At 42.1% G+C, this 130,201-nt stretch overlaps 1 protein-coding gene across 2 annotated transcripts; it reads right to left on the bottom strand.

Annotated features, from left to right (window-relative positions):
* Positions 1-8,991: 8,991 nt before the first annotated feature.
* tie1 (tyrosine kinase with immunoglobulin-like and EGF-like domains 1) lies at positions 8,992-82,725 on the bottom strand. 2 transcript variants are annotated; one of them, XM_052011104.1, is made up of 24 exons: positions 82,415-82,725; positions 66,817-67,110; positions 63,589-63,699; positions 62,272-62,427; positions 59,804-59,935; positions 57,417-57,557; positions 52,318-52,446; positions 51,062-51,207; positions 45,625-45,769; positions 41,825-41,986; positions 40,541-40,678; positions 39,187-39,474; positions 36,113-36,391; positions 32,003-32,305; positions 30,136-30,326; positions 26,801-27,011; positions 24,939-25,049; positions 23,587-23,777; positions 19,959-20,072; positions 18,520-18,590; positions 13,760-13,800; positions 13,028-13,124; positions 11,977-12,076; positions 8,992-10,008 (listed from the first exon to the last, which is right to left on the bottom strand). In XM_052011104.1, the coding sequence occupies exons 1-24, from the start codon at positions 82,461-82,463 to the stop codon at positions 9,937-9,939; spliced, it is 3,672 nt and encodes a 1,223-aa protein (XP_051867064.1). In that variant the 5' UTR covers positions 82,464-82,725; the 3' UTR covers positions 8,992-9,936. The 2 variants fall into 2 exon arrangements, with proteins under 2 accessions (XP_051867064.1, XP_051867065.1); XM_052011105.1 differs by lacking the exon at positions 32,003-32,305.
* Between the last annotated feature and the right edge of the window lie 47,476 nt (positions 82,726-130,201).

Below are 130,201 nucleotides of genomic sequence, written 5' to 3'. Positions count from 1 at the left end.
CTGACATGGTGCAACTAGGCCAAAAGAACAGAATGTTCCGTGTTTTGTAAACTTGAGCGTTATGAGGGAGAGGATTGATGCTGGTAGCAAAATAACAGGAAACTGTAAGAAAGAACCAGACTGGGAAGTGAAAAGGAATAAACTATGATTAAGCTGTGACTACACTCATCTGGCTCTGCTGGGCAGGTTGAAGGATACACCTACCTGATGTCAGATATCCTCCCCAAAAAAACACTCTACTCTGAGCTCTGTCACAGCAGGAGATTACCAGAGGACAGAGAAAATGCTTCAAGGGTGTTCTCAAAGCCTTCTTGAGAAAATGTAACAACCTTCCAACTCATGGGAATCCCTGTCCCGGACCGCTCAAAATGGAGTCAAAGCATCCAGGAAGAGCCAAGTTACTTTCATCAAGAACATGCAAAGAACAAGTGTGAGTGGCAGCGGAGTACAGCAGCCCTGAAATTACCCAAGCACCTCTGGTAGTCTGCTGATCCCACATTGGTCTTACCAGGCACCTCAGAGCCCACAGAACTGGAGGGAAAGCAAAATTATCCTGAAACCAAAATGACTGTCTGAGAAGAAGATGATTGGATTAACAACCACAGCTAGACTCAACTGATAAAGTTAGCATTCGTCAATGTGGATTGCAAAACAATACCAAGCCCTTTATGTATAATCAGTCGTGTGTGCTCTAGAAGGCTTCGAAAATTGGTCTATATCATGGCTGATTTAGAGCTTGGGTGCATCTTTTGCAAAGGCTGATCACCATTGAGGACATCATTTCATAGCAATAACAATTGTCTTTAAGTTTGTGAACATAATCTTATTTTAAATGTCATACATTTACAAGAAAATAGCTTTGAATGGAGACTATTCTTTCCAGCTTTTATGTTGGTTACACAGAGCACAGAGCACCATGTGTAAGACTAACACTGTGTGAACTCTGGCTTGCATATGTCCCCTTTGACCCTCACCAATTTTTATCAATGCATCATAGAAAGTATCCTATCTGATGTATCACGGCTTGGTATGGCAACTGCTCTGTCCAAGACCACAAGAAACTGCAGGGTTGTGGACACAGCTCAGCATATCACTGAAACCAGCCTCCCCTCCATGGATTCTGTCTGTACTTCTCGCTTCCTTGGTAAAGCAGCCAACATAATCATAGAGCTCACCCCCAGGAATATTCCCTCTTCTCCCCTCTCCCATTGGGCAGAAGATACAAAAGTCTGAAAGCACGTACCACAAGGCTCAAGGACAGCTTCTATCCCACTTTGATAAGACTATTGAACGGTTCCCTTATACAATAAGATGGACTCTTGACCCCACAATCTACCTTGTTTGACCTTGCACCTTATTGTCTACCTGCAGTGCACTTCCCTGTAGCTGTGACACTTTACTCTGTATTGTGTTATTGTTTTACCTTGTACTGCCTCAATGCACTGTGTAATGAATTGATCTGTATGAACAGAATGCAAGACAAGTTTTTCATTGTACCTTGGTACAAGTGACATTAATAAACCAATTCCAATTCTCTCTGTGAAGAGTCCCAAAAGCTTCCCATCAAGCTTTGGGATGGTATGTTAGCAACAGACCCCCTTCCTGTCACGGATATATAAGCAAGGACAATGCTAACTTTGGAAGAATAGGATGGAAGTCCAGTAGGGGAGCACTCATTGCAACTGCCCACTAAGCCAATTTCTGCTGGGCAGGAAGTAGTGGGATGGTGGGGGTGTATAGAAGGCCCTAAATGGAAGGTTCTAAACTGACTCCATGCCCAGAGAAGGGGATCAAGAATGACATAGTGATATGGGGATAATCCCACCAGAACTGTGTTTGCAGCAGGAGGCGAACCTTTTATTCATCCCACTGTGGCCTTTGCATGCTGCAAGATCCTGCTGACGCTGACTTGTGAGCAAATGTTTTATTTATTGGTTCATAGGATGTGGGCATTGCGAGAAGTGCTGGTAAATGTTGTTAAGGGTCTTGCCATTAACGGTGTGCTGTCCCTTTACATTTGATCTCCCGAAGTGCAACACTTCACATTTGGCCGGGTTAAACTCCATTTGCCATTTCTCTGCCCATATCTGCAACTGATCTATATCCCGCTGTATCCTCTGGCAGTCTTCTATGCTATCCACAACACCATCAATATTCGTATTGTCTGCAAACTTACTAACGCACCCATCCACATTTTCATCCAGGTCATTTACATATATCACAAACCATTAGTGAACCAGATGGATTTCATGTGATCACCATTACTGAGAATAGCTTGAATTTCAGATTGAATTAATTACTTGAATTTATATTTCTCAGCTCCATGTTGGCATTCAAATTCAAGTCTCTGACTAAATGGTCCAGAACTCTGACTGCTTGACCAGTAATTTAGCCACTATACTGCAGTACTCTGTATGTGGCCGTCCCTGGAATGAGATGTGTTTTGGTGGATGGGCACGAAGGAAAGAGGTTGGGGAGGGGCAGCAGCTAAATTTCTCTCTGTACTTTGAAATTCTTCATGTAGAGCAAGGTGGCAAAAGGTTAATTTAAGGTTTTGTCTAGGTTAAGATCACAGGCTTGGACTTTGAGCCTGTGACCTTCTGTTTAACATCGCAGCAGGTGGTGCTGTTATCCAGTAGTCTGTTAGAATGCGAGACTAACTGGATTTAAAACAACTGCTTAAGGACAGCACAGTAGTACAGCTAGCAGAATTACTCCCTCATAGCACCAGAAACCTGGGTTCAACCCTAACTTCGCGTGCTGTCTGTGTGGAGTTTGCACGTTCTCCCTGTGGCCGTGTGGGTTTTCTCCCACATCCCAAGGATATGTGAGTTGATAGATTATTTGGCTACTGTAAATTGTCCTCAGTGTGCAGGTGAGTGGTAGAATCTGGGAGAAGTTACTAAGAGTGCGGGGAGAATAAAAATTGTGATTAATGTAGGATTAGTGTACATGGGTTGTTGATAGTTGTTGTGGATTTGGACTTGGTATTAACATGCTGTAGAGTCATAAAGTTGTACAACACAGAAACGGGCCCTTTGGCGCACTATGTCCATGCTGACCTTGTTGCCATCTGCACCAATCCTATTTTGTCTGTATTCTTTTATGCCTTGTCTATTTAAGAACCTGTCCAAATGTCTCTTGAATTGTATCTGACTCCACCACCTCTTCTGGCAGTGAGTTCTAGATATCAACCATTCTTTGGGTAAAAAACTTTCTTCACTGTAATTGGCTGATCTTGCCAATGAACACCTGCTCGCCGCTGTCTCTAATGTTCTGGGATACACACCTGTATAGTCTGTGAAGACAAAAATACTGTGCTAATTTATGGAAAGAAAAATTTGCTCTAATTCTCTTAACTATACCCGGATTATTTGGAGTTCGAAAGTGCCTGCCCCTTTAAAAGAAAGCATAGAGTCGAGGCTTATCTGCCACTCAGCTAGGATGATGTGTTTGTGGAAAAGGCCTCACAGCTCAACAACTGGAGGAAGGAAGCTGTCAGGAAGCAGACCATTAATCTCATAACTGAACTACAACTTTGTGTTGACAATTCATCTTTGGAGGGGGAGGAACTTGGTCACCCATTACACACCCTCCATTTCTTACAGCTCAATCTGCCCTTTGTGCATTGACTCTTTCTCATTCAAGTCCATACATCACTTCTCCTTGATGATAGGATTATACCCCATTAAACTGCACTTTCCATTATGTTAACTGCAGGTAGGAATCATTTTTTATGGCAATAATGTTATTTGCCCTTACATGGATGGGAAACTTGAATAAGTCGGCAGCCAGGATGAGAGATAGGAACAGCCGAGAGAGGATCAGCACATATAACACAATGAAAGAGTTCATCTGTACCAGGGACAAAGGAGTGCAATCCAAAAGGAGAGACTTGTTTATATTTCAAGATGCAGTCATCGCTGTGAAGGCCAGCACTTATTGCCCATCCCTAAATGCCCTTGAGAAGGTGGGACTGAACCGCCTTCCTAAATTACTGCAGTCCTTCTGGTGAAGGTACTTCCATGGTGCTATTGGGTACAGATTTATTAGACCGAGTGACAATGAAGGACTATTTCCAAGTCAGGATGGTGCTCAGCTTGGAGGGGAATCTGTAGATGGTGGTATTCCCATGTGCATGCTGCCTTTGAGCCTTTTGGTGGTAGAGGTTGTGGGCCTGAGAGGTTGGAGCAGCCAATGTGAGTAATTGCAGTGCATCTTGTTGATGGTACAAGATGCAGCTGCTGTTTGTTGGTACTGGAGGGAATGAACATTTAGGGTGGTGGGTGGGCTACAATGAAGCAGGCTGCTCTGTCCTCGATGATGTGGAGCTTCTTGACAGTTGAACCTGCACTCATTCAGGTAAGTGGCAATTATTCCATCACAATCCTGTGCCTGGTAGATGATAGAAAGTCTTTGGTGCATCAAGAGCTGAGGCACTTGCCACAGGATGCCCAACCTTTGATCCCCTCTTACAATCATTACATTTCTGCGGCAGCTCCAGCAGGGTTTCCGGTCACTGGTAACAGACCCCCAGGATCATGGGGGACTGGGTGATAGTGATGTCATTAAATATAAGTTGTTAGAATCTCTTGTTTGAGATGGTCTTTGCCTGCCAATTTTGTGATATGAATGTTACTTGCTGTCTATCAACCTGAACCTTTATATTATCTACATATTAACACCCAAACATCCAAACTAGCATCAGGAGTAGGCCACTCAGCCCTTCAAGCCTGTTCTAGTATTTAAGAAGATTGTGGATGATTGGATTCTAATCTGAACTCCACATTCCCATCTACCCATGGTACCCTTTCACCTCCCCCCCCCCCTTTTGCTTATCCAAAAACCTTAAGGCTGGGGTACAATATTCAAAGTCTTTGCTTCCACTGCCCTTTGATGAACAGAGTTTCAAATTCTCACAACTCTCTGAGAGCAAAAAAAAATTGCCTCTCTATAAAGAACAACTCCTTATTTGTAAACATTGATCCCTGGTTCTATATTCTCTCACAAGAGGAAATAGCCTCTCTACATCCACTCTGTAAAGACCTTTGGGACATAAATGTTTTAATCAAGTCCCCTCTTACTTTCCTAAACTCCAGTGGATACAAGTTTGCTTGTCTAACCATCCATTCCAGATATTAACCTAGAAAACTTTATTTTAATTGCTTTGAATGCTTCAACATCCTTCCTTAAATAAGGGGACCAAAACTGTACCAACACTCTGGGTGAGGTTATACTAATGCCCTATATAACTGAAGCAGAACTTCGCCTCCTCTACTGCCATGTTGAGGCCGGGCACAGGTTGGAGGAACACCTCATATTCCGCCTTGTGAGTCACCAACCTGATGTCCTTAACATCGATTTCTCTAACTTCTGGTAACCCCACCCATTCTATTTCTCCCCCACACCCCCCCCAATCCTTTGCTTTCCCTTATTCCTATGGCTCCCTTCCCCTGCCCTTGATGACCTGCCCATCTCCTCTCCTCCCCTCCCCCATCCTTTATTCCATGGTCCACTGCCATCTCCTACCAGATTCCTTCTTCTTCAATCCTTGGCCTCTTCTACCTATCACCTCTCAGCTAATTACATCTTTCCCCTCCCCTATCCATGACCATCCCCCCCTCACCTGGACTCGCCTATCGCCTGAACTCACCTATCCCTGCCCGCATGTGCTCCTCCCCCTCCCCCCACCTTCTTATTCTGGCTTCTGCCCTCTTCCTTTCCAGTCCTGATGAAGGATCTCAGCCCAAAACTTCAAATGTTTACTTCCCTCCATGGATGCTGCCTGACCTGCTGCATTCCTCCAGCACTGTTTGTGTATTGCTCCAGATTCCAACATCTGCAGAATTTCTTGTGTCTTCCCTACTTTGTAACCGGTTCCCCCGGCAATAAACAATAACATCCCTTTTGATTTCCTATCACTTGCTGTTTCTGCACACTAAACTTCTGTGAATCATGCACTAGGACTAGTTCCTGGGATGAGAGTCTACAGTTACGAGGATAGGTTAGAGAAGCTGGGACAGTAGAGAACGGAAGATGAGGGGTACTTCCAGCATTTTGTTTCAGATTTCCAACAACTGCTATGTTCTGCCTCTCACAGTTCCAGCAAGTTATTTTATAGTTTTCCATCTAACTGTCCTCATTCATCTATATTCACTAGATGGCTCTGAAAGTGTTGTATCTCCTAGACAACCTTCTCCAGGCCTCATATTTGGAAAGAAGTCTGAAGACAATCTCTGTCACAGACACTCCCTTTGTTCTCTCCACCCCTTCCCCTGTCTGCAACTTAAGACATTCTTGTTTTCTCATTTTTCCAGTTCTGATGAAGTTACATTGCTAGCGCGTCATGGAAGCCTCCCCTCCTTAACTCTGCCTTTACCTCTCGCTACCTTGGTGTAGCAGCCAGCATAATCTGTCCGAGACTACATGAAACTGCAGAGAGTTGTGGACACCGCTCAGCATATCACGAAACCAGCTTCCCCTCCTTGGACTCTTTACCTCTCATTGTCTTGGTGTAGCAGCCAGCATAATCTGTCCGAGACTACAAGAAACTGCAGAGAGTTGTGGACACCGCTCAGCATATCACGGAAACTAGCTTCCCCTCTTTGGACTCTTTACCTCTCATTGTCTTGGTGTAGCAGCCAGCATAATCAAAGACCCCACCCACCCAGGTCATTCTCTCTTCTCTTCCATCAGGTAGTAGATACAGGAGCCTGAGGGCACGTAACACCAGGCTTAAGGACAGCTCCTATTCCACTGTGATAAGACTATTGGATGGTTTCCTTATACAATGAGATGGACTCTGACCTCACAATCTACCTTGTTGTGACCTTGCACCTTATTGTCTATTTGCACTGCATTTTCTCTATAGCTGTGACAGTTTACTCTGTACTGTTATTGTTTTTACCTGTACTACCTCAATGCACTCTGTACTAACTCAACGTACCTGCACTGTGTAATGAATTGACCTGTACGATCAGTATGCAAGACAAGCTTTTCACTGTACCTCAGTACAAGTGACAATAATAAACCAATACCGATACTTTGTTTGTCTCTTTGTTTGATGCTGTCTGACCCGCTGAGTAGTTCCAGCATTTCTTGTTTGTTTTACACCCAGGTTTCCTCAATTCTTGCCTCAGTATGTCCCCTGTGATACTTGGTAAATTAACAAAAAAAAGACTAATAATAAAAAATATTTACACTGTACAGTACAGGATTTCTTACTGTGACTTCCTTTATGGCAATTAGTAGCTTCAGGAGGCTTCCACGCTGAAGTATCAACAACAAAACAAGCAGTTGGTCATATGCCCCCATTCTTAAAGTTGGATTAACTAATATTGCAAATGTTACAGTTCTGATGGAAGATCATCAACTTGAAACGTTAACCCCTTTCCTGTATCCATAGATGTTGCCCGACCTGCTGAATATTTCAGGTATTCTCTGCTTTATCATGTGAATTACTTCAGGTGCCAGAGAAGAAGGGCACACTGTATACGTAGCTCATCTTTGAGGTTTACTTCTCAATCCCTGCACCTCAGTGGGAAAGAGTCCCCCCTCCTACCCCTGCATTTCCCCCCACCAAAAAAATTTCTTACACTGAATATTGAGAGCAGCAGGGCAACTTGGTAAACTGGAGTTAAATGTCAACCAATCTAAGGCTGTAATCTCTTTTACACTCAGGTTGGTGTTTGAATGGGTTGTAGACTGTCTTCAAAAAGATTTTTTCCAGACTTCTATTCAAACATGACATTTGGAGGGGGTTACCTGCACAATCTGAAGTTGCAAAGACACAACAAAGTGCAGTGATAAAACATACTGACCCTCACTCTGGGACAGGTCCCAGACATACTGACCATCACCGAGGGAAGGTTCTTGTGCACACTTATACCCACTGGGCCATGGGACCTACACACTGAATCCTACTGGGGAACAGGTTCCACATACACTGAATCTTGTTTTACCATTTGTCAGAAATGGTTTATAGAAGGCGAAGGTTGTGAAATAATCTAGAATAATTGACTCATTTCTGAAGAGTCTATAGGAACACAGGGTCCTGGGTGAACATGTCCATAGATCCTTGAAAGTAGAAAGGAATGTTGAGGGAGTGACAAGTTAACTATATGGGATTTATAAATAGAAGTAAGTTACTTTGAACCTATAAACACAGATTAGGTCACAAATGGAATACTGCATCCAATCCTGATAAACCAACTTTAGGAACAACGTAACTGTCGAAGAGCGGGCAGATTTACTGGAATGGTTATAGGAATGAAGACTTGTAGAGACAAGGTTAGACTGAGAGACTGGGATTCTTCTCCTTGGAGCAGAGAAAGTAGGGAGGAGATTTGATCGAGGTGAACAAGATTATAATTGGTTTGGATAGGGTAAACAGAGATAAGCTATTCCCAATAGAAGATCCTACTAGGACCAGGAGACACAAATCTAAAATTTGGGGAAAAATGTCCCGGCGATTGTGACAATAACATCTTTTTACTCAACGGGGAATCGTGATCTGTAATTTGTTCTCTGTGAGACCAGTGGAAACAGAATCAGCTTGTCCATCAAATAGGCACTGAAGAGAGAATAATTTGTAGAGCCATGGGAAAGAGGAGGGGACTGGAATTGACTGGATTGCTCAGCCGGGAGCAGGCAAAAGCCCAAATCCCTTTTTTCTGTGCTGTAAAAATTCAATGATTATTTTTAGGTTATCTGTCCTAATTTCCCTTTGTTTTGATAACAGACTTGTGAAGTGCAATGTGACCTGTTAGAGGTGCCATATAAATTCACATTGTTGTAATTATGTGGCACCAATTGCTCATGTCTGGAAATCAGTGCCTGAAATGAAGGCGAGATAAAATGGGTCTGAATCAAAGTTAAATAAGGCAGATGATGTTTGTTCCATGCACATTATTTCTGGTGATTGAATAAATGAATTTATTGAACATCAAGAAAAATAATTCTGTTTACATTAAACTGAGATGCAGACAGTGGAAGCAGTGTCTGAACTTTGCAAAGAGTTATGTCACTTCTAAGTAGTATTTATGCCAGATTCAAAGCCCAGCATAACTTGGAGACACCAGGATACAGAAAATGTTGATGGTTTAGGCTTGAATGAACCATGGAACATGCTTCCTGGAATTCTTGGGACATTCAGTGGTGAATGGAACCATGTGGACCTGTAATCACTGACTTTGTGTCACTGCTTAAGTTTCAGCTGTTTGCAGTCAAATGTCTGCTGTCAAGTTTGCTTTTGAATCAAACCATCTGCTTTCAAACACGTACCCAAGTCTGATCCAGAATCATCCACTATGGCAGCTGTTGACTGAAATTGCTTCTTATGTACGCACACAAATACACAATGCACACGTGTGCAACATGCATAGGCAATGTGCTCGTACAGGGTTTATGCAGTGAGAAATACTCAGTGTATATTTTGAGTGCATACACATGTCTGTACACAAAGCAAGTGTGATGAAAGCCTTGCTCCAGTAGTACACATTCCATCTGACAGATTCCATTGCCACCGTTTCAATTAACTCAGACCTTATTGCCAAGTTACAAGGAGTTTGGGTCTTGAGAATTGTCCCATTGTCATGGGATGTGAACGTACTATTTCCACAGCTGATTTCCAAGTGAAGCTGGGCAATGGTCATACTACTTGAGACGATAGGAAGGTCCACATTCCATCACCAGAGTTAGACACAGTATTCCACTCGGCCACAGGATTATGCACAGGTCCTAAACACACTTTACAATGTTGTGGGAATCAACTTGTTTCATAGGTTATTCTGGGCTGTTGGCTCATAGTGCAAGCAGTCAGCATCTTAGGACAGGTAGCGCAGTCACTGGAACCTGATCCCTTGGCTACAGTATTGAAGTGTCATGAGCAGGAACTACATAAACTTGGGTACTGTGTATGTTTGTACAAGCCCAGCGTCACACTTCTTCTGCTGTGGCATCGATTCCAGCGTATGTGAAGTTTTCAAACAAAGCTGTGTTCACATAAGCCTGGGGAGAAATTAACAGGTTGAAATGATCATTAGAGGCATATTTTCTCCCCTCACCAATTAACTTCCCTTTCCATTTTAAAGCACTGCTTAACTGCTGGGGATTGTTCTGGAGCCCAAGTAACAGTAGATGATAGCGAGTTATTTGGTAGTAAGAAGCATCACAGGCCACCAGTGAACTTGTCTTCACCCGATAGCCACAGATGCTCTGCTGATTCCTATCTAGCCTTAAGGTAACTGAAGTGTGTGTTCTTGCCACCTCCCCAGTTAAGATGAGTTTAGTCAGCCTATATCAAGGACTTCTTGGTCAGTACAGTTCAACCTCCTGGCACTCAGCTTCTTTCTCAGTCAACTCACCTTGTCATTCAGAAAGCTTTAAAAACACATCTTTATTTTATGTACCCAGTACAGAGCAAGCTCTTTTTTGCAAACCATCTATTGCACAAGTGTTTGGTCTTTGTGAGTAAAATAGCTGGTTTGGAATTAAATGTGAGCAAAGCATAAGCTGTTTCAGTAGAAACTCACCATCCCTGGGGGTAGGGTCAGAACTGTCAATTTTATTTTGCATTGGGCTCTTATTGATTAGAAGGTATCTCACCCAATTGGGTAGGAATCAAATGCAGATTCCAAAACTGACTCTTCTCCATCATACTGTTCACTTTCTCCATGCCCACTCCCAATCCTATTGAAGATATGAAGTAAAAAGTCACAGCGTAGAACCACAGGTTTATTATCACTGACATATGTCGTGAAATTTGTTGTTTTGCGGCAGCAGTACAGTGCAAGACATAAAAATTACTATGTTACCAAAAAATAAATAAATAAAATAGTGCAAAAGAGGAATAATGTGGCAGAGTTCATGGACCATTCAGAAATCTGATGGCGGGGGGGAAGAAACTGTTCCTGAAATATTGAGTGTGGGTCTTCAGGCTCCTGTACCTCCTCCCTAATGGTAGTAATGGGAAGAGGGCATGTTCCAGATGGTGAGGGTCTTTAATGATGGAGTAAGGACTGGAACGGTGGATTCTTCAGTCAAAAGATGTAACAGTTCTACCAGTTCTTTTGTAGAAAGTACCATTAGCCAAATAAAGCATCTCATTGTCTTGATTAAATTAGCATAGCAAATTTAAAGGAACTGACAAAACAGTAAATATTAGCTTTTTCACCTAGTGAGGGTTCTAGCATTTAGAATGCACTGCCTGACAGGACGATGGAGGAGGATTCATTCGCGGCCTTCAAAAGAAAAGTGGATCAGAGGGAACCTCCCCCCACACATCCCCTCCTCCAGCTCTTAACAGCCCCTTTATTCACAGCTCAGTTCAGTTCATAGGACTTCCATTTCCTGAAATGTGGGATGGGTGATAGGAAAGAAACACTCCTTCCTCTGGTCCTGTGCTGACAAGGTATTCTACCATAGTCCCAATAGCCTCTGGACAAGGTCACTGGATGCGATCCTGCAACACACACAGGATTCAATACACAGGATACAATACACAAGACATTTCAGGGCCACCGTGCCTGGCCTTTTCAATTCATTTGGTCTTGCAGTGAGGGAAAGCACATGGGTTCTGATCTCTGTACTTGCCGCGTTTATAAAAATCTCTAAAAATTCACCAAAAATCTCTAAATACAAAAAAACCCTGAAAAATACCTGGAGTGAAGGAACTATATTTAAATAAAGCTGTCAGGTCATATTTAGGGAAAATCCAAATGGTCATGAAGAAATGTTTAATTAGATTTAGGTTTCTTTGCCATTTCCACACAAGACTCTTTTCGGCATCTGGACACAACATACACTCTGGATACACATCAGCTGGTTTATAATCCACAACAGGTGCCCTTCAGACTCAGGGCAAGGTTTATTGTATCAACACCAACTGTTCTTGGGCTCTCTATAGGAGTGACCTCAACTGACACATGGTTAATAATCCCAACTACTTTCCATCAGGTTTCACATCAGGTGAATTACCTTTCTTGCTTCGAGCATTCGGTTCAACTGTACTGATATCTGAGCAAAGGTTGGTCGTTCATAGGGCCGATCTCTCCAGCACTGTCTCATGAATTCATACCTAAAGGGATTTAGATAAAGAGAAGTGAAAACTTCAGCAAATGACTCTTGAATTACATAAACATGCTTCTGATTTTCCTGCTTACAGGTGACCCCTGCCCTGCGCTGTTTGGGTAACAGACATTTACCCTTATAGAAATCACAAATCAATACCCAAAAACTTGAGATGTGGGATAAAATTCACCTTCAAAAAATTTATGTGAAAAAAAGTAGATAAGTAAACATAATATTTATTTTTTACAACTCGCGTTTCTTGATGCATGCGCAGATGATACAGCTTCATGTTACAGAAAACTGCGATGTGAAACATTTTCTAGGAACGCAATCCCCCCGTAACATGGGAGTCGCCTGTAGTAAATTTTCAGCTCTTTGTAAAACGTGTGAAGTTGGAAACACTGTGCTTTGATCTGATAAGGAATTTCCTATTAAGAGGAGGTGAAGAAAGGAGAAAGCAGCCTAATTCAGAGTTTTTGTTTTGTTAAAGTAAAGGAGAATTAGTTCTCACATAAAATGTTCTGTCAAAAATGTGATTTCCCCCAAAAATGAGGACATTCAACTGGAAACAGTACACACTGTTATGGAGATGCTGGACATGAATTCCACATAATTAAGATTGAATGGCTGAGTAGTATTTGTCCTCTCCCTGGCTCTCTCCCTGCATATAAATATATGTGTACAAATACAAATGCACAGTCATAAAGGTAGATCTGGAAGCTCTCACAGAAAACCATGAGATTGCTCAGAATGAGAGACATTGCACATTTTTCTGCACATAGATGAAATGCTCATTGACGTGAAAAACAAATGTTAAGTGAAGAGGTGACATTAAAATGGCAAAAGATCTGATGGGAACAACTCTGGTTGTGATTCCTGTGCCAGTGCGATGATTATGCCACCCATTCCCTCTCCAGGCCAGCCTACCACGTGAGAGGATCTGTAGGTAATTACTCACACTTCATCGTCACAGTTGAGGGGTTTCTCCATTCGGAAGCCCTGAGGTAATTTCTCATAGAGTTCAGCGCATGTCATTCCACAGTATGGCGTTCCCCCTGCAATAATCAGATGTCCAGTAACACAAGATAAAAATTGAAACAGGGCAGACCTTGGTAACGTTAAGAAATTTAAGTGGAAGATCATTGTCTATTATACAGGCTACCACCAAGTTTGAAGGAGGAAGCGAGAAAACTTTTCTAGTGTAATTGTTATGTTTCAACTTATTTCCAAAGCCATTTTGACCATGGGACATTTTTGATATTGCAGCATGCTTTGCTTCATAAGTGATTCTTGGGAAGGTGACCTGAACTATTCCCTCTCCAAATTGACCTACCACATCAATAATTCCAGAAGTCTCCCACCCACCAACTAACTGAGCTCAGGTTTTCTTGGTTTCTGAGACCAGACCAGATCAGATTTTTCTAGACTTGCATTACTCGACCAATAATTCAGAGAATATGAGTTCAATTTCCATGTGTAGGGAAATTTAACAAGTTTAAATAAGAGTTTGGCAACAACTTCTAGGTGTTTCTAAACTATTGCACCAATCATTTAAAAATCAACAGAATGATATTGTGAAGGGATTACAGATTGAGGCATGGGAAAAGATGAGATTTTGAAGGAATACACACAAATGAACAGAAACCAATTCTCCTACAAACTACAGAAAGTCAGTGTTGCTAATACTTACCAAGGCTGACAATTTCCCACAACAACACTCCAAATGACCAGCTAAGGAATAGATAAAATCCACATGTAAGTCATGTGCAAATTGATCGACAGAAAATATAACTTGAACACACGTGATCATAATTAACAAGAATCCTAGAGCCCCAAGCAGTAATTGGGCCCTGACAGGGCAGGGTACGAATCCCAGTGGTCCATGTTCTAACTAGGCACTCATAACAGGCTGTGCTAATCTATCACTGGCTGTCGACGGTGTTGAGTGTGAAACATTATGGTTTTGAGCCGTAACTGAACATCGACAATGGGAGTATTAACCTGACAGTTCAAGTAGTAACTGTGCATGGACCATGTAGGGGTCAAGCCTGATAGTTCTGAAGCTAAAGATGTGACAAGAATGGTATACCTTGTAGCTGTTTAATAGTTGTGTTGTGTGAAATATGCTTGGACATTTGAAGAACAGGGCTACCACTGCAGCAATGATTCCACTCCTGCAGCCATCACACCTGAGTTGGGACACCTCCACTTGCTTTCAGACTAATGCATGGATAACATGTCCCTCTATTTTTTGCTAAGTCTCCTGCTTTCATGCCTTTGCTTGAGCAGTTAACGGGCTGCGGATCTCCAAACTGTTTCTGAAATACTGTCACTTTTCATCTCTGCACAACTTATCTCACATGATAACAATGTTCCCTCCAATGAAAAAAAAATCAGAATAGGAAGCAACAGTATATATTTTTTGAGTATCTGAACCTCACACCACTGTGGTTGAATGAACACAAGATGTTTCCTGAGAAAAGTTAATTTTAATTGCACGGTTCCAACTGAGAGCATCGGTGAGCCGACACACATTTCCCTGAAAATACAGAAGCTGCTCCACAGGACTGAGAAGTACACTGCGTTGTCAGCATTTAATCACTGAAGCATGTCAATCCTTCTCTCTCTATATATATTCTGCTGAAATGTGAAACTAAAGATAAATGATGCCCTGGATGAGGGGAATTGCACACTCCATACATTAATGAAAAATAGGTCCAGGAACAAGTGGCAACCAGAGAAAATCTTGAACCAGGATGCTTTCTGCATCTTCGTGAATGTTGTCATACTTCTCATACTTTGACCATAAGATATAGGATCAGAGTTAGGACACTGGGGTCATCAAGTCTGCTCTGCCATTCAATCATGGTTAATTTATTTTAACCCCATTCTCCCACCTTCTCCCTGTAACCTTTAACCCCTTTACCGATCAAGAATCTATCAATCTCAGCCTTAAATACACCAATGACTTGGCTTCCAAAGCCCTCTGTGGCAACGAATTCCACAGATTTACCACCCTCTGGCTGAAGAAATCCATCCTCATCTCTGTTCTAGAGGGATGTCCCTTTATTCTGAGTCTGTGCCCTCGGATCCTAGACTCTCCTACTAATGGAAACATCCTCTCCACATCTACGCTATCCAGGTCTTTCAGTAACTAGTAGGTTTCAATGAGAACCCCCCTCATCCTTCTGAACTCTATTGAGCACAGGCCCAGAGACATCAAATGCTCCTCATGTGTTAAGCCTTTCATTCCTGGGATCCTTCTTGTGAACCTTCTCTGGACCTTCTCCAGGGTCAGCACATCCTTCCTTTGATAGGGGATCCAAAATTGCTCACAATATTGCTCACTATAACTTAACTTATAATACTATGGCCACAGGAGGCCATTGAGCCCAGCATGCCCATGCCAGCCCTCAGGGAACAATCTCATTTCCCCTCTCCTTGTTTCCCTGCACCCCTGCAGCTTATTCCTTCTCACACGTGCCCTCAACTCCCCTTTGATTCTTTTTGCTGTTAACCTACACAAAGAAATAATTTACAGTATTTAATGTTTTTTCCAGTGAAGTAGTGATCTAACTATGCTGTAATCTGTGAGTTGAGGATCCATGAGCCAGAAACTACGACTGAAGATAGGTTAGAAGATTGACCAAAGGTGGCAGAAAGGGACTTAGAGGCTGTATTCCAGCTAAGATTAAGCTACACCCAGGGAGAAGTAATATCTAGGAACGATTAAGGCCACGTACACAAGAACTATCTCAAAACTCAAAGGATAGAGTATGCAAATTAATGTTCTGTACATCCTTCAAGTTTAGAAAAGGAAATAAGACAATAAAGAGCGCAAAATATTGGGTGTTAGTTCCTTCAGGAATTAAACACAAAGCCAGGAGGGTAATATTAAATTTATATAGAGGTGTAACCAGCTTCCACTTGTACTGTATGTAGTTGCCATCTGTACATTACAAAAACAATACCAATCTGCAGGAAAAGAAGTAGTATATATCTGCATGGATGTACACAGAATTGAAAGGATGGAAGTATTAGGGTAAAATTGGCAACAGGGAAAACAGGAATCAGGAAGTTCTTTGCATAAAGAATGAACAACCAATGGAATGAACTCAAAAAGATGAATCAGAATCAGGTTTATTATCACTGACATATGTTGTGAAATGTGTTGTTTTGCGACAGCAGAATGTTATTGAAAATCCTGGGATCATTCAAGAAATAATTAGATACTGGAATTGGGGGAGCGGTGGTTATCCGAAATGAACAAATTAAGAAGGTCAGAGTGGCCTTCCTCATTTCCAACTCTCAAGCAATCTTGTAATGATAACCGTGTTAATGGTTGCCTGTAAACATTTCTGTGAGAAGTGTTATAAATCAAACTCAAGAAGTACAGGAAGCTGTTTGTGACAAGAGTGATGGACATCACCAGAACAAAGCTGCTATCTAGCAGACAATGGATAGAGTTTGCCTCCCTGATACCTAATGATGATGACACAACTGTGCTCCATTCTCCTTTTCCAAAATACATGTTAACTTGAATAGGTGTGGAGGACTGAAGCACTTTCACAAAGAGTAACAATTGAGGATGGCTACACATAGTGGGACCACTCTTGGCTGGAATGGAGAGGAACTCCTCCTGTCATCACACCTGGAGATATCATTGCTGCAGGTAGGTGAAATTAATGTCAAGTATGTTATCTGCATTAGACATCTCTCCTCTGTACACTCCACTTTCCTGGAGAAAACACCTTTCATTTATTGGGAGAAGCTTTGGTCATTTGCTCTATTTGATGTAGCTCATGGAGTCTCTGTGGACTGTGTGATGTAGTGTGCTGTTTGTCCTGAGTCCTACTGTAAAACCTTCCTTGCCTCCAACTCTGGCTAACACAATGCAATTCATTGGTTGGTGCAATGTAACTCGCTGGCTGACGTGGTAGCGAAGAGACACTGAGGAAGAATGGTCTTAAGTCAAGGATTGGTTTCAATCATCTTATTGTTGAAATAATTAAGGAATTACTTGCACAAGTACAAAATAATCTGTAACTTTATGAATTAACATATAATAATCAAGAAAATATTACTAAAAAATTAAAATCACAGATTTACTTTCACAGATTTGATATCAGTAGGGACTGATTGGGGGAGCCTTCCCTTTAGTAGTATTTGAGAGACCTCTCCTTCACAATCAACATCATGCATGAATCCTTTCATTTCAGTGTAAAACTCAAGGCAACTGGTAAGTTGTCTGTTACACACTCCACCCAACCTTCCTTCCTATGTGGGTTAATCTAAAAGAAAATCATGTGGTGTATAAAATGAGAACTGTTAACTTCCCCCACAAGTTTTCTTCCAGATGAGAGCATGTGACACACTCCCATAATTCTATTGGAATATGATTAATTCCTGAGAAACAAAGGACTTCAGATGCTGGAATCTAGAAGAAAAACACGATGATGCTGAAGGAACTCAGCCACGACCAGGAGAATTCCAAGCGCAAACTGGAGGAACAGCACCTCATTTTCTATCTTGGAACCTTGCAGACTAATGCCATGAACATTGAATTCTCCCACTTTAAGTAATCCCCATACCCCTTCCACTCACCCACAACCCCCCCAACCATGCCTCTTCTTCCCTTTCCTAGCCTCTCTCTCTCTTTTCTCTAACCCCTTTTTATTCTCTCCTTACCTTTGACCCATCCCCTGGTGGATCTGCTCTCCCTTCCTCCCCCCCATCTGCCTATCACTTATCTCTTACCTGCATCTACCTATCACACCTTGTGCCCACCCCCCCTCCCCTCTTTTGTCCATCTATCACTGCTCTGCTTTTCCCTCCTATATATTGGGCTTCCCCTTTTCCTATCTTCAGTCCTGAAGAAGGATCCTGACCCGAAACTTTGACCGCCTACTTTTCTCCACGGATGCTGCCTGGCCTGCTATGATTAATTCCTGTTTTCCCTTAGATTTTACCCCAAATCTGATGTCATTAGTTATATAGTCATAGAGTTGTACAGCACGAAAACAGGCCATTTGGCCCAACTGATACATGCTGACCAAGATTCCCATCTAAGCTAACCTGCGTTTGGCCCATATCCATCTAAACCTTTACTATCCATGTACCTGTCCAAGTACCTTTTAAGTGTTGTTAATGTACCTGCCTCAACTACTTCCTCTGGCAGCTCATTCCATATCCTGACCATCATCTGGGTGAAAAAGTTGCCCCTCAGGTTAATATTAAATCTCCCCCCTCTCACCTTAAACTTATGCCCTTAAGCTTTTGTTTCCCTAAAGACTGTGCGCATTGACCCCATCTATGCCCCTTATGGTTTTATACACCTCTACAAGATCGCCCCTCATTCTCCTAAGCTCCAATGAAAAATGTCCATGGACACAATAATGAGTGATGTATTAAAATGAGCAGAAATCCATGATCTAATAATTGACTACTCACACATCGCTTTTTGTTGTATAGACACTGTAGTTCAAGGACTCGATTGCCATCCAGCGTACTGGGAGTCGCCCCTAAACAATTAGCAGAGGGAAAAAGTAAAGTCCTGAATAAGGTTCATTGGAGAAAGTACAAGTCCAGTGCAAAAATATGATTAGAAAAATATTACCTAAAAAACCTTGCATAATTTGCACCAGAATACAAATTGCTCCCCCGTTTTGTAAGTTCAATTTTAGGAAAATATGTCTCTTGCCTGGGTTTAAAATAGATTTAGTTTTATCACTGTAAGCTTTAACACAATAATGGAAAAAAATCAATTTAAATTTTAAAACCCTATTTATTTCATTAATGATATGCTGTTATGTTTTATAATTTTATTGCTTTAAGAAAAGTTCAGTAAAATATAAACAAACATAAAAATACAGGCATCAACAAATAGTGTCTTGAAACAAAAACATTAAATTCTATAAAACTTAATTTTATCAGATGAATATTGACATGCAATTAGTATTGATGTATTAGTTGTAGTCACCACCCCACACTGTCCGCAAGAACACAAGAAGATAGGAGTGGGTATAGGTCACGTGGTCTCTCAAGCCTGCCTCACCATGCAATATTATCATGGCTGATCTGCCCCAGGCCTCATCTCTTTGTCAATTAACTTCTCCCACCAACATTTTTAGCCCATTCCAGAAATATACAGGAAGTAGACTTTTACATCAGTTTTCTCAGTATATAGGAATATGAAATTAGGGAACTAGCATTATGCAATCAATTTGAACACAGTAAGAACTTAAAAATAGGTGGAATGTATTACCACACACAAAAAGTGCTGGAGGAACTCAGCAGATCAGGCAGCATCTATGGAGAGAAATAAACAGTCGATGTTTCGGGTCAAGACCCTTCATCAGGACTGGAAAGGAAGAGGGCTGAGGCCGGAATAAGAAGGTCGTTGGAGGGGGAGGAGCACAGGCTGGCAGGTGATAGGTGAGTCCATGTGATAGGTGAGTCCAGGTGAGAGGGGGGAAGGTAGGAAGGGGAAGGGAAGTGGTGATATGTAAGAAGCTAAGAGGTGATAGGTAGAAGAGGTAAAGTGCTGAAGAAGAAGGAATCCGGTAGGAGAGGGCAGTGGACCATGGAATAAAGGGAAGGAGGTGGGAAGTATATGGGCAGGTCATGGGGGAACAATGTTTACCAGAAAAGCAAGGGAATTCTCTGCTTTTATTTGCTTACTTTACCATCAGCATTATCACTTGACTGAGCCGAACAAGCAAATATCGTCTCTACTAGACGGTGCAGCTTATTTCAATGCAGTACTCTTCAGAAGATCATCAAGGTGTCAGTCTTGAGAATGTGCACAGATCCTTGAATCTTGTCAGTTAAAGATAGTAGAATCATAGCCTTTGGTGAGGGCAAAATAAGGATATCTTACGTAATCTTACCATGGTCTTTTTCACATACACCTCTTCTCCTCGGGACAGCCCAAAGTCTGCGATTTTAGCCACAAGGTTTTCTCCCACCAGTACATTTCTGGCTGCGAGATCCCTGTGAATGAACTGAGAAAAAGACCTGCATCAGACTTGAAATCAGAAGCAACATACAGACTTCAAAACTCAAATCACAGTGGGACTAAGGCTCAGGAATGAAATAATCTGGCACAGAAAGTGAGGTTTGGAAGTAGTAAAGCCTTTAGGACTTCTGTATTTACTACCTTTGTCTATTTGTATGGCACTTTGCACAGGTTTCTCTGCATTGATGTGTAAGTGTAGTACTAATGCCGACAACTCCTGTTAGTGGGAGTGTCCAATTAATTAAATTTGCACATTCTCCCTATGACTGCGTGGGATTCTGCTGGGTTCTTTGGCTTCCAAAGATGTGCTGGTAAGTTTGGTGAGGCACCTCCTACCTTTCATGCCTCTAGGCTGCTGTAATTTATCCTTTGGTGTAGATGTGGGAAGGGATTCAAAGGGCATTAATGGGAATGTGAGAAAGAATGATTTGCAGGGCTACAAGAAAATAAGAAAGGAAATGGGACTGATGGGATTGCCCTGGGTACTGGCACTGACTTTATGGGCTGAATGGCCTCTTTCTGTACCATAATAAATGAATAATTTTAATTTGAGTGTCAACAAAAAAATTGGATACTCTCCAATATCAAGGCAAAATACTGCAAGTACTGGAGGTCTGAAATGTGAAATGAAAGTGTTGAAAATATTTAGTAAGTCAGGCAGCTGTTGTGGAGATAGAAGTAGAGGTAACATTTTGGGTTAGCGACCTTTTACCAGAACTGGAAAATGTTAGTGTGATTATAGGTTTTAAGGAAGACAGAAGTTGGTGATAATGGAACAAAAAATAAGGTTATGTTGAGAGCAGGTGTAAATGGTAACAGCAGAATAATGCTGAATAGTAACAGCATTCTTGTGAGATGAAAGAACAGTAGTAGTTGTGATCCAACATTGTCAAACTCAGAGGGTCCAGAAGGCTATAAAATACATTGTTGAAAGATGTAATGCTGTTCCTCTGAGTGAGTGATGGAATGCTGTTCCTCAAACTTCCTTTGAGGTTTGAGTGAAGGAGACCAAGGTCAGTGAAGAAAGAGCGGTTGATGGAACAAGAATGAAAGTGACAAGTCAATCAAAAGCTCAGTGTTAAACTTACAGGCTGAATGGGTCACTCAGTAAAGCTATAACTATCTGCGTCTCATTGGCCTTCCCATTGTAATCCCTTCCCCCTTTTGTGGTAGGGTTCACCTTTGTCCTCATCTTCCATTCAACCAACCACTTACCGTTTTATATCAGTGGCCTTTCACTCAGTCTCCTGTGCACTTTACATTTGTTTCTTTTTCACCTCCTACCTTTCGTGCCTCTAGACTTGTGTAAGACTTGTAAGCTCTAACTTTATCCGATTGTAATGCCAGCTCTCTGAGCAATCCCATCAGTCCTATTGCCCAACTTATTTTCCTATGACATATTTTCATTCACAAGCCTATCAACTCAGCCTAATTCTCCTGTCATCCATCTACACCACGGGGCAATTTAAGTAGCCAATGAACCCTATCAGTGCATCTTTTGGATGGAAGGAAACTGGAGCACTGGAGGACAGCCATGCAGTCATAGGGAGGATGCACAAATCCAATGTAATGTTAACTTTCTTTATCTATGGTAGCTGTCTGAAGTGCTGAGTATTTCCAGTGTTTTCTATAATTCACAGAGTATCTTCATCTAGTCGGTACTCCAACTATTGAATTGATGGGCACTGTATATACACATGTATACCTATCACATGGATGAATTCATGTGCACCAGGCATACAACTCAGGCCACTAGTGCATTCTCACTCTGTTACACATACTCTCAGCATGCATGCACAAAGAGCTCTCTGTGCACTTTTACCAATCCATGGCAGACTCTTACCTGCAGGCAGTACACCGTTTCACACAGCAAATTACAAACCCGTGATTACATGCCCAACACAGCAAATCCTTTCAGACCCATAGTCTACCACTGTTATAACACACAGGACATATACTAACTCAGCTAACTGCAATGCTTTATCCATATTGTATGTATGTATGTATATGGTAACTACAGTGTGTATGCTTTTCCTCATACTTTCAACCTGCATCTACTCAGAACTGCAAAGACCATACTTCATGTTCCCACAGTTACCTGCAGGTACTCACAAGCACACCCAAATAGCCTGTACACATCATACTAGTGCACATGGACATAAACACTCACCCAGAACACTGTATATAATTATACAGATATGTGTAAATTTATAGAAAGCACACGCATGCTATACAAAATAATGCAAAATAAATAGTGTATAGCTCCTATAGGGGCATGTGGGGGAATTTAAATTTGACTTCTTTTGGTGGGGCACCTTAAGCAAGATATCTTTATTAGTCACATGTACACCAAACACACAGTGAAATGCATCTTTTGCGTAGAGTGTTCTGGGGGCAGCCCGCAAGTGTCACCACGCTTCCAGCACCAACATAGCATGCCCACAACTTCCTAACCCATATGTCTTTGGAATGTGGGAGGAAACCGGAGCACCCAGATGAAACCCACGCAGTCATGGGGAGAACGTACAAACCCCTTACAGACAGTGGACGGAATTGAACCCGGGTCGCTGGTGCTGTAATAGCTTTACGCTAACCGCTACACTACCGTGTCTCCATATGTCCTTAACAATTACTGGAGAGGAATGGAGTGGGGACATGCTTCTGCTGGTTTCCCCATTCTCCTGCTCCCTTTTCAGGCATGAGAGCCACAGTGCATGATTAACTCACACCCGCTGACTATATTGCCCTACTCTGAATGAGGAGTTGTTTGCTCTGCCTGGAAAGTTTGAGGTTAGGGAGCATAATAAAGAGTCAGTCATCCACTTCTGGGATGAGGAGAGAGATTCCTTCACTTAGAGGCTTGTAAACCTTTAGAATTTGGTCTGTGGAGCTCTCTTCCTCAAAAAGCCAGTGGAACTAGAGTTTTTGAATATTTTTAAGAGAGAGGCCTATTGATTCTTGATACGCAAAGGAATGAAAAGTTACCGCGGGTGGACGGGAGTGTGGAGTCAAGGTTACAATCAGATCAACTATGACCTTATTAAATGGCGGAGCAGGATTGAGGGGCAGAGAGATCTGCACCTGATCCTAATTGTTTACTCCAGAGGTTTGGATGCTCGGTTTTGGAGTAGAGTCATAATGAGATTGATAGATCTTTGGACTAAAAGGCAAACAAGGATATGGGGATTGGATGGGAATGTCCTCATTTGCATGTGAATACCTGTGCAGGTTAAAAGAAAGCATTGGTTGCAGCATGGAGCTTCATATCAGAAGATCTCCTGTCAAATGAGTACTCAATACAGATGGATCTGTGATCTGCCTATTTTTCATGTTTCCAGTGTATGATAGCAGCATGTGCAAGCTTGTGCTTGATGTAATTCATGATTCACAACAGATGTGTGCACATGTGCAGCAAATAACATTTTAGTCTCCAGGTGACACCCACAGTGTGCAAAAAATGGGTGCTACCAAGCAGTCTCCTCTTCAATGCCATTGCTCACCTGCTTCTCGCTCAGATACTGCATTCCTTTCGTAACATCAGATGCAAACTGGAGCAGCTGCTGAGAGGTCAGCGTTGATGCAGTTCCATGTTCTCTGGCAAACACTGGATCTGTTTCCAGAACTCTGCTCTTTCGTAAAAAGTCCAATAGGTTTCCATAAGGGGCATATTCAATAGCAATGTACAGGTAACCTGGTCATACAACAGATGCAGTTAAGTGATTACATCTGAATCTGATAACTCCAGAGATCTTGTGATTGATAGCTATATGCTTTAAGATATTCTTACTCCTGATTTTGCAAAATCTTTGACCTCCCCTTTATCCCATGCCCAACTTTTGACCTAACTATTAACTCCAGCACACACTCTTCTTAACTCTTCATTTTTTTTACACCATCTGAATTAACCCCTGATCCTGTTCATTCATTGACCTAAGGATTAACTTCTATAAACTTCAAAACTGCCTCTTCAATGACATAAACCTTTTCTTTTAAAGAAACTGAGCATTTAGTCTGAACTCTAGTATAATCCCAGTCTGGGGTGGGTAATGACAAATAGAATTGAACCAAGGGAATGAAGATGTGGGCCAGATCAATGTAGCAGTTATCAAAGAGGTTAATAAACAAACAGCAAACAGAGAACAGGGAAAGAAAACCTCTTAAGGCTAATTTGAGGGGCAATTGCCCTGCTGCCCACAAACAGACGCTCTAACATAGTATCCAATAGGATTTCAATTAAGTACAGGAAGCCCCCCATGTTAAGTAAGGGTTCTGTTCCTGCCAATTTCTCCGTAAGTCAGAAATGTCTGTTTTTTATAGTAACCCATATCAAATCGCTCCACATACACTTCCTATAATTCTTTCATCTCATCACCCTAACACCACCCATTAATAAACAAATGGAATATGTACTGTATCCAGTTGTTCATATATATCATGAAACTATCTTTGCTATCTTGAAAAATTCTTTAAAAATTTACGGGAGAATTTGCGTCAAGTCGGATTTCCATAATTGAGGTCTTCTGTAACCCAAAGAGGCCCTGTATACAGTTGTAGGATACGTGCAAGTCTGAAAATCTCGTGAGGTACATTATCTGCATTTAATCAGTATAGAGCCTGCTGTGAGGAAGATGGAGAAAGTTAATGTTTCAGGTGTTGACGAGTCTTCATCAAAATATTGACCTGAAACATTAACCCTGTTTCTCTCTTCATTGATGCTGACTGACTAGCTGTGTAATTCCAGCATTTTCTGTTCTTATTTCAGATTATTTCAGTTTTCATTTGAAATTACAAAGAGTTGGAATGATTAGCCAGATCCCCTTCCTGTGCAATTTTGGTGGGTTTGAATTCCTACCTCTGTTTTCACAGGCTCCTAGTAGATTAATGATATTGGGATGATGTCCAAGTTTACACAGAACCTCCAACTCTCCCGCAAAGTCCCTGTGATCGTTCTCAGAAGCAAATTCTGTGCAAATTACAATAGAATAATGTTACATACATTTTACAATGTCATCCAACAGTAACAGCTAATAGGTGCTTTAACCTGTGCATAGTTATGGAGTAAAGTACTTCACATAAATCTTTCACCATTCAGTAACAAAGAAAATAAAACAAAATCATTATTCAAAAGGACTTGCAGTCTATTTTTTTTTGTCTTGCCATTTTATCAACAAGCAGGCAAAGAGGTTTAAGTTTATTTGCATACACAATGCAAAAATGAGTATTGGGATAACTTCACCAACCTTTCGTTAATTTCCATATATCCTTATGAGATAGGAGGTGGTGATTTGGCTCATCAAATCAATGCCAGCTCACAGAGCAATCCCATCAATGTCATTCCCAAACTAATTTTTCCTGTAACATATTCTCCCTTCATCCTCATCCAGACTTGCTAATTCTGGTGAAAGGTCAATGACCTGTAACATTAACTCTGTTTCACCACAGGTGCTGCTTGTCCTGCTGAGTATTTCCAGTTTTCATATTTCCAGAACTTAAAGTACTTTGCTTTTTGATTACCAAATAAATTTGAATCAACTCAATAAAAATGCGAATGACTTGTAACTCACTACTCTCTCTTGCAACCTCTCCTTCCATTGCATTCAATGGAAGCACTGAGTGTCCAGAATCAGTATCAGGTTTATTATCACTGACATATGTCGTGAAATTTGTTGTTTTGCACCGGCAGTATAGTGCAAGACATAAAGACATAAAGTCATAAAAATTACTATAAGTTACAAAAATAAAGAAATAGTGCAAAAGAGGAATAATGAGGTAGTATTTGTGGGTTCATGGACCATTCAGAAATCTGATGGCAGAGGTAGTCCACCAGGATGGACTACCTACAGTGCTAGGAAACTGTAGGAATTTGGTGCTTGGGAGTCCAACAACATTGGTATTGGTATTGGTTTACTATTGTCACTTGTACCGAGGTACAGTGAAAAGCTTGTCTTACAAACCGATTGTACAGGTCAATTCATTACTAAGTGCAGTTACATTGAGTCAGTACAGAGTGCATTGATGTAGTACAGGTAAAAACATTGCACAGTCAGCAACTTATCATCAGGGAACTCTCAGTAAGTTTGGAATTTCTGATTACGATTAGTTGCAGAGGGAACTGCTGACACATTCACACGGAACTGCTGTCACTTCTCAAGAACATCCAGTACAAAAAAAAATTGCCTTAAAATATTCCGTGATATGCTCAAGAGTTTTAACTTGGTTCATTTTGATTAATACAATTGAAAAATGGGTTATTGTAAAAAAAAGTCATTTTTAATCAATTCTAATCCACCACTTATGAGCAACCAATTTTAAATGATTGAAAATGGAATTATTTTGTATTTGTTTGAAGATATGGTATTATTTTCCAGGGCTGTGGCAGCCAATCCCTTGAAACAGTTTCACTCAAAACCTTTTGAAAGTATGCCCACTGTTATTATTGTGCTTAAAGGTTTCATCTTAATTATTGGATGCTCTTCATAGGCCCAACAATTAACACTGACTCCTAATAATGATTAATTCACCCCAGGGGTGTGGCCTGTTAAACTAGCACAGTGGATAGTGAACCCCTGAGTGGTGTTGAATGCTATTTTTGCTTAAAATTCCACAGATTTATTTCAGCTGGTTACATCCAATTTTGAGAGAATTGCATCAACAAAAGCCAACTGAGTGGAAACTCAAGACTGTAGGAGCTTTTTGCATACATTAAATAGATACCTTTTAACATTTTGATTGCAGCATTCATCTTCAGTCCATCCTTTTTAATTAAGGCTTTGATCACTTGTCCAAAATTTCCTTCTCCAATAACATCCTCAAATTTAATGTCATCCCATTCCAGGATGGGGTAGGTGAGGGGTTCAGGCTGGGGTTTTGGTCTGCGTGTGAGCGTCAGAGTTCCAGAGTTAAACTGAAGGACTGTCTCTTCACCCTCAGAGCAAACACATAGAACAATTGGTTACCTAAGTGTTGATGTTATAAGATCCTCTGGCTAAAGCACGTTATAACACCATATCTTAGCAGAGACTAACATGGCCAGGGAGTATGTTTTCTGCCCTGGATATTATGCTATCACAATTAAGGATATGAACTTATATATGTGAAAAAAATTCAAATGAAATCTATTCCATTTCCATCAAATAAATCAAGAGCTAAGAAACTGTAGGTGCTGGAAATCTGAAATAAAAACAGAAAATACCTGAGGTACTCAGCAGGTCAGTCGCTGTATATGGTGACAGAAACAGAGTTACTGCTTCAGGTGGATGACCTTTCATCAGAACTTGAAAAGTGAGAAAGCAAGCATGTTTAAAGTGGCAGAGAAAGGGGAGGGGTGGAGAGAACAGAGGGATAAGAGGGTTGTCCTATCAAGAGAGGCTAGACAGTGTGGGTCTTTATTCCTTGGAGTTTAGAAGAAAGGAGGGTGGTCTTAAGTGTGGGGGGGGGCAGGGTTACGAACAAGGGGACAGAGCTGCAAGATAAGGGGCTGGTCATTTAAAACTGAGGTGTGAAGAAAACTCTTCTCTCAGATGGTAGTGAGTCTTTGGAACTCTCTGCCGCAGAGGGTGGTGGAGGCCAGATCATTAGGTATAATTAAGGCAGTAAATATTTGAAAGATCAAGGAATTGAGGGTTATGGGGAACCATCACAAAAGAAGAGTTGAGGACAGCATAGATCAGCCACAATCATATTGAATGGCAGGGCAGGCTTGAGGTTCCTGATGGCCTTCTCCTGCTCCTATTTACTTGGAATGTCTGTATTCGAAAACTCATCCGGTTTCTCTTGGCCTGCGTTCTACCACATAAATTCATTTTGTTCCATCCACCCTTCCCGCTGCTCTGCGGCTTAAAGCACGCTTGCTTTGTCACTTTTCCAGTTCTGATGAACAGTCACCGACCTGAAATGTTGACTTTGCTTCTTCTTCACAAACGATGCCTGACCTATGGAATACTGTACCTCCAGTATTTTTTTCTTTTTATTTCAGACCTAAAGTTCCATTTGAAAGAAATTATTTAACCACTTTGATATTTAGTTGAACTTATTGTCAATGAACATAGTTTAAACAATATCTATGAGATCCAGGCAGGTAGTGGTAGGATAACTGATTATATGGTTCAGCCCTATTGTAAACTAATGCAATGCCAAAGAACCTGTGACAATTACAGATCTGCACACTTCTCAATCCCAATCTCTAAAGGTCAAAAGAATCACAGTCACAGAACACGGAAATGGGCCATTTGCCTCACCATATCCATGCTAAACCTTTTACCCAACTACACTAATCCCATTTGCCCACATTAGGCCTATACTCTTCTATCTCTTGCCTATTCAAGTGTCTGCCCAAAAATCTCTTAAACATAGTGATTGTATCTGATTCAACCACCTCTTCTGGCAGCACGTTCCAGATATCAACCACTCTGTGTAAAAAAAAATTCCCCTCAGATCCCCTGTAAAACTCCTTCCTCTCACCATAAATCTATACACTACCATGAGAAAAAGATTCTGGTTATCTACCCTATCTATGCCTCTTATAATTTTATATCCCTCTGTCAGATCACCCCTCAACCTCCTCTGCTCTGGGGAAAACAAGCCCACCCTATCCAATCTCTCCCCATAATTGAAGTCCTCCAATCCAGGCAACATCCTGATAAATCTCCTCTGCACTCTCTCCAGTGCATTGCATCTATAGGTTCTTATAAGCATCTATAGCTTATAAGAACCTATAGATAGACCAAAAAAACAAATCCTCGTATGTTTTAAGATTAGTGACCAGCACAGGGTTTGTTGAACAAACACTTACCCTTGTTCAACCTTCCTCAGTTTAGCTCATGTCACAAAGAATGATGATCAACAAAGATGTACGAAAATGGAAGGCAGAGCTGATTCCAAAAAGAGAGAAACTAAGTTAACAGGGCAGAAAGGAAATGTAAAGGAAATCAAAGAGTGGAAAGTTGTCATTTTGAAGCAGATCCTTCTCTTGCCCTAACATCTTCCTTTTGAACATCCAAAAGACATGAAAGAGTGTGTAAAGAACAGGAAAAAGAAATATAAGAGTGAGAAAGTAAAGGTGAAATGAGCTTATGGTGTGTTTAGTTGGCATATTTATGATGTGTTGAATTGGCATTGTAAAAGACTAATCAAAAATGGGCAAAGTTAAGACTCTAAAAAAATGGGCAAAGTTAAGACTCTCAAGATAGAAATCATACGCTTGGCAGTCTTCACATAGCAACTGAGCCAAATGCTAAAATGAAAAACAGGTAAGAAATATAAGGAGCTACATAACAGATCATTCTGGAATAATATTTAATTTTTTAAACAATTAGCAAATCATACTATTATTTTTATTCATTTTGTGGGCAACATGGGCTAAAATAGTACTTATTTCCCATCCCTAATTGCCCTTGAGAAGATGGTGGTTAGCCACTTTCTTGAACTGCATCAACTCTTTACATTATGATACAAAAGGTAGACATTCAGCCCATTGTGTCCATACAAACTCCAAACAGAACAATACCATTAATCCTATTCCCTTCTTTTTAAACCCTATGGCCCTGCAACTTATTCTCTCTCCTGTGCCCATTAATTCCCCTTTGGTACTTCTGCTACTTACCTACACTAAGGGGTTATTTATGGTAAACAATTAACTCACCAGCATTGAGATGTGGGAGAAAACTGGAGCACCTGTCGGAAACCCAAATGGTCATGGGGACAACAAGCAAACCCCACATGGACAGCAGTCAAGTTCAGGATCCAACCTGGGTTCCTGGTGCTGAGGCAGAAGCATAGCCATTGCACCACTGTGTCACCATGTCACCTTTTTGGTGAAAGTGCTCCACATTACTTTTGGAGATGGAGTTCCATGATTTAGATCAGGCATTGAAGAAGGACTGGCGATATACTTCCAAGTCAGGATGGTGTGGGACTTGCAGGTGGTGTCCCCACAAACTTAACGCCCTTATCCTTATTGGTGTAGAGGTCGCTTGTTTGGAGATGCTGTTGGAGTAGCCTGGATGAGTTTCTGCAGTGCATTTTGTAACCTGACCTGACTGAGTACTTACTGATCCAGACTGGTAAGTGAAGGTTCGACGTCGGTGGAAGAGGGTTTTCCGTATGCAGAAGAGGCCCAGAAGTGCTAAGAGGATGGTCATACAGGTGACGGAAACTGAGGCCACAATGGCCATCAGGAGCTGCTGGTCACTACCAGGGAGCTGTTCCAAATTTCCTGGTGTTTGAAACACACTAGATGTAGCTGAGGAAAAGAAAAGCATCCAATGTGAGGAAGCAGTCATCTTTTCAGTCACTTGGAATGATTTTTTTCTTAGTCCTCAAATGTCCTTGGTGGTCTTGAAATAGAGGAACCACTCAACCAATGTTCAACACCAATACTAGAACAACTATTGGTTTAAGGCACTGCTTTACAAGAGAATTCTGGGTGTGACTGATTGTGCAAATGCACCATCTGTTTAAAACCAGTGTGCAACTGAGTTAATTCAATGAAGATCAGTTCTGAAGGCTCTACAACGGGAACAGGTCATGTAATTTTGGTCTCAGCCAGACTGCAATTCATTAAATACAATAGAATTTAAACTTAGATGAGATCCTGGAAGTAAGTCTGAGTGCAAATTGCACCCATTCAATGTCGAGTCAGCTGACTGACATTTAGCAGCAATCTGGAGCCCTCCAACCCAGAACTTCATTCACCCTTCTAGTAGCCAACTACTGGCAGTTGTGGCCATAGTTTCCAAGGCTCTGAATTCCTTGCCTAATTTTTTTCTTCCTCCACTCTTTCTTCCTTCTTTCTCATCTCTTACTCATTTCAATTATTTTGTCTTAACATTTGTCAATTGGCCAAATTCTTACTCTCAGCAAGGCTAATTCAATCGTTAACTATATGTTGGCTGACCTGCACTGGCTCCCTGTCCAGTAAATCCAAAAACATAACAGTCGAGTCTTCAAAACTCTTACCTCAGGTTTAAAATTCTTGACCTTGAGGTAAAACCCTTCTGCAGCCTCATGTTTTCCTTATCTTTATAACATCCTCCAGTCCTACCACCCTCTGGGAAGATGGTATTCCTCCAATTCTGTCCTCTTGTACAATACTGATTGCTTCCCCTCACCATTAGTGGCTATGTCTTCAGCCACCTATGTCCCAAGTTTCGAGCATAGTCTCAATATGCTAAATGGCCTCCTTCTGTGCCATAACAATTTTATGATTTGGGGATTCTGGAATTCCCTTCCCAATCCTCTCTGCCTCTCTACTTAGCTCTTTTCCTTTAAGATGCTCCTTAAAACCTCCATCTCTTTGACCAAGTTTTTGGTTATTTGATTCTTCCTTCTCTTTCCATCCTGACGTCAAATTTTACCTGCTGACTCTTGCCTTTTTTCCATATTTCCTTATGACACTGAAGGAAGCCACTTCAGTCCATCAGGTTTATGCTGGCTCACAGAGCAATCCCAGTCACCAACTAATCTTTTCTTCTCACATTCCCTCAATTCCCACCAGATTCCACCACTCATCTGCACACGAGGAGCAATTTAGTGGCTGATCAACCTGCTAACCAGCACATCCTTGGGTTGCAGGACAAAACCACAGCACCTGGAGGAAACCCATGTGGTCACAGGAAGAACATGCAAACTCCACACAGATAGCACCAGAGGAAAGAACCTGGGTTGCTGAAGCTGTAAGGCAGCAGCTCGACTATGCTACATTCACTTCAGAAGTGCAAACTGTTGGGGATAAAAGCAAAGTTTGACCTGATGCGCTTTAACACATACACCATCTGAATGCTATTAATACAGTTATTGCCTTGCACTTAATTGTTGCAAATTGTTGCTTGCCCTGCACTCAGATATAAAGCTGTGCAGATATGGGTCTATATGAACCTAGATGCATACCATAGTCAGTTGAGTCTTTAAAACTCTTACCTGGTGGAGTTGCTGCAGTGCGAAGCTCTTTCATTGGGTTTGGGTGGCTTTCACCCTTATTGTTCATGGCTACAACCTCCACTAGGTAGGGGGTTTCAGGCTGCAACCCATGCAAGACGTGCTCTGAGGTTGGCGTCTCCGCCAAATTGATCGTTGTCACTTCAGGAGATGTTGTGGCCCCATAGACTTTACACTTTATAACCACAGAGGAGATGGCATGTTTTGGAGGTACCACCCAGGAGATCACCGCAGATGTGTCGGTAATATTTGATACCTTAACATCATAAGGTGCTGGAGGAATTGCTGGATTTCAAAACAAAGAAAAGAATAATTTGTTTCATTCACTAAGGATTCCTACAGGCTTCCCTAGACTCCAGGGATATTGCTCCAGTAATTTTGGGATATGGGCCTCAATGACAAGGCCAGCACTTATTGTGCATCTCCAATTGTTCGGGAGAAGGTGAAGGTGAACTACTTCAGTGCTTCCGGTGGAAACACAGCAACAGGGTTTTTGGGGAGGGGTTTCAGGAATTAAGTGCAGTGATAATGAGGAACGTATTTCCCAGTCAGGTCAATGTGACGTGGAGGGGAATCTGTAGGTGGCGGCGATCCTATGAACCTGTAGCCCTTGCTTTTCTTGGTGTTAAAGATCCCAGCTTGAGAGTAACCTAGACATGTGACTGAGGTACAATTTATAAGTGTGTTGGTTGTGGAGGGGCTGAATGTTTAGGATAGTGGATGGGGTGACAATCAATTGGATTGCTTTGTCCTGAACGGTGTCAAACTCCTTGGATGTTGTTGGAGCTAGGCCTGTCCAGACAATAGAGTATATTCCATTTTGCCCCTGACTGGTGCCATGTAGATAGTGGAAAGGCTTTTTGGATTCAGGAGATGAGTCACTCACTGAAGCTCACCCAGTCACAATATTTATGGGGTTGACATTAAATCAATGGCAACTTCCCCAGGGACTCAGTCTTGGTACTGCTGATAAGTATCAAGGACAGGTGAAAAGACCTTGCTGGAGTTGGTTATTGCCCAGCCCTTATTGGTGCAAATGGTAGTTGCCCTGTCTTAACGTTGTAAAAGTCTTGCTGCATGTGGATGTGGACTGCTTCAATTTGTGATGAATTGTGAGCAGGAATGAATGTTGAACAATGTGCAATCATCTGCAAAATCCTCACTTCTGACCTTCCAGTAGTAGGAAGGTCATTAGTAAAGCCGTTGAAGATGGTTGGTCCTTGAGGAACTTTTGAAAGTTATTGATCATTATTGGCTGGGATTATTGATCATCAACAACTGTAATCATCTTCCTTTGTGCGAGATTGGACTCCAACCATTGGAGTGCACTGACTTCAATTTTAACAGATCTCCTTGATGCCACACTGGTCAAACGCTGGTCCATAATGGATCTGTGGTCTCCAACAAACACAGTCATTCTCCCTTGTGCCAGTGTTGTAACTGTACTGGAACAGCTTGGTTAGAGGTACAGCTAATGTTGGAATGCAGGCTCTCAGTACTACAGTCAGCATGTTAACTGGGCCCATTGTCTTTGATATATCCAGTGCTCTCACCATGATATCACATGGAGTGAACTGAATTGGCTGAAGAGTGGGAGGAAGTCAAGATAGATCATCCACATGGCATTTCTGGCTGAACAGGCAAGTAAACACTTTGATTCCCAGGCTCTCGTGTATTATTAATAACTTCAATGTACTGGTAAATACTAGTTTCCCAGGTGTTAGTTCTGGCTTAGTTGGTAGCCCTCTTGCCCCTGTATTACCAGAATGTGGATCCAAATCGCGCTCCATGTATCAGAACAAAGATTCAGTGCTGTCATTCAGTGCATTTCTAAGGGAATAAATGAGGTGCTGCCTTTTAGATTCAGTATAAACAGAGGCTTCTAAAGGTCTCCTTCTCAGGGGGATGTAAATGATCCCATAACATTATTTCAAACAAAAGCAAGGGAATTCTGATTGATATTTATCCCTAAAATAACAACAGTCAAAAAGAGAGAATCTTGATATTCTTGCAGGGTTGGGTTCTTGCTGTGTACAAATGTTTCCTTCATGATAAATACCTACACTTCCAAAAATGGTTATCGAGGCTTTGGGACAACCTGGGACTATGATAGATTTATCTAATTCCAATTGATAAAGACTCAAAACAACTTTTCAAGTTTTATTGTCTAAGAATTGGAATTCAACCATTTTTGATGCACTAATTTGATGCTACATTTAATCCTAATACCCAATCAGGGGACCTGCAAAACAAATTGTTCAATGGGAAATTTGCATTTAATAAATTCTTTGGTGGTTTGCACCTTTGCTCCTTCATTAAACTGCTGCCTAAACACTTCCCAATGGCAGCTTTCTGCTACAGCATTCCCAGATTGACTACTGGGAAGCAAATCAGTGCCGTAAACTACACCCTCTGTGGTAACTGTAGCGCACAGCTGCAGTGGAGACTAAAGAGGGCCTTTAGTTTCTGTGGTCACAAACCACCAACCCCACAATCATGCACACTGAGTGCTTCCTGTTCCATGAGAGTCCCCAAACCACTGTGAGGCATAGACTACAGCATTATCTCTGCAGTGAAAAGCTCTTGTGAGGACTCTGATGAACAGAACTGATCTCCAGCAGTTCAGTGAACAATCACGCAGACATAGAAAGAGAGCAAAACATTAATGTCTGAGTGGGAAGACTTTAATTCATGTTTAACTGGGGACTTGGTATTGAGCTTTCTCCTTGTTTTACGTGAATTAAAAACCCTGGTTGTAGATTGGACTTTATTGGTCCAATTTCTGCCAGTAAGCCTGAAATGAGCAAGGCACATGTTCACATTATCACAAGCACAAATGACGCTGGTACTAAGGAGAATTGTGCATGGGAGAGCCCTTCAGGATTTCAGGACATCCACATAAAATGGGCAAGATCCCGTTAAAATATGTGCAAAAGACGGACTCAAATGGATCCAATTTATAGTTAAAATATTTTTGTTTAGCCCTTTGACATATCATGAGGTTCCTGTATATTTCTGGTACTTGAGTTCAGGTGCTTTGTCATGGTCTATGATATGGGCAGGTTGATCCTGCTCTAATATCGGCTCTGCACAGAAACAGCCCTCTCATCACAGTCCTGCTCTGTGAGATCTTGAGTGATATGAACCTGACGGTGAGGGAGTAATAGGCTCTGCATTAGAAGTCTAGTTGGTATGTTTCAATGTCAGATAACTAGATATAATAACCATCAAGCATCTAGGCTGTGATTATTCATCATTTACCATCATTGTACTGGTTATATGCTTTTGATATAGAGCTTCTGACAACATTCAGAATGTTCAGCTTCAGCCTGGAGCTTCTGACGACATTGAGGGAAATTACACAGGAAAACAGTTGAAGGGAAATGTATCAACACTTTAGTTAAAGAAAGCTGATCTGACACAGGTTAGACCACTCCATTGGGTGCACAGCAAAGCCAGTGGTTTCCAAGGACGTTGAAGGTATCAGTTTAGGAGCACTTGAGTTTGGAGGCAAATATTGAAATTGGAGTAGGTTTGCTTCAAGAAACATTTTTGTGCCATCGTCCTTTCAGATATGGCTAGGAAATTTAAATAGTTATTAATGCTGGCTCTGAAAATCCATAGAGATTGTGAACTTGGTGTAAGTATGGAGAAGCTGCTTCCTCGCATCTCTCTTCACCCATACCTGAAGGGCAAGGATGAAGGCCTTTATTTGTTGTACAGTGTGGATATTCATACCACTAGAGACTCAACTGGGACTGTCTACCAGTTACGAGGCAGAGAAAGTCCAGGAGGGGTGTGAGCAGTTGATGGTGGTGCAATGGGATGTCTCATCCTCCTTGGAACAAACACAAACATGCTCACCCCAGTTCCTTTGTAAAGAGACCTTCTAAAAAAACTGAAAACTCAAGGGTTCAGGCCTCAGTTCCAACCCATCTATATTTTTTTTTTAGAAAGACTGTGGGCTTTCAGGATAGACTGTATCAAATTTAGATCATTTTTTAAAGAGAGAATGTAAAAATTAGCCAAAGAAGAGCATAGAGTGAGAGTGCCCAAGGTGAGAAGTCTGAAACAAGGAAAAATTTCACTTACAGTCACTGAAGGTCCAGGATGTGACAGGAGCACTCCATTCACCTGCAACTTTAGACTGGGCACGAACGCGGAATCGATACAGTGTGCTGGGATTCAGATCTTGGATTGTTTCATTTCTAGCTGCTGTATCGATCCACCTGGGCTCACTGGGTGGCTCCATCTGCTGGTACTCGATGGTGTATTTGTTTATTTCCTTTGTGTTGAGAGGTGGCTGCCACTTCAAGGTTATGCTGGTCAGGGACAAGGGAATGGCCTGGAGCTGTCTGGGAGATGGAGGACCTGCACAGACAGAACCAACATTTTCAATCACGTGGCACTGATTGTCAAACTGGACACAATCGGCACGTTCAAAACAGAACAGAGTTCTCCCATACCAAATCAAGATAGGGCCATTCCATTGGTTCGATACTCAAACCTTTGTAACTCTATGTAAAGCAAGGTATTCTGTTGCTGCATCTTGAAGAAATAGAAAAACTGTCAAATGTACCATATATCAGACAGCATTCCTTTATCCTGTCCAACAGAAGGATGTCTTTGCTTTGTGTTGTCCAACACCATGCCACCGTAATCAGCACCATAAATTAAAATGTGTAACATGACAGGACTAGACCCTGTATAAGCTGTGTAACAGAAGTCCTATGGGACTGTGCCCTGTGTATGATGTGGAAATCACTGGCGAGATCAGCATTTAATGTCCATCCCTATTTGCACCTAAGAAGCCACTCAGCTAGCGCTGATTTGGTAAGAATGGTGCATTTTGTTCTCTCAACGATAAAAAATGGGTTCTTATCAAAGTCAGGTTGTTTCAATTATCACCATTTCTGACACTGGCTTTTCATTCCAAATTTAATGAACTATAGCAAAAGCTCAGTTATCTGGCACTTGACTGACAGGCGATCTCCAGTGACCAGCACTTCATAGGGAGCACCTGGGCCAAGGATGGAACACTGCTGAGGGAGTGTCCCGGGGCAGGGCAACGGGAGTGCTCAGGACTGTGTCACAGGAGCACAACAGGCCAACATGGGATAGCAGTGAGGGAGTGTCCAGGCCAACATCAGGGCAGCAGTGAGGGAGCATCCGAGTCGACATGGACCAACAGTGAGGGAGCACCTGGGCCAACACCAGATCAGGAGTAAGGGAGCGCTCAGCATCAGATCAGCATCTCCTACTGCTGTGCATCACTTATAATCAATCATGAGGGGCATAGATAGGGTGAATGCACACAGTCTTTTACCCAAGGAAAGGGAACCAAAGACTAGAGGGCATAGGTTTAAGGTGAGAGGGGAAAATTTAAAAGGGACCTGTGGGGCAACTTCTTCATACAGGAGATGATGTGTATGTGGAACGAGCTACCAGATGAAGTGGTTGAGCCAAGTACAATAACAATATTTAAAAGACATTTGGACAGGTGTATGGATAGGAAAGGTTTAGAGGGATATGGGCCAAACGTGGGAAAATGGGATGAACTTAGATGGCATCTTGGCCGCATGGACGAGTTGGGCCGAAGGGCCTGCTTCCGTACTGTATAACTCTATGACTTCATTCTTTCCTGCTGGTATTGACAACTCCCTGGTTGAATACTACAAAACACTGTTTTTCATTTCCCTTATTCTATGACTCTCAGTTTAAATGATAATGTGAAAACATCCTTGACTCTGGACTAGCCTGCGCCCCCTCCCCATTTCCCATGGATGATGGATAGTAAAGCTTTTACTGTGCTTGAATTCAAATTCCACAGCTACTGTGATGAGAACCTGTGTTTCCAGACTAACAGTCCAAACTTCCAGATACCAGCCCTGTCACCTATGCACTATGCTTGTGTTGTGGGAATGTATTCTGTGCAAGGGTTGGACACGGGGTTCAAATCAGCTCTTTGAGAGGATGAGAGACTTATCTACTTACTGACCTATGTGGGACAAACTTGAACAGTCCCAGTGTAGTTCCTTGCAGTAATGGCCTGCAGTATACAGGTATCATTGACAACTTCAAAGATATGACTAGATGGCAGTCATGCATCTGTGGCCAGGTTAAGGCATATTTGTCTAGAAATTGTTCAATCTCTTTTAGAGCATTAAACTTGTACTGTGTTGCTAGCATCTACTTGGATTTCCTGAAAATGTTAGCGAAGTTGGATAAAAATATGTTAAAAGTAGCTTAATGGCTTTTAGCACAAAGATTCTTTGGCTAAAATGGGACTTGGGCAGTTCCTGTCTGGAAGGGTGTGTAGAGAATACAGCTGCCAAGTCTCTGTCACACTGACAGCTTGGAAGGCCTAAAGGACTCTTTCTCTGATAGCATCAGAAAAGGCTGCTGTGAAGGTGGGGGAAAACACAGGGCTATTGGGCTTGGCTCGGGAGGGGGAATGGGACTGAGGGCAACACTCACCAATGAGTGTGCCCATCCCTCCACATGATCCCATGCTCTGTTTGACTCCCATGCCACCTCTTTCCTGTGTTTAGCTGAGCTAATTCTGTTCTTGGAGCACTTGATGCTGACACTGGGGAAGATAGCTATCTCCCCAACACCAAGGGCACTTAACTTAATGAACAAAGTAACACATCATAAAACAAGAAATACACTAAAATAGTCTACATATAAGATAAGATAAGATTTCTTTGTCAGTCACATGTACATTGAAACACACAGTGAAATGCATCTTTTTGTGTACAGTGTTCTGGGGACAGCCCACAAGCGTCACCATGCTTTCGGTGCCAATATAGCACGCCCATAGCTCCTAACCTGTACGTCTTTGGAATGTGGGAGGAAACCGGAGCACCTGGGGGAACCCCACGCAGTCATGGGGAGAACGTATAAACTCCTTACAGAGAGCAGCTGGAATTGAACCCGGGTCGCTGGTGCTGTAATAGTGTTAGGCTAACCTCTACACTACCAGTGATTCCCATATGGCTGTCTATCTTCCTTATGGTATGAGATTCTAAAACTTCATTCACTTCTCCCAATGTTTTGTTTCCAATTTCCATAGAGAATTGCACTTGGTAAGAAGTAGTTAGAAATATCTTCTATTTTTTTCTATGTTAAATTGTAAGGAAGAACTAATAAGTATTCCAGATTACCTGCATCCACTTGTACTCTAACCGGGTCAGATGGTGGCCCAAGGCTACCACAGTAGAATGCTGTGACATCCACCTCATATGTATGTCCAGGTTCCAGATTTCTTATGTCTGTGGATCGCACTGAGAAGGGCTCCACTCTAGTCTCTCTCTTAACAGAATTCTCAAGGTCAATGAGTCGGACAATGAATCCACTTCCATTCCCATGATCTTTGGAAATATTCCAGTTGACGGAGATGGTACCTCTCTCCTTGGTCAAGACCCGATCAATCTTTGCCACCATGGTGGGCTCTGAGGGAAGAAATAATAATTAATTCTGATGAACTGTGCACAGGGGAAGGTGTGATATTGAAACATAAAATATTCTGAAGAGATTTGACAGGGTAGGTGGGGAGAGGATATTTCCCTTGTGGAAATATCTAGAACTAGGGGTCATATTTTCAAAGGGGGTGGGGGCTGTCACCCATTTAAGTCAGAGATGAGGTGGAATTTTTTTTTTGTCAGAGGGTCATGAATCTTTGGAATTCCTTACCGCAGAGAGCCATGGAGGCTGTTATGGAATATATTCAAGCCAAGATGAAACCACATTTGGAATATTGTGTGACATTCTGGTCACCATACTATAGGAGGAATGCGATTAAGGTAGAGAGTGTGTAGGAAAGATTCATAAGGATATCACCAGGACTGGATGTTGGAGGGGCATAGAAAAGGTGAATAGTCACAGTCATTTTCCCAGGGTAGGGAAGTTTAAAACTACAGGGCATGGGTTTAAGGTGATAGGGGAAAGATTTAAAGGGAACCTGAGGGGCAAGTTTTGACACAGAGGGGGGGTGGGTATAATGGATCAAGCTGCCAGAGGAATGGTAGAGGTGGGTACAATTACAGTGTTTAAAAGACATTTGGACAGGTACTTGGATAGGAACGTTTAAAGGTATATGGGCCAAACGCAGGCAAATGAGACTAACTCAGGTAGGCACCTTGGTCTGCATGGACGAATTGGGCCAAAGGACCTGTTTCGGTGCTGTATAACTCTATGACTCTAAGGTTAATAGAGGAGAGTTGAGGATGATGGGGATTGGGTTGCAAAGTAGTGCTGAAGGCAAGATCAGAGTAGCCGTGATCTTATTGAACGTCAGAACAGACTCGAGGGGCTTTGTGGCTTAAATCAGCAAAATCAGATTTGCAATAAGCAAGAATATCCCCATGGAAAATAAGTACTGGTATCATTTCACCAAATTCAAAATACAACATTATTTCTACAGAAATCATGTGGCAGTATGTGTGAGGCTATCCAATTCTGTTTTGGACATGTGTTAGCAACAGATTCCATTCAAATATAAATTCTGTCTGTAATTACCTGGGCAATCTGTTTCCAAGATGGCATCAGGACCTGGGGGACCCTCTCCTCCCTCCCCCGGGCGGGTGAGCTGTACTCGAACCAGGTAACGTGTTGAAGGCTTCAAATTCATTAGTGTGATTGGCTCGTTATTATCAACTGAAATAAAATATTTCTCAATATGTTATTTACATGCATTTGCTAATCTACAACAGCATCTTTTGAGAGGATTGACGGGAACTGCTGTCTTGGTGGTCACAGTTCATTATTACTTGTTTCCAGTGTGCTGTCCATTACAGGCCCAGGTTTTTCAGTAATACCATCACCGCTGATTAAAGTACTCAGAACAGGCAGGATGTTTACAGCCCCAATGTTGAATTATTGGGTTCTCTAAAGGCAATTCCCTATCAGGAATATGAAGACAAAGGTGGAAAGGTGCTGGATAAATTGCAGAGCCTGCCATTATCTGCACAATGACCTGCACTGACAGAGAGAAGAATCCAGAGTTTGGCAGAGTTTTAGAGCCTGCTAGACTCTCCGGCTGTTCCCACCCCTTCTAATTTTGCAGACATACTCATCTTCTCTTTCATCAAGGCCATGTCCCCTTTGTCTGGGTCTGTGAGTCTTTTAGTTGTGACTAGCACAGTGATAAGAATATTTGATTCAGCAACATAGAACAACAGAACTTGCTGCAAAAACTATTCAAGGGGAAACAACAGGATAGAAACAAATTTGGAGACTCTTGGACTCTGGTGCTTTGTCTAAAAATTGGAGCCAGGCTTTACATCAGTGACAGAAAATAAAAACAGAAAATGCAGGAAATACTCAGCAGGTCAGGCCGCATCATGGTGGAACAGAAGCAGAATTAGCGTTTCAGGTCAAAGATCCTTATTCAGAACTCACATTAGTGACATTAGGAAACACTTCTACACACAGTAGTAAATATTTGGAATTCTTTTTCACAAATAACAACTGTTATTTGTTAACAATTATTAAGGTTAACAATAAGGTTAACAATCATTAACCTTAAATGGCCATTTTTTGATTAGATAAGGTGTTAAGGTCAGTCATGATTTCACTGAATGGTGGAGCAGTCTCAAAGGGTTAAATGGCCTTCCCTGGTTCCTCATTTCCAAATTCTGCAGCAGTCCACTGGAGGGCGTACTTGTCAATTATTTTCTCTACGAATGCCCTGCTATACGGTTAATCAATTAAAATGCCAAAATTGACATTTTCTTCACTTAAAATGACTGAAGATTTATTTGACAATTTTCGGTCAACACGGAATCATTTGAAGTGACTCACCTACTATTGTAGACCACTGTGCACCACTATCATTTGGCTTGTAGAGGAGTTTAACAGATTTCACTGGTCCATCTCCAGTGAAGTTCTCGCTGTTTGGATTCACTTTTAGCTGCCTGCTTTTCTTTTCCAGGACGCTCGGTATGTTTACTGGAGTAGGAGGGACTGAAACAACAATTAGTACTTGTTTATTAAATAAGAAAAGAGACGAACAGCTGATCTACCAAACCATGGCAAACAAAAGAGAAGTCCTTCTACAGCTGTTCCATGAAAGACATTGGGAAAAAGGATGGCCCATCAAGGAAAGAAGATGACACTTGATAAAGAATAGTCTTCAACCCCATTAAGATTTAGGTGAGATATGATTAAATTCATCGCATTCAATGCCACATGCAAACAAAACTTCCAACACACTGGTCTGGCTGGGTCAAGAATTTAGGGACTGATGCCCAAAAGTTGAATTGTGTAGAGCACCTTTATCAGGGGCTAATCACATAAAGATTGATTTTATCCAGAGTAAATCATATTCCTGATCACTTCTTGGTGAAATCGCACCAATTGGAAATTTGGACTGCACACTTTCGTGTGCATTCCATGTTAGTGTGCCTGATCTTAGCACCAGCACATACTAAATAACATCATTACTCATGTATCATGCTATAATCTTAATATGCAGATTCACCTGTACTGATTATAACACATGAATGAATGAATGAATCCCCTGCTCCAATTATGTAATTGACTTACTACAATATTTCTGTATTCTTTGTTAAACAGCAAAACTCTTAAAGAACTCAGACCTCAGTGTAAGATATATGTTAATGTGAGGATCTTCACTCTGCAGGTGAGAACAGCAGTTTGCAGATCACCCTGATGTACTTCGTGTGGAAGTCAAATTTCCTCTACCACTGTTCCATTTTGCATGAGGATTCCCTCTCCTTCAGGAGATTAGATACTCCCTCTTAAATTCTTCTCATGGTGGGCCTATGGCCTGTCTGTTGTAAAGATCTTCCACTGGAGGGACAAGTTCTGATGAGGGTACATTTAGACAGTTAAAGAGTGAGGATATAGTGATAGTTCAGGACAGCAAAATAGACAATAATGAGCAGTGTGTGCCAGGAAAATATGCAACATATAAATATAAGAGTATACCTCTAAATAGTATCAGAGCAGGGAAAAGGGTGCAGCATTGAATGCTCTTTATCTGAATGCACACAGTATTTGTAACAAGGTAGAAAAATTAATGTTACATATAGAAATAAATAGGTACCATCAAATGATAATTGGTTGCAAAGTGATTAAGGTTGGGAATTAAATATTACAGAATACTTTACCTTTCAAAGAGATAGAGAAAATGGAAGATTAGGAAGGGTAGCCCTAATCTTAGAGATTGGGATAAAAGCAGTTGAGAAAATCAATCTTTCTTCCAAAAATCAAGAAGTAGAATCAATTTGGTTGGAGCCAAGATATAGTAAGCAGCAGAAAACTTTGGTATTAGTTGTCTACAGGTCTTCAAACAGTAATAGTAATGTAGGGCAGAGTATAAATCATGAAATTACAGGCAGATGCAATAGGGTAATACAATATTCATGGGGGACATTAATCTACATTTAGACTGGACGGAACAAAGTATCAATAATCATGTGGAGGGTGAACTTATGGAGTATATATATAGGAGCTGGATTTTGAGATTGGTATGAGGAACCAGTAGGCTACTTTAGATCTAGCACTATGCACTGATAAAGAATGAATTAATAATCTGGTAGCTGGAGGGTCTTTAAGGAGGAATGATCATAATATTATAGCACATTATAGTATAATTAAAGACAATGTAGTTCATTTTGAAACCAGAACCATGACTCTAATCTAAGCAATCTGTGAAAGTAGGAAGTGTAAGTTGGTTATTGCAAATTGGGAAACAAGAAACAGAAAAAGTGGTCCAGCTGTGGTGAGCAAGAGAAATTAAAGATAGCATTAGAGAAAGGAAATGTCAGAAAAACATTGCCAGAAAGGACAGCAAGTTTGTGGATTGTGAAATTTTCAGATTTCAACAAAGTAGAACAAATAAATTGATAAGAAAGGGAAAATAGAAATATGAGGGTATTTAAGCAGACTATAAAGGATTCTGTGGATATGTAGAAAAATATTAGCAAAGGTTATTGTGGGTTACTTAGAGACGGAGACAGGAAACATAGTGTTGGGAAGTAAGAAAATATCAGAGAAATTAAACAAATATTTTGGTTCTGTCTTTACAGAAGGCGGTAAAGAAAACCTTTTGGAAATAGTGGAGAATAACATTTCTGGGGACTCACATTCAATCCTGACCTCAGATGCTATCTATGTGGAGTTTACACTTTCTTCTTGTGATTGTGTATGTTTCTGCTGGGTGCTCTGGTTTCCACCCATGTCCCTAAAACTTAATTGGCTGTTGTAAGTTACCCTTTAGTGTAGGCAAATGGCAAAAAAGTTAACAGCGAGTTGATGTGAAAGAGAATAGCGTAGCAGGGCTACAGGGAAATAAAGAGGGGGATGTGACTGATGGGGTTGCTTTGTTCAGAGCTGGCAATGGATCCAATGGAAAACCCCTTTCTGAACTTGAAACTGTCCCCCTATAATAATTCATGTATATTACATTGATTACATGCAGGCACGGGAGTGTAGCAGTTAGTGTAATGCTATTACAGTGCCAGCGACCTGGGTTCAATTCCAGCCACTGTCTGTTTGTACGTTCTCGCCGTGACTGCGTGGGTTTCCTCCAAGTGCTCCGGTTTCCATCCATATTCCAAGGACATACAAGTTAGGAAGTTGTGGGCATGCTATGTTGGCGCCAGAAGTGTGGCAACACTTGCGGGCTGCCCCCAGAACATTCTCTACACAAAAGATGCATTTCACTGTGTTTTGATGTACATGTGACTAATAAAGATATATTAAAGATATTAAAGATTAAAGATTGAATGTTCTCATTCTGTGTCATAATAAATAAAGAAATAAATATTAGCTTAAAAAAGGTATTGTAGAAATTGATGGAACAGAAGGCAATGAAACCCAGTGATCTGTGTCCAAAGATTGTGAAAGGGTTGCTATGGAGCTAATGGATACATTAGTTGTCTTCCAAAATTCTGTAGATGCTAGAATGGTTCTCATAAACTGGAAGGTAGCAACTATCATTGAAGAGAGGAGGGAGAAAACAGGGAACTATAAACAGGTTAGCCTAACATTAGCAGTAGGGAAATTTCAAAAATTTTTCATTAAGGAGAGGGTAGCAGGGTACTTAGAAAATAATAGGATTGGGCAGAGCCAACATGGATATATGAAAGTGAAATCATGTTTGTTACATTGGGTAGTGATTTTTGAGGCTGCAACCAGCATGGTGGATATGGGAGGACAAGTGGATATGTTACATTTGAAGTTTAGAAGGATTTTGATAAGGTTATGAAACAAAATTAGAGCTTTGACACTGGGGTTAATATACTAGCATGGATTGAGGATTGGTTAGCAGCACCTATGGTGCTGTGCCTTTTTTCAAATGATTAATTGGAGCTACCTGGAAAATAAAATCACAGGAACCCCTGTCCTTTCTCAGCACCTTTTCCTCCTTACTGCAGCTTACAGACCAACAGCTATTGAGGCGACACCCGTAGTGCAGGCAGCAACCAGTGTACTGGTGAGTTAGAGGTGATGTGGGTTTAACCAGGATTTGTAGCATTAATGATGCCATATATAATTAAGTTTTAAAAGCCTTCACACAACAGCTAAAAGTTGAATATCAAGGTTCAAAGGTTTAACCTTTTGGAAGCTCCTACCTTTTACAATGACTTTGAACCTCCTGGAATCAGTGCCAGTGGATGTATTGACCCCACACTCCCATACACCTTCATCCTGTGGACTGACCTGTGGCAATTTGAATTCTGAAGTGGTTAAATTCCCTTGCATGATGGATTTCATTGCCTGTGATGAAAATACAAATGACACTTCAATTCAGTTTTTACACTTGACAACCAGATGACTTGTACTGACCTTATTGTATATAAAGATTTCCAAACAATAATTAATCCCTGTTGTACAAAATACCATTGGAAGTCTTTTGTATGCAATGAGAATAAATCTTCAAATTCATAACATTCCATAAACAAGGAGCAATCTGGAATATTTCTATTTACTTAGTTTGAGGAAAAGCATTATTGAGTAAAGAAACACAAGTTCATTCCCAACTCAGTGTGTTTCCTGAATTGATACAGGGAGGTGCATTGAACAGGCTAAAAGAATCTTTATTAGGGATAAAGAGAAAAATGTTAGGCAGGGCTCCCTCCCTGGACCTGACTAATGTGCATCCTGGTTGTACCATATGATGGTGAACTTGGAGTAACTTATCGATCACATCCTGCAGGACCCAAAGCAAGCTCCAGGTACCATTGGAGGTAGCCTGTTGGATGCAGGGCCAGGAAAGTACAAATCATTTAAAGACTGTAATACCATTAAAGAAGCAGGAATGGTAAAAGGCAATATTGGAACCTTTGGGATTTTTTTAGGGCAGGAATTTTACTCAAACACCTGAGAAATTATGACCTGCCATCCTAAGGTTTTGAAGAGATGGCTGTGTAGACAGAGGATGCATTGGTCGTCATCTTTTATTCCATAGATTCTAGAATGGTTCTCACAAGATGGAAGACAGTAAATGGAACATTGCTATATAAGAAAGCAGGGAGAGAGAAATCAGGGAAATACAGATCGGTTAGCCTGACACCAATAGTGGGTAAACTGCAAGAATCTGTTGGTAAGGAAGTTGTAGCAGGGCACATAGAAAATAAAAATAGAATTTGGCAGAGTCAGCAGGTACTGATGAGAGGGAAATTACGTGTTACCAATCTGAGAGAAAAATTTGAGTTTGCATATAACATAACACATAAGGGGAACCAGTGGATGTAGTGTATTTGGACTTTCAGAAGGCATTTGATGGGGCGCCACACATAGGGTCATTAAGCAAGAGTACATGGAATTGAGGTAGTATACTGGCATGGAATCAGGTCAGGTTATCTGATAGAAAGCAAAGAGTAGATGGTTAGGGGATGTGTGACTTGTACTATGCCGCAGAATTGAGATAGAAGAAAACTTTTAGCCAGTGTATAGTGAATCTTTGAAATTCTCTACACGAGAATGCTATTGAAATCCAGTTGCTGAGTATATTGTGCGGTATTTATCAATAGATTTTTGGATATTAAGGGAATAAAGATATAAAAACAGCAAGTGCTTTAAATACTAACCAGGTCCAGCATTATCTGATAAGACAGATACAGAGTTTTTAATTTCAAGGAAATGTCGTTTGGTCTGAACTGGGAACATTTAGAAAACAGGCATGTTATAAATTGGAAATTTCTTCTGATCCTAAGGGAAACAAGGGACATGATGTTGTTCAGGAAAGTAGCACTGAGGTAAAAGATCAGCCGTAATCTTATCGAATGGCAAAGCCGACATGGGGGACTGAATGGCCTACTCCTGGCTTCTATTTTTTTCTGCTCTTAGGAGGAAATAGAAAAGAGATTGTACTGTTGGGTGCGACCCCTTTATAAACTGTGGCATGTGATTAACTTCTCTCTGTAAGTTTCAATGTAGAACTAGGTAGAATCAGTTTGCCAATGTACAAGCAAGCCACAGTAAGGATACTGTCTCACAATATAAGTCTTTCTTTCGTTTAATAAAGCACCCTTGTTAATTTGAGAGAGAGAGAAACAGAGAGAGAGAGAGAGAGAGACAGAGAGAGAGAGAGAGAGGAGAGAAGGAGGAAGATGGAGAGGGGAGGAACTAGGAGAGGACAGAGGAGGAAAGAGGAGAGAAATAAAGAGAGGACAATAAGAGAAGAGGAGAAGAAAGAGCACAGGAAGGAGAGAAGACAGGGCAAGAAGATGAACAGTGGCTAGGGGAAAAGAAGAGAGAGGGAGAGACATCCCAGAAGTGATTTACCACCAACTAAGAGTAATATGATATTGAGGAATAGATTTTGGCCAGAAGACCAGAGAGAACTTGCCTGCTCTTATTCAAAATCCAAATGTAAAAAGCCTTTCTTGGCTGAAGCAGCCCAACATTTGTGACAGATGGTATGAACAGCAGATGTGAGGTGAGGTGATCACAACAGATAATTCAATAAGCAGTTTGTCCCTGAGTTGGATCTGTTGCTGCTTCAGAAAACTTGAATACAAAACCACCAGAGGATTCTCCTGCATTTACATTACACTAACTCTTCACGCTTTCTAAAAGGCAACTCATTTCTAACCACAATTATACAGGACTCTTGGGAAACCATACCTGGAATATTACGCACAGGCCTGCTCACCGTACCTAGGGAAGGATATAGAGGGAGCACAACAAAGTTTCACCACATTGATTTCAATGAAGGACACACTGTCCTATAAGGAGAAATTACACAGACTTGGCCTCTACTCTTTGGAAGAATCATAGATGATCTCATTGAAACATGCAAACTTTATTTGGGGCTCAGTAGGGTACATGCAGAGTCGATTATTTCCCTGGCCTGGGGTCCAGAATTTGGGGTTACAGTCTCAGGATAAGGGGACTGCCACTCAGGACAGAGATGAGGAGAAATGTTGTCTCTTGAAGGGTTACGAATCTTTGGAATTCTCTACCTAGTGGTATTGTGGAGGCTCAGTCTATTTAGGACAGAAAGTGATAACTTTTTTGGTTATTAAAAGAATCAAGGGAAATGAGGTTAGTGCAGGAAAGTGGCGCTAAGGTAAAAGATCAGACATGATCTTACTGAATGGTGGAGCAGGCACAAGTGGTCAAATAGCCCACTCATGCTTCAGTTGTTTCATGTTGTTATGTACAGTGAGGGTTTTGCAGAAGGAACTGGGGATGGGAGCAAGTGTGACAACTGTACTTAACATCTGACATGGGTACAATGGACTGAATTGCATTGTTCTATGATTCAATAGCACCAAAGGATATCAAAATTTCACTCTTCCACAAATGCACTCCACCTTGCTTCAGAGAAGTGACCATACCAACTGGTGTTTATGCCTTTGTTGTTTCTCCACTGGTAAGAGCAGTTGGTGTGATTAAACAGGTCAGAATAATGGACATGGTCTAAATTCTAGTTATCTTCAGATCAGTAGACTGTAATCCTGAGTATTCAGACTTGCTTCGCACTTTGTGTTCATACTTCTGAGTGTATAACCCTTGTGTTTCACTCTATAATCACCTTGCTGGGTGTGGAGTTTTTGTGTGTCTCACTCTGTGACCATGTTGCTGCATTTGCACCACAGTCCTCTCCCCTACGATCACTCTGCTGTATTCACAATTCATAAACCTCTTTCCCAAGGCCCAAGTTACTATATTCAGAGCTAGTAAGCCTCTCTCCACTGCCATGTTGCAACAGGTCTCTCTCTCCATTACCTTCATTACTACAGTGACAATATTTCAAAAGTATTTCAATGGCAGTAAAGCACTTTGGTCATTCTGAAACCAATTGGGTGGCACAGTGGCACAAGCTAGAAGAGTAACTGCCTTGCAGTGGCAGAGACGTGGGTTCAATCCTGAGTGCAGTTTGCACATTCTCCCTGTGACCATGTGGGTTTTCTCCAAGAGCTCTGGTTTCCTCCCACATTCCAAGGAAGTGCAGGGTGGCTGGTTAATTGGACACCATAGATTGCCCTCACTGTGAAGATAAATAGTAGAATCTCAGGCAGGTGATCAGAATGTGGGGAGAATAAAAAAAAGGATTAATGTAGCATTGGTGTGAATGGGTGATTGATAATCAGGAAGGACTCAGTGGGCCGAAGGGCCTGTTTCCATGCTGCATCTCTCTTTGACTTTGGTAATTCTGAAAGAATGCAAAAAGCATTAATTAAATGAACCTTACCTCAACTACCTTGCCTTTTACTTTGGCTGTTTTGGTCCTATGATAAATCTGCATATTCAATGCTCAAAGACTTGCGTCCAGTGGTCATTGCCACTGTTCATACAGATCACAGGCTTCTTCCTTATCACAGCTGTTTGTATGGATTACATTCTTCCCTGAAAATCCTCCAGTGTGTGTTGCTCTTATTTATTCTCCTGATATTGTACAACTGTGTGCATAACTCACACCCACTGTAACATCATGGATGTGTTGATAAGGAGTGATGAACTAAGGTAGGAAGAGATACATGTGAAGCATCACCACCACCACAGAGCTACTGAACCGAATGGCTTGTGAAATTCTATGTAGTTCTCTGTCATGGTGTAGTTGCAGGAATTCTTTCTTTCTTTTTCAATATTTTTATTAATTCCAAATAAAAAGTACAAAGTACATGAAACAAAAAAAACAAAGTATTACAAAATAGATTGTATTGAATCACACTAAAAATCACAATGTTTCACATTAATAAACAAAAATGATAACTAATTAGTATTAATAAGTTGGAATAATTTTATTATAAAAAAAATCTAACCCCACTACCAAAACCAAAGCTGTTTAGTAACATCCTAAAGACATAGTAGTATTGGCCAATATCTGTACTTTAAGCACCACATCAGTGGTTTTGAAAGTAGTTCAAAAAAGGTCGCCATAATATTTGTAAGTTCGGAATAGATCCAGTAGTAGAGCAGGAATTCTTATTAGTTTGAAAAAAAATCTTGAAGATGTTGGAGACACAAGAGTCTGCAGATGCTGGAAATCTGGAGCAACACACACAAAATGCTGGAGGAACTCAGCAGGTCAGGCAGCATCTATGGAGGGAAATGAACAGTCAACATTTCAAACAGTCGACTTCCTTCCATAGACACTGCCTGACCTGCTGAGTTCCTTCAGCATTTTGTGTGTGTTAAACATAGAACATAGAACAGTACAGCACAGAACAGGCCCTTTGGCCCACAATGTTGTGCCGACATAGCTAATACCCCCTACCTACAGAATGCCCATATCCCTCCATTTTCCTCTCATTCATGTGCCCATTAAGCCCCTCTTAAAAGCCCCCAGTGAATTTGCCTCCACCACCCTATCAGGCAACGCATTCCAGACATCCAACACTCTCTGAGTAAAAGATGTACCCCTCATGTCTGTTCTGAACCTACCCCCTCTCACCTTAAATGCATGCCCTCTGGTATTGGACCTTTAAGTTGTTGCTCTTTAAGTTGTTGATTGTATTAATGAAAAAAATGTGATAATAATCTCCTGAGCTACATCTTGAAGCCTAACTCAGGCTTGCAACATCTGCAAATCAGAGAACTACTTCTTAGAACACTCACCTTTAGAATTACGCTGGTAGATTTACGGATCTGTATTTCCCCATTGACGGGTAAAGGTATGGCTGAGGCAGAACATCTCATTACTGGACTTGACTTAAGGTTCAGTTCAACTTCTGTAAAAGTGTCCACTATCTTAGGAATGTGATCTTCAGGGGAAATAAATCAGCCAAATATTACTAAATATCTCTAAGTAGATCACAATTTTACTTTAACAGATAGTGAAAATTCCACTAAATACACAATGTAATATTATGGAAATCATCACTGTCAATGTTTCTAGCATTTCCAAAATCCTGACTACTCCATGCACAAAATCATTTACACTTATTAGCTTTTCTCCTTATGGGAACATGGGGTCAGCTGGCAAAACTGCTATTCAACTCACCACTCAGCTCTAAGTCTCCAGAGATGGTGATGGGGGTGGTAGAGCTTCTGACAGAATCACTGAGAGACTTGACACAACTTAATAGCTTGTTAATGAAAACCAAAAAAGAACAGCTGGTGCTGGAGATCTGAAATAAAAGCAGAAAATGCTGGAAAAACTCATCAGGTCAGACAGCATTTGTGGAGAAGAGAAACAATTGACATTTCAGGTCCAGCACCTTTCATTAGTTCTGCTGCCCGACCTGCTGGGTGTTTCCAGCATTTTCTGTATTTATTTGAGTGGTTTGTTGTGTCACTTCTCAAGGCTGTTAAGTGTGAAGAATGACATTGTGGGGCTGAGTCATACAGGCTACACATGGTGATGTTTTAAGGACAATCTGATGGATTGACAAGATTCAAATCTTCTTTTTAAGTCAGTTCTCAGTAAAAGTGCCAAACTGAAGTTGAGGTGGGACTTGAGCTCACTCTCTGCTGAATTGTTAGTCCAGAACTCTTTTAACCAAACCTAAAACTGGGCCAGGCATATAAATTTTCAGAAGGACCTCTACCCCAATGACAAGATCTTTTTTCAATATTATCGAGTAAATCATGGAATAGTGAACACTGATGGGTGAATCAGGATTATTTAAATCTGGTGTTAACTTCAAATTGAAGCAAAAGGAAACCTATTTTTTAGAGTTGGCGCTTTTTGGAACAAACAACCACCCATCCGAAGAAAATACATACACGTGCACGTACCAACAAACACACATGCAAGCAAATATGCATGCACATATATGCAACACACACACGCAACACACACACACATGAAAAACATGTACAGATGTACATGCACACACTTTTACATGCACATCACACACAATGTCCGGTACCTGATTTCTCACAGTTCAGGCCACGCCACCCTGCTGGGCATTTACATCCATGGAATCGATTACAAGATGCTCCATTTTGACACTGACATTTCAGCCTACATTCAGGTCCATAGGTGTTAGGGCTACAAACTGAGAACATAATTTAATTAGGTCAAGCAATAAAATAATTTAATGCCTTAAATCACAACCTCTTTGTCATAAAAGATAAAATCACATTCATTTAGTGCAGTTACACATGTATTTCTGGGATCGCTGGTCTGAAATGCACATACATTTTGCTGATGGTTCTGCTGTGAAACAGCACTGACACTCTGTTCTGCACCTGTACACTGCAATCTGGTCATCAGAAATGACCTGGAAACACATCTGACCTCCTGCTCTGCTACTGGGCTCACCTCTGAGTCCAGGGCTGGAGCATAAATATCCAGAGCTGAGGAGCCAAATGCACTTCACATCCAGTGTTAGTCTATGGAACTTTCTTGGATGAAGCAGACAGCTTGTACAAGGCCATTGGAAGCCATTCACTTAATCAATTCCTTCTTGCAGAAAACAGCTGAGCAGAATTTAAAAAATAATTAATTGAATTCAATATTCTGATGCAGGGTTTTGACCTGAAACTTCAACAATTCCTTTCCCCGCACAGATGCTGCTCCATCCACTGAGTTTCTCCAGCAGATTGCTCATTGCTCCACATTCCAGCACCTGCAATCTCATGTCTCATAGTTGAATTCAAGTTTGGGATGTCTTCCAAACTCTAGAAAAATGCGATGAACAAAATGCTGGAGGAACGCAGCAGGTCAGGCAGCATCTATGGAGGGAAATGGAGAGTCGATGTTTCGGATTGGACTCAAGAGAAGTGTAGTTTTCTTTAGAAAAATGCAGGTTTTTTCATCTGTTCTGTTTGAATTTGGGCCAGAGGCAAGTGCAGTACAAACACTATCCTGTATAAAGGAGTGACTTTGGAACATTTCCATTCCAATGGCCAGTGAACATCAGTACTTACATTAAAGGAAATCCTACTATTGTTACATAGTTAACATTTTCTTTTAAATACAGTGATCTGCTTGATATCCAGGATAAGACCTCCTCACTCTCTCTTCTCAGGCAGGCTTGTATTTAAGTAGCATCTTATACGAACCCCTTAGGACATCACTAAGCGTTTCACAGCCAATTAAGTACTCCTGAACTCTGGTCACTATGGTAATATAGGGAAATGCATGGGCCAATTTGTCTGTGGCCACCTTCCACAAACAACAATGTGATAATTACCAGATCATGTATTTAAACAATACTGATTGAGGGATAAATATTGGCCAGAACACCAGCGATAACCCTCCTGTGCTTCTTCAGAATTGTGATGGGATGTTTAATATCCACCTGGGAGAACAGATGCAGCTTCAGTTTAACTTCTCATCTGAAAGACAGATTAACAATGTGTGGAGCCGAAAGAGATGGGGGAGATCTTAAAAGAATTTTTGTGTCTGTATTTACTCAAGAGGCAGACACGGAGTGTATAGAACTGAGGAAAAAGGGTAGTGAGATCACAGACTGTGTCCAGATTAAAGAAGAGGAGGTGCTTGCTGTCTTGAGGTGAATTAGGGTGGATAAATCCCCAGGGCCTGTCGAGGTATCCCTTCAGACCTTGTGGGAGGCTAGTGCAGAAATTGCAGGGGCCCTGGCAGATATATTTAGAACGTCCTTAGCCACGGGTGAGGTGCCGGAGGACTGGGGGATAGCTAATGTTGTTCTGTTGTTTAAGAAAGGCTCTAAGAATAAGCTAGGAAATAATAGGTCGGTGAGCCTGACATCAGTCGTGGGTAAATTATTGGAAGGTATTCTGAGGGACAGGATATTTAAGTATTTGCATAGACAGGGCTTGATTAGGGATAGTCAACATGGCTTTGTGCGTGGCAGGTCATGTCTAATCAATCTTAAAGGGTTTTTGAGGAGGTTACCAGGAAGGTTGATGAAGGGAACGTTGTGGACATTGTCTGCATGGACCTTAGCAAGGCCTTTGACAAAGTCCCGCATGGGAGGCTGGTCCAGAAGGTTAAGTCGCTTGGCATTCAGGATGAAGTAGTCAATTGGATTCAACATTGCTTTAGCAGGAGAAGCCAGAGAGTGGTAGAAGACGATTGTCTCTCTGACTGGAGGCCTGTAACTAGTGGTGTGCCGCAGGAATCAGTGCTGGGCCCATTGTTGTTTATCATCTATATTAATGATTTCAATGATAATGTGGTAAACTGGATCAGCAAGTTTGTAGATAACGCCAACACTGGGGGCGTAGCAGACAGCAAAGAAGGCTATCAAAGCTTGCAAAGTGATCTGGACCAGCTGGGAAAATGGGCTGAAAAATGGCAGATGGAATTTAATGCAGACAAGTGTGAGGTGATGCACTTTGGGAGGACAAACCAGAGTAAGACTTACACAGTGAATTGTAGGGCACAGAGGTGTGCGGTAGAACAAAGGGACCTGGGAATACAGATCCATAATTCTTTGAATGTGCATCACAGGTAGATAGGGTAGTGAATAGAGCTTCTGGCACATTGGCCTTCATAAATCAGGGCATTGAGTACAGGAGTTGTGATGCATTGTTGAAGTAGTATAAGACATTGGTGAGGCCAAACTTAGAGTATTGTGTGCAGTTCTGGTCACCTGCCTACAGGAAAGGTGTCAATAAGCTTGAAAGAGTGCATAGAAAATTTACACAGATGTTGCCGGGACTTGAGGATTTGAGTTACAGAGAAAGGTTGAATTGGATGGGACTTTATTCCCTGGAGGGCAGGAGAATGAGAGGAGATCTTATAGAGGTATACAAAATTATGAGGGGTATAGACAGGGTGAATGCATGCAGGCTTTTTCCCCTCAGGTTGGGTGAGACTAGAACTAGAGGACATAGGTTTAGAGTGAAAGGTGAAATATTTAAGGGGAATCTGAGGGGGAACTACTGATGCAAGTGTGTTATGAGCTGCCAGCAGAAATGGAGGATGTGGGTTCAATTGTAACACTTAAGAGAAGTTTGGATAAATACATGAATGAGAGAGGTATGGAGGGCTATGGTCCAGGTATAGGTGGATGGGACTAGGCAGAAAACCAGGCTTGCATGGACTAGATGGGCTGAAGGGCCTGTTTCTGTGCTGTAGTACTCTCTGACTCTAATCATCTTGGCATCTAACATTCACTGAGGCTGAGTAAATTGGCTTTCAAACTGGACTCACCAGACGGTTTTAGAGAGTTTATGCAGTAAAGGTGACAAGCATTTGATAGCTAATCTTATGAAAAGAGTTGGCTTGGATACTGGGCAGCAGAATGCTCTTTTCCTGATAGGATGTGTCTCTATTATTCTTATCAAACTCCTATTGAATGTATGTTTAGCTTTCACTAACCTTCCTCTGCAGACATGGCTCATTCCCAGAGGATTTGGGCAATGTAACTTGCAGATTCATTTTGCATCTATGCAGGTGAAGGATATTTGCATTTGCACCATAGTTTTCCAATGTATAATAGATCAGAGTTTCCACACTAGGTTTTGCAACAACAAAACTATATCTTGAGTGGAAACTTGCTTGACCTTTGTCCCTGTGCCTTGTGGAACAGTCAGACCCTCAAATTCAAAGGTCAGGGAAAAAAACAGTCTGATCAGCAGGTGAATGCTTCACCTGCACTCAGAACAAGCCAATCAGAGGGCAAACCAATGAGGCAAGCTGAAGCATCCCTGGCCTCATGTCCTCACCCTTCCCCCTCCAATTTCAGTAACCTGTCCATTTCCTCTCTCCTCCTACACCACCCAAACTGCCCCCCCACTCCTCTATCACCCTGTTTCTTTCCCCTCTTTCACCCACTCCACGTGCCCATCACTCACAGACTCCATCCACTGGATCCCTCTTCCTACTGTTCCCATCTGCCCACCCCACCTCCGTTATTTGGTTCCGTGCTCCACCTTCCTCTCCTATCAGATCCCACCACCTGCGGCCCTTTGTTGCCTCCACCCATCACCTCCCAGCCTCTGGTGCTATTTCCACTCTTCCCTCCTCCATCTGTCTATCACCCCTCCTCATGTGGATCTGCCTATCACTTGCCAGCTCTTGCCTCACCCTACTCCCTCACCTTATTGTGCTGGCTACCTTCCCTCTATTTTTTAGTCCAGACGAAGGGCATCGACCTGAAATGTTGACTGCCCATTTCCCTCCACCGATGCTGCCTGACCCGCTGAGTTCTATTTGGTTTTTGCTCTAAAATCCAGCATCTGCAGTCTTTTGTGCCTCCCCCTGTGTTTGTTGGCTTGTCAGATGCCCCAGGGCTGGGAAACCCTGGATTTCATGGCACTGTACACTGTGCCCCTTGCCGTCTGGTGTGCTTCACCTAACCAGTGCTACCATTGGAAAGGGGTGGGGATGGGGGTGAGGCAGTTTAAAAACCTGCTTCATTTGATGTTCACAGAGCAAAGGGGCTTCATACCAGGTTGACTCTACTTGAGGTTAACAACAACGTGCTTCTATATAACATCTCAAGGCTCTTCTCGTCACAGGATCAAATAACGTACGAGTCACAAAAACAGACACTAGTTGCTTACAGTTTAGTCAAAGAGGTAGGTTCTAATAATGGTCCTTAACGTAGAAAGAAAGGTTTTTTAGAGAGAATTCCAGAGCTTAGAATCTTGGCAGCCTTACTGAAGAGATTAAATTTGGGTTTAATTAAGAGGCAAGGATTAGAGGAGTATAGATATCTTGGCAGGTTGGAGGGAAAAGACCATAAAGGGATTTTTTAAAGTAAGAATGAAAATGTTAAGATAGATGCATGTTGCTTAATCATGTCAGTGATAGAGGGTATAGAGAATGGTGCAAGTAAGAACATAAGTAGGATCTCAGGTTTATGATAGGTAAAATAAGGAATGCTGGCAAGCAATGCATTGGATTAGTCAGGTCAAGAAGCAATAAAATCACACTATTTTGTTTGCTACAGCTTTATACAATCCTGAGACTTCACCTTTCCAGTTTTCTTGACCTTAAGCTTAACACTTCGATATCATCTTTAATCCTGCCACCACATAACAAGCTTCAAGGCATTTCTCTAAAGTGAATGCTACTTTCTGCATTTACCTTCATTGCATTTCCTCCCATGCCAACCTGCAGCACAAGAACAGCCATAGGGATCGGGCAGACAGAACCTGTAACCACTGCAGGAGCTCTGAGATGTACACTCTTCTTGGCAATTGCGACCAAATTTTCCTTCTTCACAGACTAAAACCAAAACAGTGAACTGTTAAGATTCTGAAAAGGATTCTGGCCATTGTTAGTTTCGTGCACAAGACAAGCTTTTATAATATTGATCACAATACTTCTACAGATGTTAATTTGCTCCTTTACCTCCATCTTTGATGCTCACAACCCATTCAAATCTTTATGCATCATCTCTTGCCTCTTCTCGTATCTCCCATGTCCTCTTCCCTCGTTCTGCCTCCAGTGTTCACCCCTTCAAATTTGAACAGTGCACACTTGGGTTTTCTTGCCCACAGTTGGCTAACTCAACCTCATATCTGACTGAGACACATCATCTCCCATTGACCTTCACTTTCATCATGAAATACACACTATTACAGGATCATTCTGTACACCAAGGGTAACACAACTTTATCCATTAACAACCATGTTCTTACACTCTTTCTCCTTCGTGGTCCTTCGACAGCAAGTTCCAGGAGCCTGGAGATATTCTTGTCACAAACACTCAGGTGCACTGTCCAGCTGCATCCATAGCTTCCTTCTACTTCCCGTCCCCATCAAGTCAAATACCCCTACATCCCCCACGCTTGCCCTGCTCCATTCCTCAGCCTGAATATCTATCTGATCTCTCTCCCATCTTCCCTCTCGCCCTTTGAAACTTTGCCTATGCGGCCCATCTCCTATTCTCTTAACCTAAACTGTGAGCTATCAAGTGAGTTGACCATGTAAGTGGTTCTCTTTCTTTTATGATTTTCTTTCTTCCTTACAAAACCACCATCTTTCTCTTTTCCTCAAAATATCTATCCCTGACCCTTCAGCCACACACTCATTCCTTCCCTGGCCAGTGTCTCAGCGTGATGTTGTTTATTTATAAAATCTTTATCATTTCCTGCCTCCATCATCTTGTCTCTCCTTATTTACTGTTGAAAGCTTTCTTCATGCCTTGATCACCACCATGCTTCCATAGCAGATCTTCCACCCTCCACTCTGTGTAGATGTCATTCAAAAATTGCATGTTGTAGCGGCCCGGACCCACAGAACTCGAACCGCCATCGGCAGCCATGGGCGCATGCACGGGAGGGCGATGTAGACTAACCGCGGGGTGGGCCTTCCGGCAGGGACCTCACGTCACATCCGCCGGAGAGGCTCTCGGGTACTCTTGCGAGCGCGCACGCTTTGTTTTCAGTCAGTAAAGTGTGCTCCAGTCCAGCCTCCACGTCTCTCCGTTTTTCCTTTTCTGCCATGCGCTGCATTCGGCTACAACGTCAAATATGTTTCCCCTGTCCATGCTGCTCTAAACTGACTCTCTTCTCTCCAGCATCTCCAATTAACATACTCATTATTTTAAGTCCCTACATGGCCTTGTCCCTCTCTATCCCAGTAATCTCCCTCAGCCTATGAATCCCCTTCAGTGCACAGAACACCTCATACCTTTGACATTATTCCTCTGTGTATCCACCTAGCTCTCCCTTTGTCTCACCATGTACTTTTACCAATTTAGGGCTAGCTGCCTAGAGCTCCCCGCTTAAACCATCTGGCTCTTCAATCTCCTTGAAATCCACCTCTTTGACCAAACCATTTGCTATCCCTCTTCATATCTCCAAGTAGTATGGCATATTTTTACACTTTTTAGACTACCATGCAAGTTTTCATGTAATATTGTGCTGATGCCTTGGTTATATTAATTTGGATTTCAGAGCTAGAGATGCTAATGTAAACTTTAAACTTGTAAATACACTGTATTTCAGATCTTACATTTTTAGTTTGGTGATGAACTGGGAATCCAGATATGCCAAACAACATTTCTGATTAATAAATATCACACAACAAACTGGCATTACTGGCCATGAGATCTCAATACATTTTCAAGGTACTTGTATGCATTTTTACTTTTTGATAAAAAGGCAAGACAAAAGCAGTCTGTGTCAATATTTTTTTTACTCATTGGAAGTTTTTTACATTTTTGGTTTATTGAATGGTGATAGATAGATACTACACATGTGCAGTGTGCATGTATAGTATCTATCTATTTAGCACCTGTGGCTAAAACAGTGTGACCATAGCCACACCCATGGTCAGTCAATGAATTCTACCAGACAATGCTACTGCGGGTGTCAGTGTTTGAGCTTCAGATAGGTTAGTTAAAACAGCATACATAGATTTCATTTAAAGAATGGTGTGATATGAAAGTCGATAAATCAATTCCATATGGATGCCTGATCTATGAAACCGAGTTCTGCTCAATATTAATTAGTTTGTTTCCTTACCAAGTTCACAATTTTCTCCTGTGTAACCCGGTCCACAGATACATTCACCAGTACCTTCATGACAGATCCCCCCATTCAGGCAATCAGGGCAGGCTTTGTCACATGATGTACCCCATTTCTTATCAGGACAAGCTATAACATAACATGAAAGTGTCAGTACAATATCAAAGCAGTATCTAATAACCAATGAAGCAAACACAGTTAATGCTCATGTAATGTTCTCCAGTTATTTATCTTGGCGATATGTCAGAATCCTTGTGGGTGCAATGTTTTGCTTCATGTCTGACTGTTACATTTATGTGCTAGAATATATAACTTATGATCCAGGCAACCTTTCAATCAAACAAGTAAGCGTGTATAACTACTTTTATGTAACACTGTTGTCTTCAAAACTGGCTGGGAAGAACTAATTAACATTAAAAATTGTAGCATCAATACACACAAATGGAACTTAATAATTTAAACAGCAAAAACAACTTCCGTTTGTCTTTTGCCTTTAATATAGCATATTATGCAAAAATGACAATGAGAGACGTTAGCAGATGCAAGGGTACATAACCAAAAACTTGATCAAAGAGATAAATTTTCAGAAGTGTCTTACAGGAACATGAGAAATAGCAAATAGGATCGAGTCTCCTGCCCATTCACTTCGGCTGTCAATAAAGCTTCTCCACATCACTCATACAGTCCACACTACCACCGAGCTTCGTACCATCAGCAAATTTGGATATGTTATGCTCTTTCCATCCAAACACTGACATAGGTTGTGAACAGCTGTGACTCCAGCAAAAATCCATTATTCACAACCTCTTAATATGAAAATGACCCTTTTACTCCTACTCTCTGTTTTTTGTCTGGTAAATGAATCCTCTATCTACACAAGTATCCTATCCCCAACACTCTGTGCTCTGATTCTGTTTAATACCTTACCAAAGTTCTCCTGATAGTCCAAAAAAAACACAAACTGGTTCATATAAGAACACAGGTTTAATCACAAAAAAAATAAATGCTCTTAATCATAATCATTCCAGGACCTGAGAACAATCCAATCTTTAATGACTGAAAACAGCTTTTAAGCAAATATACAGAACTATATCATAAATAATTATATTCAGAAACAGTATCCAGTTTCATAGCAAATTAATAAAAATAGCATTTAAAGTATTTTGTAAATCCAAATATTAAACCCTCGTGTCCCCCCAAAAATAATTTAATTTTTTGAACCTCCTCAAAGGCTTGGGAACAAAACCCACAGAAGCTCCACTTCCACTTCCTTAGACATTGTCTCCTCGACATTAGCTCAAAAACTGCAGAAACTCAAGATGCACTGAATGTAAGTTTACACTAAAAATTCTGCAAATGTTAGCAGCTGTTATGGTGATTTTGACTGAATTAATTAACAGAAAAATTGAGGCACCACAGAAAGGAAATCCGAGGTGCCTGAATTCAGATGAGAAATTATTATAATTGATGATATTTGCCTGCCCTGTAACTAAGTCAAGTGTATTAGTGCAGCAATATAATCAGAGGATTCAAGGATAGTTGTTGGTAAATTACAAAAATTGTAATGCTGTGAGCAGACTGTCAGCTGCAGAAATAAGTGCAAAAAAACTGCTGGAGGAACTCAGTGGGTCAAGCAGCATGTGTAGAGGTAAATGGGCAGTCAACATATCGGGTTGAGACTCGTGCATTATCATGAGTAGACTCATAGCTCAGCCCATACTTTGACTGTTTCTTCAGTCTCTAGCAGCCTCTGTTGGTGAAAGTATGAAGAACTGTGGGCAGACAAGGTTCAGTCATTCTTTCACTGGTTGCTGTGAGACCATCAGCAGCACGTGGAGTTTCTGTGATATTTAGCAAGGAGACCTTTATGGAGTGTAATACTGCAGTAGTATTACTATAACAATGGTCTTTGCAACATCAAGGTTTTTAAAAAACAGATTTTATCCAATTCAATCAAAGACAAACATTTTAAACAATTAGCTTTTATTAAGTACAATTTTCTTTAAATGTTATATTCAGTTTTCTTGTAGAATGAAAGAAATGGCTGACCCTAGGAATGGATACATGACAGGGTCTGATTCATCATTTACATCAAAAATCCTATCTTTCTGAAATTTATTCATTTATTCCTTCACAAGATTTGGGTCACTGAGCGACCAGCATTTACTGCCCATCCCATACTTAGTGGCTTTCCAAATTGTCTCTGAGGACAGATAAAAGTAAATCAATTCGTTCTGGGTCTGGAGTCACAGATAAGCCAATGTTTATGGGACACTTGTAGCCCAGATAAGTTTTTAAACAGGTATCATGGTTTATAAACTCCAGAATTTATTTAATTAACCTATTTTAAATTCCTCAGCTACACTGTTGAGATTTGAACTCATGTTTCTTGATCATCGGTCTAGTTACCATGATGTTACCAGATCAAATATGCAGCCATTCGCCAAATTCAAGCAGGAACTTACCTCGGACTATCAGTCTGAAGAAAGCACCTTTTAGAAGATTCCCACTGAGTACTGTTGTGCTGTAAACACAGGTGTGAGATGGACTAGCATTTTCAATCTCCAAGGGCACGGTCTCATTTTTTATTTCATTGGTGTGGATTGTACTTATGTAGCTACCTAAGAAAACAAAATATTATACACTATGAGGCATTGTCCCAGAATGAGGCATCACACAGAGGAAAATGTAGATGGGAACAATGGGACAGAATGAGAATGACAAATGTACAAAGGTTTAGGAATACAGGAATAGGTTGAAGTTAAAAGTCTAAGATTCCTGTAGCTCTCTTTCTACCACTCTGGTAGATGTCACCAGTACTAAGAGATGGTCTCTTTTAATTGCTCTAAAAGAGATTTATAAACCAATGATCTAAAGTTGCCCACTCCTCCCACTCTCAAGCCAGTAAGATCCGTCCTGCACGGTTGGGGCATCACCCCCGGCACGCGCTGCCCCCGGGAGGACTGCGCCAGGGACGAGACGGTCGCCCACCTCTTTGCCGGCTGTGGGTTTGCGAGGAGGGTGTGGTGAAAGATGCAGGGGTCCTTGTCACGTTTCATCCCAAGCAGCAGCGTAACGGAGGATTCTCTGATCTACGGGCTGTTCCCGGGGACACACATAGAGACGGACATCAGCTGCAGCTGGAAGGTCATCAACTCGGTGAAAGACGCCCTTTGGTCTGCCCGAAAATTGTTGGTCTCCCAGCGCTGCGAGATGTCCGTAGGGGAATGCTGCCGACTGGCACATTCCAGGCTGCAGGAGTACGTGCTGAGGGACGCACTGACGCTGGGTGCAGCCAGCGCGAGGGCTGGGCGGGGAAGGACGACCGTTTAGGGTTCTTCTGCCACTGGAAAGGGAGGGGCAGGGTCAGGCGAGGAATCCGCTCAAATGTTGTAAAGATGGGATTGGGGTATCACCTCAGGGAGCCACACGTGTGGCATCGGTGCTGTGTTTTTTATATATAAAAAGGTAACACTAAGAATTGAACTGTACACGAATGTAAAGGTTTGAACAGTTTTTATTATTGTATATAGTTTCCTTTATTATGAATAAAGTTTATTTTGTTTAAATAAAAAATTAAAAAAAAACACCACATGTTGCATGTCGACATTATTCACGCTCACTCCTCACTACTGCATTCACAATTACCTTCCACTCACCCACACATAATGTGCCCATCATGTGTACATTAAATGGAGTTCTATCCAAACCTTTCAACAGGGCAGTCACTCCTGCATGAAAAGCTAACAATGAAGCAAACAGAGAGGCTCAAGATTACTCACCATTACACTTCAACATGACATCCTCGTTCAATGCATTCTGCTTCTGCACTTGAAGGAAAGCAGTTTCACCCTTGTTTACTGTAGTTGTGAGTCTGTTAGGGTAGAAATCAGCTGGAAAGTCAGAACAAAATAACTTTAATACAAAAGCAATGAGCGGAAAGTTTACAGAATGACAATTTCCATTCATAGAACAGTTTTAACACTGCAGAATCTACCAAGATATTTCACTGGAGCATTATTAAAACGGGCACAGTCACATAATGAAACATCAATGAAGATGACCAAAAGTTTGTTTGAAAAGATAGGTTCTAAAGATAGTTAAGGGAGGGAGGAGGGATATGGTGGCAGAGAAGTTGGGAAGTTCATTCCACAGCTTAGGGCCGTGGTGACTGAAGGCAAGGTCATTAATGCTGGACTCTGGGAAAGATCAAAAACTTGGGCTGAAAAATATTTTGGTTATAGGGCTGAAGAAAATAACAAGAGGTTGGGTGGGGTTAGTCTATTGAGGGATATGAAAACAAAGAATTTTGAAATCGAGAAGTTGTTTAATTAGAAGCAAATATAAATCATGAAGCCTTGAGGTGAAGAGTGAACAGGATAGTATTAATGGTGTTGTCATGCAGGGAAGTTGCATTTGATGTCACAGCAGAAGCCTCTGAATACTGACAAGTCCAATGGATGTGAGGGAGTAGTTACAAAACGTAAAACAACTTGAGATGGTGAAGAAGTTACCAAATAAGGCATCACTAGCGGTGGAGGCTAGGGGGTTACCTACACCAGACATTACTGTCGATAGAACTTAGGGAAATATCAAGCATTGGCACACCTACAAATGGGGTTAGGAAATTACCAAACACAGTCATGCCTCATAAACTCAAAGAGTCATGCAGCACAAAAGCTCAGCGACAAGCATTAGTGAGCTACACAACAATGACCTACCTAGTGATGGAATTACCAAACGCTGGCACACTAGCAATGGAAGTCAAGGAGAAATATACACTGCCACTCTTAGTGATAGAGGTTACAGAGCTACTAACTAGTGATGGAAGTAGGGAGTTAGCAAACACTGGTACACCTAGTAATAGAAATAAGGGAATTCACAAACACAGGTGCTGCTATTGGTTAGTGATTTACCATACATTGTTACTGAGGGGAACTTATCTTCTGTCCTCTGTTTACTTATGAAATTTGGTTCCAATGAAGTTGTTTGACAAAATCATAAAATAATACGTTATTACGGCGCAGTATTGTGGTGCAGCAGTTAGTGCTGCTGCCTCGTAGCTCCAGTGACATGAGATCGATCCTGACCATGGGTGCTGTCAATATGGAATTTACACATTCCTCCCTGTGATTGCGTAGGTTTCTGATGGTTGCTCAGGTTTCCGATGGTTGCTCAGGTTTCCTCCCACATCTCAAAGGCATGCTGGTGGGCTAACTGCCCACTGTCAATTACCCTTTAAAGTGGGTAAGCAGTGGCAAAATCTAAGATGAGCTTTTGGGCACGTGACAGAAAATAAGTTGCAGGGCTCCGTGGAAAAAGTGCGACTGATGGGGTTGCTCTGCTGGAAGAGTTTTACTAAAATGATTCCAGAGAGGAGGAAAAGCTCTTTCGCCACGTATGAAGTGGTTAGGGTCTGGAGTGGAGTGTTTTGCCAGGGTTTGTCATGGGCAGATTCAATAGCAGCATTCAAAAGAGAGCTGGCTTAATATCAGGAAAAAAAGGGTTTTCAAGGGCTTTGCAGAGAGGGCAGGGAAACAGTATTAGATGGATTTCTCATACAAAGAGCCGGTATGACATTGATGGGCCAAATGGTTTCTTTTCATGCTGTAACCATTCTGTGATTCTGAAATACTGCCCAGGGCTTTGTGAGTTAAATATCAGTCCGCTTAAATGCAAAGGAAAATGTTTATTCTGTCTATGCTTGCTGCTGCTTTGGGAAAGTAACCAACATAATCAAAGACTCCTCCCAGCCTAGTCATTCTCTCTTCTCCCCCCTCCCATAGGGCAGAAGATAAAAAAGCTTGAAAAAATGCACCACCAGGCTAAAAGACAGCTTCTATCCATCTGTTATGAGACTCTCAAACAGACCTCTTGTAAGATAAAGATGAACTCTTGATCTCTCAATCTACCTTGTCAAGGCCCTTGCACCTAATTTATCTACCTGCACTGCACTTTCCCTGTAACTGTAACACTATATTCTGCATTCTGTTATTGCTTTTCCCTTTGTACTACCTCGATGTATTTATGTTTGGAATGGATGGCATGCAAAACAAAGTTTTTCACTGTATCGCGGTATATGTGAAAATAATAAACCAATTACCAAATGCCAGTCAGATATCAGTCACACAGCTTCCTTATATTTGATTTGCATGATTGAACTTTTTATTCAGTCAAGCTGTCTGAGGTCATCAAACTACTCTGGGAGAAACTGGTCATGGGAGGCAGTGCAAAGGAGGCAAATCAGCAGCTTGTTATTAAACATGAATAATTCAGAATTCTAATTGCTGCAATGAAATTGAATTTCACGTGGGGTGTATGAAGCAATCAGCATGTTATTATATTTGTTGAGCTACCCTTTAGACAGATTTCTACTTTAGGTTGTGATTCTCATGAGTGATTTTGGTTTATAACCCATTATGTTCTTTGGTGAAATTGAAGATTCTGATAGAAAACCAAAATCAAAGGCAGTTACCAACAAGTTCATCCCTGGTTTGTAATACTTAATGAACTGGGCAGCATAGTGGAACAGCAGGTAGAACCACTGCCTCACAGTGCCAGGGACCCAGGTTCGATCCTGACCTCGGATGCTGTCTGCGTGGAGTTTGCATATTCTCCCTGTGACTGCATGGGTTTCCTCTGGGATGCTCCAGTTTTCTCTCACATCCCAATGATGTGCGGGTTGAAAGGTTAATTGGCCAGTAAATTGTCCCTAGCATGTAGGTAAGTGGTAGAATCTGGTGGCAGTTGATGAGAATGTGGATTGATAAACAATGGGATTAATGCAGGATTAGAGTAAATGGGTGCTTGTTGGTCGGCATGGTCTTTGTGGGCCAAAAGGCCTGTTTCCATGCTGTACTCTGTAGGTCCAACTACATGGTCATGTCAGCATGTTGTACTCTGAAGTAAATTTCAAAGGAAGAATACAAAACAGTTACATAGTGCATTAGCTCTAGCAACCAGATTAAAATCACCTCTGTGTTTGTCACACCAGTTGTTGCAAAAGTTACCTGTATTGCTGTTAATAATTGTCACAACATGTGTTTTCTCCATCTGTCGTCTCCCTTCACAGTAGTAGATGCCCATCTGTTCCCAATCCTTACAGGAGCCTCTCCCCTGTATACGATTGTGCTTTACCGGGTCTCTTACATAGTCAAAATTATTTTTTGTCACTTTAATTATTGAGCTGTCCTTTTCCATTTTAAGTTCCAATCCATCTGAGTGACGCTCACCAGACACACAAGAGAGGGGAAACTCATTCTTAGAATTGAGGTTAGTGATTAGGTAGATGTCCAAAATTGCTCCTGAGTGGAGAAAAAACATAAAGAACAAAATATTTTTAGAATATGAAAATTTACAACAAAAATCCCTTGAAATTGGAGTCTTTGCTCATAAAATATAATTTGTAACTACGCGGATAAGCACTGTTCTAAATACTACAAGGAGCTGTGTGCATTAGAAATACAGGTGCATTGTTTACAGATGCTTATACTAACTTTATTTCAGGTGGCATTAATCTGGTAACAGTAAACCCATGGCAATAATCTGGAATTTGGAGAAAAATACATCAACTAGTCAATGATAACCACAAAAAAAAGTGGATTGTTATATCAATGCATCTGTTTAACTAATGTCTTTCAGGGAAGGAGAGCTACCAGCCTTACCTGGTCTGGTTTACATGTGACTTCAGACCTACCACATGTGGTTGACTCTTAAATGCCCTCTGAAATGGCCTAGCAAGCCACTCAAGTGCACAAGTAATGCTACATTAAAACAAAGGGATAAAACTAAACAGACCACCCCACATCAATCTAGGCACTGACTAAGGCAATGTCACTGCCAACCCCAGTCCTCCTTGGAAACATCTGGGGACTGGTGTCTGATCTGGGAGAACTGTTGAACAGAATATTCAAGCAACAATCTAACACAGTCTAACACAGTCATATTCAAGGTATTATACCTTACTGTATCAGACTTCTCTGTCACAATCCCTGGCTACCTCCCGTTCCACTGGCAGAACAGACTCACCAGAAATGAAGGCACAGACGTATAGAGGATGGAGGGAGGAGCCCTTGGAGTCCTGAACAATGACTCCAGACTCCAGGAAATCTCATGGCATCAGGTCAAACACTGACAAGGAAGCCTCCTCCTGATTACCGCAACCATCCTTCCTCAGTAATGAATCAATGCTCCTTCATGTTGAATAACACTTAGCAGATGCACTGAGAGTACCAAGGCAATAGTATGCACTCTTGGTGGGGAACTTCAATTTCTAGCACCACCACAGATCAAGCTGCCTGTGTCCTGAAGCACACTGCTGTCTGATTGGTTCTGCGGCAGAGGGATAAACTTGTGTGATAAAGTCCCATCTCCACATCGAGGACAACCTCCATCTTGTAGTGTTGGTGCTATAATCTTGCTAACTGGGATAGATTCAGAAGAGATCTGGCAGCTCAGAACTGGCATCCGTGATGTACTCTGGGCTGTCATTGTCAGCAGCAGCAATGATGACCACCATGGCATGTAACCTCATGACCTGGCAGGTCCCTCCTGATATTATTACTATCAAGCCAGGGCATCTACCCTGGTCCATTGATGTGTGCAGAAGTACTTGCTGGGAATATCATAGTCATACTTAAACATGATGAAGTATCAGCCCAGCTGCAATACAGAACTACTTGCATGCTAAAACAGCACAAAGAAGATGGAGAAACAAAGGACTGCAGATGTTAGAATCTAGATGAAAAACATTATGATGCTGGAGGAACTCAGCAGGCCAGGCAGCATCCGTGGAGAAAAGCAGGCGGTCAACGTTGATGTTGTTCACCTGCTTTTCTCCACGGATGCTGCCTGGCCTGCTGATCAGTGGGTTATGAGAAGTAGATAGACCTAAGCAATCTCATAACCCACAGATCAGATCAAAGCTCTTCAGACCTACCACGTCTAGGCAGGAAAGGTGATATACAATTAAATTGCTAACAGGAGGAAAAGGCTCCAAGAGCATCCTCATCTCAAAGATGGCAGAGGCTAAAGGGGAGCTGGAAGTGCTGAGTGGATGATCCTTCTCGGCTTCCTCCTGAGATCCCCGCCAGGTCAAAGTGATTCACTATGAGTGATATCAAGCAATGGCCAAGAGCACTAGATAGAAAAAGGCTTTGAAACTGGACAACTTTCCAACTATAGTACAGGGACATACATTCAGAACCAGCTATGGCACCAGCTATGCTGATCCTGTACAATTATAACCATGGTCTCTACCTGACAATGTGAAATAGTTCCCAGCTATGTGCCATTCCCAAAAGCAAGACAAATGCAATCCAGCTCATCAGTTTACTCTCAATCATCAGCATTGTCAAGGAAGCCATAATTGACAGTGCTATCAAGTGCTTGTGGTTATCAACCAATAACCTACTGATGAATGCCGACTCTGGATTTTACCAAGACCACTTGGCTCCAGACCTCACCATAGCCTTGGTACAAATATATATCAAAAAGCTAAATTATAAAGGTGAGAGTGACTGCCCTTAAGTCAAGGCATCATTTGACTGAAGGTGGCATCAAGGTGCCTGGTAAAACTGAAGGCAATGGGCACCAAAGGGAAGACAGCTGGAGTGGCTGTCAGCACCAAATAGCCGGAGTCGTTCCTCTCACACTGGAGGATGGTTGTGATTGTCGGAGCTCAGTCATCCCAGCCCCAGAACATCACTGCAGGAGTTCCAACCAGGCTGCTTCATCAATGACCTTCCATCCGTCATAAGGTCAGAAATGGGATTTTGCTGATTTGTTCAATGTTCAATTCCATCGCTTTTGCAACTCCTCAGCAAATGAATCAGCCCGTACCTGCATGCAGCAAGACCTAGACAACATTCAGGCATGAACGTAGAACATCAAACAGTACGGCACAGGAACAAGCCCTTCGACCTACAATACCTGAGCTGTCCATGATGCCAATTAAAACTAATCCCATCTGCTGACACTTGGTCCATATCCCTCCATTCCCTGCCTGTTCATATGCCTGTCTCAATGTGTCTTAAATAATGCTATCATATCTGCTTCCACTAGATAAGCTATCTTTATTAGTCACATGTACATCAAAACACAGTAAAATGCATCTTTTGTGTAGAGTGTTCTGGGGGCAGCCCGCAAGTGTCACCATGCTTCCGGCGCCAACATAGCATGCCCATAACTTCCTAAACCGTACGTCTTTGGAATGCGGGAGGAAACCGGAGCACCTGGAGGAAACCCACGCAGACACATGGGGAGAACGTACAAACTTCTTACAGACAGTGGCCAGAATTGAACCAGGATCACTGGTGCTGTAATAGCGTTATGCTAACCACTACACTATCGTCCCCTGGAGTGTGTTCTAGACACCTGCCATTCTCTGTGTGTAAAAAAAACTTGCCTCATAAAACTCTTTTAAACCTTTCCCCTCTCACCTTAAATGTATACCCTCTAGTATTCGACATTTCGACAACGGGAACAAGATACCGATTGTCTACTCTGTCGATGCCTCTCATAATTTTGTAAACTTCTATCAGGTTACCCCTCAGCCTTTGATGCTCCGGAGAAAATAATCCAAGTTTGTCAAACCTCTCTTTATAGCTCATACGCTCTAATCCAGGTAACATCCTGGTGACCCTCTTTGGCACCCTATCCAAAGCTTCCACATCCTTCCTGTAGTGCAGTGACCAAAACTGCACATAATACACCAAATGTGGTCTAACCAAAGCTTTATACAGTTATTACATGACTTCCCAACTTTTATACTCAACACCGCAACCAATGAAGGCAAGTATGCTGTATGCCTTCTTTATCACCCTATCTACTTGTGTTGCCACTTTCAGGGAGCTATGGACTTGCACCCCAAGATCCCTCTGTATATCAATGCTCCCAAGGGTCCTGCCATTTACTGTATATTTTCCGCTTACATGTGACCTCCCAAAGTGCAATGCCTCACATTTGTTTGGATTAAACTCCATTTGCAATTTTTCCACCCATATTTCCAACTGATCTATATCCTGCTCAGTCTTTTGACAACCTTCCTCACTATCCACAGTTCACCAATTTTCATGTCATCTGCATACTTACTAATCAGCTCACCAACATTTTTGTCCAAATCATTTATATACATCACAATGAGCTTATGAGCTGATAAGTGACTAGTAGCACTGGCTCCACAAAAGTGTCAGGGAATGACCATCCCCAATAAGAAAGTGTCTAACCTAGATATGCGCTGGCATCACTATTGCTGAGTTCCACACCATTAATATCTGGGGGTCAGCACTGACCAGAAACTTAGATGGACCAGCCACATTTATAACATAACTATAAAAGTAGGTCAGAAGCTAGATAAACCTGTTGCGAGTGATCCACATCTTGACGTTCCAAAGCCTTTCCACCAACCACAAGGCATAGGTTAGGAGTGCAATGGAACACCTTCCAATTGCCTGGATGAGTACAGCTCCAACAGCTCCGAAGAAGTTCAATATCATCCAGGACAAAGCAACCTGTTTGATTGGCAACCCATTCACTACCCTTAACATTCATTCTCTCCACTACCAGTGGCTGCAGTGTTCACCATTCACAAAATTCACTGCAATTACTCACCCAGGCTAGCCTGCCAGCACCTCCCAGACTCACAACATCTATCATCAGGTAGGACAGGGACAGCAGGTGCCTAGGAGCACCACCACCTACCGGTTCCCGTCCAAGTCAAATATCATCCTGAACTGGAAATATATTGCTGGTCATTTGTCATCACTGGAACTCCCTGCCCAACAGCACTGTGTGAGAACCTTCACCAGCAAAGGTTTAAGAAAGTAGCTCACCACTACCTTCTTAAGGACAATTAGGGTGGGACAATAAATGCTGGCTTTACCATCAACGTCCAGATCTCAAAAAAGAATATAAAAAAGTTGCGAGACTTGAATGTCACAATCTGCTTCACTCCCAGCAAGTATAACAACTCTTTTCAATTTATTTTGCGAGTCCCATAGTTTAACTCTAATATGTTGCTTCAGTTCAAACCCAGAAAGTGTTAATTCTGAAATTCATAAGATCCTGAGTCTGTCATAACTGTGTAAATAATCATGATTCCCCCAAGGTTCTTGTACATTCTTTATGAATATTGAACTGTAGACGTCAATGATACATTTCAATTCCAACAACACTTACGCGAGTTCTTTAACAAGAGAAGCCACTGATATGAAACTGGAATTAACACTGATGGAGAAGTCATGCGACCAAAAAGTTTGACCAAAGGGCAGGTGTTGGGGAGCAACTTAAAAGAAAATGGTTGAGATGAGAGGTCAAGAGGGTCAGGGAAGAAATCCCAAAGATTAAGACCTGGGAAGCAGAAGGGACGGATTTAATTACAAAGTAATAAGATATGACAAGGGGAAAAGGTATTTCAGGCCATCTAACTGCAACACTAACTCAGTTACTCTCTCCGCAGACGCTGCATGATCTGCTGAGTGTTTCCAGCTTTCACTTTCGTTCTGATTTCCAGCAACTGCCGTATACCACCTCTCACAGTTCCAATACATTCTTTTCCTTTTCTCTCTCTCTCATTGTGATGGATTTCAGGAAGTCAAGGAAGATAGATCTTGGTCCAGTGTTCATTGGTGGCGAGGCTGTGGAGAGAGTCTCCAGTTTTAAATTCCTGGGGGCATACATCACCAAGGACTTTTCCTGGGCAATACATACCTCAGCTGTCATTAGGAAGGCACAGCAATGCCTCTATTTTTTGAGGAAATTGAGGAGAGCCAGACTGTCTCAGAACATTCTGGCGGAGAGCATCCTGACATACAACATTACTGCTTGGTATGCCAGCTGCACCAGGAAGGAGCAGAAGGCTCTGCAGAGGGTCATCAAGATGGCCCAAAACATCACTGGGACTCAGTTACCAGCGATGGAGGACATTTATCAGGCTCAATGTCGGAGCAGGACTTTAAACATCATTCGAGAACCAGCTCACCCTGCTCACTACCTTTTTAAACTACTCCCCTCTGGTAGGCAATACAGGACAATACATGCACACACTACAAGACTGAAACACAGCTTTTTTCCCCAAAGCTGTTAAGTTGTTGAACATGGACTGACACCTCCTATACATACTATGTCTTCCCCCCTTTACCGGCTAGACTCATCATGGTATTATTTAATATATTGATATTGATATGCTGCTGATTATCATTATTATTATTATCATGGTTCATTTGCACACTGCCTTTTTTTATACTTTATATTTGTGTAAGTATGTTTGTTTTATTTTATAGTTATAATTGCTCTTATCAATTTACTGTTTTGGTTTTTATTAGGCAAGGGAGTGCCATCGTAATCTCATTGTGTTGTTGTTGCAACAGTACAATGACAAATAAAGAAATTCTAATTCTAATTCATTGCCAGAACCAAGAGTAATCATGGACAATTTTGGTTTCCAACATATCACTGACATTCCCTTCATTCTCACTGACTCTACCTTTCCAGTTTTAATGAAGGGTCATTAACTTAAATGTTAACCTTGTTCCTCTCTCCATAGATGCTGCCCTACTTGCTGAGTGTTTCCAGCAATTTTTGTTTTTGTCTTAATACTGTACATAGCAGGTGTCATACTCATGTGATCTTAGGGCAGTGAAAGTTCTGCCCCAAGATGATCAGTGATCCTGCAGAAGCTAGCATTGCCCTGGTGGATACCACAGGAAGTCCTCCAGCACAGCACAGGAGTCCTGCAGTTGACATTCTGCTGAGTGGAAGGCAGTGCTACAATGGAATAGCTCAGTTACAGCTGTACCAGCCATGCGAGTTTCAGTGGGATATACATGATCAACTTTTGCATCTAGGTTTCATTAGGGTGGATGTTGTATAATTTTTATCCCCTTAATTACAGATTTGTGAAGTAGCAAGATTGCTTAGTTTTTTGACAAGTTAACACCGTTATTGATAGAAAAACATTCATCTTAAGGCTGTGTATACATGATGCAGCTGTACATCTAGAGACTTACTTAAAAGAACCTTCTGTGAATAAGGATCTTTTGACTGACCTGTGTATTCGTAATATCTCCTTGAAAGTAGCATGGCTTCCTAACGGAGGCTTGCTTTGTATCTCACTGATGCCATTCTGAAAGGAACTGTCTAGTCCGTGCTGTTTATGTTTGTTGGAAAGTCTGTGACCCTCAGGTCACTAAAGAGATTGCCGAACACACACAGTTTTAGGGAATACATCCTGTCCCATTGTCTACAGTCTCATTGTCTTTTCAATGTTAACTCAGTGTCACTGTGAATAAAGGATTAGAGCTAAAAACTTAAGTCAACGTTGCCAACGTTTGTTCTATGTTAAAACAATGTAAAATCATATCTCTATTCTCACAGTGTGGGGAAAACGTGAGCACAGGAGATCTTCTTCCAACTTATCTCGCCATCAGCCAGGCTCCTCTCAGTCTCTTTGAACCTTCTAACTCTCCACCTTCTAATTATCCTTTCCCTTCCTCACTAATTCTTCCTTCCCGATGCTAATCATACCTCTTCCACTATAAATTACCCACTCAATCCTACATTCTACCCTTCCCTCTTGCTCTGATGCCACTCATTTCACCCTTAATCCTCCACCGCTTCTTCTCCCTACCAAGGCTAGTGGGGGTGGGGAAGGCCACGCATCTTTCATCCTAACTACATTTTCCTCTCCTCTTCGAAAATCAAAGTAAAAACGGCAGATGCTGGAATTCTGAAAAGACAACAGGAAATGCTGGAAATGCTCAGCAAGTCAGGCAGCGTCAATGGAAAGAGAAGCAGAGTTGACATTTCAAGTCCAAAACCTATCAAAGGGGTTTCCCACCTGAGACATCAACACCGTTTCTCTTTCCACAGATGCTGCCTGACCTGTTTAGGAGCTGAGGCCATCATAAGTCAGCGATGATCATGTTGAATGGCAGAGCAGGCTTGAGGGGGAGGTGGCCTACTCCTGCTCCTATCTTCATGTGTTCTTTTGTTTCTGTCATTGTTTCCAACACTTTCTGTTTTCGATCTCTCTTCACTTCCTCCAATTCTCCCAAGGATAAGCCATCTAAATGCGAGTTATTTCTGGTCTGTATCTCTCTCTCTGCTGCTCCAAACCTTTCTTTTCTTTCAAATATTTCAAAAGTATTCCTTCTGTCAGTTCATTCACCTGCTACCCACCTCCCATCATGATGGTTCCTACAGAGTAGCCAACCCAACCAGGGTGTATCTACAGACACCCTTTGGAACACGCAAAAGGAACTAATGAAACTGAAGAACAAGTTCCTTGTGACTCACAACATATAAGACCATAAGACATAGGAGCAGAATTAGGCCATTCGGCCCATCAATTCTGCTCCTCCATTCAATCATAGCTGATTTATTTTCCCCTCTCAACCCCATTCTCCTGCTTTCTCCCCGTAACCTTTGACGCCCTCACTGATCAAGAACCTCCGCTTTAAATATACCCAATGACTTGGCCTTCACAGCCATCTGTGGCAATGAATTCCACAGATTCACCACACTCTGGCTAAAGAAATTCCTCCTCATCTCTGTTCTAAAGGGATGTCCTTTTATTCTGAGGCTGTGCCCTTTGGTCCTCGACTCTCCCACTACTGGAAACATCCTCTCCACATCCACTCTATCCAGGCCTTTCAGTATTCTGTAGGTTTCAATGAGATCCCCCCTCATCCTTCTAAACTCAAGCGAGTACAAACCCAGAACCATCAAACGCTCCTCATACATTAACCCTTTCATTCCAGGGGCCATTCTTGTAAACCTCCTCTGCAACCTCTCCAATGCCAGCACATCTTTCCTTAGATATGGGGCCCAAAACTGCTCACAATACTCCAAATGTGGTCTGACCAATCCCTTATAAAGCCTCAGCATTTCATCCTTGCTTTTATATTCTAGTCCTCTTGAAATTAATGCTAACATTGCATTTGCCTTCCTTACTACTGACTCAACTTGCAAGTTAACCTTTAGAGAATTCTGCACTAGGACTCCCAAGTTCCTTTGCACCTCTGATTTCTGAATTCGCTCCCCATTTAGAAAATAGTCTATGCCTTTATTCCTTCCACCAAAGTGCATGACCATACACTTCCCTATGCCATATTCCATCTGCCACTTCTTTGCCCATTCTCCCAACCTGTCCAAGTCCTTCTGCAGACTCCCTGCTTCCTCAACACTACCTGCCCCCCCACCTATCTTTGTGTCAACTGCAAACTTGGCCACAAAGCTATCAATTCCATCATCCAGATCATTAACATATAACGTGAAAAGTAGCGGACCCAACACCAATTCCTATGGAACACCACTAGTCACTGGCAGCCAACCAGAAAAGGCCCCCTTTATTCCCACTCTTTGCCTTCTGCCAGTCAGCCAATCTTCTATCTGTGCTAGTACCTTTCCTGTAATACCATGGGCTCCTATCTTGTTTAGCAACTTGGCAAAGGCCTTCTGAAATCCATGTAAACAACATCCACTGACTCTCCTTTGACTATCCTGCCTGTTACTTCCTCAAAGAATTCCAACAGATTTGTCAGGCAAGATCTACCCCTAAGGAAACCATGCTGAGTTCAGCCATGCTGTCTGTCTTTTCGGTAGGATGTGTATCCTTGGATGTTTAGCTGCCAGCTGTGATCTTGTTTCAATCACGACTCTGTGATGCCCACAACGTCATACCTGCCAATTTCTAACTGCGCTATAAGCTCATCTATCTTATTTCATATACTGTGTGCATTCAAATATAATACCTTCCAACCTGTTTTTACCACCCTTCTACTCAAATTTGTCTCCATGTTGCCTGAAATTCAAATTTGTCTCCATGTTGCTCATATATTATGAGTGGACCTGTTGGGTAGATTTAGAACAAGCCAGGGTTTATGTGCAGACATTCTTCACCACTGAGCTGTTCAGCTAACTCTTTTTGTAGCCGTTGCAAGATACAAACATATTGTCAAAGACTGTCCTCACATCAGACAGAGTTAAGCATCACTGAGCTCAGTAATTATGTGGGTATCACTTAGCTCTGTGGTTACACATGTTCTAAATAAATGACTTTTTGCTCATTCTCTGGATAAATCTCTACTTTGAGCAACAGGGTAAAATGAGTTAACAGCTCTAATAGAAGTAAAACGGGGAGAGATCCAAAGTAAAATGCCAACTCACTGTTACCCACAGGAAGTCCAGGTTGTCCCCTGTTACTGTTAGTTACTTTAAGGAATTTAAACCATCAACAAAACACAGCTGGTCTCAAAATGCAACTGTTACCTGGAGATCTCCCTCTTGGTATCTATTTTTTGGAAAATAGAGCACAAAACAGAAGCAACAAAATATAGCAGGGTACATTCCCCAAGGTCATGTGTGTTTAGCATTTTCACTCATATTTATTATAAGAAAAGCTGATGTGTGGAAGTAACTGGGGTTAAAAATGAACTGTTCCCATGTTCATTGATCCTATGTACCCTGGGCCAATTAGGCACAGTGCAATTTAGAGTCACAGTGTGGGGCAAACAAAAATTGCCTCGAAATTGTTTTGCACCAGCAGATGCAATCATTGAACTTGATAAGGTTAGCCTAAGCCACTAGATACTTGGTTTCAGGCTGCACATATATTGTAAGCACAAAACTGTTGACTCCACCTGAATTTGCCCAAGTGGAGAATTTGAATTTCAGACTTCTGCTTTTTAGGTAACTCCTGGGGTCGGTGTCCATTGCCTGAGGGAGAGCAGCAGTTGTAATAAAGGAGAGATTGATCTGGTGTTGGCTGAATGAGTATTCTGTTCACCCTGACTCCACACTTACCGTAGGTATTTACATGTTTAGAGTCACAAGAGACTGCAGATGCTGTAATCTGGAGGGTAAAGCAAACTGCTGGAGGAACTCAGCAGGTCGAGCTGCAGCTGTGGAGAAACCAGTCCAGATGAAGGGTTGTCAACTGTCCATTTCCCTCCACAGATGACGCCTGATCTGCTGAGTTCCTCTAGCAGTTTGTTATTTACATATTTACATTTACTGTGGCCGCCAGCAGTCCCTTTAAAACCCCCCTTTAAGGTACTTCAGGCAAAGAAAGATGTGAATGATGGTTTTTCAAAGCTGTGGTGCAAAGGGACGGCTTTTCAGAATGGGAGCAGCAAAAATGACAAGGAAGGGTATAACAGGTTGACCCTCTCATCCAATGGACTGATATAGTGAATCTTTATTGCACCCCTTTAAGGCAAGTTCCTTTGGTAAGGAGAACATGACTGTGAAAAGTACTCTGGGTGTGGTCTCAATAAAGTGTATTTGCATCAGTATATGAACACAAATGTTCTTTTTACAATACCTATGATATAACATCAGCATAGCATAATCAAGATATTATCAAAGTGCCAATGTAAGTGACTGAAGGATGTGGAAAGAATGGCTCAGAGGCTGACACACTGAAATAACATACTATTGGACCATTATAGTGCGGTTGCCAGTACAGAAGGGCTTTAGGAAAAACTTTTGAAAAACTTTTTTAACTGAAATGGTTTGAGGGCTTTTGCATTCAGGCATTGATGCAGATTAATTTATCATCATGGCTCAGAAATTGCAACAGATAATGTAACTTGATCTAAAAACCAGAGTTAACACACCCTTTTTGGGCGTGGTAGGGGAAAGTGTTTGTGGGAGGGCATGATATGATATGGGATGGCAAATGGTCAGAGACACCAACCCTTCAGCTTTTACGTAGCCTTTGGAAACGTTGACATCTGACAACATCTAAAATAGATTACAAATGCTCATATGATAGCCAGTTTCATTAACACAATTTTTATATAAGTAATAGAAGCAGTTGTATGTCAGAGGACTCTGTCCCCTGCAGCCCACCCCTGTACTGCTTACTCTGCCATTCATTAAGATCATGATTGATCTTGTTGCCTTACTTCTGCCTTAGGGTGGCACGGTAGTGTAGCGGTTAGCACAATGCTATTACAGCGTCAGCGACCCGGGTTCAATTCCGGCCGCTGTCTGTAAGGAGTTTGTATGTTCTCCCCGTGTCTGCATGGGTTTCCTTTGGGTGCTCAGGTTTCCTCCCACATTCCAAAAGACGTACAGGTTAGGAGTTGTGGGCATGCTATGTTTGTGCCGGAAGAGTGGCAACACTTGCGGGCTGCTCCCAGCACATTCTCAGTAACGCAAAAAGACGCACTTCACTGTGTGTTTCTATGTACATGTGACTAATAAATAAATATTTCTATCTCTGTACCCCTTATCCTACTTACGTTCATATGCTTGGTTCTCTTACTATCCAACAGTCAGTTCATCTCACATTTGAATACACTCAGTGACTGGGTATCTATAGCACTCTTGAGAAAGAGAATTGCAAAGATGTACACCACTTTGCTCAAATAAGATTTCTCCTCATCTCAATCATCAACCCTCATCCCGAGACTATTCTCCCTAGTTCTACCATCTCTAGTCAAGTTAACAACCTTTCAGCCACTACCCTGTCAATTCCTCCCAGAATCCTGGATGTCTAAAATAGTCAGCTCTCATTCTTCTAAATGCCAACATTATTTACTCTCCAGCTAAAAACAAAACAACTGGAGGAACTCAACGGGTCAAGCAGCAGTTGTGGAGGCAAAGGGATGCTTGTCATTTTAGGTGGATCAGGACTGGATCTCTCCCCACAGGATTACCCCTACATCGAAGGAATCAATCTAGTATAATCCAAGGCAAGTATGTCCTTCCTTCGTCATGGAGATCTCAACCACAAACAGCACCAATCTCACCAAAGAATTATTCAGCAAAACTTCTTTACTGTTGTTAGACTATTGAACGGTTTCCTTATACGACGAGATGGACTCTGACCTCACGATCTACTTCGTTGTGACCTTGCACCTTATTGTCTACCTGCACTGCACTTTCTCTGTATCTGTGACACTTTAGTCTGTACTGTTATTGTTTTTACCTGTACTACCTCAATACACTCTGTACTAACTCAATGTAACTGCACTGTGGAATGAATTGACCTGTACGATCTGTATGCAAGACAAGTTTTTCACTATACCTCGGTACAAGTGACAATAATAAACCAATACCAATACCAAATGTCACCAGAAAGGCCAACCTCTGCCTTCCTAAGCACTTGCTGTACCCATGTTTACTTTCTGCCTCTCGTGAACCAACACTCCAATACCCATCTGCGCACTAATATTTTCTGGTTGCTCACAATTTGAAAAGTACAGAGGCAGATCTTCCACAGAATCAGATGTTGCTGGTGGCCTGTCATTCAACCATGTTGCTCCTTCCAATCTGGTCCTGATGCAGTCTTCTGCCAGCAGACCAGATCCCCTCTGATCAGAGATGCTCAGTGCAGTATTGTGCAATTCAGAGGGTCTCTGATCACAGATGGTTGACTGCTTTCCTAGAATGGCTTTGGCAGCCACTAAGTTCCTGCCCACAAGCTCACCAGCAGTCAAAACTATCACTGAAATTGAATGCTTGTAAATGTCTATCCCACTGTTATCATACTCTTGAAAGGACCTCTCATACGCTAACAGAGGAACTCTTGATCTCCCAATCTACCTCATCGAGGCCCTTGCACTATATTTGTCTACCTGCACTGCATTTCCTCTGTAACTGCAACACCATATTCTGCATTCTGTTTTCCTTTTCACTACCTCGATGTAATTACGTATGGCATGATCTGCCTGGATGGCATGCAAACAAAAGCTTTTCACTGTATCTTGGTACATGCGACAATAATAAACCGATACCAATCTTTGGCATTCACAAACATTCAAAACGATAGAGGAACAATCCAAATTTTTAAATGGCTAATTTAAAAAAAAGCACTAAAATCAAACAATTAAAGCAAATGTTTAAACTACTGATTTACATCAAATAAGGTTTGTTCACTCTGTCTGCATTTTTGCTCCTTGTTCAGTGGCACTGCTGCACTTGCACTAGGTTTGATTGCCAACTTCCAGCCTAAGAGCTGGGAAATCTGTCGAACCTGATGGTACTCCAAGAGAAATTCACCTGAGTAACAGACTTTTTCAGGGTTTTTTTGTTTGCCCTTCTATATAATGGAAGCACGCATACTTTTTGCACAGTTAATGTACCAGGATTTGTTACACTTCCATTTCTGATTGACATTTGACGAATTGCTTTAAAATAGTTCTGTAACTTTGCTGGCTAGGAATGAAAAAAAATGTGATTGTGCACCAGTGGGACAAAACCCAGTCAATCATGATCTTATTGTGATCTTAACAAGCCAAGATATGGTCTTCCCAAAAGCAATGCTGTAAATACTCAGCAGGTCTGGCAGCATTTGTGAAGAGAGAAGCAAAGCTAATGTTTTAAGTCAATGATCTTTCAACAGAATGGGGAAAGGTTAGAAGTGCAACATGTGGGGAGGTGTAGAAGGAAAGTGAGGTCTGATGAAGGATCTTAGACCTGAAACATTAACTCTGTTTCTCTTGCCATAGATGATGCCTGGCTTGCTGAACTTTTCCAGCATTTTCAGTTTTTATTTCAGACTTCCAGCATCTGCAGTTTTCTTCTGATTTTCAACTAAGGTCTATGATTAGCCAGACATCAGAATAGATTGAACGACATAAATGGTGGTGCTGTCAGCTGAAAAAAGGTGGACAAAGTACGTCTACAGTGGGGATAGGAGGGATGAATGAAATCCAAAGTATGAGAAGATTGAAGAGAAATAAACCTGCTGGAGTTATCTGTCATGGTTCTCAGTGCCAATACGAACTAGTGATAGTTTACTCTGTATTCTGTTATTGATTTTACCCTGTACCACCTCAGTGCACTCTGTACTACCTCAGTGCACTCTGTACTACCTCAGTGCACTGTGTAATGAATTGATCTGTACAATCGGTATGCAAGACAAGTTTTTCACTGTACCTTGGTACAAGTGACAATAATAAACCAATACCTATAGTCGATTCTGAATTAACTACTTCTAATTGTTTCCTAATTTGTTGGCTCTAAATCGACACTTTGGTCAGATTTGCTATAAATGGTCATCTGCTACCCTAATCAGCAGGCATGCTCAATTAAGTTAATAGTCCAAACGAGTCTACGTTACTACAGTGGTTTTGGTTTATTTCTTCAAGGGACAGAATGGCAACAAAATGCACCAAGAGCGCACATGTCTGCAGCACCGAGTGATCACCTATAGAGGGAGCATTTCCCTGTGGTACCTGGATTCTGGCAGTCTTAAAAAAAGACTTACAATTACTAAAGTACTTGAAAGAAAACAAAACTCGCATGCATAGTCTGCTCTTTTTTCCCCTCCAGATTAAATACTTTCGAATAAAGTCTCTCTCAAACTTTGCTTCTCCAGTTTTCTGAGCTATAATCTCAGATGGTAGACTTGTCGTATGCAGTGGCAGATTTGTGCAGACCTATTGGAATACTTTGATTTCCAAATAGCAGAAGTCTCGTCCAGGATACCCTCGTCACCTTTCAACCCGTCCACCGGAACTTTAAACCCATTTGTGAATAATATTCCAAATATAAAATTAGTCTGTCTTTACTGTTTTAAAGAATGCCATAAATATATATTTAATTACAGTGCAACAAAACATCCAAACTATTATTTTTACTCTCTGGAAGACTTACCTGTTATATGAAAGGAAAGCGCCAACCAGTAGATGCGGAACAAAATCATTTTTGCGTTGTAAAATGCTGGGAGAACATCCAGGGTTTAGGAATCAAATGCTGGTGGAAAAGTCTTGGCGTTCCCAGCGAAATCCCAGACTTTGCTGTTTACGATGGCTCTCCGCCCAAGAGTCTCGCCTTGAAGCAGGTTCTTTAATTAAGATGAGTGAAAATGAGTCCCTTTCGGGGAGATATCTCTAGCAATGAGACTTTCTTCCATCTTCTCTTGATAGTTATTTTTAGGTTGCCCGCTTTACTTCTCTTCGCCGAGTTTCTGGACTGAGAGAGCAGAGAGGAAAGGCGTCACTTGTGCTAATGAATCGGGGTGATTCACGAGTACAGGAGTTGTTATCACATCAGATCCGTCCGGAACATCACTAGAATAACCTTCCCCCCCCCCCACCCCCCAACTCCTAAACTCTGCAATTGTTTCGCTGCCAAATAACACCTCATTCCAGAGTCATTACTGGACTATAACATGACATTTATTTAAAATTACACATCAACCTGAATTATTGGTCTATTAATAACATTTTAATACAACAAAATAAGGAAGGGATGTTGCGCTGTGAGACCATCATTTTTCCACGCTGCATTTAATTTGCTTTATAATAGAGGCAGGACATTTTCCTAAAACCGGCATTCTCACTCTCCTGGACACCGAGGTACCCGGCAAAACACAAACTCAGTGAACTACACCGGGTTTTCTCCAGAATAACTTTTAAATAGATTGAGAGTTGAACTGTTACAAAAGCAAGTGGCCGACTGCAACAACTGTCGTTATCAGTCACTGCCCTTCTGAGAAGCTGCCCCTTCTCTGTTCTACTGGAATGTTACGCTGGGTAGTTAGATTGTTATGTGCAACTTGCAAACCATCCTCAGGGTAAAGATTTTAATCTCTCCTTCAGGTCGTGTTGTAGTTATCAATACTCATCAAAGATTAGTACCTAAACAATATGCTTTGCATTTATAGTAATCCTGATCACTCATGCTTTATGTGCAAGATGGAAAAAGGCTGCAGAGGGTTGTAGACTCAGCCAGTTCCATCAGGGGCACACCCTCCCCACCATCCGGGACATCTTCAAGAGGCAGTGCCTCAAGAAGGCAACATGCATCATTAAGGACCACCTTGGACATGCTTTCTTCTTACTATCATCAGGGAGGAGGTTCAGGAGCCTGATGACCCACACTCAACGTTTTAGGAACAGCTTCTTCCCCTTCTCCATCAGATTTCTGAATGGTCCATGACCCCATGAACACTACCTCGTTATTCCTCTTTTGCACAATTTATTTATTTATTGGTAACTTATAGTAATTTTTATGTCTTGCACTGTACTGCTGCTGCAAAACAACAAATTTCATGACATATGTCAGTGATAATAAACCTCATTCTGATTTGGACCCTTAACAGTGTTGATACACAGAGTGGTCTTGGGGTCCAAGTCCATAGCTCGCTGAAAGTGGCTGAACATATTAATAGAGTGGTCAGGAAGGCGTATGGCATGCTTGCCTTTATTAGTTGGGGCATTGAGTTCAAGAGGTGGGAAGTTATGTTGCAGCTTTATAAAACTCTAGTTAGGCTACGTCTGGAGTTTTGCATTCATTTCTGTCACCCTATTATAGGCAGGATGTGGAGGCTTTGGAGAGGGTGCAGAAGAGGTTTACCAGGATGCTGCCTGGATTAGAGGGCATGTGCTATAAGGAGAGATCGGACAAACTTGGGTTGGTTTCTCTGGAGCGGCGGAGGCTGAGGGGAGGCCTGATAAAGGTTTATAAGATTATGAGGGGCATAGATAGAGTAGACGGCCAGTATCTTTTTCCTGGGGTCAAAATATAGTAGAGAGCATCCATTTAAGGTGAGGAGGGGGGAATTTCAAAGGAGATGTGCAGGGCAAGTTTTTTACACAGAGAGTGGGAGGTGCCTGGAATGCACTGCCAGGGGTGGTGGTGGAGGCAGATACGATACAGGCATTCAAGAGGCTCTTAGGTAAGCAGATGGATGTACAGGAAATGGAGGGATATGGACATTGTGTAGGCAGAAGGGATTAGTTCAGTTAGGCATTTAATTAATAGTTTAATTAGTTTGGCACAACATGTTGGGCTGAAGGGCCTGTTCCTGTGCTGCACTGTTCTATCTTCTATGTTCTATGTCCCATATAATCACCTCAATGCTCCTATATTTTGTGCCTCATTTTTACTGCCTAATTTAATTGTTTTGTCTACTAAATAACTCCTCACAGTGTTTTCCAGATATTAGCCCTGCCTAAGACTATTCCTCTCTGTCAGATGGGGAAATGTATCAGTGTAATAAGTCACCACACATCAATCCAACACTGCACTGATATGTCAATACAGGCTCATACAAAAGTATTTGCATAAGAAGTATCACATGGTCAGCACACGCTTGCCATTTCAGTTAACACAATGCCATAGCATCCCCTTTCCAATGGTTCAATGTTGGATGGGGAGGGGCCAGGTTAAGTACACCTATGACCCTTTTAACCCCTCAACAACGTTGTCTTCTTCTGCAGTTCAGTATATACTTTTTAGCAGACGACTAAAGCCCTTATACTGAACTCCCAACATGTTGTTGTTAAAATATTTTAAGGTTTAACTTTTTGCGAACAGTGTCGCAAAACTAAACATTATGATAGTTTAGTGGTGACAACTCATCTGTATATGGCAACATTACTTGTAGGAGCAATGCAGTGAGTCCAATGCTTTCAAAATAGATACATTTCCAGGTACTGTGATAAATCAGTGACAGAGCTTGACCGTGGAAAATGTTCATTTTCTCAGCTAATGTCTCTGTGCACAGGAAGGAATTTGCACAGGAAATTGTCACAGAAACAATCAGCACAGAGTATCAATTTTAGCCAGGACTGAAGGTAGCCCTGTGGAAGGAAGTCTGAACTTGGCAGGGGTCTTCGGATTGGGTGGGTTGGCAGGACTGGATTCTGGGATAGAGGAAATACTAATGCTGAGTGAACAGAAACATTCAATCCTTTGACAATTAATTTGTTGCTTTTAGAAATATAATGCCTACTGAAATTGTTGTGTTTATATTTTTTATACATGTCGCAGAAGGATAAAAATATTTTACAAATGTTAATACATCTGAAATCATGAAGAAAAGTGCTAGAAACAGAGTTTGCACCCAAAAATGAAGAATATCATTGTCTTTCACATGTGTTTACAAAGCACCAGCCAAAATATTATGCTGCCATTCTCCATACAGAATGGTGCTAAGTTATTCATAAATGCTTAATTCCATTGCTTCTTAAATAATTTTCAAGTTGGATGGTTTGTCCTCTTAGCAACTAGCAAATATGTTAACTGCTAAAGAGTAAAAAGTAAAACATCAATGAATCTAGTATTATTGTTGTTCTTCAAGATCAGTAGATTACAACTATCTTGGAGGCCGCAATTTTTAATAGCATGAATCCAGCACTCAGCCTTTTGTTTATTTGGTTGTGATTTTAATGAGGTCCAATTTTAAATCTAAATACCATATGCTGGCAAAAAAGAAAACTCATTTCAATGCACAAAACCCATGGATCCCACCAAACAGTAAGATATTTTTATTAGTCACATGTACATCGAAACACACAGTGAAATACACCTTTTGCATAGAGTGTTCTGGGGGCAGCCCGCAAGTGCCGTCGTGCTTCCGGCGCCAACATAGCATGTCCACAACTTCCTAACCTGTACATCTTTGGAATGTGGGAGGAAGCTGGAGCACTCAGAGGAAACCCACGCAGACAAGGGAAGAACATACAAACTCCTTACAGACAGCAGCTGGAATTGAACCTGGGTCGCTGGCGCTGTACTAACGTTACGCTAACTGCTACACTACCGTGCCTGCCCCTACACTACCGTGCCTGCCAAACAAAAATCTGATGTGAGTGAAAGCTGGAACAGCAAAGGTTTTCAAGTTAAGCACTTGGAGAAAACTAAGACTTTGATCAACACTGTGGCTGGTCAATGCAAAAAATACCATCCATGTCGTTACTTCCTCAGATGTCAAATCCATTTGGAAAAAATGCTGTCTCTTATGTAAAGGGACACATGTGTTTACAAAATATTTTGTACAATTGTGATAATCATCCTCCAAATATTCTTTGCCATCCTTGATGTTCTGCACACCAGAACCATGTTTCCTTTGTTCTACATCTCTCATTCAGCCTTCCTCTTCTGATGGGCTCTCCCAAGTCTCCACAACTCTAATGTGAAAATGAAAGAATATATGAATCCTGTTTGAGACAATTGTCTTTTAATGTATCAACATTTGTCATCAACAAAATGTCTCTTCTACAATTTAACATAACATTTTTTGTAATAGTTTACAGAGTAGTGATTTAGCCCTTTTGAAATATAATTGACATAAAGGGTTAATGCCAACATTTTGCATATCATTTAATATAATCATATATTGAATATAACTTCCCTTAATTATCAATTAATTTATAATACAGATTCTTATTCTGCTTAGAACACAAGGCAAATTAATTGTTTTGATTTTCCTGCACGATTCTAATGGATATCTGGTTTGTGTTTATTTCTGCATTATCTTCTTTCCTCTTTGGTATTGTCCTCTTTGGCTTACTAAGGTACAAGAGTTCTATTCATTGTGATTAGAAGTACTTCTAGTTGCGGCTAAACTGATTGAATTGAATGGATCACAGCACAACAATTAAATGTGGCAAGTTGACCCACTAACTGAAGGGTCGACTTTTAGACTGAACGTGAATAGCCCAAGATGTGAAATATTTCTTTACATTAATTCTAACAAAATAGTGATTATTTATTTAGGGCATTTTCATTAATAATAGGAAACAGGGCCAATGATGTATGTAGCTATTTTATGATGATGTTACATTATTTAATTGTTCCATCATTGGCAGCCATGCTCTCAACTACCAAGACCCTGACCCTCAAAATACTCGTTACAATTTTTTTTCCATTCCTTAGGATCTTCCTTAGCAGTTGTGATTGAGCTTTGGGTCATCGGCCTTCAGAAGCATTACTGGGCCAAGAGCTAATGTAAGTTAGTAAGTGGTTCTTGGTGAATAGGACTTCGTGTGAGTCAGGAAACAGGAAGGAAAGGTTTGGATAAGCATGAGTGTTGTGGAAGGTAGTTGACCTAGAGAATAGCTGAGTCTAGAGGCATGTATGAGGGTACCAGAAACAGAGATGGAAGTAAATTGTCTTTGTGATGGAAGGGATATGCAGTTGGAAGATCACCTGGTAATCAAATTTGAGAACAAGGTTGCAAATGGTTTGGTTCAGCCTCAAACAGCTGCAACAAAAAGGGACACAATTTTGTTTTCACTGAACAATTAACTAGAAGATACTATACTGCAATGGCATGAAAAGGGTTAATTTACAATAAGTATCACAAATGAGTCTTTCCTATTTTAGGGTGTGTAGAAGAGTTGTTGCAGAATTAAAAGTTGAGCCAAGCTGGTTTACTAGTAGCAACAAGCATGTGACATAATAAACATCTCTTTGGCTCATTTGCTGCATTATGCCACCTTTTATAGAACCTAATGAAGTATTTTGAAGCTGATAAACTCAAAATGATTTACCCTGAATAAACCAATAAGAAAGTTGGTTAATCTGAAATCTTTTAATATAGTTCATATTGTTTTTTTAAAAAAAGGGAGTAAAGATAAACACAGTAGCTATAGGCCAGTCAGCTTAAACCTTGGTAGTGGGAAAGCTTTTAGAAACATTGATCCTTGGCAGAATTAATAGTCACCTGCAGGAAATGGATTGTTAGGCAAACCTGCATGGATTTATTAAAAGCAAATCATTTTTTACCAATTTGATAGATTTTTTGATGAGTTATAGAGTTGATGAGGATAATGCAATGGATGTGGTATACTTAGACTTCAAGAGGCTGTTGATAAGGTGCTACGAAACAGACTTATCAGCACGCTGAAGAACATGGTGTAAAAGGAACATTGATAACATGGCTATGAAGTAGGTTAAGTAACAGATAACAGAAGGTTGTGGTGAAGGGTTGTTTTTCGGACTGGAGGAAGGTAAGTGGTGGTGTTTCACAGAGATTGTTGTTACTTTTTTGATCTCTATTAAAGCCTGGACTTAGGGATGCAAACCACAATTTCTAAATTTGCAGGTGATACAAAACTTGGCAGTATTGTGAAATGTGAAGGGAACACTGATCTATTACAGCAGGATATGAACTGGCTGGTAGAATGGACAGATGCATAGCAGGTGAAGCTTAGTGCAGAGAAATGTGAAGTGATGCATTCTGATAGGAAAAATGGTAGTGGCAATATAGAATAAAGGAAAATGCTCTAAAAATGTATAGGGGTAGAAAGAACTGGCAGTATACAGTATGTGCGCAAATCATTGAAAGTTGTCAGGTAGGCTCAGAACGTAGTTGTTAAGGTATACACACTTCTGGGCTTCATTAATTGAGGCATGGAGTATATAGGCATTTTTTATGCAACACTAGTTCAGCCTCAAATGGAGCATTGTGTTCAATTCCAGTCACCACATGACAAGAAGATGTGAAGGCAGTTGGGAAGATCCAGAAAAGATCCACAGGATTAGTTCCTGGATTGAGGGAATTTAGTCACAAGGATAGAAGATGTAACAGCTTTCTTTGGAGAAGAGAAGAGAAAGTTGAGGGGAGAATTGAAAGAACTATAGAAAATAATGAGGGTCTGGACAGAAGAAGATAAGTGGGAGGCTATTCCCATTGGTGGAGGGATCAACAATTGAGGTCACAGGTATATAACAAAGAGTGACATGAGGGAAAACATTTTTAGGCAGCAGTTGGAATCTGGAATCTAGAATGCAATAGCTGAAAATGTGGTGGAGGGAGGTTCCACTGTGTCCTTCAAGAGGGAACTGAATAAATGTCTGGTGGAGAAAAAATCTGCAAGGCTGCAGTGAAGGGGTTGGTGGGTGGATTCAGAGAATTGCTCTTGTGGAGAGCCAGCATAGATATGCTGTGCCAAGTGGCCTTCTTCTGAGCTGTAACCATTCTATGATATCAAATGGAAACTAATCAAAATAGACCATCTAGCTATTCCCAAGAATTAAAATATACCAAGTCAGTTACACCTCAGTTGGCTCATAATTGTTAGTCATCCAGAATCTGACCTAAACATGTGTTGATGTGAAAAGCATTGTAAGTCTCTCCTTGTCGATTATCCCACCATCCTCTCCTCTGTTCAATTCTGACTTTTTTTGTGGACTCTCTCCCCACCCCCTTCACCACCATTGATAGGTGTGATTGGGAAGTTTCTGAATCTTAAAGTTGCCACATAAATTCAGCTTGTTGCTATCCTTGCTTAAATGAAAGATAATAGTCACATGACTTAGGTGAAATCCAAAAATTCTTTGCTAACTGGCCAGTAATTCAATATTAATTGTCTCTGTTAGACTGGGAACACAGACAGTAAAATGCTAATTGAATAATTGGTTTAGTTATTCAGGATTCAGATAAAGACATCAGAATGTAATCAATTATGATGCCTCTTTTACTGGCTGTAGCATTCTCAGACAAACAGCTCACATTTGTCCCTAATTTTCCCCGAAACCTATTCTCTCCATTGATAATGACTTACTTCCATTCTGATTTTGTGGATTCTGAGGTAGCTTGAGAGGTCAATGTGGGGTCCAGGATCTGCAGTCTCTTTTGCCTGCAGACTCATCTACAGATAGGACATGGAGTAGGTGGGTGGGTACGTTCTTTTAATTTTCTGATTCACAGGCAAAAATGTCACTCCAATTTAGACTTCAGGAGCAGTACCTCCAAGATTTTGTAGAAGTCCAGCCACTGTTGTAACTGCAATCTGACAGTCTGCCAGGAGGAATGGAGGAGACAGACTCACAGACACAAAACTGGAGGTTTTATACCACTAGCCTTGTCCTGCAAAGACATGCTTTTTACACTGCCTTTCCGAGCATTGTACAAAGCAAATTAGCAGATTGAATGAACAAATTTAGGATGGATAAATAGCAGGATCATTATTCAGTTTGTAATTTTGGAAATCTAAGCATCATCACTTAATTTGTAATTTATCTTCCGGGCAATATATTAAGGTCATGTCTGTGTGAATTAGAAATAAAGCCAGGGTCTAACTGAAGCTGCTGAACATGCTGAATAGGAAAATTCATTGGCCGTAGACTGAGAAAAATAGACTTTTTCCCAACCGGTTCTGCAGCAGCAGAAGTCTCTGCAGAACATGGGTCATTGTATAGAATTAGTTTTCCACCAGAATTAATCTCCCATCGGAAGGTATACCTCTTACAATATCTGCTTTCAATAGAATTAACTTCCTGTTATACATTGGGCCTGATAAACTATCAACTCTATGTCAGGATTAATCGCCTGCTGCACATTAGCTCTATTCTAATGTCTGTTTACACTGTACACAAGTAATAATACAGTGAAAGTCCTGATGCAGGATTTCAACCCAAAACGCTGACAATTCCTTTCGTCCCACAGATGTTGCTCAACCCACAGAGTTCCTCCAGCAGATTGTTTGTTGCTGCAGGTTCCAGCATCTGCAGTCTCTTGTGTCTCTCTAAGAATATAGTATCAGCCCTACACCATAGATAGTGCCTGTGGTGCACATAGTATTTGTTGTACTAGATCAAGCTGGTAGTATAGTCAGATTGTCCTTTACCCAACAGTGTAATCCCCACCAGATTTATTCATGGAGCCTTGGATTCTGATTCATATTTCCCCTAAAGGGTGAATGTGCTGGCAGCTTGGACAACAGATAAGCAGATACAATGGACTCCCTTTCCAATTCCCTTCAGGCCACGGAAACATGATGTACACGCAGCAGACCAATATGCAGGGAAGATATTCTGTATAATGGAAACAAAGAAGCAGAAGACGGGAAACAGGAAGATGATCTCAATAAGAATATAAATCTTCTGTACCTCAGTGTCACATTGGTACAGTAGCATTTCTTGTGGCTCATTGTGGTTATTATTCATCCTTAGATTGTGGCTAATGATGACTAGGCTGTACTTGATTGTATTTCCTGAGTAGTCTGTTTCCCTGACTGTTTCCCAAGTGCGCCACGGGTTTTGCAGCAAGGGATCTCCAGGCCGTATGAGGTGAACCTTCTCTCCCTGAAGGATATCAATGAGCCAAATATCTCTTCAAAGCCATTTAGCAGCCAGAATGAGCCTCAAGAAATGCTACTGTACAGGAATTTTACATTCTCATTGAGATTGTCTTCCTGTTTCCCGTCTTCTGCTTCCTTGTTTCCATTATACAGAATATCTTCCCTGCATATTGGTCTGCTGTGTGTACATCTTGTCAATTCACTTGGGCAGCAGAGTGGTGCAGTTAGTAGAGCAACAGTCTCATATTGCCAGAGACCTGGGTGCTGTCTGTGTGGAGTTTGCATGCCAACATAGAACACAGAACAGTACAGCACAAGAACAGGCCCTTCGGCCCACAATGTTGTGATGAACTAATTAAACTAGTAATTAAACACCTAACTAAACTAATCCCTTCTGCCTACACATTGTCCATATTCCTCCATTCTTTGCACATTCATGTGTCTATCTACGAGCCTCTTAAACACCTCAATCATATTTGCCTCCACCACCTTGGCAATGCATTCCAGGCACCTACCACTCTCTGTGTAAAAAAAAATTTGCCCTGCACATCTCCTTTGAAGTCACCCCCTCTCACCTTAAATGCATGCCCTGTGACCATGTGCATTTCATCTGGCAAGGTTAATTGGCCACTGTAAGTTGCCCCTAGAGTGTAGGTGAGTGGTAAAATTTGGGTTGGGGGAGAAGGGGAGCTGATGAGATTGTGGGGAGAATAAAACATGGGATTTATGTATGACTAATGTAAATGGGTGGTTGATAGTCAGCAGGGACTGAGTGGGCTGAAGGGCCTGTTTCTGTGCTCTATGTCTGAATGACTTTCATAACTTGAAACAATGGGATTTTACTTCACAGCCTCCTGAGCTTTGAGTCCAGTGACAGGACCAATAGATGGCTATACCATTTACCATCTTCTTTTGAAGATCCCATGTGTAAGTCAGTCATGCCTTGCTTATGAGTAATCACCCTGGTGTAGCGAGTTGCTCAGAGTGTCTCCATTGTCTATTCCATGGATTACAAAGTTGAACATCAACTTCACTTTCAAGTCGAGTTTCTTGTCATTTGCACAAGTACAGTGAGGTCCAGGCGCAATGAAAAATGTGCTTGCAGCAGCATAACAGGAACATAGATTCAGACAACACACGGAACATAAATTATATATAAATTATACAAGACAGTGAAGAAGAAGACTGCGTAAAGCAAGACATTAGTGCCAAAAAAATACAATCAGATCTAAGTCCATAAGTCCATAGTAGTGCAAGAGAAGAACCATACTGTTCCGTCGCTGAAGTAGGATTAAGGTTGTGCAGGTTGGTTCAAGAACCTGATGGCTGTAGGAAAGTAGCTGTTCCTGAACCTGGTGATGTGGGACCACAGGCTTCTGTACCTCCTGCCCAATGATGGCAGCAAGAAGTGGGCATGATCAAGATGGTGGGGATCCTCGATGATAGATGCCACCTTCCTGAGACAGAACTTCATGTAAATGTTTTCAACGCTGGGTAGGGCTGTGCCCATGATGGACTGGGCTGTATCCACTACTCTCTGCAGCCTCTTACGTTCCTGTGCATTGGATTTGCAGCACCAGGCCATGATGCAGCCAGTAAGGATACTGCCAACCAGTCAGGATACTGCCTTTGAGCCTATGTTACTGGTTTTCAGACAACAGCAAGACATAGATTGCTGGTGTTGATTATGCTCAAAGTTAAATTAATTATATTTCAGTGGAAGTTAAATCAATTGTATTTCTATAAAAAGGCTGATATCATCTGGAGCTTGAATAACAAGAGGCAACTATCCAAACTGATGCTTCTGCACACATGCAGAATGCTCCCAGTGGGGGAATGGCACTGTTGGATATGGGAGTTTCAGTTTGGAAACTGGGTGTGTTTTCATTTTAATTCGATTTTCTCTCTGATTCAGGCGACAGAAAAGGAAACGAGATCCAATTTCTGCTTGGAAAGTGCACAATTTCCTGTTAGGTATAAATAAACTATTCTCAGGCTTCTGAACAGTTAATGCCAATGCATTATCAAACCAGAGGTTGGTGAGCTAAATGTAGCATCAACATATCATTCATCAAAAGCAATTCGAACATTGAAGCTAAGCAGTAAATGAAAAAATGTGAGTTTTAGTTAGAACTCCTTTATTAATCCACTATTGTTTTGTAGTTTAAGTTAGATTATCTCCTGGTATTGCATAGAATGAACAGTACAGAGACAGGCCATTTGGTCCAACTGGCTCAGGCTCTTCATTTAATTCATCAACCATTTTCAGCTGCTTCATCAATGAACATCACTTCATCATAATGTGACAAGGGGCTATATTCACTGTTGATTGCACAACGTTCAATTCTACTCATAAACTTGAGCCTGAAATCAAAGCAGCAGACATAAATATTCCTGCTTCACTTGATGGGGTATTACTTTCCTAGTCTTACAGTTAATCAAGGCCTTTGCAACTTATCTAGAGACATGTTAATAAGTAGTTTTGTCAGAGAGTAAGAAAAGATATAAGATATAAGATATTTATTTATTAGTCACATGTACATCAAAACACACAGTGAAATGCGTCTTTTTGTGTTACTGAGAATGTGCTGGGGGCAGCCCGCAAGTGTCACCACGCTTCTGGCACCAACATAGTATGACCTCAACTCCTAACCCATACGTCTTTGGAATGTGGGAGGAAACCGGAGCAGCCAGAGGAAGGCCACGCAGACATGGGGAGAACGTACAAGCTCCTTACAGACAGCGGCAGGAATTGAACCTGGGTCTCTGGTGCTGTAATAGCGTTACACTAACCGCTACACTAACTTTCTCTTAGTTATATAAATCCTATTACTACAACAGTTGAGCAAAGGGTCCTTCAGGAAGAATATTTGCTCCACCTAGTTTCACACCTACAACAGTAACTTGGGACACAGGATTAAAATGTTATTTCTCTTGCTGTAACAATCTGCATTTCAGCTGAATGATGAATAAGTCTTGGTAGTCTTATCGGCATAGACTGCAGGCATTGCAGTTGTCAATAACTCATGCTGAAGTTTGCTTATTCTCTGCTCCTCCTTCTCATCAAGGTCCCTCATCATGATTAAACATTAATGGTTATAAGAAGGAATGGAAAGCTTGACAGAGGAATTTTCATGCAAACACCTCACCAATTACCAGTTATTAACAAGGTGAGATCTTCATGGTATATATGATTGGATCACAATAGGACTGTTTGGCCAGGGTACAAAACCACTCGTCTCTGGTTAAGTCATTTAGTCAGTAAGCTGGCTGACAGTGGCTTGTGTTCGATCCAAATTCAACCTACAGAGCACAGTGAACTCAAGGCTGGGAAAACAAGCTGCTAAAGTGCCAGGAATAGATTTTTAGGAAACTTGGAGTATTGTGTTCAGTTCTGGTTGGCTCATTATAGGAAGGATGTGGAAGCTTTAGAGAGGGTGCAAAGGAGATTTACCAGGATGCTGCCTGGATTGGAGAGCATGTCTGTTGAGGATAGGTTGAGCAAGCGAGGGCTTTTCTCTTTGGAGCGAAGGAGGATGAGAGGTGACTTGATAGAGGTGCACAAGATGATAGGAGGCATAGATCGAGTGGACAGTCAGAGACTTTTTCCCAGGGTGAAAATGGCTAACACGAGGGGACAAATTTTTATGGTGATTGGAGGAAAGAATAGGGAGTATGCTTTTTTATGCAGAGAGTAGTGGGTGCGTGGAACACAGTGGTGGTGGAGGCAGATACATCAGGGACATTTAAGAGACTCTTAGATAGGCACATGAATGATAGAAAAATGGAGGGCTGTGTGGGAGGGAAGAGTTAGATAAATCTTAGAGCAGGATAAAATGTTGGCACAACATCGTGGGCCAAAGGGCCTGTACTATGCTGTAATGTTCTGTGAACCATCTCCAACAATGTATCTCCTCCTTCAATTATAAGATTTCTTTATTAGTCAAATGTACATTGAAACACACAGTGAAATGCATCTTTTACGTAGAGTGTTCTGGGGGCAGCCCACAAGTGTCGCCACATTTCCAGCGCTAACATAGCATGCCCACAACTTCCTAACCCGTACGTCTTTAAATGTGGAAGGAAACCAGAAGAAATCCACGCAGACACTGGGAGAACGTACTAACTCTTTATAGACAGTGACCGGAATTGAACCTAGGTGTCTGGTGCTGTAATAGTGTTATGCTAACCGCTAAACTACCGTGCCTGCCCCGCATATATTTGTATGATGTTTTTGTATTTAAATTTAAATATAGCCTCAGTATTGGTGACAGAAACTACCTTAAAACCCCTTCTGGGTTACTAACATCCTTCAAGGAATCTGCCGTCCTTATCCAGTTTGGCCAATATGAGACTCCAGAACATAGAAAAGTACAGCACAGGAACAGGCCCTTCGGCCCAACAATTCTGCACTGACCATGGTGCCGAATTAAACTAATCCCATCTGCCTGCACCTGATCCTTCTCCCTTCATTCCCTGCCAGTTCCTGTGTCTATCTAAATGCCTCTTAATCATTGCTATCATGCCTGCTTCTACTGCCTCACCAGGCAGCACATCCTGGGTGCCTACAATTCACTGTGTAAAAAAAAAATTGCCTTGCAAATCTTTAAACTTTCTCCCTCTCACCTTATAGTTATGCCCTCTAGTATTTGATATTTCCAGCCTTGGAAAAAGACTCTGTTTACCCTATGCCTCTCATAATTTTATATAGTCCTGCCAGGTCAGCCCCAGCCTCTGACGCTCCAGAGAAAACAATCCAAATTTGTCCAATCTCCCTTTATAGCTGATACTCTCTAATCCATGCGACACTCTGGTGAACTTCTTCTGCACCCTCTCCAAAGCCTCCACAACCTTTCCGTAATGCGGCGACCAGAACTGCACACAATACTCCAAATATGGCCTAACCAAAGTTTTATAAAGCTGCAACATGCCTTCCCAACTTTTATACTCAATGCCCCAACCGATGAAGGCAAGTATGCTCTACGCCTTTTTGACCACCCTATCAACTTGTATTGCCACTTTCAGGGAGCTTTGGACTTCCACCCCAAGATCCCTTTGTATATTAATGCTCCTCAGGTTCCTGCCATTTACTGTATTCTTGCCTCAAACACCAATCTTTGGGGTCTGAGATCATTACTAACAAGATCAGCATTTATTTTCCACCCTTACTTACCCTTGAGAGCTGTCTTATTGAACCATTGTATTCTTTCTCATGAAGGTAGCCCCACAATGGTGTTGGAGAGGGAGTTTGAGGATTTTGACCCAGCAATGATAATAGACTGGCAATATAATTCCAAGTCAGGATGGGAGACAACCTGGAGGGGATCCTGCAGGCAATGGTGTTTCCATAATTGGGGATGGGCAATTGCTGGCATTGCTTGTGATGTCCACATTCTGGGAATTAATACATTTAAACAAGTCTGCGTACTGTGTTGGGTCACTTTTGTGGCACACTTTGGAAATGCTTTGAAAACAACGTTGATTCATTTATTCCTTACTCTCCCACTCAGGAACTTTAGAAACAAAAAGCAACTGATTTACTCACCCATTTCCTGTTTCTCCTGGAGGCACTGATTTGTGCTGGTTTAACTTTTTCTGCATGACATCCAATTTGCCAATCTTAGTGTCAGCTTGAAGGGCAGGCTGTAAATACATACTAAAGAAAAGTCACAAGAATCAATGAACATGTGAAGGCTTTCCATTCAGGTTGAGCTGTTGTTTGCACAGTGCAGTCAGAAAAAAATATCCCTGCAAGCATCCAGGATCAGGATCCTGATATACTGAAATCAATTTCTGTGCTTTGTTGCCTTTTTCGTTACTTGGGTAGAATCCAGGCACCAAGCTCAGGAACGTGCTCCTTGAACATCATTTTCCATCCATGTGAAATTATATAGGTCAAACCAGTCACCAATTAAAGAACATGTGTTAAAGCCAGCCTGTCAGGGGGGAGCCATCTCAGTGCTATGAATGCATGGCTGGGTATGTATCGTAAGTGCTTTGGAGGTGCCAATATCAATGTTTTCCCTGTTAGTGCACATTAAGCTGGAGTAATTTCAGGAGTCTTGTGCATTCGCTGAGACTAACCCATGTTAATTCCCATCATGTCTGAACGTCTTAAAGGGGAGGGAAGCACTGGATGCTGGAAGTCTTGGGTGCAGCTCAGGGAACACTGTTGAGAAAGAAGGACCGCACCAATTCTGGGGTAGACACTCACTGCACTGGCACCTTGACATCCTTGTGAAGGAAGTGGACATCTCAAAGATATCTTGCATGTTTGGAGGCTCAGAAAGTCATTGAACTTTGCAATGAAATGCAGGAGGGGACTGAAGAGTTGATGTCCAGAGTAAGGATTTGTTCAGGTATAAAATTAAAACCCAACCCAAATCTGACTTGAATATGATCAATTCAAACCCAAGGACTGAGAAATTTTTGATATGAACCCAAAATATATAGTAGGTTCTTGTCAGGGTCTTGATAAAGGATTCATTTATCTTGATGATTCTGGAGGAACTTGGCAGGCCAGGCAGTATCCATGGAGAAAAACAGGCGGTCAACATTTCGGGACAGAACCCTTCTTGCCGAAACGTTGATCGCCTGCTTTTCTCCATGGATGCTGCCTAGCCTGCTGAGTGGAATGACAGTGGAATTAATTATAAAGACCATCTGGGAACAATCCGTACTGCTCACCGTATCCACCATTCCAACACATGGAGTTATTACTTAACTTACCCACACTTGCAGATATTAAAACATGGCAGGCATAATATAGAGACGTATTGCCAAACACCCATTAGCACCCTCCCTTCTCTCTTGCAGGAGATTAACCAGGTTAACATGAGGAATTGCCATGCTGGAGGAGAGAGTGTTGGGTTAACTATGACAGAGCCTGTAGCCTACAATCACATGCAGTGTCTGATACTCTTGGTCCAGCTCAATGCCTAGGTTAATGCTTATCTCCATAATGTAGCCCATGGGTGAATGGGAAATGATAATGACCTTGAATGCCAAGGAGAAATGTTGATGCAGTTGATGTGGTATGATGGTAATTTGCCATTTAACATTTATAGATATGAGAAGAAGTAAGATCTTATTGCTTTCAGGCTGGACTGCCTCTCTGTTTGTGAACCTCAGGGTCAGCAGATATGTTCTGATGGCAGATGTAGAGAGGGTTTCTTAACATAGTTGTCTCCCACTCTTTATTCTGCCCTCTTTCTCTTCCTCTTATCTCAGTCCTCCAACTGTGCCTTAGGCAAGGGCTGTGTCCTCTCAGTTACCAGATCGTATGGCATGTCCTGGATACCGAATGGTCCAAGGATTGGAATCACACCCTGATGGCACTTCACACTAAGCTGCTCTTGGACCATGGCTAAGGTTGCAGTTGTGCCCTACAGTATAACTAGGAACCCACACTGGAATGAGGAAACAAGGACAGAAGGAATAGTCTTTGTTACCCAGGAGCCATTTGTTCCTTGTGGTGACTAAAGTACTAAAGTACCTGAGGTATAGTTTACCGCATCAAAATGAAAGGATCGTAGGAATTCGTAATCGGTTTATTATTGTCACATGTACAGTGAAAAGCTTTTGTTTGCATACCATCCAGACATATCATTCCACACATAAGTACATCAAGCTAGTACAAAAGGGGAAAAACAGAATGCAGAATATAATGTTACAGTTACAGAGAAAGTGCAGTGCAAGTAGACAAATAAAGTGCAAGGGCCACGGCAAAGTAGATTGAGATATCAAGAGTTCATTGTTAGCGTATAAGAAATCTGTTCAAGAGTCTGATAACAGTGGGATAGAAGTTGTCCTTGAGCTTGGTGGTGTGTGAGCTCAAGCTTTTGTATCTTCTGCCCAATGGGAGGAGAGAGAAGAGGGAATGACGGGGTGGGACGATTCCTTGATTATGTTGGCTGCTTTCCCAAAGCAGCGGGAATTGTAGGAGGGGAGGCTGGTTTGTGCGATGGACTGGGCTGTGTTCACAATTCTCTGCAATTTCTTGTGGTCTTGGGCAGAGAAGTTGCCATACCAAGCTCTGATGCACCTGGATAGGATGCTTTCTATGGTGTATCTATAAAAATTGGTGAGAGTCATGGGGGACATGCTGAATTTCCTTAGCCTTCTGAGGAAGTAGAGGCATTGGTGTGCTTTCTTGGCCATAGTGTCCACGTGGCTGGACCTGGACAAGTTGTTGGTGATATTTACAACTAGGAACTTGAAGCTTTCAACCATCTACACCTCAGCACCATTTGATCATCAGGATTATTTGCTGGTTGTCACTCACAATGTGGATTTTTAGAGATGGCTGGTCTTTCTACTTGATAAAGAGTTCCAGGTTAACATGTGGAGCCTGGATCATTACATTTCTGCAGAGCTTTTGGGAACCTACAATCTGTGCCATTTTTTATGCCCACGTTACAGTCAAGAGTAGAACATCCATCTCATATGTTGCTGTGTACTAGACACCATGACATGATGCATATATCACCTACTGGTGCCTGGAATGGTCCAAAGGCTCTGAATTTTATTGTGACAAAACAGAGAAACAAGGAGATTTAAATAGGTTCAATGATTGGGCAAAGATCTGACAAATGGGGGATAATGTTGGAAAATATGAAATTGTCCACTTTGGCAGGAAAAAATCATATTATCCATTTGGTAAGAAATTGTAAAGCTTTGAGGTGCAGCGGGATCGGGTATTCTAGAGCGTAATTCACAGAAGGCTAATGTGCAGGTATGGCAAGTAATTAGGAAAGCTAACAGAACATTATCATTTATTTCCATGGGAATTGAATACAAAGGTAGTTATATATAAATTTAGGGAGGCCACATCTGGAGTGCTGTGCACGTATATGTCATCCTCATTTATGGAAGAATTATAATGCATTGGAAGCATTTTGGACTAGGTTTGTACATCCTGAGGTTGTGTGTATACCCACACCTCAACGACTGCAGCACTTTAAGAAGGCAGCTCACCATCACCTTCTCAAGGGCATCTAGGGATGGGCAATTAAATGCTGGGTCAGCCTGCAAATCCCACATCCCTTGAATGAATAAAAAATAGATTAGAAGAATGAGTAAGGACGATTGAAACATATAAGAGCCTCAGAATCTTGCCAAGGTGGGCATGGAAAAGATATTTTCTACTGCGGGACAATCTAGAAGCTGGGTCACTCTTTAAAAATAAGGTGTCACCCAATTAAGACAGTGATGAAGCAAATATTTTTCTCTCAGAAGTCACAAGTGTTTGGAATCTCATCATCAAAGCAAATCATAGAAATGTGCAAAAGCTATTTGCTATTCCCACTGTCTGGGAATTACAGACCAGTGAGTCTTACTTCAGTGGTGGGCAAATTACTGGAGAAGATTCTTAGAGACAGGATTTATGGGCATTTGGAGAAGCATAGGCTGATTAGGGACAGTCACATGGCTTTGTGGGGGGCAGGTCGTGCCTCACGAGCCTGATTGAATTCTTTGAGGATGTGACAAAGCACATTAATGAAGGTAGAGCAGTGGATGTGATGTACATGGATTTTAGTAAGGCGTTTGATAAAGTTCCTCATGGAAGGCTCATTCAGAAAGTCAGGAGGCATGGGATCCAGGGAAACTTGGCTGTGTGGATTCAGAATTGGCACGCTTATAGAAGACAGAGGGTGGTGGTAGATGGAGCGTATTCTGCCTGGAGGTCGGTGACCAGTGGAGTTCCGCAGGGACCCCTGCTCTTTGTGATTTTTTATAAATGACTTGGATGTGAAAGGGTGGGTTAGTAAGTTTGCTGATGATACAAAGGTTGGTGGTGTTGTGGATAGTGTAGAAGGTTGCTGTAGATTACAACAGGATATCGATAGAATGTAGAGCTGGGCTGAGAAGTGGCAGATGGAGTTCAACCTGGATAAGTGTGAAGTGATACACTTCAGGAGATCGAATTTGAAGGCAGAATGCAAGGTTAATGGCAGGACTCTTAGCAGTGTAGAGGAACAGATGGATCTTGGGGTCCACATCCATAGATCCCTCAAGATTTCCGTGCAGGTCGATAGGGTTGTTAAGAAGGCGCAATGGTCTGTTGGCCTTCACAAGTCAGGGTATCGAGTTCAAGAGCTGCGAGGTGATGTTGCAGCTCTATAGAACTCTGGTTAGATCACACTTGGAGTACTGTGTTCAGTTCTGGTCACCTCATTATAGGAAGGATGTGGAAGCTTTAGAGAGGGTGCAGAGGAGATTGACCAGGATGCTGCCTGGATTGGAGAGCATGTCTTATGAGGATAGGTTGAGTGAGGTAGGGCTTTTCTCTTTGGAGAGGAGGATGAGAGGTGACTTGATAGAGGTGTACAAGATGATATGAGGCAAAGATTGAGTGGACAGTCAGAGACATTTTCCCTGGGTGAAAATGGCTAACATAAAGGGACATAATTTTAAGGCGACTGGAGGAAGGTATAAGGGGGATGTCAGGGGTAAGTTTTTTGTTTACACAGAGAGTGGTGAGTGCGTGAAACGCACTGCCAACAGAGGTTGTGGGGGCAGATACATTAGGGACATTTCAGAGACTCTTAGAGCGACACATGAATGATAGAGAAATGGGGGGCTATGTGGGAGGGAAGGGTTAGGTAGATCTTAGAGCAGGATAAAAGTTTGGCACAAAATTGTGGGCCGAAGGGCCTGTACTGTACTGTAATGTCCTATGTTCTATATAGTAATGATAATGGAGATTTCACCTATCCAAACATAGACTGGGTAACAATAACATAAGAGGCACAAAGGAGAAAAGTTTCAGAAATGTGTTCAGGAGATATTTCTTTTTTTCCTTTTTCAATCTTTTTATTAGTTTTCAAATTAATACAGATTGATATATAGCATCAATACTTATACATGTAATACAAAGAGATCAGGATAACAATCATAGCATAGATAATCATAAAGAACAATAAAATATAAAAAAGTCTGTAGATCCAACGATCTCTTAGTAAATGAATATAATATAAAAGAAAGGAAAGAAAAAGATTTATCATATAAATTAAGAAAAACAAATCAATAAGAAAAATTGTAAACAATATAAACTAAACAAAAAACATTTTTTAAAAAAAACAAACAACAAAAAAGAGAAAAAAAAAACTGGGCTAAGATTTTTCAGTAGAAACAGAGCAATATTATGTCGTCAAGTCCGTTCCTCCAAGTTGGAAAGTTATTGAAAGGGGATCTACATCATGTGAAAATATTGAATAAATGGACTCCAAATATCTTCAAATTTAAGCGAAGGATCGACAGTACCGCTCCTAATTTTTTCCAAGTTTAAACATGATATAGTTTGAGAAAACCATTGAAAAGTAGTAGGGGGTATTGGATCCTTCCATTTAAGCAAAATGGATCGTTTAGCCATTAATGTAACAAAAGCAATCATACGATTAGCGGAAGCAGATAAATGGCCAGAATCTATCCTTGATAATCCAAAAATTGCAGTGATAGGGTGAGGTTGTAAATCAATCTTCAATACGTTTGAAATAATGTTAAAAATGTCTTTCCAATATTTTTCCAGAAGAGGACAGGAGCAAAACATATGTGTCAAAGAAGCCACATTCGATTTACATCTATCATATATAGGATTTATATGGTTATAAAAACGAGCTAACTTACCTTTGGACATATGGGTCCTGTGGACTACCTTAAACTGTATCAGGAGATCTTTCTTGATCTGTACGTTTGTAGCCCAGCATGAAGAACACTTTTGCTGGACTTGGCTCTGGAAAGATCAGTTCGGGGGGGGCGAGGTTGGAAACAGAAAGTGAAGTTTTAGAACGGCGATGGAAAAGTATGTCAATCACTCCAGGGTAACCATAATCAATTGGACTAGGGTGAATTTCAAAGGACGAGAACAATTCTGGTCTGGTAAATTGGTTGGCAGAGCTATAATTGACAATTGGTGTTTCTTTGGGTGGAGTTGCTTCAGTTACGGTCCACGTACTTTCCCATGAGGTAGTTCACATCAGAGCTCTCTGGATGACCAAAAGGAGAATAAAATAGAGTAGGAAAGAAAAAGTTAATTGATGCTAGGTTGGAAAAGCAATGATTACAGTAAGTTCAGAGCTGAATTTAAAAAGGAAGTAAGTGAGGGAAAAAGAGCAAATACAAAAGAAAATACAAAAATATTCAGTAGGCATGAGAACAGGAAAAATGTTTTAAAGAAGAGTTAGAGCCGATCAGAAACCAAGAATGAAATTTGTTCTTGGAGGCAGAGAGTTACTAAATGTAGTTCACATCAGTATTCACCAAGGAAGAAGATGCAGCTGGAGTCTCAGCGAAGGAAGATAGATTTTGATTCTGGATGTAATGAAGGGGAAGTACTGGAAAGAATAGCTGGACTTAATGTGGGTAAAAAATCTGGTTCAGATGGAATGCACTTAGATTGCTGAGGGATGTAAGGGATGAATTGGCAGAGGCCCTAACCATATTCTTCCAAACAACTATAAATTCAGTGATGGTGCCCGACGACTGGAAAATTTCCCCTTCTCATCTTAAACCTTTGCCTTCTAGTATTTGACATCTCCACCCTGGGCAAAAGACTCTGACCATCTACCCTGTTTACACCTCTCATAATTTTATGTACTTCTACCAGGTTGCCCCTCAGCCTCCACCTGAGAAAACAATTCAAGTTTATCCAACCTCTCCTTATAGCTAATACTCTTCAATCCTGGCAACATCCTGGTGAACCTCTTCTACAACCTATCTGAAGTCTCACATCCTTCCTGTAATTTGGGAACCAGAACTGCACACAGTACTCCACATGTGGCCTAACTAACGTTTTATACAGCTGCAACATGACCTCCCAACTTTTATACTCATCACCCTTACTGCTGAAGGCAAGCATGCCTTAAGCCTTCTTTACCACCGTATCTACTTGTGTTGCCACTTTCAGGGAATTATGGACTTGCATCCCAAAATCCCTCTGTGCAACAATATACCTAAGGGTCCTGTGATTTACTGTATATTTTTCTCCTGCAAAATTCCACCTCCCAAAATGCATCACCTCATACTTGTCTGAATAAAACTCCATCTGCCATTCTCCACCTAAATTTCCAACTGATCTATATCCTGCTGTATCCTTTGACAACTTCCTCACTATCCACAACCCCACCAATTTTTGTGTCATCTATAATCAGATCTAACATTCAAAAGAGAGCTGAATGTGTATCTGAAAGGAAAAATAATGCAGAGCCCTGGGTGAAGGACAGAGGGTGGAATTGATAGGATTGTTCTCCACATAGAACCAGTGCTGACTTGATAAGCAGAATGGCCGATGTGTAACATATACACAGAGGGTCACAGATAGCTGTAACCATCTGTGATCCTGTATATACATGTTACACCTAGGAAAGTTTACCTTTGAAAGTGGCATAAAGCACCAATGTGGACTATAATGACCCGATCACATTTAGTGATCAGATTTATGCTATAAACCACAAAAATTCAAAATTTTTGTGGAGCATGCACAAAAATAAAATGGGCTACTTCATCTCCTTCTATGGCAGTCACTTATGGTTGAAGATGACTTGCTTACGTTACAGTTTGGTGGGTTCACAGGTGGCTAATGAAGACAATGTGGGATCCACGGACTCTGCCACAGATGGGACGGGAGGTACTTGACAGGGCAAGTGGATGGGTAATTGGGAATGTTGTGTGCTTCTTCCACTGTTTGTGCTTGGGCTCCATGTTCTCTTGTAGTAGAGACATAAGGTTCTCAGTGATATTTACTCTCCATTTTGAGTTGAAATGGGCCAGGGATTTCCATGAGTTGACGAAAATATTGCAACCTTTCAAAGAGATTTTTATAGTGCAATGTGATTGAAATTCTGGGGTATATGGTTTACAGAAGTATTTTTATAATAATTAATAAACACTGTAGCATGTTTTCTTTCCTTGACCAAGGGACTGAGCTAGCACCATGGAATAAGTAATGATCTGCTTTGATTATGTGTGACCAGAATGCTATGAAGATTGGCTCCACACATGCTGTGTTATTTAGTAACGCATTTCAATGAATCAATGGTTTCTTCTTTCTCATGTTATTTGAGACCAGGCTGACCAAAATAGAAAAGGCTCCAAACAAAGTGACAGCCATGCAGTCCTTATAAATTCACAATTCTCAAGCCACTTTACCGCATGTTGTTCTTGATACAGTTATTGGAATACTACCTGTACAAGACCTCCCCGGGAATATGCTGTGTTTCCACTGAAAAGCACTACTTAGCTGACACCAGAATATGCAGTGTTCAACACGGAACATTAGTGCTCAGGATTAGTTTAAGTTCCCTGTAATGCATAGACTGTACATGATTATAAGGCTTTAGCAAGCATCTTCATTGCTTGAAGCACTTTAAAAGCATTAGCTCATGTATGGAGTAACTGATCCGATCTCACAGTGGGACCCAATTAAAACATTTGGAATTATTTTCTGGTGTGAAGACACCACATCAACAGCTGTCCTTTGAAAGTAGATGGTATTTCATTATACTAGCTATACACTGGTTTCTTCTGATAAATGCTTTTGACAGTAAACACAAGAACAGATCAAGAGGTAGGTCATGAGACATCACATTAGCCTGGCTGAGAAATTAGTCGACTTCATCTGTAAATACTTAACTTACAAAATAATTTAATACGAGACTCAGTTCCTTCTGCTAGCTCTTACAATTCTTTAATCTCAAAACCTAACCTCAAAACTTTAATACTCTAAAATAACCCATGGAAACCCTGTCTAACCAATATATCTTATTTAGCACTTAAAGTGTGATGTGATTCCCCTGCCGTCAGTGCTCTTCCTTTAAGATTAAATGTATAGAGTAAGTAAATTCTTATCTCTTCCTCACTAACCAAACAGCAGCCCAAATTTGAATCAAATAGACAAAATGCATTTGAAAGTGAGAGTTATTCAACATCAGTCAGTACGACTAATGCAGCCTGCTTACTGCCATTCTAGAGAATTTAGATTGCTTTGTTGTTTTCCCTAAGTTCTCTAATTGCCAGGCTGGATATATCAGTTGTGTTTGACATTAGGCAAGAGAAGCTGAGAAGCTGAGACTGGAGAATCCAGTCATCAACTCTCTATAGAGCAAAGAAGAGTGAAAGATGTACAAGTTCATGACTAATTTAGTTAAATAGAGAGAAGCTGTCCCCAGAGAGAGCAGATGGTTCAAGTATTAGACAACACAGATTTGAACTGTTAGGCAAAATATGTAAAAAGGATGCGAGGAGAATCTTTTATTTCATTCAATGATTAATTATTAATTGGAATTCCTTATCTGTGAGAGCCCTCTATACAGGAGCTTTCAAAAGGGAATTGGATAACTTACAGGTTTGTGGGGAAGGAGGATGGGAATGTGACTTACAGGATTAGTTTACTAATAGCTGGCTCAGACTCGCTGGGCTGATTAACCTCCTATGCTGTAACAATTCTATTCTATTCCACTATTAGCATAATTTGGTGTAATACACACTGGATTTAACATGGACTGATTTCAATAATACCAGCAGACTAAATGCAGTGTTGTCAAAGCTACCTATCAATATTCACACTAGTAACTGCGCTGATTCTGCTCTCTAAGAGCAAGTAAAGAGAACAGGAAATCATCATACACAGGATGAAGGCAGTAATGAGAATGTGCAATATGGAATTAATTGTTTGATCTTATTTGCAAAGATTAACCATCTTAACATTAAGAAGGTGAGTATATTATGCTTTATTTATATACAATGTTCACTAGCCTAGAATCCTCTCCTTTGGATCTACAATTAAAACAGTCATTACTGAGTATTCCAGAAGCTGTGCACAATAATTTTATTGCAATTAAGCACCTATAAAAATTACACATTGTGAATTGTTATAGGATAAGTTTCTGCTGACTGCAAGGTAAGCCATTAAATGGAAATTCATTCTAATAGTTCATTCAAGCACATCAATTAATACTTTGATTCCCAGCCCTTCCCCCGCCAGCCCATGGCATTACAACAGTTGCAATGTATGGTAAGTCACTGACTAGCAGCTAGAATTGTGGACCATTGATCCTCAGACATGAGTTCAAAGTCAATCATAGCAGCTTGGGAATTTAAAATTCAAGTAATCAAATAAATCTGGAATTAATAAAAAAGCCAATGTTGTTAAAGTAAACATTACCATTGAACATACAGTACCATTGTCTCAATACCTCATTCAGTTCACTAATGTCTTTTAGGAAAGAAATCTGCCTTCCTTCTTTTGTCTGGTCCATGTGACCCCAGACACAACTGTGGTTGAACCTTAACTGCCTCCTCAATTCAGGACAATTAGGGTGTGACAATAAATGGTGGACAATAATTGCCAGTGTGGTCCACAACCCATAAGTGAGTTGTAAAAGAAATCATCTAACATTTGGGAAACCAATGCCTGGAGATTGGATTTCTCCTGTTGTTTGTGCAGCAGAGCTCCACAGTTCACCATGTATAGCCCTAACACTCAATCAATCCCCAGCAAAAACTCATGAAATTGTTCAAGCAGTGGTATGGTGTGTTTACACCCAGAAACCTGTGCTAAAACAAGATCTGGTGGAGGTTCTTATGGGGACCAGGCTCATTTGCCTTCCAACAATGTGCTGTGCATTATTCTTTGCAGAATGTCAGCTCTTAAAGGCACACTCCCCCATGGCAGGCATGCAGTAGTACACACATTTTGGCTGCAATGGAGGAGAAAGAAGTTGTGGGTAGAGGAAGAGTATTCCCCAATTTCACTCAATGGGATACGCAAGTCCTCATCCCAAGGTTGGATGGCAAGAAGGAGGTTTAATGCACCAAGAAGGTTAAGTGAGCTTGCAGAACCACCATTGGAAGATCCTGGAAAAAGGCTGCTCTTTCAGGTGTGTGAATCCTCACCTAACAGTGCAATGTAAAAATAAATCTCATATCCTTACTAGGTTTGTCAAGGGAGCTGCATATCACTGAAAGCAGCTGCAGTTAGCTAGTTCAGTAATCAGGGACACATTCATTCATGTATATGATTAGTGCAGGTGCTCACCACAGCATCAATGAAGTCACCCAGGCACTGGGTTCATGAAGAAGTTATTTTATCTACTTTGATTTTAGTTGGTGATTGTAGGCATCTCGGGCACTGGGATTTTCCAACATTGCAGCTATTGGCTTCCCCCATGTGCCAAAGAGAATTTGAGGTTTATTCATTCCCACAGCTTTCTCAGATGAAAATTGGTGAACTATGTGGGTGTAAAACATTGTAACGAGGAAAGGGTCTCTGCTTCTGCTCTGGTGGGCATGATTTAACAGGCTTCTTATGAAAAGTTCTCCTTTTTGAAGGAGTCCCCATTAACTCCTGCAGCGAATGTGTCCTCCGCTGCTCTACTACGGGGAAAATGCTGATAGTTTTCTGCTGGTAGCCATGGTAGCCTTCCTTGTCATTTGGCTCCTCGGGTTCCTGCTGTTCTTCAGCCTGTCCCTCATGTCTCTTAGGTTCTAGGTTCTCCTTGCTGCTCTTCTCTGGCCATCAGTTGCTACCTTTTGTTTGGCTAGTTTGAGCAGTGGATATCAAGCAACAATGAAGTCTCCACACCTATAGAAAATATGTGACTGAGGATTAGTGTGTCATATATGCTTGCTGGAAACCATCACCATCGGGAAATTCTTCCCATAATCCACAACCGCCTGACCTTCGAGGGGTGGAAAACCTTTTGTGTTGAGGAAAGGTAATGGGGAGCCCAAGTGGGCACATGAACGCAGTCATTATCTGCAATGCTGGAAAATCCCGGTGCCCGAGGTGCCACCAATCACTCACTGAAAATCAAAGCAGATGAAATAATTTCTTCATGAATCGAGTACCTGGGTGACTTCACTGATGCTCTGGTGAGAAGCAAATCAAGAGAAAAGGCAAAGACTATGTGCTCTTTGCAAAGATCCTGAGACACAGAAAGTAAGGGCTAATATGAACCTGACCTCCACAGACAGAGAAGTACAGGCATTCAAGCATGACTGGAGATTTTCTGAAAGATTCAGCCTTGGAAAACCTAAGCCTATGGAAAGGACATTCATCAAAAGGTCCAAATAGGATGTGATGTCTCTGGACATTCACTGGGAGGAGGATCTTCACTGATGGGCAATGGTCATTGTCTCCCATTAAGGGGATCACTGGATCATGCTGTGTGGTGAGTCTCTATTGCTATACTGGTGTCTCCAGTAATGGATTGCTGCCAAATATCACTATTATCACTACCAAGACACCCATTGAATAAGTATCTCAATAGCAAATACTGGTGAAAGCAACATTCACTGTTAGCTTTAACATTACACTGTGGACTTTGGAAGGTTTGAGCAGCCTGCGGTGAGCTCTGAAGTTGGCCATTCAGGTCTACCATTGTCAGCAGCGCGTTCCATTAAATATGCTCCCAGTTTGAAGATGCTCATTCATTGACTGTTGAAGGTACATCCTCCAACTCCGGTTGGTAAGGGCAGAAATTGGCCTTGCTCAAATGGTGATAATGCTAGGTCTGCATCTGTAGCTGGAGAACCATCAGATGCCCCATACTGAATAGTGCAAGGAAGTCCAATTTCTCACTAGGCACAATTTCACCTAGAAATGATTGCCTGGGTAAAATTGATTTAGAAATTTTTTTTGCATTAAATGGACACAAATCAATCCAATTTCTAAGGTTCCAATTATACTTCAGGAGACTACATGATTGAAGATGAAAGATGAGGAGGCAAATCCTCCTCACCGACGGCCATGGTGAATGATTCTAAAACCCAAACCAATGATTCTGAACCTCATAATGGTTTAACTTTTGAAGTAATAACTCTTTTGCCATTGGAACCCCAGTAACAGAATCCAGATGTATTGCAAGAGGATATTCATTTCCCTTTAGGAAAAAATTTGCCTGTTTCAGCAAACGGAAAAAAGCATTGAAATCTTGAAATATTAATGACACTGAAATGAGAACGCATTTATATCACATATACAGTCGATGAACAACTGTTAATGTCACTGTGCATTTGGAGATGTATATGACCAAAATTTCCTCTCTGTTCCAATAATGGAACCATAAATCCTTTTACAATGATAAATTTACTACTTCCTGAATCCACGTGGACTTTTCAGAATAACCAACTCATGCCAAGCCAGCAGTTGGGCTTTCTGGTTTGTTTTAGCCTGCATTGAAAAGTTTGGCATTGTTTTAAGTTAAGAGGCATTTATGCTGGTACCCTGACTGGTCCTAGCCATGTAGTTGTTGCCTGGAGACTGTTTAAGCCACACCAAGGAGGGATGAAATAAGAGGTAGGATCAAACTTCATTGAGGGCCTTGTCTATATTGCCATCAATTTGAAGCCATCATCTTTTAAAAATGAAACTGGCTTTGATATAATCCTTTCATGTCCCAAAGTACCTTGCAATGGGTTTAATGCTCAAGTTCTTATTGGATCTTTGGGTCTCGACCCGAAATGTTGACTGCTGCCCTGTAATTCCAAACCAATATACTATCCTCTTTTACACCACTGAACTGGGAAGGATCCAACACATCCTAAGTGAGTTGGCAAAAACTGCAGACACAGAACAATCAGTCAATAGCACTATGATGTCAACATATCGGATGACCTGTCCTGGGCCCAGCACATAGATGCAATCATAAGGAATGCGTACCAGTGTCTTTACTTTCTTAGGAGGTTAGGGAGGTTCGGCTTGTCACTGAACACTTTAACAAACTTCTGGAGATGTACTGTTGAATGTATCCTGACTGGCTGCATCATGGTCTGGTACGGAAATTCGAATGCACAGGAATGGAAGAAGCTGCAGAGAGTAGTGGAGTTTGCCCCAATACATCATGGACACATCCCTCCCCAGCATCAGTAATATCTACTAGAGAAACTGCCTCAAGAAGGCAACATCCATCAGCAAAAATCCCCATCATTTGGGCCATACCATCTTTTCGCAGCTACCATTGGGCAGGAGGTACAGAAGCCTGAAGTCCCACAACACCAGGTTCAAGAACAGCTACTTCCCTTCAACCATTCGGTTCTTGAACCAACCTGCAAAACCCTAATCAATACAATTTGGCAACACTGTAACCTCTTTGATCACTTTGCACTAAAATGGACATTTTTTTTTGTTCTAATAGTGTTCTTTCTCTTAAAATTTGTATATAACTTGTTTTTCTTGTGAATGAGCTTATCTGATGCCATGTGCCAGTGATGCTGCTGCAAGGAAGGTTCTCATTGCACCTGTGTATACATGTACTTGTGCAGATGACAGTAAGCTCGACTTTGATTTTGACTTTGCCCTCTGGTTCCCAATATGCCATTAATTGTGTTGGCTCTTTAGGCATGCCTGTGGTGTTAAGACAAAAAGAAATACAAATATAACTAACAGAGCTCACACTGGGGAAGCCTACTTAGTTCAAAAGACTGAAATGCAAATCAGATACATTATTGCAAAAGTGTAAGTAAATGACAGAGTAAAACTGCTACAAGTCTTATTACTTTTCATATCATATTTCCTCTCGATGTAGAAGGAGGCTGTGCAGCCCAATAAGTCTGTACAAGCTCTTAGAGTAATCCCATTCCCCTACTTATTTCCCTGCAACCTATTCCCTTTCACATGCCTATTAGCTCCCCGATTCTCCTGCCACCTACAGGGAACATTTACAGGAGCCAATTAACCTACCAACCAGCATATCATTTGGACGCTGGAGGAAACTGGAGAACCTGGGGGAATCCCAGGTCACTATAGGGAAACGTGTGGACTTTACGCAGAGAAGACTGGAGGTCAGGATCAAAGCTGGGACACTGGAAACGTGTGGTGGCAGCACTACCTGTTGAGCCACTATGCTGCCACTTAATAACTTAAACAAAGTCTAGTTACAGAACACCTTCCTCCTGCTAACAATGAAGGCCAAGAAGGCAAATGGAATGTTGACCTTCATTGCTAGAGGGATTGAATTTAAGAGTAGGGAGGTTATGCTGCAACTGTACAGGGTACTGGTGAGGCCGCACCTGGAGTACTGCATGCAGTTCTGGTCTCCTTACTTGAGGAAAGATATGCTGGCTTTGGAGGCAGTGCAGAGGAGGTTCACCAGGTTGATTCCAGAGATGAGAGGGTTAGCCTATGAGGAGAGATTGAGTCGCCTGGGATAATACTCGCTGGAATCCAGAATAATGAGAGGGGATCTGATAGAAACATATAAAATTATGAAAGGGATAGATAAGACAGAGGCTTGGACGGTGAGTCACTACACAACCCCTCCCCCCCCCAGAACCGGCGATATGGTCCCCAAGGATTGCGGGCTGTGCTAGCCATTGCTTAGGAGGTCGGCCTCTGCGTTGCAGTGTTGGGACCTCGACCGGTTGTTGTAGATCTAAATGGGCCGGTTTGAGGCGGTCCGTCGTGAAGACCTCTTCCTTGCCCCCAATGTCCAAAATAAAGGTGGACCCATTATTCCTGATGACCCAGAATGGCCCCTCGTATGGTCATTGCAACGGTGCCTGGGGTGTGCCCCTGTGAACGAAAGCGAACTTACAGTCTCGTAGTTCCTTGGGCTCACAGGATGGGGCTTGACCATGCCACGAAGTGGGAATCGGTGCCAAGCTGCCAAGCCTCTCGCGCAGTCTTTCCAGGACTGCCGTGGGTTGTTCCTCTTGGCCCCGAAGGGCAGGTATGAAATCCTCTGGGACGACCAGGGGCGCACCGTACACCAGTTCAGCTGACGAAGCGTGGAGATCTTCCTTGGGGGCAGTGCGTATGCCGAGCAGGACCCTAGGCAGTTCATCGACCCAGTAGGGCCTTTCAGGCGGGCCATCAGGGCTGATTTCAGATGGTGGTGGAAACGTTCCATCAACCCGTTTGATTGAGGGTGGTAGGCCATGGTGGTGTGCAGCTGCGTCCCTAGCATGTTCGCTAATGCAGACCAGAGGCTGGAGGTAAACTGTGTGCCCCTGTCTGAAGTGATGTGGGCCGGAACACCAAAACGTGAGATCCAAGTTGTGAGCAGCGCCTGGGCACAGGAATCAGTCATGATGTCAGATAGAGGGGTTGCCTCTGGCCACCTCGTGAACCGGTCCACGATTGTAAGGAGGTACCGGGCTCCTCTTGAAACTGGCAGAGGACCAACGAGGTCGACGTGGATGTGGTCGAACCTTATACAGGTAGGCTCGAACTGCTGTGGCAGGACCTTGGTGTGTCGTTGGATTTTTGATGTCTGGCAGTGCGGACAAGTCCTGGCCCACTCACTGACCTGTTTGCGCAGGCCATGCCAGACGAACTTGCTGGCGACCAGTCGAACAGTTGATCTGATGGACGGGTGCGCCAACCCATGTACCGAGTCGAAAACGCATTTCCGCCAGGCTGCAGGAACTATAGGGCGGGGTTGACCTGTTGCGATGTCGCAAAGGAGGGTCTGCTGTCCTGGACCGACTAAGAAATCTTGGAGCTGCAGGCCCGAGACTACGGTTCTGTAGCTGGGCAGCTCATCGTCGGGTGGCTGTGCGTCAGCCAGGGCCGTGTAGTCAACATCCAGGGACAGGCTGTGGATGGTCGGTCTGGAAAGCCCGTCAGCAACGACATTGTCCTTTCTGGAGACATGTTGGATATCTGTTGCGAATTCGGAAATGTAGGACAAATGTTGCTGCTGACGAGCTGACCAGGGATTGGAGACCTTGGAGGAGGTGAAGGACAAAGGCTTATGGTCAGTGAAAGTGGTGAAAGGCCTGCCTTCTAAAAAGTACCGGAAATGCTGAACCGCCAGGTACAGCACTAGAAGTTCCTGATCAAAAGCGCTGTATTTCAGTTCGAGTGGTCTAAGGTGCCCGCTGAAAAATACCAAGGGTTGCCAACGGCCTTCGATTAGTTGTTCCAGTACCCCACCAACCGCGGTGTTGGATGCGTCCACCGTGAGGGCGGTTGGGACGTCTGTCCTAGGGTGTACCAGCATTGCGGCGTCTGCCAGGGCATCCTTGGCCTTAACGAAGGCAGCCACAGCCTCATCATTCCAGGCGATGTCCTTGCCCTTGCCAGACATCAGCGAGAACAAAGGGTGCATGATACGGGCTGCTGCAGGGACGAACCGATGGTAAAAGTTGACCATCCCCAGGAATTCCTGCAGGCCTTTGACCGTGTTGGGACGGGCAAAATGGCGGATAGCGTCTACCTTGGCGGGTAGGGGTGCTGCTCCTTCGCTGGTGATTCTGTGGCCGAGGAAATCGATAGACTCAAGTCCGAATTGGCACTTGGCCAGGTTGATAGTGAGGCCGAAATCACGGAGACGGGAGTACAGTTGGCGGAGGTGGGAAAGGTGTTCTTGGCGGTCACGGCTGGCGATTAGTATGTCATCTAAGTAAATGAACACGAAGTACAGGTCTTGGCCTACTGCGTCCATCAGCCACTGGAAAGTCTGCGTGGCGTTCTTAAGGCTGAATGGCATTCGAAGGAATTCGAAGAGGCCGAATGGAGTGATAAGCACAGTTTTGGGGACGTAATCAGGGTGGACCGGGAGTTGGTGGTGTCCCCGGACGAGGTCCACCTTGGAGAAGATGTGGGCCCTGTGTAGGTTCGCCACGAAGTCCTGGATGTGAGGGATGGGGTAGCGGTCCGGGGTGGTGGCATCATTCAGCCTGCAGTAATCGCCGCAGGGCCTCCACCCACTGCTGGCTTTGGGGACCATGTGCTGGGGGGAGGCCCAGGGGCTGTCTGACCTGCGAACGATCCCCAGCTCCTCCATGTGGCGGAACTCTTCCTTTGCCAGGCGGAGCTTGTCTGGAGGTAGTTGTCGTGCTCCGGCACGAAGGGGTGGCCCTCTGGTAATGATGTGGTGCTGCACCCCATGTTTGGGCATCGAATTTGTGAACTAAGGTGCCAAAACTGATGGGACCTCAGCTAGGAGCTTGGTGAACTTGTTGCCAGACAGGGAAACAGAGTCCAGGCGCGGGGTTGGTAGGCTGGCTTCTCCCAGGGGGTAGGTTTGGAAAATTCTGGAGTGCACTAGCCGCTTCCCTTGCAGGTCAACTAACAGGCTGTGGGCCTGAAGGAAATCGGCTCCCAGGAGTGGCCGGGTGACGGTGGCAAGGGTAAAGTTCCAGGTAAAACGGCTGTTGCCGAATTGTAATTGAACTGTACGGGTACCGAAAGTCCGTATCGTTGTGCCATTTGCGGCATTGAGTACAGGACCTTGTTGCCTGTTACGAGTGTCGCGACCGGTCGGGGGCAAAATACTGACCTCTGCTCCAGTATCGACGAGGTAACGACGCCCAGACTGATTGTCCCAAAGGAATAGGAGGCTGTGTTGGCAGCCAGCTGTCGTAGCCATCAGCAGCGGCTGGCCCTGGCGTTTCCCTGAAACTTGCAGGGTGGGCGGCATCGACGGGCCTCCGCGCCCCACCTCTGATGGTAGAAACACAGCTGGTCGCCAGTGTTGTCGTCTGTGCTTCTGGGGTGTGGTCGCTCGGTTGCTGAAATCGGCGTCGGCCAACAGCAGGTGAATGTCATCGGGTAGTTGTTTGAGGAAGGCCTGTTCGAACATTAGGCAGGGCATGCGTCCCTCAGCCAAGGCCAGCATCTCGTTCATTAGGGCCGATGGGGATCTGTCCCCCCCAGGCCGTCGAGATGAAGCAGGCGTGCGGCGTGCTCGCGATGGGAGAGGCCGAAGGTCCGAATAAGAAGGTCTTTGAAAGCCGGGTACTGATCCTCCGGAGGAGGAGACTGGATGAAGTCTCCAACCTGGGCGGCTGTCTCCTGGTCCAGAGAGCTGACCACGTGGTAGTACTTTGTGGAGTCGGAGGTGATCTGCCGAAGTTGGAATTGTGCTTCAGCCTGGTCGAACCAGACGCTGGGCCAAAGTGACCAAAAAGTGGGCAGCTTGAGTGCCACTGCATTGGCTGCTGCGTTTTCGTCCATTGTGCAGGTCCAAAATCCGTTTGGACCATTGGGGTCACCAATGTAGCGGCTGCTACCGCGATGTGAAAGCAAGGCACTAGTCGGTGGGCTGCAGAACAAAAACTGATTTATTTTCCCGCCTTGCGCGGGCCTTTTAAGAGGAACGGTTCCTGCCCACCAAAAACAGAAAATGACGTATGCGCTATGTCATCAAACTTTTCCCGTGTGCAGGTTCTCCCCATCGCTCGGGAAAGACGAAGGCCCAACGCCATCTTGGGCCTCGCCGCTCCGACGACGCGCGAACCGACTGCCGAGCCGGTTCGCTTGCTCGGATGGTGAGTCGCTACAGTTTCCATTAAAACCACTGATGGTGATGGTGTTCCTTATGCCTGCTGTCCTTCTCTTTTTAGGTTCTAGGTTTAGGAGATGCCATTGAAGAAACCTTGTTGAATTGCTACGCCTTTTGTAGATGGTTTTCATGGCAAATCTGTAGCTCATATAGTGGATTGATTGAACGATTGAAGTGGAGGATGGGGTGCTAATCACTAATTCTGCTTTGCCCTCAGTGGTATCAACCTACTTAAGGCAACATCCAGTTATGTGGAGAGTATTCAATCACACCTGTTTTGTGGATCTTGAAAAGGTTTGGGAAAGTCAGGAGGTGAGTCACTTGCCACAGAATATCCAGTCCTTAATTGTTCTTGTAGCCACAGTATTAATATGGCTGGTCTTGTTCAGTTTCTGAATTAATTGGAATTCGGTGATGGTAATGTAAGTGAATTTGAAAGGGAGATGGCTATGCATTCACTTGTTGGAGACAGACACTTGTATGCTGTGAATATTACATGCTAATTCTCTGCCTAAGTTTAAAAGTTGTCCAAGTTTGAATAAAATATGGACTGATTCTTTATCTGAGGAGCTTTAAATGGGAAAACATATCGTGTAATGGTTATGAATGTGAAGACTCTTGTCCTCACAATCTACCTTGTTATGACCTTGCACCTTATTATCTACCTGCAAAGCACTTCCCTGTAGCTGTGACTCTTTACTCTGTATTTTGTATTGTTTTTACCCTGTACTATCTCAATGCACTGTGTAATGAATTGATCTGTATGAACGGTATGAAAGACAAGTTTTTCACTGTACCTCGGTACAAGTGACAATAATAAACCAATACCAATCCAATTACAAACCTTATGGAGGGAGGATTTTTGATGAAGCAACTAAATATAGTTGGGCCTGGGACAATGATCTGAGGTAGGTCTGAAATGTTTGGCATCCATTAACAATAACAATTTTCTTCTGTACCTAGTATGCTCTAGCTAATAGAAACTTTTCTCCTTGATCCCAATTGTTATCAATTCTGCTAAGGCTCCTTGATGTCGCATTTGGTCAAATTCTAGGGCAGTCATTCTCACCTCACCTCTGGAAATCAAGTCTTTTGTTCATATTTTAACCATGGCTACAATGAGTCCTGGAGCCATGTGGTCCTGGTGGAATCTAAACAGAGCATTGAGGAGTTGTCAAAATTTTATTACAGTAGAGAGTTCAACACTAAATTTGCCAAAAGCAGTCTTGCTGGTAAAATTTCAGTTGTTCACTAACAATAACTAACTGAGCAATTTGAATGCCCTAATCTCCTGTACCTCCTTATAAGTCAGAGTTAGTATTAATACTTCTTTTCAATAGCAACAGCTTGTAGTTACATTCAAAGGAGCCGGAAGGACTCAGTGGGTCAGGCAGCAACTATGGAGGGAAATGGACTGTCAACACTTTGGGCTGAGACCCTTCATCAGGAGCAGTCTAGATGAAGGGTCTCCACCTGAAGCATTGACTACCCATTTCCCTCCATAGGTGCTGCCTGACCCGTTGAGTTCTTTCAGCTTCTTTGTGTGTTGCTCCAGATTTCCAGCATCTGCAGTCTCTTGTGTCTCTTGTATTTACATTGTAATTGCAACATTAAAAATTCACATCACAAATAGTGTGAGGAAAATGAAAATTGAGTCTTAAAAGGGGTGGCAAATGATGTGATGAGAAAGGGTCTCTCAAGAAATGAAATAGTAACTAGTGGAGCTTATGTGGAGAATGTAAGAAATATAGTTTAATTGTATATGAGAAAGACAAAAAAAAGGGTTTCCCCTGAAGATTCAAGGACTTCTGCCAGGCAACAGATGGAGGTCTGTAGTCTGTGCAAAGGTGACAGGAGTTTTTTCACAGTGCATTTGAGAAATGGCATATGAATGTAATCTTCCTTCTAACCCGAAATCTGAGCTTTGAGCGCTAACTTATAGAAATGTCATGGTCCCAATTAATAGCAAACTTGCTGCTGAAAACCACTGCAGTAAAATATCTCTCTGTTCTGTGAGTTTTCATCAGGAAGCAGCCAGATCCTTGAGATATCAACGTTATTGTTTGAATGTCTTTCATGAAAACATAGCTTTCACTGTGAGGAAACAAGCACCGCCCACTGCTCCCTATGCCCCCAGAGAAGGGGACAAGATAAAAGGGTCTGGAACAAATCTTGGAAAATGGAACTTCCTCAGACGGCAACCCACATGTGCTTTCACTGTGAAACTCAATTGATTAGATCAAAGGAATTTCATTTTCAAAAACAGAGCTAATCCAAACTTAATGAGAATTTCATCCTTTGAATTCACACTTTAATTATAGCTGAACAGTAGTGTCTAACACTGTATAATAGTCTGGCAAGATTCACAATAATAACACCAAATTGAACAACATCGTACATAACATGATAAATGCCCTAAAGTGACCGAAAGAACAAAAATAGAGGCCAAAACATAGAAATGACTGATAGCACGTTGTAAAAGATTGGTTTTGAGGACTTATTTTTTGAAATGGGACTGAAGGGGAAGAGTGGAAAGGAACTGAAAAGTGAGGTGGTGGGGGGTGGTGGGGGGTGGTGGTGGTTGGGGAGATATTTGACTTTGGTTGCCAGTGTTAAAAAGCCTCAGAATGTCAGATGCTTTTCTGGATGTCTAGTTGCTTCAGTTTCACTGGAGGTGCATGTCTTAGAAGTAAGTACAACCAGTTACTGAAGTGTCAGCACAGTTTGAACTTAAGCAACCAAAAGACCAGTTTCTCCAAGAGAAACCTATGGCTGATTTTTCACCTCATCGACCTGAGAGAGAGTAAACCTAACACTTCAAAACCCTGAAGTGTTCCTGACCTGAACTGTGAGGTTGAGCTTTCGATGTACTTGGATGGGATTCCCTCAATGGCTTTGGTTTGCTCAAGGTGTTTAAGAAGCTTGGTATTGGTATTGATATTTTTACTGTCACTTGCAGCTTTAATAACTTGAGATTTCTTCAAGGTTGAAGGAGTCGAGCAGGAGGATCCATACCTAAAAGTTCAGGCCTGCTTTGTGGCCAAGACCAGAACTGTGATGTTAGTAGTTTAGGAGGAAGATTGCTTGATAGATTCCCCACCATTTTAGATGACTCCCTACTCCTTAAATTTCAGCAAGGAATTCTACAGCAGGAATGTAATGGTTGATGGCACACTGAGATACAAGTTGGACGATGCTGAGGCTTAGCCTGTGGAAATAAAGTGCAGGGAGGTCAATTCAAAATGCGTCAACATATATGAGGAGAATGGTTTGGTACAATGCTAGCACTTTGTTATGCTTTTAACATAAAGATTAATCAAACTAGGAGAACAAAGAAATTACCATGAAGGGAACAATGGAAACATTATTTAAACAGATGGATTCTGAGGTCTTTAAAGGAAAAAGTGATGTACAGATGGTAGGAAATCAAGACAAAAGACTTGATTGGCAGAAGTCTACCGTCAATGATGGGGGTAGAGGGTATGGCAATGGAAGTGGTTGCACAATAAATCAGAGTCATAAAACTCGAGGGTGGTGAGGTTGGGTGGAGCAGTTTAAGGATGAGGATTTGAGGCTGGTGGAGAATGCTGAAATCCATCACTTAGGACTTGGCACCTTAAAAACATATTATAATTAGACAAGTTGACATGGCTTTATGAAAGATAAATTGAATTTGACAAAGCTTGGAGAGTATGTTGAGGATGTAACTAGCAGGGTATATAAGAGGTAACCAGTGAATGTAGTGCAGCTGGATTTTCAAAAAGCATTTGATAAGATGCTATACAAAAAGTTGTTACACAGAATAAGGACTCATGAGGTTAGGGGTCAATCATTGGTATGGACAGAGGATTGGTTAAGGGACTGAAAGCAGAAAAGGGAAATCAACAGCTCCTTCTCAGGCAGACAGACTATTACTAATTGGGTGCTTTAGAACATAGAACATAGAATGTGGAACTGTACAGTACAGCACAGGCCCTTTGGCCCACAATGTTGTGCCGAGCTATATCAACCTTATCCCCATTCAATCTATCCTCCTCTCTACTTCACCTCCCATAACCCTCTATTTTTCTATCGTCCACGTGCCTATCTAATAGTCTCTTAAATGACACTATGGTATCAGCCCCTACCACCACCCCCAGCAGTGCATTCCAGGCACCCACCACCTACCTCTGACATCGCCCCTGAACTTTCCTCTACGCACCTTAAATGGGTGACCTCTAGTATTGGCCATTGGCCCTGGGGAAAAGATGTTGTCTGTCCACTCTGTCTATGCCTCTCATAATCTTATACACCTCGATCAAGTCTTCTCTCATACTCTGTTGCTCCAAAGAGAAAAGCCCTAACTCGCTCAACCTCTCCTCATAAGACATGCTCTCCAACCCAGGTAGCATCCCTGTAAATCTCCTCTGTACCCTCTCCAAAGCTTCCATATCCTTCCTATAATGTGGTGACCAGAACTGAACACAATATTCCAAGTGTGGTCTAACCAGAGTTTCATAAAGCTGCAACATTACCTCTTGGCTCTTGAACTCAATCCCCCAGCTAATGAAGGCCAGCACACCATATGCCTTCTTAACTGCAACATTCACTTGTGAGGCAACTTTAAGGGATATCTCTGTCTCCACACTGCTAAGAATCCTGCCATTAACCATGTACTCTGCCTTCAAGTTCATTCTTCCAAAGTGTATCACTTCACACTTCTCCAGACTGAACTCCATCTGCCACTTCTCTGCCTAGCTCTGCATCCTGTCTAAATCCTGTTGCAACCTACGACAACCTTCTTCACTATCTACTACACCACCAACCTTCATGTCATCTGCAAGCTTACCAACCCATCCTTCCACTTCCTCATCCAAATCATTTATAAAAATCACAAAGAACAGTAACAAAGTCCCAGAACAGATTCCTGCGGAACACCCCTCCAGGTTGAATACTCCCCTCCTACAACCACCCTCTACCTTCTGAGGGCAAACCAATTTCAAATCCATACGGCCAATTTTCCATGGATCCCATACCTCATGACTTTCTGAATGAGCCTACCGTGGGGAACCTTGTCAAACGACTTGCTAAAATCCATATATACCACATCCACCGCACTACCTTCATCAATTTGTCTTGTCACTTCCTCAAAAAAAACTCTATTAAGCTTGTGAGGCACAACCTGCCCTTCACAAAGCCATGTTGACTATCTCTAATAAGACTATGCTCATAAATCCTGTCCCTAAGAATCCTCTCCAATAGTTTGTCCACCACTGACGTAAGATTCACTGGTCTATAATTCCTGGTATTATCCCTTTTACCTTATGGAACAATGGAACAATGTTTGCCATCCTCCAATCCTCTCTTACCACTCCTGTGGCCAGGGAGGACTCAAAGATCATTGTTAATGTTCCAGCAATCTCTTCCCTCACTTCCCATGGTAACCTGGGGTATATCCTGTCTGACCTCGGGGACACAGCTATCCTAATGCTTTTTAGTAGCTCCAACACTGCTTATTTCTTCACCTCAACATGCTCCAACTTATTTGCCTGTTCTACGCTAACCTCACATTCGTTTAAGTCCCTCTCCCTGGTGAACACTAAAGTAAAATATTCATTTAGGACCTCCTTCGCCTCCAGACACATTTTTCCTCTCTTATCCCTGAGCGGTTCTGCTATCACCCTAGTCATCCTCTTGTTCCTTACATACATGTGGAATGCCTTAGGGTTTTCCTTAACCCTACTTGCCTTCTTGTGTCCCCTTCTAGCTCTTCTAAGCCCCCTCATAAGCTCCTTCCTGGCCACCTTATAAATTTCAAGAGCCCTGTCTGATTTTTGCTTCCTAAACCTTGAATATGCTTCCTTCTTCCTCTTGACTAAACCTTCCACCTCTCTTGTTAACCATGGTTCCTTCACCCTTCCAACCTTACCTTGTCTCAGTGGGACAAACCTATCTAGAACTTCATGTAAATGGTCCTTAAACAACCTCCACATTCCTCCGGTGCACCAGAACATCTAATCCCAATTTACACTCCCAAGTTCTTGCCTAATACCATCATAATTTGCCCTCCCCCAATTAAATACTTTCCTATAATATCTGCTCCTATCTTTGTCCATGGCTATGTTAATGATCAGGGAGTTATGGTCACTATCCCCGAAATGCTCACCCACTGAGAGGTCTTTCACCTGATCAGGTTCATTGCCTAATACCAGATCCAGCATGGCCTCTTCTCTAGTTGGCCTGTCTATATACTGTGTCAGGAATCCTTCCTATACACACCTAACAAGTTCTGCCCCATCTAAACCTTTTGCACTAAAGAGGTGCCAGTCAATATTAGAGAAGTCCTCAGTGTCCCAATGGCTACTTGTGGGCCTATAGAATACTCCCAATAGATTATTACATTCAGTGTTCCAAGTGTGACCTCCTCTACATTGGTGAGACCAAACGCAGACTAGGTGTCCATTTCGCCGAACACCTGCACTCTGTCTGTAACCACGATCTGCATTTCCCTGTTGCCAGTCACTTCACCTCCCCCTCCCACACTATCACAGATATATTAGTCCTCGGCCTCCTCTACTGCCAAGAGAATTCCAAATGCAAACTGGAGGAAAAGCACCTCATTTTTTGTCTTGGAAACTTGCAGCCTAACGGCATGAATATTGAATCCCCACACCTTGTCCCCACTCCCCCCACACACCCCCTACCATGCCTCTTCTTTTCTTCCCTTTCCTAGCCGATCTCTCTTTTTTATACCCCTTTTTTCTTTCCTTACCTTTGACCCATTCCCCGTTTGATCTGCTCTCCCCATCTCCCCTGCACCTGCCTATCACTATCTCTTACCTGCATCTACCTATCACCACCTTGTGCCCATCCCACCTCCCCTCATTTGTCTACCTATCATTTGATTTTCTCTGATTTTTTCCCTTCTATATATTGGGCTTCCCCTTTTCCTATCTTCAGGCCTGAAGAAGGGTCCTGACCCAAAACGTTGACCACCTGCTTTTCTCCACGGATGCTGCCTGGCCTGCTGAGTTCCTCCAGCATCATAGTGTTTTTCATCTAGATTCCAGCATTTGCAGTCCTTTGTTTCTCTTTCCTTTGGGAAGCTGGCATCACCCACGACAACAACCCTGTTCTTTTTGCACCTTTCCAAAATCTGCCTACTTATCTGCTCCTTAGTGTCCTAATGGCAATTTGGGGACCTGTAGAACATTCCCTATAGAGTGATCACTCCCTTCCTGTATGATTGATTAATTAATCCCAGGATTGATTAATCCTGGATCCTTGGTTATTTGCAATTAATATTTTATTTTGATTAGCTAATTGAAAAGATACAGTGTAAAGAATCAAGATTGTTGATGATGCAAAGCTAGCTGAGAAAGTGAGCTGTGGGGAGGATGTATAGTATATATTGTGCTGGGTCTTCTCGGTGTAAATTCTAGCAAGTTTCAGGACTCCTGCACAAATTCCCCAAATTACCGGTTGAGATCTGCTGGCACTTTCCTGACTGTGCTCTGTCTCATAGAGTCTCAAAGCAGAGCAAAACCTTGCGGAGATTCATCAGCATTAATGTGAGTGACTCTGTGACTCTGCTGGTGAGTTCTGCGTGAGACTAGAGCAACTGTTTGAATGATGATGCAAGAGACGGCAGATGCTGTAATCCAGAGCGAGAAAACAACTGCTAGAAGAACTCAGTGGTTTAAGCAGCAATTATGGAGGCAAAGGGGTGGTCAATGTTTCAGGTCAAGGACTGAGAGTGCAGGGGGAAGATGGCCAGTACATAGAAGTGAGGGGGAGGAGTGAGGCTGATATGTGTTGGGTGGAACCAGATAAGGGGGTGGATGATGGACAGATGGAGCCAGGTGGGGGAGGGGATAGGAAAGGTGAACCCAGGTGGATAGGTAAGTGGGTGATGGGCAGATGGAACCAGTTGGGGGAGGGTAGTGAGTCTAGGTAATTGGGGGGGGGGGGAATAGAAACGGTGAACAAAGGAGAAAGAACCTGCCTGGACCAGTTGGAGTGGGAAAGAAACACAAGGGAGTGGGCTACCTGAAACTGGAAAATGCAATGTTCATACCATTCGGTGTAGATTACACATGTAGAATATGAGGTGCTGCTCTTCTAGTTTGCATTTGACCTCACTGTGGGAATGGAGGAGGCCAAGGACAAGCAGGTTGATGTGGAAATTGGAAAGGGAATTGAAATAACATGCAACCCGAAGCTCAGAATGGCCAATGTGGACAGAGTACAGATATTCTGCAACATGGTCGCCTAGTCTACACTGGTCTTGCTAATGTTTGAGTGACTCCTAGGATAGTGAGACCGCCATAAGAGGAAAAATTGGGTCAAATAAGGCTGTATGTTTTAGACCTCAGAAGAATGAGAAGAAATCTTATTGAAACCTACAAAATTCTGACAAGGCTTAACATACTGGATACAAAGAGCATGCTTCCCATGGTTGGGAATGTCTAGAACCAGGGGTCTCAGACTATGGGTTAAGACATTTAGGACTGAATTGAGGAGAATTTTTTTCACTCAGAGTGTAGTGAACCTATGGAGGCCAAGATGCTGAAAATATTTAAAACTGGGGAGCATATAACTAGGGGCATAGTCTCAGCATGTGATTGACAATTTGGGACTGAAGTAAGAGGAAATTTCTTCAGAGGGAGGGTTATAACTCTTTGGAATTCTCAACCACAGAGTTGTTTAGTCTGCATGAAGTTATTGGATATATTTTTGGACATAAGTGGAAAAGTGGGATAGGCAGCAAATTGGACATATATTACAGGATCAGCCATAACATTGAAAGGAGACAACAGGATCAAGAGCCCAGTCCTGCTTTATTTCTTATTCCTTTGTCCAATCTCTCATAACACTGATGGAGCTGGTTACTAACCCAGTGTCTGACAGTAGTGATTGAGCTGGTAGCGAGTACTGCCCCTGTATCTGATAACACTGACAGATCTGGTACCGACCCTGTATCTGACACCGGTAACTGAGCTTGGTACTGACTCTGCCTCTCACAACAGCGATAGTGCCAGGTACTGACCCTGTGTCTGATAGCACTGACAGATCTGGGTACTGACCCTATGTCTGACAGTATTGACAGAGTTCATTACTAAACCTATGTTTGACAGCAGTGACTGAGCTGACTACTGATCCTGTATCTGACAGCAGTGACTGATCTGGGTACTGATCCCCCTGGGTCCGACAGTAGTGACAGATCTGGGTACCAATCCTGTATCTAAGATAAGATTTCTTTATTAGTCACATGTACATAGAAACACACAGTGAAATGCATCTTTTTGCGTAGAGTGGCCTGGGAGCAGCCCGCAAGTGTTGCCATGCTCCCGCACCAACATAGCATGCCCACAACTTCCTAACCCATATGTCTTTGGAATGTGGGAGGAAACCGGAGCACCTGGAGGAAACCCACGCAGACATGGGGAGAACGTACAAACTCCTTGCAGACAGCGGCCAGAATTGAACCCGGGTCGCTGGCACTGTAATAGTGTTATGCTAACCGCTACACTACCCTGCCTGCCGTATCCTGTATCTGACAGTGGTGGCAGAGCTGGGTACTGACCCCCCATGTCTGACAGTAGTGACTGAGTTAGTTACTAACTCCTTGTCTCACAGCAGTGACAGATATGGTCACTGACCCTGTGTCTGACAATAGTAACAGAGCCTTGTATTGGCCCTGTATCTGACAGTAGTGGCAGAGTTATTTACTAACTCCTTGTCTCACAGCAATGACAGAGTTGGTTACTGCTTCTGTGTCTGACAGCATTGACCGAGCTGGTTACTGACCTATGCGTGACAACAGTGACTGAGTTAGTTACTAGGTACTTGTCTCACAGCAATTATAGAGCTGCCTACTAACCCTGTGTCAAACAGCACTGAGGGGCTGGGTTCCGTAACAGGAATTCCTGTAACAAGGAAGTGATTTTAAAGTAAAGAAAGAAATTGCTTTTCTTTCCAATTTCATGCATTTTATGACAGGAAACTTTGTCTGATCAGAGAAGTATTTCATATCACTGATTCTTTCCCACTCTCTCCTGCCCAGGTCACATGACTGTGTTGGCAGCAAAGTTCAGAGGCCGATAATCACTCTAGTCAGCAGGACGTTAAATATTGTTTGTTAAGCTCATATCTAACTTCCTCCCAACCCTGTAAATCAGTACTGGCTTGATTAGACTGCGGAAATGGTCTTTATTCCCTAAAAACAATCTCAGCTTGGAAGCCCAAGTGTTAGCCTTAGCCGTGAGACTCAATATTAAAGTTTAAAGGTTCCAGGTATTTGGATTTCCAGTTTACTTTTAAAGGACAAAATAAAAATCCTTCCGGAAAAGTCCTTTGCAATATTGGAACATAATAGAGGGGAAGTGTGTAAGATTGAAAATAGGTATGAGTGGGAGATTTAATATTGGATTTGAGAGGTAAATTGTGGGTGAGGGTGGGATAGGGTTAGGAATGTCCTAGGATAATTCAGAATGGGTGACAGATGAGATTGTAGGTGAGATTGAAGGTGTGAGAGAGCAAACTGTGGACATAATTCAATGAAAATTGTATCTATGATTCAATGAAAATTCAGTAGGTCAGTTTGAGTCATGAAAGAAGTTAAGAGGGAATCAAAAGCATGAGTGATTAGGAATGGTTGAGATTTTGGGAATCTTAGTGTCAGAGAGATTGAGGCCAAGTAAGAGTGCCAAAACAACAAAAGTGGGAGACAGTTTGGGTAGCATCAAGGCTTCAAAATTAATCCTTCGGGTAAGGAGGGAGAGTTTGTATAAAGTTTGGAGTTACAGGAAACAACCCAAGCATGCATTGCAGGTCTGGCACCACTTATTTCCAGCGGTAGATATTGGAGTATCCACTACAGTGTAACTGAGACCCTGAGTTAATATTGATGATTGCTTTGCCAGCTTTTCATTCCCAATTATTGTGACTCTTCAACCTCCTGAAATCGGGACCTGTCTCCGAAGTAACCTGGCTGCAGCCTTCAGCACCCCAGTTGGACTGTCATCATGTCCAGCCACTGAAAATGTTAAATGCATTCTCCCGTAAGTTTCTATGCCACAGGGCTTTTCACACTTCTTCAGATGTCTTCTTCATCACTCATAACTTTCCAACATCCCTGCAATAAATTGATCTCCAAGAGTGAATGACGGAGATTGGAAGTAAGTGAGGATAGAGGGGAGATTGGGCAGTAAGGATGGGATGGAACATGCAGAGAGACTAAGGCTGAAAGAGAAAGAGAGAGGTGCAGATTATCCACATGGATAGTAATTCGGATAGGTGTGAGGGAGAGTGACTGGTATTCAGTAGGAGCTCGAGAAATTCAGGATGAAACGTATATCAGCAAATGGGATATAAAAACCCCTGGAATCATTAAAAAAATTAAAGAGGGAAACAGTGGGTGACTGGTTTTGTTCAGGACTTTTTCTCTGAACCTTGACCACAATCAAAGCATAAAAAGAAATACAGAACCAAAAGTTTGACCAGGTCTGCTTCAGTTCAGTTGGATGGTTGAGAGTGAATGTGGTAGCTTCAGCAGAACATGCTGAGAGGGTGAGGGGAAGGTGAATGTGTTAGAAGGGGACGGAGATCATGAACGTAAGGAATAAAGAATAATGAGCTGAGGACGTGTCTGAGAGCTAAATGCAAGAGAGAGGATGGGCTTCAACAACAGGGAATAACAGAGGTCATATTCTCTTATGACTTCTAAATGTCAAATACTGGGGAGCATAGCTCTAGAGCGAGCGAGGGAAAGTTTAAAGGAAATTTATGAGGCATGTCATTTACACATAGTGGTAGGTGCCTGGAACATGCTACCGGGGGAAGTGGGGAAGCAGATACGATAGCAACGATTAAGAGGTATTTTAGACACGCACATCAGCAGGCACAGAATGGAGAGATATAGATCATGTGTAGGCAGATGGGATTAGTTTGGATTGGCATCATGGTAGGCACAGACATCGTGGGCCAAAGGGTCTGTTCCTGTGCTGTACTACTCTATATTCTATGTTTTATGTTCTATGTTAAATAGAACACTTCAACTTACTTCTTTGCCTCCACAGATGTTACTTGACCCAATGAGTTCTTCCAGTGCTCTGTTTTTTTATTCCATATTCCAGCATCTGCAGTCTCCTGTCTTCATACTAACTAGTAATTTGGCGGCATAATGAGTTGGTATTCTGATACCTCGTGTATCAGACGGTGGCAATATTTGAAGCTGAGTCCTTTTGGAAACTCATGAGCATTTCCAGATTGCTACATTGAAGGCTATAGTTGGGATAATTTGGAGAGCTGCGTGCCTCCCTGCTATTAACTCCTGGGATTGATGGAATTTTCCAAGGGAGCCTAAACATGGGAGAAAATAAGTGAAGCTTAAAAATGTTAACAGTTTTAAATCAGGATCTGTTGTGAGTCTTGTGAATTTCTCCATTTTTGCTTTTGTCAAGAGGAAAATTGAATGTTTGGCAGGAAGTCAGGATATTAATGATTTTCCATCTTTCTAAGTTTTCTGTATTAACTTTAACGCTGTGCCGAAAATGACAAATGTTGCCATTCATTAGTGATTTGGATTTCTGTGTGCTGGTCTTTAGCGCCTTTACCAGGGAAGCAATATTTATGTAAGGTGAACAATTAACAATGCATTTGGTCTGGAGCTTTGTGGTGTGTGAAGCTCTATTACAATCGACCAGTAATCCAGAGGCCTGGACTAATAATTCAGAAAGCATGAGCTCAAGTCCCCTAGCATAGCAGTTTGAGAACTGTCCTTCAATTTAAAAATGGGGAAGTAAAATGCTTGTATCAGAACATATCACCATGAAACTGTTGAGATTCAGTCAGCAGAATTGATTCACTAGGGAAAGAAATATACTGAACTTACCCAGGTTGGTCTATTTGTGACTTCAGTGCTGCTCTACAGAGAATGACGCCTAATGTGGTCAATCTGTAGGAATTTTTTATAATTTCAATGGGTCAAGTATAAAGTATAAGATTTGGGATGTCATGTTGCAATTGTATAAAACATTGGTTGGGCTGCACTGTGTACTGTGCTGGTCACCACACTATAAGAAAGATATGGTAGCATCGGAGAGGGTGCAGAAGAGATTCACCAGGATGCTGCCTGGAACGGAGGGCTGTAATTGTAAGGAGAGATTGGATAGGCTGGGTTTATCCTCACTGGATCATAGGAAGCTGAGGGCTGACCTTACACAGGTTTATAAAATGGTGAGAGGCATAGATAGGGTAGATAGTTTGAATCTTTTTCCCAGGGCAGGGGAGGTGGGATCCAGAGCTAGAGGGCACAGGTTTAGTGTGAGAGAGGAGAAATTTTAAGGAGATCTGAGGGGTACGTTTTTCATACAGAGGGTGGTGACTATCTGCAACGAGCTGCCAGAGAAGGCGAC

Source organism: Pristis pectinata, chromosome 3, assembly GCF_009764475.1.
Source record: "Pristis pectinata isolate sPriPec2 chromosome 3, sPriPec2.1.pri, whole genome shotgun sequence".
Classification (NCBI taxonomy): domain Eukaryota; kingdom Metazoa; phylum Chordata; class Chondrichthyes; order Rhinopristiformes; family Pristidae; genus Pristis; species Pristis pectinata.
This window is presented reverse-complemented; position numbering and strand designations above follow the sequence as displayed.

Excerpts from the sequence above, each read along its gene's own strand:
- tie1 (XM_052011104.1), bottom strand. The coding sequence starts at position 82,463 with ATGATTTTGTTCCGCATCTACTGGTTGGCGCTTTCCTTTCATATAACA. Across the intron at positions 30,327-32,002 it reads CACTGCAGCAACTCCACCAG|CTACATCTAGTGTGTTTCAA; the intron begins GTAAGAGTTTTA and ends TCTTTTCCTCAG. Across the intron at positions 25,050-26,800 it reads TGCAATCAAAATGTTAAAAG|AATTTGCTTCTGAGAACGAT; the intron begins GTATCTATTTAA and ends TAATTTGCACAG.